Raw genomic sequence first — 108,082 nt, 5'->3', positions numbered from 1 at the left:
TTAAAACCAAGAATTTAGGGAGATCTATAAACAAGTTCTCTACTCAGGGGGCCAACAAGATGATATATCATCATATTTAAGATACTGCATGCAACAACACAGCAAGGATGGGAGAAAATTGAAGCTTAGAGTAAGAGTAGTTTTTGTTCCTCCACAAGGTGAAAGAATATTGATATTTAGATTTTTTTCCCTAAAATTTTCTTTGAATGAAAACTGTTTTACTGAAAAATGTTTCTCCACACATTCGTTCCTTTTTTTTTTAAATTAGATTTGGGAGTGTGAACAAAGTATCTAGTGGCTTGAATGGAGTTTTTTCTTTTGAAAAATAAAACTTGCCTGTACTGGATGCTACATTCAATTCAGATATTATTTCATTACATGTACCGTATATGTAATGTTATTTATAAAATGTATGTCAAATAAGTAAGAATTCACCATTACGAGAGCCTGAGGAGTATGTTTCTATATATGTGACGGCATGTTAATTGTTAAAGTCACTGAGGCTTTTGATTTGAAGGAAAGCATTCGTATGAGAGCATGATGCTCATTGAAGAGCACTCGATAAACAAAACGTGTCAAGCAAACAATATATCAATATTGTGTCGGATCATATCCTTCCGCTTCTGCTCTACGCAATGTTGATCAAATTAATTGCAACAAAACAAATACCAATACCAAACACCTCTGATTCAGATGCTGCCCAGATCCATGCAGCTTATGCTGAGATGACAGATTTTGGATCCAGTAACATTACTTTCTAATAACATTTTGTGGCCTTGTGTGTCCCAAAGGGAACCAAATTCACATTATATTGAGCATAATGATCGAAGTTTTCAGTGCACCAAGGCTTTCCAGCTTTGCTTTAATGTTTGTTAACTTGCACAGTTTCATGTCTGAGCTTCTCCAAAGGAAGCAGCAGCACAGTTAACCACTACAATGTGGAAACATGAAAGCGGTTAGCATATAAAAGAACTTAATCAGTTACTATGCACTTTGGTGCCTCATCAATAACGTGTGCACCCCAGTGTATCTCGTTGACACCCACACTTTGGTACATTTCTCTGTCTCTGTTGGGAAACAATAAACAGGAGATTTGTTCTGGGGCTGGAGCAGTTTGATGTGCCTCTGTGTTACAAAACTTAAACGTGAGGTTGTTTTTGACAGGCAGTGCTAAGTAAGTGTTTCATTATTATTCAATTAAATCTTCCTAAAATGGATTTCTGGAAATCAAACATTTCATTTGAACATTTTATTACAGATATAAGACACAGCCATGGCAATATGCTGTCCATAATTTCACCAACAATTTCCACCAACAAACAAGGCATAACTAGTCTCTGCAAGTGAGTGAATTTGGGTTACAAACAGATGTACAGAGTGGTTTAACAGAAAGGTACAGAAGAGAACATTATGGGGTGGGAAATTAAACAATTAATAAAGAGCAGAGTGATAATGAAACATTCAGGAAATAGTCCAAGGAAACAAGTTTACATCACTGAATTTTAGCATTTTAATTCTTGTTCTGGTCTCTGTTATGTATGTATGTATATGTGTTAACTACTTGGAGTATGCGTTAATGCAATTTAATTAAGCTCTGTTTCAAAGACTTCAGACTGCCCCATATGTGCAGGGAGAAAACATTATAATACACAAAATAGGTCCATTGATCGTCCTGCTTATCTTCAACCAAGTAATACTTTATATTAAACTGAGAAGTCGGGTTACTTAAACAAACAAGTGACAAACTACTTCGAAAGATGGCATCGATAAAAGGGGTCAAATAAGGGGCAAAAAGGTGGTAAGCCAGGTAAGCTTGTGTCAGTGTCTCTCTTTTGAAGTTAATCTTAAAAGGAAGTGCTACTTCTAATGCAAACAGAAGTGGTTGTGATTAACAAGAATAAAATGAAATAGAAATTTGAGCAAATATTTCCTCCTGTTTGCTCTACACAAAGTTCAAAGTGTTGGTCACCCTGGTAGATGTACGAGGCAGTTTTCTTTTATATAAATGATTAAAAATGATCTGAATAAAATGAAGTAACGGTACAGGAAAAAAGTACAGGTTTCAAAATGAGAAATAACAAGGTGCATGTTGGTTATGGCATTAACAGAAAATCAGACCCACCAACCAGATTACACGACAGATAACCAGCAATGACTGAGAAACCCTCTAGCATGCCAGTGTTACATAGCCACAACCCTTATCTCGCCAACATCCAGACTACTCCTCCCCATCCCCCACGTGATCCTTCTTCTCCATCACCAGTTCATCTGCTTCTCTCGCTCCGTCTTCACCCTGAGGAACCCTCACCTCCTCCTCTTCCTCCTCCTCCTCCTCCTCCTCTCCACGTTCCTTCTCTTCCTTCACTGCTGCCTCCTCCTGCTCCTCCTGATCCATGTCTAGCTCTTCAAAAGATGAGCCGCTGCCCATAGACTCATTTGAGCCTCTGTCGCCCTGGTCTCTGTGCTTAATGTCTTCGTTGGCATCCATTACGTCCCTTAGAGGCAGGGAAGAGGCAAGGGAGGCGGCCGTGGAAGCAGCCAAAGAAGTCTCCCTGCTGTCCCATGGCACGCCGCCGCTCACCGAGCTCACGTCGCTGTGGGAGTCGGCACCTGCAGCAACAAAGGCAAAGAGAAAAGGAAAAGATAGCTTCTGTGAGAACAAAACCAATCCATCAAACTGAACCAACACCTGAAAAGTGGCCAAGTAACAATCTTAATTATAGATAGATAAACATGTTTGTAGATATTGCCATATAAAAAACAAACAAACAGACATTGGTGTTAATATGAAATAGACAACAACCTTGCATGGAGCCATGAGGATCTCCTGGGTTATTAGAAATGATCTTCTGGGAAGATAAATGTCAATTCAGGATTTAATAAGAACCCAACTCTTCGAATTGATATTTTACTCAAAAAACCTGTGACAGAGAGTAAACGTCAAAGGATCACCACAGCCACAAGGAACATCCTCTGGAGACCAAACAAGTCTTTTGAAAGTTTTTAATTCATTTATAGGTGATAAGATGTGTCACAGGATAAGTGAAACGTTGACTTTACTGGAATGATAGAATCAGGTGATCCATACAGTCAGTGGCATGATCATGTAGGGCCAATAAATCTCAGTTAATCTCCAATTTACAATTTATCAAATACTATTTGAATATCTAACTGTACAAACATATGTCCTCCTTCTTTTTGAAATGTAGATAGAAGCTATCCTATGTGCCACATTTGTATTTAGAAAAACAAAGATACTGTAAATAAGCACAAGTATGATTAACATCGTATGAAGGTGATGCAAAGAAATCCACTTTTTTATGTTTGCATTTTTGTAATTTGCCATCCTTTGATTATAGCGCAGAAAAATGGTCTTTGTTACAAAATCCTCGGATTCACTACAATTCACCAGATCTGTGTCAGAAACATTTTATCAAATTCTACTTATTGAAATTTATTGAGATTCTTCGTATAATCTGACTTTTAGTACATTGCCTTCTTGGAGACGGCTACAGTACATATCACATTTCTGAAATCATTAAAACGAGTGTCCATTAGCTGAATAGATGAAGATTTTCTTACCCACATAATCAGCTTGCTAATGCTTTCAGACTTAAGTGGATTCTAATTGGCCGTTGATTCCCTGTGAACAAATGGCTATTCATTCACTTGTTTCTGTTTTTGTGTTAACCTACCGAGAGAGATAAGTTGTACTGTGCACAGCAGTGACCTGAAACATTCGGTCATATAATTTCATGAAAATATATATACGGTATATCTCAACTAAAGTTAAAGCTGTTTGCAAGAAAGCTGGATGACTCATCTTCTGCCTGAATTTGCCCAAGAAAAAGTGAAGTAAAATGTTTGAGACAAAGTTTCTTCAGTATGAAAGTATTTGAGAAGTGAATCTCTCTTTTTCTAAGAAGATCACCACCAGTACTGAATCTATTTTATGGACTGATTGTTTAAAATACTGTACGTAGCCTGAGTATAGAATTCAAGGAGTCAAATAAAATACCAACAGAGCATCAATGGAATCTGACTTAAATGACTTTTCCTACTCTAAATAAATCCACATATAAAAATGTGTTTGCACTAATTGTATCATTGGGGACCAAAATACAATAAAAACAAGGTCCCTGAGGTCCTTGCTGAGGTCACTCTTCCTGTTCTTCCATTGGAAACTCAACGCCACTCGTCAATGTAATTATCACATCCAGCACATCTCATCCCGTCTGCAGTGAAGAATGATATATAGGGAGTGTCAGTTTTAGGTTATTTATGAGAACTATAAATGGGTCTGTTGATTAGCTAGCACATCCAAACCAATCCGTTGGGAATGGTATTTGGTGGAACAGGTCCAGTGTGAGTGTGATGTGCCTCAGAGGTATTGTTTTAAGACGCTTAGTGACGGAGGGAACACACTGATTTATATTACAGTTGTCTGTTGCAATAAAAGGACTTTTTCCACAGAGACTGCTCTCACAATTAAAGGAATTTTACAGGAAATAATGGATGTCTTTTCGGGGTAATTGAGTGAACAGACCCCTGAGAAAGATTCTCATCACATTCGACAATGATCAACTCCTCCACGAGAGCAAGCCAAGGTTGGCAGTTGGTTGAAAGCTGCCGTATTGACTATCTGAGTACCTAAAAACTTGCATTTCTACAGTTATTACAATGAGGTTTATCAACATTATCCAATTGAAATTGTGTTCCATTCAACACTCGTCTAAAAACGTGTTTAATGGTGTACAAATGAAGCACATGCACTGGCCTGTTTGACACTGGGGCTGATTTGTGTCCTCATTGGATTAACAAGCTTCTCTCCGCACAAACACTGCTGTGATCATCAGATTATCATGAAAGTGTTTTCCCTTTGTTCGAGCGTTGTTACTGCTGCCAGAGTGCACTGAGTTAGTTAGTCAGTTAAAAATGGACAAATGTTTTTGGTCCAGTTAGAGTTTAAAGTCATGACGGTCAATAATGTTGACGGCTGAGTTGAGAGATGAAAAGTCAAAGTCACTCTCCTGGTGCCAGCATAGGATATCCACAGCTGGCTTGTCAGACAAAGCTTTGCTCCCCTGATTGATCCGGCTCTCATTAAGAGAGCTCAGCTGTGTCTGAGACAGAGAACATCCACATGCAAACACACTTTGTATTGCACAGACCCAATTCTGACAGTGGTTATTGAACCCTAAAACTCATGTAAAACACCAACACAAACAAATAAACACACAGATGCACCATACACCAGCCGTGACACACAAACTCTGCACACAGATTCATACGCGCTGACGAAGCAAATGCTTAAACTGTTTTAAAGGCAAAACTAAAGAAAACATCAACAAAGATTAGTAACTTTCCAATTCATTGATTATAAACTGTTGTACACTTAACTTACTGCAAATTGCGTTATAGCTCCTTCTAAGCTTTTTTTTTTTAAAGAGCATCAAAATTGCACATTATTTTTGTACAGTGCATAAAGCATTATGTGCAGTCTTCTTCTCTTGTTTTAGTAAATGTCTTTAGGTATATAAACCTAAGTGATTAGAGAATAAGGATTACTTTTTTCAATCAGTTAAACTTGTCTGAAGAAGTGAAATCAATCGTTTAAAGCACTCTTCTTCTTTTCTTCTTACTGACTTTGTCAAGTCTAGATCCTAATTAATGACCATTTTAATGAAAATGTGTGAAAAGCCTCAACTCTCAGTTCAACAAAGTGTATGCTGTGTCCCTGGAGTTGAATAGTAGACGCTTCCTTTTACTTGTCTTTAAAAGTGCAAGGCGAGCCAATCTAAACATGCCAGGCCCCGGTAAACTGTATATAATGATGTAAGACCTTCTTCCTGATTGATCCTCTACATTTACGTAAGTTATGTTGACAAAAGATGCAGCACAATCTAAGCTCAAGGCAGAGAGCACCTGATACATATCAGCCAACAACCATCCACTCTGTCCCATTAACCTGTCACCACTTTCTCTTTCTGCTGGTGTGTATAATGGCAAAGTCGATAGTGCCACAGGTCCAGCATGTTTGAAAGAATAATGGCAGCAGAGAAGACATTGGGTTTTAAGACACATACTTGTAGTGACAGAACAATGAGACATCTCATAGATCAGACGTCCTCAGTGATCAAGGACAAGCTGTGGATCAGTTCAGTGGGAGAATAAACAAAATATTTAGTTTGATCCTTACTAAACCAGGCGTCACTGTCTACATCCATCCATCCACCCACAATCTACAGCCTTTCCCATTCAGGGTCGTGTGGGGCTAGAGAGCCTGTTGTCACTGGGCGAGATGTGGGTTACAACCTGAGCTGTTGTCATTGTCGACAGAGCAAAACAAATACCTCATCTATTGTATATTGCAACAAATAAATTACATAAATGTGTGATGAAACTGTTTTTCAACTTTGTTTTGAAGTAAAACATCTATGAGTGTTTAAAAACAGGTCATGTGGGAGAGATGTATTTTTTTGGCTGATGCTTCAGTTTTTTTTTAATTTGCTCTAAAAGATGAGTCTAATGGGTTAAATGGACTTGACAGATGACAGATAGACAGACAGATACTAACTCGACATATGACTTGAACTTGAATAGCTCTTTTCTAGACTTCTGACTACTCGATTCTTTTTACACTGCATGTCAATTTCACCCATTCACACTGATGACCGAGAATGGAATGTGAAGTCTCCATCAGTGTTAACTCTGCCATTCACACACACTCACATGCTGCTGACACAGCAGAAGGAGCAATTTGGAGTTCAGCGTCTTGCCCAACATGTGTCTGCAGTTGCTGGGTATGGACTACTGACGCCCTTCCAGTTGTGAGCCACAGCTGCCTCGTCTACATCAGGGGATTCCAACCCTTTCGGAAAGCTAATACAATGAATCTCACCAAGAGCTACATTCAACACATTTGTTTACATGTATTGACATCATGTATTTAAACAAATTGTACTTGTCAAATTTCAATACCCAAAGCCATTATTTTGGATCATAAAATGATTAACAAGTCAGATGTTCAGTTGGACTAGCCATGATTTGGCCGATACCAAGCATTTACCTGTCATGTTGTAGATTTGAAAACCTTCTGTCAGGTATCTTAAGATATACTGCTGCCACAGCGGTGGAATATTCAATATTGCTGACCTGCGATTGTATCAGGATTTTTGTTCACACATCAACATTATTAGTTGAAAAATGAGTTTATTAGTTGTACCTGTAATATCAGTCCCCCTGTCCTCGTCTGAGTCCTCTTCTTTAACGTCTGTTTTAATGTCCTCCTTCATTTCTGGTACAAAGAAGTCTGTCTGGCGAGACAAAGGAACCATGTAGTTGATGACATCTGAACCACAGACCTCTATAGTGGGGAATGCACTCAGTTTCCTCTCCTGTGAAAACAAGAGAGACAAAGAAGACACTTAGTACTTTAGTTTTGAATAGAAATGGATGATTTGTTTCCTCAGTTATTCTGTATGTTCACTGTAGTGATGCACAAAAACCCCTTCAAGGAAAAAGCCAGAATAAAAGTTGGTGGACAACACGGCTTATCAGCCCAAACCTTCTGTGGGAGCAGCGATGTGTACCGACATCACCAAAAAGACCTCACAATGCCACTTAGAGATGTTTAAGTGTCAAGCTGTATAATACAGTCAGAGGGCAGGTCCCTGTGTTTTATAAGCAGTGTACACGTTATGTGAACCAAACAACGCAGGAGCATCCAACAATCTAAATTACGCAGTCAAAAAAAAGACAAAAATCACTGCACAGTACAGTAACAACAGTTGTCCTGCGCTGGACACCAGAGTAGAGGTGGAGCCTCGAGTGTTTCACCCTCACGCTCATACATGCCACAGAGCTTGTATCTTCACGCATACACATTTTTGCTGGAGTGAATGCTGGAATGTCTCAGGGAAATATGGCACGTGCAGAAAAACGTAAACGTAAAAGGTAAACAACAAAAAAAAAATCCACAAATTCCCTGTAAAAGCCGACTCTCTCTGACAACATGTCTCTGATTTTGTTGAAACATGAACTCAGTTCAGAGAGATGGGAATGAAAATATGGACGGCTCAGATAGCGGTGATGTTCTCAGACGGGCAGGAATACTTCACACAAGTAGAAAAATATTGTATATATATCTTTAAAAGGTTTCCACTTTGCTGACATAACACTATGTAGTTGACACATTAATGTAAATATGCCTTACCATGTGATGCCATTAAAATTGCATAGCCACATCTATGAGCCTACATTTGCACCCTCCAGTGGTGTGTGCAAAAAAATAAAGAGTTTATAAATATTAGACCACATTTTCTCCAAAGAGAACATTAACCTTGCATCATTTCCCCTCTATATGCTTTCATATACAGTATTTATCGTTGAAGAGCTGGTGGAGGCCTGGGTGAGCTTCACAGTAACACACATAGTTGATTGTAAAGTGACGGATGAATGTTGAAGTGTGAGACACTTCCCAGGAATACCTGAACATATATAAAGGATCTTTTTTAAATAGCAGATAGTCCTTTTTGATAAGTTCCTTACCAAAAAAATCAATACACACAGCTCCTATGCTCTCTACTGACATGTTGGGAAAGTGAATCTGAAGCCCCCTTCATTTCACAAAACAGAGATAGAAAAAAACTGTGGTCTTAGTTAGGGATGTTTTTACTGTTATTTATTTTTTGACATCTCGTTTCATCTTTTCTTGAATTGACAAATAAGACAAATAAAGTTTTTTGAATTAAATAAATAAAATAGAATAAATTTATTCTTTTTTTTTAATATAAAAACACCCTTCTTGACAATAACTACAGGTCTGTGTTTTAGTTGCATTTTTTGTATTTTCCAATCAGGGCTCTATGCTAATTATCTACCCTGTGACAATGCATTAATCTAAAAAGTGGACATTAGGTGGGAAGCATGGCATGAAGGACTGACTGCACTTGGCCGTTAAAAAACTGAACTGGGGAGATGAAGAAAATTCCCAATTTTCTTCGATCTTGTTAACATCATGGGGGAAAGTTTAAGAAGACTTTGGCACACAACTTTTTCAGTGGATATCACATAACATAAGCAAAAAATGTATACAATAAAATTGCCAAGCCAGCACAATGGCATGCGAAACATTGTGATTGAAAATACGGATCACAGACATTTTAAAGAATAAAGAAGCATGCAGATAGTAATATTCAGATACATAAATGCATGATTAGATATCTCCATGTGGCCTGGAAACGCCTTGGACTCCCCCAGGAGGAGCTGGATAACACTGCTGTAGAGGGGGAAGTCTGGGTTGATTTCCTTCGCCTGTTGCCACCTTGAGTCGACCTCAGATAAGCAGAAGAAGGTGAGTGGATGGAATCTCATGTGGAACTCTCTTCATATCCTTTCACCACATGCATGTGGGGAGGCGTGTTAACAGATGCATTGCATCCTTCACACCGAGCTGCGTAATGAATGCACCTTAGTTTGAATTTCTATGCTCCCAGTGGTTGGCCCCTCACCACATGCACATTCTCAGGGTAAAAGTCAGTTCTCTTTACTCAATATAACTGAACTTACAGACCTGCAATGTTGCCATGGTTGTGCGACAAATTGAGCTATTTTAGCTTTTTATGAGAGGATAAGAAACAAGTTACATGGTCTTACAGCATTCACCTGACTCAATTTACCTGAGGGTCTGGGAGATCGAGGCTGATTGATTAGTTAGTCTAATCCTGTGCAAAATAAGACCATAGTAGATGGCATGAATCACCTGGCTGTTGCACACAGGGGTTCCAGCCCCGGGCTGCCTATGCAAATGAGTACCCATCTCCTTGAACCTGCTACGATAATGAGCTGGAAAAAGAGACAGAGACAGTCGACTATACAGTAAGCACACACATCTCCAAGGGATACTGTCACAGATAAAGGGGAAAAGTAGCTTGGGAGAAAGATGCGTACCAATGTGTGCAATTCTGACGCTAACATTTACCTTGTTAAAATAGTCACAGGCTTTTTTTATTTTTTTATTTTAACCCCTTGTGTCTGGGAACTGCAGGTTTCCACTCCTATCAGAGACTACATCACAACATCAGCCAGAGAGGAGCTCACCATAAAATCCTCTCTTATTTTCTGTGGAAGAAAAGAAGAAATGAAGCCTGAATATATTCAGGACTACGTGACAGTATGATACCTTGCTCTGTTTAATCTAAGGATTGTTGCCTTCAGGTTAGGAAAGTGTATTTTCGAGGAACTTTAAACCAAAACTGAGCTTATGCTCACTATCCAGTTGACATCAACTAAACATTGACTTAAATGAGGGCACTGTAAATCGTATCCATTTCCTCCCAGACCAACGCCCCAGCTCAAGAACTACGATTAATTCTGACCAAATAATAAAATGGATGTTGAAATAAAAAAAATAAAAAAATCTGAAACAGGAATGAGTCCTAAAAACTATTTCCAAGTAATTCTCACATGGATGACTTTATTTCAGTTAAAATATTCACTATTTGTCAAGTGATACCTGATAGAGCTTTTATAAATAAATGTTAGTTAACTGAACATGTCCAATTAAGGAGTGCATTTAATGTGAATAATACATTCACAGCTGAGATTGTGAGCTTTCAAGTCTGAAAAACCAGATTTATGTGGACTCTTCTGTTGTGATAATAATAATCTGCTCAGTTTTCTATTTAGATCTGTAGTGCTGATCTTTGCATCTCTGTTAGAAGATAAAGTCTTAAATAACCTCAAAAGGAATTTTTGGTTCGTCCGTATCACCATCCAGGTTTTTAACCAAAAAAAAAAAAAAATCTTTGTTATGTCCAAATAGTTACTACTGCACAAAGAAAACAAACCAGAAAAGTCTGAACCCATTGCCTTCAAGCGTCTCCGAATATTGTTTCCACTTTACTGAAGAAACTTGCCTTTTTTTTCTCGATATGCGTCTACCCTTCGTAAAAACTACAGACAGTGACAAAAGCCCTGAAGATAATGATAAAGAGCATGTTAATTATGTCTTTCTTTAAAACAGAATTTATCTACAGCATTAATTATTCTCCAAAAGCTTTCTTTCAAACGACATGTCAACAAAGAAACACTTTAAAAGTGTTTTTCTTGTCCTCAGCCTCAGACCAAAGCCCTGACAAGCTTGACTTTTGAATTATCTTCATCGGGACGTATTTATTTCAGAAAAATCAATTCCCCACATTCAAACGCATCGACAGGGAAACTCATTTCAAACTCATACAGCTGAAGTGAGCCTGAGTGAAGCCGATGTATTTCTTACATGTTGTTAAATTGAGACTCAACAGATGAACAGGCGCTTATCCAGAATGTCATGGACAGAGAATTGACGGAAAAGGAAGTCTTGCCCTAAAGTCATCTCACACTAACCTTGTTGTCACCAGAACTACAAAGAAATTCACGTCAGTAGTGTTCTGTATATTGTTTATCAGAGGACCATCGTTGCAGAAGGATGCCGAAATTGAAACAAATGGGATTGTGAAGAATTCTATGACTTCTCACTTTTTAATACAGCAGGATGTTCATTTGTACATTATGTTCCTATTTTGAGTAAAACAAATCCTAGTAATCATAAATGTTTCAAGCTGGGTTTGTAATAGTTTAATGTGACATCGGTATCTTCTGCTTCCTCTATAGACTCTCTACCAATAAGTCGCCAGACGTACCCCAAGACAAAGACAGAGACAGAGAGACAGAGACAGAGACAGAGAGAGACAGAGAGAGACAGAGAGAGAGAGAGAGAGAGAGAGAGAGACAGACAGACAGACAGACAGACAGACAGACAGACAGACAGACAGACAGACAGACAGACAGACAGACAGACAGACAGACAGACAGACAGACAGACAGACAGACAGACAGACAGACAGACAGACAGACACCAGGTTGGTAACTGATGTCTTATCTGACACACCAACAAAAACAAACAATGCATTTATTATTAAGCAATGATAAGAGTACCATCAAGGTGTCTCCTTTTCAAAGTACATTTCACTGACCACTAATCCATACTTCCTCTCACCAGGGAAATGATGAAGACGATAGATTAGGTGTCCCATTATTATAGACACTCTCTGCTGGCTTGAATGTTTTAATTATATGGCGAGTGAGATGTTCCATTTCCTCTCTGTGCCCTTTTCTGCTCTTAGCCTGCCTGCCTGCTGTCTAATTGGATTTCAAATATTTCCCTAAAGTCTATCATGAAGTCAACATGCATCCACTTAACCTGTGTCCGTGTCGAGTAGCGGCTGGGATTGAAATGTGCTCTCCTGCAAGAAGTGCAGATACAGACGACCTCAGGGAAACAGGTCAGTCGTTCCGCCCGGCTGCCTCAGAGCACACTCAACACTGATGATCATCACAGACAGTCACACTTATTCTATCATAACTTGTTATCTGCCTCACTAAAGCGGTTTATTCCACGGACCACAACCTCTCTCTCCCACTCATAATGCTTGTATTAAATGGGTCACGGGCCGTGCTCTCTCAACTTCGCTCCTAAAAAACCCCCACTTTTAACATGTTATACTTAAACTGGCTGAAAACATGTGATAGAGAGAAAGTGATCCTTCTATTAAAATAAATGTAGCTTTACTCGGTCTGTTTGTGCATTCACTGATTTTTGACGGCAGAAAACCTATGATGAGACTGAAATTTCTAATCAGAAATTAATAAATTATCCATATACTAGATTTGGCTCTTGAGTAGCAACAGGAAACCAAAAGGCCAAACCAAAGCTTCCAATCAAGTTTTCACTGAGACCAAAACACTTCCACCCTCTGTATGAGGCCTCACAGGCCAAGAACAAATGCTGCATGCTCTCACTTGTGCACACCTGTGGTGAATGCAGCTATAATACTCTTTGTCTCAGTGTGTCACTGCACCCTGGAGACCTGACACGTATATTTATGTTTTACCCTAATGAATTAAAAGCCGGTTATATTTTTCAACAATCCTGAGTTACTTGACCTGGATTATTTATACCACTGTTTTTCGGTCTTAAGTTTTCCTCACCTTTTTTTATAATTACTTAGATGTCTATTTAAATGTCCAAAAGGGAAACATCAAATGCAAATAATTCAGCAAAAAAAGTTACATTTGTCCCTACTTGTACCTATTCATAAGAACGAGGATGGAACAACCTATACAAATATCTTTTTCCATATAGCTTCGTGATGAAAAAAAAAACAAAAAAAACTGTTTCCTGAACTTTTAAATGTTGTTGCCATCTTCACCTTCAGGCTCACAAAGCAACGTGTTCAAAGTGACATCTGGCCTTTATCCTTGGAGAGTTCAGTTTCATCTCAATGAATGGACAGAAACAGCTTAGTATGAACAGGATCTGAAAAGGAGTCTGAAAGAAAACGGTACGTAATAAAGTAGGTAAACGTGTAGTGTATTGACACAGCCAGCGGTGAAACAGTCTTTTCACAGATCAGAGGACACAGAGGTTCAAGAATGTATTATGCTGGTGTGCCCTTGACCAAGACACTCAAGCTTCTGCATCCCCAGGGTGCTACTCTGTAGTTAACCTTTTTTTCCATCATTGGAAAATATAAAGCGGTAATCTTCCAAAGAGAATCAATAAACAGTATCACAGTTTTATTAGGACTGCTCGCCGAGAAGCCTCTGAGGAAAGTGTAATCTTTAATCTCACAATCAAAATTAGCTCCATAGTTTCAGCAGTGACAGAATTCAAACAGCATTTTAACAGATTGAACACTCTTACAATATACAACTGTGATTAAGAGGGGGGAGAGATTGATCAAAACCACGAGGGTAAACCGTTATGTGTGGACTATGTTCAACTCTTAGAGGTCCGAATAGGATTTCTGCCCTCGAAAGCAAACAACTTAGGGAGCAAATTAGTGCTGCTAAAGGCACTTTTTTAAATTGGCTGGTTCATTACATGGTGATGCATCTAGTCACTGGGCTAAATCTTGAATAATTGCGATTGCTTTCTGGAAGAAGGCGTATTTAGTGTGTGTTTGTGGACGGTGGGTTGCAGACACAGACAGATAGGAGAGTGTCTCATGAGGGGTTGCAATGTCTGTGAACTCTATGGCAGCTGCTGTGTGAGGACGCTAAAAGCCAAGGAAGTGTGCCGTGCCTGAGCACAGTACAGAGCGATCAGGCTGGTCAAACGAACTGGACTTTAGGGTTAAAATGTGCTTGGACATGGTACGGATTACAAATGTGACAGCGCCCTCATATTCCTCTCCTATAGATACACTGATAAGAGGAGCAAACGTGATTACAACTGAAAAAACTTGCAATAATTTTTTTTTGGGGGGGGGGGGGGGGTTCAAGCAGAAATGTCAAGCTGTAAGATTTTTTTTGCAGTTTCACCGTCTTATATCTAAAAAAACCCCCTAATCAATCAAAGCTACTGTTAGAACTTTTGATTTGCAAAAATTGTTCCCTGTGGACAGGGCAGTACTTTACTTCTGGATTTTTTTTAGCACCAGTCTAATGTTTATGTAAACAGAGGCAATATCTGCAGCATGCAGTCCGACCCTGCGACAGAAGTAACAGACTTTTCAGAAAGTTAGTAGTTGAAAGACTAATGATCATTTGTTTCCATCAAAATTGCACCATCCTGATTTAATTTTCACTTTCCTTCCTTACTCTTTGTGCTAACATATAAAAGTCAGTTGGGCTCTGAATGTCCTGTGGTGTTCCCTTGGAGACATTTGAAGGTATTCTGGGATATTGAAAAAAAAAAATCTTAGCCTTTAATAGAAAGAGGTAAGGCAGGCAACACTTTATCACAACCCCTGGGATTCTTTTGGCCTCAACAATGGAAGATTTATAGGATAATAAGAAGAAATCTGAGCATGCATTGGATTTAAAAGACAAGGTGGAAAGGTTGGGTGTTGAGAAAACCTCAATTGGATCGTAACAACGCTGAATCACTACTGCCTCTTTAAATGTCCCATCAGCCAACATGAAAAAGGAGCAACAACTCGACAAATTATTTCCTTACTTTCCACTACTTTCCTTCCCGTCCATTTGTACGTTCTCTGCCAAAATCACAGTATTCATTCATTCTTCATCGACTGTATGTTGAGGTCAAAGGTCATAAAATGACGAGGATGTGTATTCACCACACCACAACAAAGGGGGTTTAAATCTGCTTGAGCCGCTTCACAGCAATAAAGTAACCGATGAGCCAGCATAGCAATAAAGAGGCATTCCCAAAACAATTTGCATCACAAAATAAGCCTCAGACAAGTTTAATTCATAGCTGCTATTGTTTTAAGTCAAGGTTTTGGCTTATGTACAGAAGCTCGTAAATCCTTCCTACTACAGGAAATCATCCCAGTAGAGAACGGGTCAATGTGAACATATGCATACTTGGAAGAAAAAAAAAGATGATATTTACAAGGGCATCTCCAGATGAAAGTGGACACTCACCATCCCTCAAAGAAACGGACTGATCCTGAGATGGAAAAATCTGTTGTCTTGCCAGTAGAGAGGTTCAGTGACAGAACACCTCCACCCTCGGGGGAGAGGCGTGAGATATGGCTGTGGGGATGTGTTGAATAATGAAAGGATGACAGAACGTTCATTCGGCCCTGTATCCAACAGTGAAACACTCCAACTGGCTTGTACCCTACAGCAACAAGGAGAAGGCTCTTGGCCCATAGATATGAGTGTTAGCCACTTCATCACAATGGGTTATGTATAGGACAGACACAAACGCATGGACACGCTCACACACTTACACTTCTATTTTAAGATGGATGATTTCTCACCTCGGACCCCAGGCACACCAAAATGAAAATTAATACAAAAGCTGGGCGACTCAAGGTGACAATTGGTGACAGTCTCTTGAGTTCACTCTCTCTCCCCTGGCCTTTTCTCTCCCGGTACACTATTACAGCCACCTAGTCCACCCTCCAAACCCCCTCCATAACCTCCTCATCCCCTTCTTCTCTGTGGGGAGAGACAAAAACTCTACTTAACACCTCTGTGGAGGTGTCCAATTCAGACTGTCTCTTAAGGCTGCACTTCCCTGGAAGAGTGTATTGTCATTGTGCCTGCAGTGGGTCTATTTTCTGCATCTGTCTCGGCAAGCCCAGACGACCTCTTCTTTCTCTCCTTCCTGCCCGTGATTGAAGAAGTGTGCAAAGATGGTTGAAGATCTGAGCACTGAAAGTGGCATTGCTCCGAGGACTATGAGGCTGGAAGAGTGGACGGCAGGGTGCTGGGTTTGTTGCAACCTCCACATGCACCCGTGCAATCAATAAGAAGAATCACTGGATGAGCTACAAGCATAGTGACTCTGTCAGCAGCTGATGTGGTCTCCAGAGCTCCTCCAGAATTGATCTCGTACACTAGAGAGGGGGGAGAGGCAGTAAGAGTGGCTACTCTCCTAGCTGTGGATTATAAAGCTTCCACCCCCACAACCACCACCCTTTCTTGAGTGTCTTTATCACCAGGGAGTTTTAAGAGGTGAAAGAGGAAATGGGAAGTGAAGGTCAATTAATGGTTAAACTATAGACTGTAGATACTGTGCTTTACTGCATCTTATGAGCATTAAAAATCACTTAAGGGAGTGTTTGACATCAGCTCGGACTGACAAAAGACACGAGAAACAAGATAAGAAACTTCCCTCATGACATATTTCAATCCAAGCTGGGTGGTTGGCTTGATGGATAGAAGTGCTGGACGTCATCGTGGTTTACTGTACCTGTTTAATAATGTTTGAAATGTCTCAAAAAAAGTTAAAGGGATGATTCCCATTGACTTTTTAAAAAATACCCTGTATTTTCATTTATCTGATTGTGGATGCATTTCCATAAAAGTTGTTACAAATAGGCATGATGCCAAAGTAATGGAGCCTGTTTAAATGTGCAACTTTTCACATGTAGCGCCTCCAGCAAGGTCCAACTTTTCACAAAACCTGTGAAATATATAAACATCAATGAAAAATAAAGGTTATTTCTTTTGCAGTCATGGCTCACAAAAGATGTATCCTAACTAACATTGGTATATTTTACTGAAAGCCCACACAGTGGGTCAATGTTAAGATTGGAGCAACATGTCTTATCAAGCTGCAGATGAACAGAAAAAGATTTTGTAATCTTGACCCTCAAAACAAACTGACATCTGTCAACTTCGGTTTATTTGGCACTCAATGTTAATACACTAATATTAGAAAGCTCACACTTAAATGAAGGTAATTAATACAAGCCTATCAGTTTGTTTACCCCCCGGGGACAAATAAAGTTTTTTTAATTGAATTGAGTTTAACATGGTAACATTAGCATTTTGCTAAAATAAACACCTTTCTGTTTAAGGCTTAAATACTGCCCGTGTGTTGAAACCAGACTTCATTATTAATACAAAGCTTTTATTTGATCATTTGATAAACCTGAACAGTTTATATATTTGAATCTTGAGATTCTTTTTAAGTTAATTTTTTAGTAATGAGTTTCCAGTTGTTTTTTCCCCCCACATTCGCATCACAGACTTTGTTCTATAAAGTACACTTAAAAAAAAAAAAAAAGACTGAATCCAGGTTATATGTAAATATAAAGCCAGGATAACCAGGTTTTCGTAAGCCTTTTCAAAGTATTTTGGGTTCTAATTTACATGATGTGACTGAAATGAGGTTACTACAAGAAAAGAATAATCACAGGATTACTTGAGTGCATCCAAACACAATGAGTGAGCTGCGCTGTTCCTTCAGAGCTTCGAATGCAGTCATGGAGGAGGAAACTTAATATGCCTTGAAGGCTTTAACTTCAGACTGAAAAAGAAAAGGAGTATACTTACAGTAGCTGTGAGATTTCACTCTGAAAACGAATTTCAACTGAAAGCACAAAGCCATTAAAGAAACCATTGGAGAGGCTTGTGGTCAATTATTCCAAGCCGTTAATGCTTCAGGATTCATTGAACCAGTGCACAGAAAGGAGGATATGGAAATACATGAATATGAATGTGATTAATTTTAAACTGGCAGACAGATTCCCTCCTCTAATTGAGATCTTAATCTAAGAGTCTAATGTTAAAGATATTCACATCTCCATTCTAATGAGATACAATTAGAGGGAGGGGATATGGACAGAGAGAAGGGACTATGTATTCTTTTCTCCGGCAGGCTCCCTCCTACAAAGATCACCTTAAATACAGGATATGCTGTATAATAATTAGAGTGGACACACCACGACAGTTTCATTGCACCAGCAAACCTGAAGGCATTTCGAAGGGCTGAGATTAGTGAAACATTTCTGACCTGTCAAACAAAGAGGGCTCAATTTGGTGGCATTTGGTTAAGAGCTCCAATGCAAATGAAGCTAACAAAAACCCAAGAGCAGATGAGTAGGAATGTGTCTATGCTGCTGTGGCATTATTTGAAAACACGCAAAGCCAATTATTTTTGGTATGTATATCTTTTCCTGACATAATTAAAAACTGAGAAAAGCAGCTAAAAAAAAACGTGGTACGCTGTCCAACAATGAAAAAAAAAAAAGTTTGATTAATGTAGCACTAATGAGTTTTGGCATGTCTTTCGCAAGGTTCAGCTGAATTATGAGAGGACAAGCAGGGCAACGAAAAAAAAGCTACTTTTATACAAAAGACCTACACTGAACCAAAAATAGGTAATTAGTGATTCAAATCTTTTTTCCCCACACATGGAAATTGATCATCAAGAAGTGAAACCGAATCTTGTTGACCAGTCTCTCTCTCTCTCTCTCTTCATCTATTGTCCTTCACAAAGTCCTCGCCTGCCTGGCCTTGTAGCCTTAGAAATGAGCCATCAGGCATTCTACCAACTCCCCATGAATAAACCATGGGTACCATCCTTGGCATTCACACAGCAAGAGGGCAAACACCAGCGAGGAGCACACATGTGCTCACAGAACACATGCAACTAACATGAATACAACTAAAAGGCTTCAATGCTTTTTTCTGTTACAAATCTTTTATTCATTTGCATTAAAGTGAAAGAGTAATCTAACTATTTGTATGATTTTTTTTCTTTCTTTATGTGATTCAGTGTTTCTTCTAGCAGCTTTATCACTTGAAATAAGAAATTCTAGATGTCTTCTGGAGAATTTCAAGCCCACACACATTTCTCGAAGATATATCCGACATACTTGGTATCTTTGGTAACCGTTGCTCCTTAGCAAAAATTCAAAATAATATCCTGTGGCTTTCAATGTGACAGCCTGCGTCTTTAAAAGCATTGCCACACAGAGGGGTAGCTACTAGAACTAATTGTGTCATGTATGAGCTCTTCTTCAGAGATGGAAAAGTCATGTCTTCCTCTCTTTTTTTTTTTTCTTTACAGTTCCTCCCTGTCCAATTCATTTACTGCTGGTTATGTGGAGGATTGAAAAACCCCAGAGCATACCACAAAGACCCCAAAACCCTCTCTATGTTGTACTGGACAGATCATCTCTTTAATTAGAAAGTGCATCCTCTCTGGTGCAGGACAAGGGAGATTTATTATTTATTTTGTTTAAGCCAAGTGTGTGAGTTTGAGGTTGCTTTACCAAGTCAAATCTGATGTAGTTACTTTTGAGTTATGTGACTGTTAGCAAAGTAAGGAACCACATAAAAAAATAAAAACGCCATTGGGTGGAAAATTAAGCAATTATTTACATTTTGTTCTGGAGATAACCAAAAAAGTTTTCAAGGCATCCATCCAAAGATTAAAAACTACGAAATGAGTCTGAAGTCTAACCAGAAGAAATATGGGGGCTAACCTAAGTCACATGGGTAATTTCTCATCCAGAATATTGAGTCAAACAACCAGAATTGCCAATGTGTTTTTTTTCTTTACAATATTCAGCGAAGACTTCCCTTACAGCAGAGGAGATATGAAGCTATTTAAAAGTATTGTAACATAATCAAGGTGAAATAGCATTTAACATCACAAAGTTTGGTATAACTCCTTTTTTAGAGGATCAATAAGACAGAAAAACTGTCTTCCATGGCCACAATCAGTGTGAGTTGAACAGAGAAAAGAGAACAGGATACTGGAGCGGATCCTCTGACTAATGGCATGTTTTTAAGAGGAACCAAAGATAACAATTTGATTCAGCTCCACGCCTACAACCTCCAATGGAACAGAAAAAAACACAGAGAGCGCTAATCCACTGTCAGCTACAAGACAAGAGCTGCTGTGAGGTCCGGGTTAAAATCGCTGAAGCCCTGCTGCTGTCCTCAGGGCAAGAGGCATTTTCAAACTAAAGGCCACCCTCTATTAGAGCTCTGTCAGCATGGCACTACGGCAGCCTAATGGTTACAATTAACAATCCCTTCTGCTGACAGAGCCCCTGTCTGGATGCCCCCTTCTGCGCCTGATCCTTTCCTAATGACTGTGTTTTATGGGTTCCTGGAATGAGTAACTTGCACGAAAGAATGGAGCAGGAATGTAAAGAAAACAGAATTCACTGATTTATAGAGAAAACACAAGACAGAAGCTGATATAAATCTTTAACAGATTTGAGAAACTGGAAGAAAGTGATTCTTGGGTTTAGAAAAGTGACAGTACATGTTGATATGAGATGCTGTAGACATTGCACCAATCAAAAGAAGAAGCCTTGTTGGACCTATTACACTTTTTAAACGTGTTGTGTTGAAAAACAAGTGTGTAGCAGAGTTAGAAAATGACAGATATTTACAAGAACTTGTAAATGTATGTCCGCTGCTGTTTTCTGAAGTAAACCCCTGAGAGCAGGGACTCCCACGGAGAGCTGGGAGGAAGACTATGTTGTTGTTTTTTTGTCTCGTTTGCCGCATAACCTCTTATTCAAAACACCATCTGTTGAAGAGGCGAAGTTAGTAAACCCGCTCTTTAAAATAACTAGTTATTTGTCATTGAAGGTAGGTAGATACTTTTTAGTTATCTAATGTTCTTGATGACTTCATTTTGAGGCAACTGCTTCAGTTATTTCAGTATTCAGAAAAATGCCCGCACAGATATTGGCAATCAGAGGCAGACAGGCCATCTGGAGGAGTGGGAGTTCTGGGTGGGCTGTTCGACCAGTGGGCTGGTGATGAGTCTAGAAACACCAGTACAAAATCAGGGAAGAAAATCATTCTCTGATGTTGTTTGATCATTCATTAGGACTGACCGGCTGGCTACATACACATGTGAACCTGGCAGCGATTAGATTTACATCTCCTGAGTCCATTCCTCTTCTCCTGCCAACTTCACTTTGGTGCATTCTGCCTCGAAACACATTCAGGAATGGCAAACTTCACTCTGACTTCAACTGCATGGGATGAATATAACTGCTTACGCTTCATGATACTTTAAAGTTTGTGTGCTGTATGTACTATGCAAGCCAAATATTCATGCCAAATTTTAAATGCAAATTACAGAGGAAGTTAGTTTAAAAATATTTATAGTCTAACAACACTTTTTTTTTTTGGGTTCTGAACTTAAACGCTCCACATTGGCACTGGTTTGTATGGTGCAATTTTAATTAGTCTTGAAGCTTTGCATGAGTTGTTCTTAATTTAGCTGTCTCACAATATGGTCTATCGCGCCTCCAGGACTTGCATGTTCAGAACTGCTTTTTCACCTCATTGTGGAAATAGACGATTTAATTAATCATCTGAAATTAAACAATTCAAAATGCTGAACTCAATTATTACAGTAAGTTGGGGCCTACGCACATGCCTTGACATTGGGCCAGTTCTTCAGGCATTGCTATAACGCCCAGTTTCCTTTGATTGTTTTCGGTGACAAGTTTGAAACGAAAAAAGCAAGCAGTAGCTGACAAACACTTCCTTTAGGACTGCAACTAATTACTATGATTGTTGTTGTCAGTTCATTTGTTTCTAACTTTGTCCGGCTGTCACTTAATATCAGTTGTTTTTCATGTTGTTTTTGTTTTTCATAAAATACCAGAGAATGGTCAAAACAAATGTTGAGCGATTCATAAACTTTTAAATTACTGTAATAGAGGAGTAATGTCACACCCAAAAAAGGCCATTCAAAATGTTTAAAACAGAACCTTTTGCCATTTCCTTAAAAAAAGTAAAGTAGTTAATTGATCATATAAAGGCATGAATAGAATTTCAGTCAACAACTAATGCACTGAATTGTTGAAGGGAGATTATATCAGGGTCTATTTCAAAGCTGAGTACAGCTTTCAATCATATCAAACAATCTTCATCATCAGATGCTGCTTGTATTGTATTCTATATATTTTCACTCCATCATTTTAGAGGTTAAATGGAGTTCAAAGTTTAAGTTTGAATGTGGAAAATTCTGAGCATTAACTATGCTGATAAATATTGTGAACACGTTATATTTATAATGATTGTAATCTATGTTTAGCCTGGAACATGACATAAAATTAATACAGTGAGCAACATTTAAACATCTACTTTACAAAGAACCTCAATGTTTGTCATTATTGCTGTTTATTCCTGCTGTACTTCTTAAACTCCAGCTCACTCTTAAAGATAAGTCTGACCCATTTGCCTTCCTAAAGCCTATTTACTCTGCCACACCCCACTGAGTCGAAATTACTATTTAGAAAGGTAAGAATATCCTCATCAGAAAAGTCTTGTCTGACTCAAAGCCTTCCATTAGTCCATTTCACTGCTTTCTATCACTGTCTGTTAGACTACAGTGTGTCTCCAACTGTCAATCTGCCCCTGATAGCTTCTCTTTAGGAGATGTCCTAGAAGGCACAACTTCAGCCTCAAAAACCATTGAACTGTGTGTCTTAAGACTCACAAAGCTTTTTACATTTGTGTGTTTAGTTTTTTATTCACATCACCCTGTATTCGTTAATGCTGCACCACTTCCACATTTTCTGAAGCAGAGTGAGTCTACTAACACAAGCATCCAGCAGAACTGCCACAATTCTCTATAAGTGCTGTGCTGCATCTGATATGGCATTTCCATTTTGAACTTGTACTTTCAGGTGTTTCCATGCTCACCTTCCCAAACTGTCAACAGAAAACTAATTTGATCGCAAGTTCCCCTCAGGAGAGGAAAGACAGGTCTATGTCAGCATCATAGTTGCCATCAGTCAAGAGCGAGCATTACGATATGTGGTATGGTCCTGCTCTACTCAACTCTTGACAAACTGTCAGACCACATGAGTTACACATGCATAATTCAGTCTCCGAAAGAATTTGGATGCGGTTCCATACTGTGAATCATATGAATTTGAATCATATGAACGATGAATTGTCTGAAGCTGATGGACTGAGTTGAAAGTGTGTCAAGACTTTGGCACAAGCAGACATGGCCCTTTCCAGTAAAACATCCTGATATGGTCTACTCAGTAAGACACAGAAACAGTGATACAGATAAAACTGTGGTCGCAGGAATAACTTACAGCTTGTCGGGTACAGTTTTCATACATTTTGTTCCGACAGGAGCACAGCCGATGGAAATGTCTTCACTGGAACCCACACGTCACTAACCTGACAGTCTTCCTTAAAGAGAGGAAGGTGAAGGAAACCGAAGAGCTCAGCACCTTTCCACTAACAACCCATGATACAATATTGTGTGGATGAGAGTAGTTTAGAATGCTCAAGTGTACAGTATATGTGTTGGCCTACAGACAAAGAAGTTTTGATAATGTTAGTTTTCTCCCTGTGATAACTAAATTGACTATTGGCTAATAACTAACAGTTTGCTTGCTTTGATATATAGCACACTGTTGCTGCTGTTTGTCATGTGATACTGCACCTTAAACCAGCTGATGTTTTTTTTTGGGGGGGGGAGAGGATATGATATACTGAATTATAGAAAGAATCAGAGGCAGATTATGTATAGCATGATTATAGATGGATATGCTACAATATATAGGGAAGAAGTCTCACTGCTTCGTAGGAGAAGATGTCAATAAAGAGCTTGTGATCTGGTTGGGCAGCTGCGGTTCAGTCATGAAAGAGGGAGTCAACTTTCAATTGAAAGGTTGTTCTGTTCAGTCCCAGCTCCTGGTGTCTACAGGTTGAAGTGTCCTTGGGCAAGACACTGCTCATAAAGGCAAATCTATCAGTTGGAAATGTCTGTTGATGTGATTAGTGTTTGATGGACAATTGGAAACTTTATGCAGCAGCCTCTGCCACCAGTGTGTAAATGTGAGTGTAACAGTGAGTGGTTATGCAAGGTTCAGTGGCTTGAGTGTTGAGTGTTGTCCTTCTGCTGTTCTCCTCCATTATGTTAATCTGGTGCCCACAGCCCCAACCCAACAAACCACCTCAACAGAGCAGTCAGTCATAGCTGATGGAGCCAAAATTAGTGCTTTATTTGTTCAGTATTGTATTTCTGCCTGAGACCTCAGGTAAAACTGTTTGATGATTTACATGCATGTAATACCGACATCAAGTGGAGCCTTGGCTTGGTGTGCATAGAGCCAAGGCTCCGGGTTATTGCACACAAGTGTGTGCATGAATGCAAACTGTCACTAATCCTGGTTTTATGTTCTATCATTGTATTGGATCTACGGTACATGTGGGTTATTGGATTCCTCATGAACTGAGAATAAATAGATCATCACATACAAAGTCATTTGTGAAACAAATTGGACATTGGCTGATTCCTGCGTACGGAACAAACATACAGAACTCACTCCTATTCACCCCTCAGTGGCTAATTACGAATTAACGAATATTAGGTTTGTAAAAATATCTACAATGGCATCACATGCCCTTTTTATAGCATCAAATAACTAATAAATAAATAGCTGGAAAAGTGAACACAAGAGTGAACACACTAACCATAATGATAAAAGCCATGTTTAAAAAAGACTTACTTGAGGTGTGGAAACAGGCTTTATGACCAATACTGCAGCCAGTTAGTAGTGGGAGTTACTTGTTTCATAAAATTCAATTTAATTTGAACAGCTTCTGGTATGCGGAATCAGTACTTTTTCTTTCTTTCGATGTTTTTTCGTCTCGCACCGAGGACGTTGACATTTTTGTAGCTTTCATTGTTTGGCAATATACATTTGGACATCTGTCAAAATATCCAGAACTAGACTCTGTATAATGAGAATAAAGCAGAGGTAAATAGGATAGACTTTAAGATAGGAAACCATAATAGGTGGGAGGGTGCAGTACTATAGGAAGTTACAGTGTTAAGATTGAGCAGAACACAAATGTATCAGTGCTGGTCTTTCAATTAAAACAGATCTTATTCTGGAGGATTCTACCCATTTATTTTCTCTGGTCATCTTGCTGGTCTGAGACAGGTAGGCACTCTATCCTTTTAACTGTCTGCCAGCTTCCAGTGATGTGGTTTTAGTCGGTTGTGTTTTACCTCCACTCTGGGCAGCTGACTTAACTGAGCATGTTGCCGGGGCAACCGCCTCTGCCAAAGATCCCCCCTGTGTTTTCCATGGAGAGCGGATACTTTGATAATCTGAGGGATTGCAGAAGACGTGGGGGGAGTGTGGAGTGGCTGCAGACTGTCTTTTGAAGCACACGAGTTTTCTCAAAAGAGCAAAAAGAGAAGAAGTAAAGAAGAAGAAAAAAGGCCGCTAGGGATACTAGGGTGTGTTATCGAGATGTTTACGCTTCACAGTGTTTGGTTTATAGGTCTTTCATATGTTAGACTGATGATCATTTTATGAATAGTTGAGAAATTTCTAGGGCTACGCCCTTATGCAGATCCCAATAAACTATTCATTGTTTTGAAATAGACTATAGAGGGCTATGATGGGTCCACATTTAGTTCAAGAGATAAACCCCCCCCCCCCAAAAAAAAACCTTGGAAGCATCTGACTTTTTAGGCTAATGGTTTTTCATCCTCCATGTCTCTAAAAAAGGGTTACCCCAAAGTCAGCTTCATCATTTTAATGGGACTTGTGAGAGACGAATATCCCGCCAGATGATGACATTTCAGAGATGATTCACAAAAAAAGACTGTCGGCTTTTAAAAATAAAATAAAGGATCACATTTGCAAAATAATCTGTGTAGAATTGAAATTGCAGTAAATGCTCATGTGTGCCACACAAAATAGGTTTATGAAATGAAATGTAACTCTTCTAGCTAAATAACTGCTGCTGCATGCATTTTTAGGTTTAAATTTGTAGGTCAATCTGATGACGCACTTGTTATAAAAGAGATGTTTTGAATCGCATCAAATTGCATGTTTAAAGCAAATGACCAAGCACTATGCTTTAAACATGTGAAAATTCAATATAAGCCACAAGGAAAATTGCTCATTTAGATCTCGACATCATTACACTACATCTAGTAAAGTAAACAGAAAACAAAGTGTCCAGTTATCCAAAGGCAGGAAAACACGGAAAATGAGCACATATGCAAATGAAACATGGAAAGAAGGAAATGCAAATTTGTTTCTCATCCTCCCCATAAAACCAAGAAACAATTTATCTTCATTTTCAGCTGAATATGAAAAACTTCCCCAGACAAGAAAATATGGAGAACAATAAGCTGCCAACGAGTCTCGGGGGACTGAGGATCTATATGAAAGTATTGCTCATATGGCTGCGGCTGTGCTGGTGACAGAAGGGAGATGTATGAAAGCACCGAGGATGGTTCTGTTCTCTTCAGTGGCAGAGCGACGCCGTTGTGTCACCATATTAATGTACAGCAAACAGCGAGGATGCTGGATTGCAGATCATTGCATGATTAAAACTGTCAGATAAAGTGACGAAGGATATAACACACACACACACACACACACACACACACACACACACACACACACACACACACACACACACACACACACACACACACACACACACACACACACACACACACACACACACACACACACACACACACACACACACACACACACACACACACACACACACACACACACACACACACACACACACACACACACACACACACACACACACACACACACACACACACACACACACACACACACACACACACACACACACACACACACACACACACAAAGTGAGAAACATATCTGAAACAAATTTGACTTCCCACTCAATGTGCAAAGGTTCCAAGAAAATCCTATTTATAGCACACAGCCTCTCCAATTAGCAGGCATGTTCAAAAGCAAAGCACCACACGTACACAGTCTGAGTTCTATCACTTCTGTGTCTGATATTATCACATCAATGGTTTCATCCCCATAAAGCACAATGCTGTGTGGAAAACAAACAGTGAATCATAAAAAAAATCCTGTTAATTGAATATACGTCTGTGGTGAATGAAAACAAGTTTTTTAAAAGGCTACTCCGCAATTCAGCCGCTTCATTTGATGTCTGAGAAAAATGTATCCTTCTTTTTTTTTTTTGTTTTTTTTTTTAAAAGTATATGCATATAATCTTGGGCTCATTTTATCCATCTACGTTGTCAAAATCCAGTAGGTAACTCAGGATGTTGTCTCTCAATGCACGGTAATACAAGATTCAGAACACAAAATTGTCATAGAGCCAGTATCAGATATCAGCCAGGGTTGAATGCAGTCCACAGAGCCTGACCACATTCTGCCCAGAAGGTTCAGAAAACCCAGCATCTTCCTGCTAGTCTAACCTCGGCTAGCCCCTCCAAACCTTAGCAGATATTTGCATTTGTTGCAGACTTGCTTTCTTTCTTTTACATGGAGAATGATCTATTCAGGGCTATTATCAACAGGATGACACATTACAACAGCAAATGACACTTACAAAATACATGTAGAGACTTGAAACATGTAAAACTATTATAAGTCCAAGCTTTTTTTTTAATTTATTTATTTTACAAAGTTTACCTATGTCTCATGTTCTCATTCTGTCTTCATTGAGTGAAGCACAGCTCACTGGTGTCATGCTGTGAAGTGTGCTTGTTTCTTCCGGCCTGAGCTCAGTATGTGAGTTACATACCAGAGGTCACACATATAGGAAGCTATAAATAAATACACACATTATAACAGAGAGGAAGAGGCTGATGTCTAACCGTCTAGAAGTCTACATTGCCAAACACAGCCTTCACTCCTCTGCTCATGTGGTATTCTTCATTGCACTCGGATGCATCCCATCAGCTCCTGCCACGCTGCTCAGTAAACCGTTCAGTGCCATGAAGACTGCTGTGTTATTTCACACTCGGCCCAGCTCGGCCTCATTCCTCTGAGCGACAGCTTCATGAATGGCATTAATAAATTGAATCACCCTGTTAGCTGTCTTCACCCGAGTACACAGAGCAACAAGCACTCAGTCCCCATTTGTGAGAGACCTCTGGTCAGAGGTGTGGGTTTGTCTTCAACATTTTATCAACAGTAAAATGCCCACACCACATTCACTTCTCATTACACTGCTGCAGTTAACGCTCACAGAATCATCTCATAAGACACTAGCTTCAGTTAGAGATGTCTCAATAATATTGTTTCACATATCTTTATACAAAGTACCTCTATAGGAACCAGTGTCATATATAACAGGATACAAAATTGACAATATTGATGAAAAAGAAAAAAACCTATCTAATTGCTGTTGTGGAATGAAAATCATGTTACACTGCTAACACCCAACTATTTTGTTTAGGACTGTTTTAGTTTGCCAAGGACAAGTGGATTGATGAGGAAATAATAAATGATGAGATCAGAAGAAGTCATATAGAGGCAGTATCAGAGGCTGACACTACCGCTCGTAAAAGTATCAGACCAAAAGACAGGTGGATAAAACATGTGCTCTCGAGTTTGACTTTAAGAGTGTGACTGCATTTGGATCGTCTGTGATTTAACTGTGTCATAAACCCTGTAGCCAGCCGTCCTCATGCACATGAAGCCGAGGGCTCCGTTGATCAAGTTCACTCTCTTTCTTCCTTTCACAGCAGGTTTCTGATAATCCATATTCCTTGTTCAATATTTCTTGATTGCGATCAGACATCTTCAAACTCCTGCCATTTGTAGTTATCATCACAGTCCTACAGGAGATATTGAACACGCAGTCTGTAGGTTTCTGGGATGCTTTTTTTTTTTTAGTATAATAGGTGGTGGACCGGATGTAATAATAACTTCAATCACTGCGCTCCGTGCACGCTTACTGGGCTGTTAAGATCAGCATCACACTTTACTTTGTCCCACAGTAACATTAATCTGTCCTCCTGAATGCTAGTATTTTCAACCCCTGCGGACAAACAAGCAAACTAAGAGTGGACATGGGAGGAGGAATCAGGCCAATAACAGCACATTCAGTGGTTGAAATCGTAAGAGGAGATCCAAGAGCGGAGTGAAGGGCAGAGGGTGTGGGGAGGTGTATGACTTAGACTGCTGATCCATAACCTGTGGCATGTTGAATGCTAAATACCACACATACCCCTCAGATAGAAAGCTCTCCCCTCTCTCGCACTATTTCCCACAGCTGGATGATTTAATGTCAGTGTCACACAATTGATCTGAAAGGAGAATACAAGTGATTATATATTTGTTTGGCACTCTTCTTTACATATTAACTGGATGTGATCCCTTGGCTAATTTTTGTTGAATGCCTTTCTTGCTGTATTTTAAGATTCAAATTCATTCTGTCAAACATAGATTTAAGCTATGAGAGCAACATGCAATGAATGAATGAGTTAATTAAACAAACAACTCATATTGGATTTATTCAACAGAACTGACAATAAGTGATACCTTATCAAATGTCTGTGTTAAAATATGAGAACAAAAATGTTTTGTAGCCCTGAAAAACATCCCAGTATTGACCATTCAGTCATTATTAAGGTCATTATGGTGTTAGAAAGAAAAGTGCAACATCTATTTCAGTGTTTAATAATGACTACTGCTCTTTTCACTTTAGTACTAGTATAGTTACTGAGTTCTGAAGTCATGTTAAATTAATTACCAGCTTAAGCATGTTCCAACTTAAACAGAGGCCTAAGATCAAACATCTCTTCAGGGCAGGGAAAGACAGTTTACAGATGTGCTATGAGACCAGTCTCTGCCTGAGTTGCTGTCTTACAGCCAAATAATGTAACAACCGACATTGATCAGATATCAGTCAGATATCATATCTGTCCACTTTTAGTCTGATATTGCTCTGATGCAAACTGATTGGGTATAAGTACAGTAGGACTAAGTCCGGGCTGAAGTGGTGAAGTCCTTTTAGGAGCCTTTAAGATTAAAGAAAGAATGACGGAACTCTGTCTGAGTGAAGGCCGTGAAAGTTTCTGCTGTTTGAAAGTGTTTCATGCTTACTTGGACAACAAGTTTCACAGCTAGTAAGGAATGATACATTTAAGTCAAGCCTGGCATTCCTGTTGAGCAGATGTAGTGTCAGCCTTGCTTTTGTTAGACACGCCAAGCACCTCCATGTTACCTGTCCAACAAACCTAACCAGCCAACCTTTCATGTGCTCTATTGGCCAATTTACACACACGGAGGTCGGAGGCATTTCATTGGTCTTCCATTTAGACTTTTTTTAACCTTTCTTTCAAATTTGTACCTAGCCTATTCAAATAACGTTTGTAAATCTGTTTCGTGATGACCCTGATGAAGGCCGCGAGCCGAAACACGTCGGTCTAAATCGTTATTAAAGTTGATCTTCTTTCTACTAAGTGTTGCTGGAGCTTTTTGACCTCTTCTAAGCCTGGCGTTCCTTCAACACAGTGAGGCATACAACTTGATGTGATAAAACATTGGCATCAGTCTGCCAGTTAATACTTATCTTTATTTTGACTAACAGTGAGCGAATTAAAAAACAAAACAAAAAACACTCTCCTTGAACCTGTGACGAGTTGAGAAACTTGAGTGCATTGACGTCATATAGAAAAATGACACTGCTTGTATTGCTTTGAAGTGCTAAGCATGAGAATGCTGCTCCTTGAAAACATGTATAGGAAGTTTTCAAACTCATACCCCAAAAAAATCATTCTGTTTGAAAGAGATTCTGATAGAGAAACTGCTGATGGCTAAAGCTCATTCTCATGCTTGGTGATACTTTAAGACTGATTAGTTCAAAGTACATGGTATCTCATTGTACCGTGTGTGTGTATATATATATATATATATATATATATATATATATTTTTTTTTTTTATTGTGTTGTTTTGTATTTCGTTATATCGCTTCACATTTTATTGTATCAAATTGTATTGCATCATATTCTATCATTTTGAATCTGATCAAACTGCATCATATCACATCATATCTCATGGTATCATATTGTTTTCAATATGCCTGGGGATTGACAGTTGGATAAACTACAGCTGCCATTGTCTAAACAGGAACAATGTCACTAATGGAACCAAATGAGAGACTTTGAGTTAGATTGCTTTAGATGGCATCAATATCTCTCAATGATGTCATAAAAAACACACTCTCAAGCATACATGAACTCTCTATCATCTATTTACACGTTCCATAGTATTTGCCAAAAGTTGGCACCAATAAACAGACCCAGGGTTTTCTCTTTATACACATCATTTTTACTTTGCACATATTTTCCACTTCATGTCATCTGAAGTCTGTCTGAATACTGTTAAAGATCAATGAAGAGTGAAGAAATGCATAAACCATGATCGAAGGTGCTGCTGTCTGAATAAGCGATCTATAGGCGGCTGCACAGGTATGAGAGCTGTCAGTGTGATGCCACCGTGAGACCGGGTCTCCGGCATGCTAATGTGGCATTTGGGTTCAGAAGTGAATGTGACAGGAAATAATGGGAGTAGACAGGAAACAGACAGGACCCTTATTATCACTGTGATAACCAGCAAGTCCTTCCTCTCACCCATTTCATATGAGGTCAATCAGAATTCCAACACAGTTTAATCAATACACACATGCCTGACTTGTTTTGTGGTAATGACTCTCTGAATTAAAATGTGATGAACAGGAAGAATGGAAGGATTGCATCAGACTTAAAAAGAAATATATGTATTTTTTAAAACCTACTTCTGTTATTACTTATTACAAATGTTTTATTACAATGTTGGAAAAGCATTAAAACAAATGTAAAAGTGGTTGATGATTAACAGGGAATTGATGATTTACTTTAGTAACCTATATAAAGCTTTGTACCATATACATGGTTGCAAAACATTTACAGACAACACAGGAGGTTGGGACATCGATTTACTTGCTTTACACTTGTCCCTATAAATATCCATTAAATGAATAAATAAATAAATAAATAAATAAAAGGCCCAAAGTACATTTAAAGTATGACCAAAAGTTACCAAATCAAGTCACAGTTTATGCATAACCATCAAGCATGATGGTTATGCATAATCTGTGGGAAACTGTGGCTAGCCTGTGATCAGTGTGTGGCTAATCTTTGTGTGTATGTGTGGGACCGTCAATCAGTGCAGCAGTCATGCTGATAGGAGGACTTAGACAGTTAATGCTTTACACACATTTTGCATGTTGTCACAAATACACAAACTTTCAAGTAACACAGATGGGAATGTGGTCGACTGCTTCATACATCACCATAGGTGCATTTGAAAGACCCAAACTATAGATTGTAAATGTTTTCAGTGCACTATGTTAACTTTATTTGAAATGTAAGTTTCTATTCAAACAAACCAACATTGCACATTGTTTATTAAGTGTATAGCAGCATTTTCTTAGTGTGGATTATTATTTTTTCAGTTGACCAAACAGTCAAAACAAGGTTTTCTAAAAGTTAGGAATATTTATTTTCACTCAGATTTTTATAGATGCTTAATGATGCATTCATTTATTACATCATATAGAGATTTTTATTACATTTCCAGTCAGGTTTCCAGGGGTTTCAAAACTTTAAACCTGTTGTTTAAAGTTTGTTTTCTAACCATCTCAGTTAGAAAACATGTTGTAATCACTACAGAGGAACGTGTTAATGATGCATTTGTAAAGAACGCTTTGACTCGGGTCAAGCTATCTTCTTATTCTTCCCATTTTTTTGAATACATACAGACTTGCTTCCATCTGGGGAAGGGGATAATGTTTGTTTATAAGTCACTCTGCTACTAATATTGATCACTGGGCTGTGGGCGATCTCCAGCCCTCTAAGTTTGCTCCACCTCCTCATTCCTGCTCAGCCTGTTGGCACATTAATCCCAATCTGCAATTGCTGCCGTAACACAGATTCTATTAGCTGCTGAGTGATCAAATTAGGCGCAGCACGCTTTCCCGCCTCCGCAATCAGTGCCACTTTCCGATAGAGAAAACTACACGCTTACAATCAATTTGCTCCCCTAATCTAATCAAGCGGCTCACACGCAGCTCTTTGCCCTGTTTTATTTCTTGCACATGGAAAACATGAGCTCCACGGTTAAACAGTGACACACACACACACACATACACCCCCATGCATACCGTCACAAATTGCGAGCGTGCACAAGCTTAAACCCTATTTCCTCGTCATTCATATACACATACTGTATGTCCTCATGGACATGCTTCACTTCATCCACAAATAAACAGATTTGCCTCCACCCTCTCCCAGGAGCTAGCCGCCTGCTTCTAAGGAAATCGGTTAAGGTGTAAGGAAGCGAGCAAAGAGCAGGCAGATGATGATGTGTCTTAATCAACACGTTTCATCTCCAAAGCATGCCTTTAGCAGCTCCACAAACAGGTCAGAGAGGAAAAGAGCTTTACAGCGGAGCAGGCTGTAAACAAATCATTACTGTGCTCATCGTCAAAGGATGTTCACTGTTTGACACAGACTAGTGAAACGAGCTACGCGATTGCATTTTTCAACCCAGCCACTTTCTACATAAAACCCTGAAACAACAATCACACAATCAGATTTGGTGAAGAGTGTCTTGAGATATAATAAATCAGATCTATAAATCGGAAATGTTTACCTATTTTGCAAATGAAGAGATCAGATAAAGCAGGTCTTTGTGTACATATATACGTCTCCTACTTATTCTAGCTTTAGTTCACTCACATGAGCAACATATCACTTACAGCAGCACAGCTCAGTAAAAGGGGGAAAATATTTTTCTTATTCATCAGACAATCACTTAAAGCTTTTAGTTGCAGAAAATAAAATGTTTTATTTCTCTCTTGGTTTTGGTGTAAATACTTGTAAACCATTAGTGTTAGTTATGATAGTTAACAAAGTCATGAAATTATTTTTTTTTTTCTTTTTTTTTTAATTTAAGAGAAAGAGACCCATGATCATCATTGACAATGACTTCAGTCTTTGATCTTTAATCAGAGCAAATACTCCACCACATGGATCTACGACATTCATCCCAAGGGGAGAGAATAAACAGAATCAATATTTGCACCCATGAAGCATTTCTCCAGGCTCCGCAGTACAAACCACTGATGTCTCATCTCTTTTAATTAGGGATGGCTCACCAGAACTCTTGAACACATAGATGGTTCCCTCTGCAGCTGCAGGCTGATGCTTAGAGTGGGACATAAACAGTGCAGTGCACAGGGAGGTGAAGAAAAAGGGTCTAAATCATATGCTGAGTTTAAGCTGAAGGACGAATGGTGTTTAAGTGATATCAAGCATATAAAATACACAATATATTAAGTTATTTTGCTGCAAGTTTAGCCACCATTTGGTTTTCAATGTAGCTGACATGGACATGAGAAACACACATGGACAGTAGTGCTAAAGAAAACGTTTCTGATCTTGTTGAGTCATAACCTGAAGGTTAAGTGAACTACACCTTTATGTGAAGGTGTGAGTGTGAATGTGCTTTTCTATGTGTTAGAACTGGGACAATTAGAAGTGACCTGGATGGTATGCTATACACCTTTCAGCGCGGTCAGGTGTTTCAGCCGTTCTCCTTTCAGCCAACCACACCTTTGTTTTTTTTCTTTTCATTTGATTGTCTCAATTATCAGCAGCTGTCAGCAGTCACACCATCAGTCAAAGAGTTTTGACAACTTCCTTCTGGTGCTTGTCAGTGTATTCATGTCAGTAGACAGCACAGTAAGAGAAATATAACATTTTATTGTTCACCTTTTTTTCTTTAGCTAATAAGAGAGCCAGATAAACATGGATAAAGAGACATAGAATACATTGATACAAGTAAAAAGGAGACAAGTAGACCACAGCTTCATTTCAGAACATGTTGCATTTGAACATCACATTATTACCACTCTACTAACACAAACATCACATGGCCTGTCTCCTCCCACATTATTACTCCTTTCTTATGCTGCAAGGATGAAAGTTCCCAAAGGCCATCGTGTCCGTTTGGCTACCTTACATAAGCCAGCTACAAAATGTGCATTAACTGGGAGAATAAAAAAAAACATTCATACACCCAGAGAAGAGAGAGAAAGGCCTGCAGCACAGCAACATCAATAAAATGTGGAGACAGAAAAAAAAAGAAAAAAAAATTGAAGGAAATGTCAACAGCTGATCTCGTTTGACACCTCTGCTCCTACTCTTCTTGTGAATCTAAAGCAGGAGAGGTTTGGATTAGCTTCTGTATGTTCCACCCAGAGGGGTCTCTCTCAGTAATCTGGCATCTATTTAATATTTGCTCACCAACAGAAGCGAGAGAGTGTGGCCTTTTCACTGCGGGACAGCCAGATAGAGTAACAGAGAAACTGTGGTCTATAGTGCAATCTGCCTCTGAAGGACAGGGCTTTGTGTGAGATATAAGGTATAACTATCAATAATGCCAAATAGAAGACCTTTGAGTTTCAGAGTTCGGTTGAGGTTCTTGATAATTATTGAAAGCTTGACAGATACGTTTGTCAAGGTCCAGCTGAGACATGAGTTGAATGTATCCTTTAATCCTACAGATATTCTGGCTAACTTTATCTTCTTTGTGTGGCTTTTTAAAAACCCGGTCTGAGTCCATATACACACCCAGATTTCTCACCCTCTTATTTTCTTGATATCCTCATCGATCCTCCTTTGTCTCCTAAAACAACTAACTCAGTTTTTTTCCCATTCGTTTCACCGAAGAAAATGATGGCACATCCACTCATCGATTTGTTCACTGCATATATAGGACCACGGTCCCCTGCTGACAGTGTGTATGACACAGTCATAATCCCCAACCAACAAGGCAACATTGGTAGCCTCCCAGAAATCAAAAAGAAAGAAGAATAGAAATTCAAGCTATACTTAATTTAATATAACATATAATTTAAGGAAGGTTTGAGCTATGATGCACATAAAAACCAAAGCATTCAGGTGAGCCTACCAGGTAATGACAGAGATTATTTCACTGGCTAAAAAAAAATGTCTTTAAGGTGACAAATCTCTTTTATTATGAAACCAGCTTCTAGTACATGTGCTTTTTTTCAAAGTTATGTATCCCATTAAAGAAACCTGTGCACATGGTAGAAGTGGTCTTAAACCTTTGTCTGCTCAAATAAACTTCTGATAGCTGCAGTGCAGGGATACATCGAATGTTGTGCATATAGTGGCATACAAGGAAACATTCACATTCAAAAAGAAACACAGGACGATTCCTGCACATTTTAAATGAAAGAAAATTACTTTAGAAATAAACATTTGTTATTTGGAGCCAGCTGGGGTCAGTCATGAGGACATTGCTGTTCTCCTAGTTTTCTCCATCTCCTGCATGCTCTCAGAGCAGCTCTCCCAGGTTAAAGCCGACTTTACCGCCTCTTTAAACTCCTCTCAAGATGATGATGCAAAGATAGGCCTAATCTTCGCAGACTCCTTTCTCCAAAGTCTGCAACTTTCAAAAGACAGATCGAGTCTGAGCTTGAGCGTTCTAAGGCGAATTACTTATTAAAGGCCACAAACTTCTTTAAAGGCCAACATGTCTTTGCCGATTTAGCTGGATGACACAAGCTGAAATCAAGTGAATAAACCTGACAAGTGACTTGAAACCCAAATAAGACGTTGTGAGAGCGTGTGTGAGCTGAGAGGGTAATAGTGCCTCCAAAGTCTTCTGGACTATTCCATCCAGAAGGGCGCTGACCTGATACCCTGGATGCACAACTTCCTTCCTTATTTCTCAACACTCTCCCACTGCCTCAGTCTCACATTCAAAAGGAGTGCAGGCCCACACATTCAAATAGAAAATGAAAAAAACTGCCTGAATCTCACATATAAAAGACACTGCTGATTAAAAGAGGGGGGGGAAGTAGTGCTGTGATGAAAAGCACATTTAAAACAGGTGAAAGAATTTTCAAGGGCATGTAAAGACCCTGGCATGCACTTAGAAATTCAGTTAATATCTTTAAAGCATGAACATTACATGTCTCAGTTAGGGTGTTGCCATAGCAGCCATGCTTCATTGTGAGGCGAGGTGAATAATAAAAATAGTGCAAGGGAAATGTAACCCTAAAAAGGAGGTGCGCACAGTCAAAAATACAGATAAAAATACCCACAGGTCAGAAACACGAGAGCGAAACACTGTCAGATTGTGCTCACAAGAAAGCGTCTAATTGGCAGCGTGGTGTGCGACGTCCATTTGGAGTTTGAGGGGGATGAATATCCCCGGGCCAGATGGAAGCAGGAATCAATAAGAACAACACAAATGCGTCTGACTGCTATCAACCTCACTTACTGCATCACAAGATTGTCACTTAGGATAAAAGCCTCAGAGCAACCTTACTAGACCAGCACAATGATTAAAGCCGCAGACTGCTTAAATGTTTACAACAAAGGCTTGAAAGGTGTTAGAGCTTAAAGGAACAATCTGTCATTTCGATAAAAAAAAAAAAAAGAACACATTTAATTTGAGGTAACAACCGATACAATCGGCGATAACCTAAACATGAAGACGTGAGGAAACGGCTCTCCTGGCCCTGCCAAGTGTTACAATATCTGCCTCGAAGCACACACGCACATTTAAATAGTTATCTGAAAATCTTCAATGAAATGTTACTGTAAACAAATGGTATCGTCTGTTTTTAAATTAAAAGCTCTGCAATTGAAATTTGCCGGACAAAAGTTGGAAATTAACTGCACTAAGTTATATGCAGCATGTCACTTTCATGTTCTGTATTGAAACTATGTTAAACTGCATCACCCCTTTAAAATGAAATAAAGTCTACATGCCTCCAAAATGTGCTTTAAGTATTGTAGATTAAAATAGTACACATAAGGATTTCCTGACAGCTTTTACATATGACTTAATATAAAGGTACTCTGGATGATGACAGTTTGACTGATGATGCTTGACTTATACACTGTCTTAATATATACAGTTGCTTTAAATAATATTTGTTGTTTATTTGAGTACGTCAAATTAAAATCTCCAAAGAAAATAAGCAGTAGATAAAGTAATCAAATAAACTGAGTGGTGTGACTGTTCTTTAAACCTACGAAGAGATGATTATGTTAAACAACGTGTCTACTGTTCTCAAATTAGCAAGTGACATTTACAAGGGCATGTTAACTTCCTTTAGGAACGCAGCGATGGCGTTCACCTTAATAAGGTTGAACAGTTGGGGAGTTTTAAATGTAACCGAGAACCAGGCTCTGGAAGAGAGAAAGACAAAGACCTTATTATTGAATTTGGAGCAATTCTCTGAAAGCCTGAGACAGCAAACAGAAAAAGGAGGCATTATATGAAATAAAATTTGGGAAGATCCCAGAGTGGGAACAAAGGGCTTAAGCACATCATATCCCACCCTTGGAGGGGAAAAGTGATGAAACTGACATCAGCGTCACTAGGGTCTAAATATAGAATCAACAGCCAAGTGTTTCCTCTAAAGAGTCGCAAACAGCAGAATGAAGGAATAACAATGAGTATTAAAAGTCAACACAGGATATGAAAAATTCCTGGTATGACGATCTCCTCGGGATTTCGCTTATTTTAGGTTTATCATTATTGTTGAGTGCCCTCAAGAAACAAGAAGTGTAAGAGCTAATAAGAATGTAATGGAGGAAGCAATGCAAAGACAACATTAATAATAAAGAAGACATGCTGCCCTCTCTCTACCGCTGCCTGTTTTTTTTAGAGCAGGCAGACACAAACACACAAGACAGCAGACATGCATCTCATCGAAATCTTCATTTTCAGCCGCTGCCGTCAGAGACACAAGCTCACTCACAAACACACACATCACTTTTGACTCCCGCTCTGCTTTCTGCGCTTTGATGCCATCCCAGCCACAACCCCTGACATCCTGCGCCAACCCACACAGAAACAGCTGAACAGTGAGCAGTCTGCGCCCTGAGCCGAGGAGGCATTAAAGATGCACAATCCTGCCACGCCTCCCACACCAATTTACATTTTTTTTCTGTACAGGCAGCGAAGACCACAATGCCAGAAAAAAAAAAAACAAGCTTGTAGGGACAGTGTAGTACAGTGTTAAACCTGGGTAATGCTGATTTTATGGAAGAAAAGACTATGTGAACACCAGTAATGCCTTCAAGGCAGGAGGGAACTGGAGAAAATGGAGTATGAAGGTTTACATGATGTCACTGCATGGACAGCAAAGCAATGACAATGAAAACAGTTGGTGTTAAAAAAGGCTTTCAGTATTGATCAATTATCAGGTGAGGTGAGAAAAACTCACAGATCCTTTTTTTATTTCCCCCATGGCCGTTTAAAGGTGCCATATGCAGAGATCTCACAGATCTTAAAGTGAGCTGAAGTAAGCTTCCAACTGTGTGCAGATATGCAGTCACTCATCTACAGGCTTTCCTCGCTCTGACTGAGTCCAGGAAAAGTTGAATTTCTCAAACTAACTACTCTTCTCCTAAGGCCTGTTAAACACCTTTTATGTCTATTGAAAAACAACCAGTTTCCATTCGAAATAATAAGGAGAATAAATTCTATGAGTGTATTGCGTTAAGTTCAGTGGCACAGGTGGGAAAAGAAAAGAAAAAAAAAAGCAATATAAAACGGAATCTCTGAACAGTGTCTAAAACGATAGTGGATTGATGATCAGATATCCTTGTACCCAGAGAGAGGCTTTAAGAAACGACACTAGTTATGAGCCCAGAGCGTTCCCCGTGTGTGGTGTCAATATGCCACAGAACAAAGCCACACAAAAAAATACGAGTTGTTACCTGCATAACAAATTATTCACTCAAGCTGGGGCATGAACCCCGCTCTGTCGGCGAGATTACACAAAAGAAGCTGTAGTAGAAGGGAATGAGATTCAGTGAAGCAGGAAACTGAGGGAGGAGGTGGGAGGATTTTTTTTTTTTTAAACCTTATTTTAGGAGGAAAATTACTTTATACAGCTGTAACAATGGGTGGTGGAGGCACAGTTGTTTTACATGAGTTTCCTAATTCCCCCATCACGATGCTGCAGGTTGACTGACAGGCAGCATATATGTAGGTTGTTAGGAGACACAAAGACTGAGTGATGAAGCAGAGAAGATGTAATAGAGTTCTCTAGAAAGGAGACGTGTCTGAGAGGAGACCTCAATGACTGTAAAGAGGAACATAAACAATTCAACATCATAATTGTGAATCTGCAGTTTCTATCAGAGCAGAAACAATAACCGAAGAGACTTATTCATATTCACTCACAAATACTTAACCACACTGAATTGCATCATGCTTGTTGTTTACACAGTGGATACACCTGAAATCAGCTCCGTTCCACCGGCAATCAGGCCATTGTATGAAATATTGATGCTCTGGACAAAGCAACACGCATTTTTTTTTATATTTAATTTAACAAATAATAACATCAAAGAAGACTGAGAAGAGAGGCTGTTAAATATAGCATGGGCGAAATGGAGGCGAGGACTGAACAGTCTGCAGTGGTACAACATCAAGGTGCCACTTAGGATAACAAAAAAAAAAGAAGAAGGTGAAATCAGACAGTCGTGACATCCATTTCTCCAACAAATGACATAAACTCACCCTCAACACAGTGGAAGACGCACGCAAAAAAAAGGCGACGAACTTTGTCATGTTTATTCTGATTATTAACTACACTGCACACGCTTGGCGTACACTGTATGATAGTTCAGGAAGATCGCCCTCACCACCCGTCAGCAGTGCCGGAAATCCCTCTGATGATCGGCTCACAGCTTAAAGAAAGAAGTTCACCTTTGTGCATGGTTAGTCCTACTCTGTCCAAGTCGCTGCTTTACATGATCGTACTCTGGACGATGAGCGCACTTAACTGTCTGTTTATTCGATAACTGCACCTCTTCCAGGTTTCTATGTGTTACCAATGTCAACGCATGAAAGACTAACAAGTCCAACTACAAAGCCTCAACATGGCCCTCTAACTAGAAACCCATCATTTTCAGCTGCTGCACTGACAACACAACCTTCACATTGAAGTGTAAAATAATACATTTTTAAACTGCAAGTAAATTGTACAAAAGGTCTTAAACGTATAATAAAAGAAGAAAGGTCAGATTAGAATACTTCCATGTGTTGTAGTGTAGTGTAAAAACTGAGATGAGAAAGACAAAGATGTTGCAGGGGGCATTACAAAACTACATTTTCATTTTTTTGAGATCTGTGAGGCAGTCAAAACAGTAGAACATTCAGAGTACAACATATTAGTGCTATCATGATGCTTTGATGACTGGATTACCAAATGTTCTGACGCTATCGGTTTCTCATCTCTGCTGTGCCCAGAGAGATTATCTGGAGTTTTGTTTGACGTGCCACCAAAATAAACCCCTCCAAGTCATTGATGCTTTCAGTCTGCAGATCCTGAAAAGACGCTTTCACAAACATCAAAGAGACTGGAGAAAATCCTTGAATATTTTGTGACAACTACATCTTTATCCATTCATTTATCCCTCTTTCACCACAGGCCTTCAGAACCACAACATGATGTAATCTCAGGTACTCTGTGCACATACCTTCTCCTTCACTGCTGGCATTTAGAATATACAGCTGCTGAGCACAAATTAACTAAATGTCAAACATTCAACTAGTGAAACATGTTAACTGATAACCTCTGCTTATTAAGGGCGCTGAAAAAATACATCGGGATTAAACTAAATTAACACCTATCACCTACTTCAGATTTTTTTAAACTCCAACTTTACCTCCGCGCGCGCGTGTGTGCGTGCGTGTGTGTGTGTATTAGCTTACGTGTCGTGCATGGACAAGATAAGGGAAAGTAAGCTGGTGTGGAAAAGCAGCTATTGGACCGGAGAGAAAGTGTTGGAGTGAAAAAGGGCAGTTCTCCACTTAACCTGCTCTCTGATATCTCAAGCTCTGTAGGAGTCCAGGTGGTGTACCAGAGTCTGTGAGAGAACACTTTCACACTGAAGTCCAGGCATGCGGCCAGATAGTAAGCCCACTTCACCAGCCAGACCTCCCCAGTCGTGCTGGCAGCACTGTATAGCTTTGCATGACTGAGAATTTAAAAAAGGCTTAAAACTGTAAGCAGCATTTTTATATAAACTATAATCAACTTACTGGAACCCAACTGTGTAAGCTAGTGATACAGATGTTGGTAATATTCCCAGTTTATATCATTTATTTTCATGTTGTTTAGCAAAGACCTTTAGTCTACTCACAATCTAAACGTCTTGGTACACAGTTCTCTGGTCTTTACCTGCAGCATATAAAAGAACAATGACATAAAATTAGCAACCGGTTGCTGGACATGAAGGAGGAGGGAGCAGTCAGACAGACGGTAAAATGAAACAAACATTAAAATGCAATTAACTGCAATTCAGTTATTTGGCTGGCTACAAAAGTGAATCAATTCTTTGCAACCACATGTTATAACATCCAATTTTTCATCATTAATGAACATGGTGACTGACGGGTACAGAAACACATTTTGACTCCCATTCATGACGATTCCATGGAAGGCTAATTTGATTTCTGCAGATGCGTAATCCACAGGATCCATGTGCCCAGAGTTCTTTCTCCAAAACTCTTTTTCCATCAACAACACAAGCTTGTGATACGCCGCAAGCACAGGAGCAAAGACGTTCTACAAATGGGTGAGCACTGCTATTTTTAACACTGTGGCAACAATGACGGCCATTTGCAAGTTTTTTCCCCCTTTTTAAATCAATAATTTGTTTCATTGTTAATAGAACTGATCTGCGGTGCGTGCAGTGAAAACACAAGCAATGACGGGGAAAATGGATCCTGTGGAAACCACCAAATCAATAAAATAAAGACAATAAACTTTACTGTCAATGACATTTTAGTAAGCAAAACATTAATGAGGTACATTTACTTCCCTTTAAACACTAAAACAGTTATTTCCTCTGATTTTGAGAGGTAGGGCTAGCAGAAACATTAGTGAGCTTGCTCCATTTGTTCTGTGATCTAAAGCTTATTTTCTGAATCTTACATTTTCTGTTGGTTAGGACAACAAAGTCAAACGATGGGCATGAGATCCATGTGTGTGTTTACCAAAGATTAGCAGAAGCTTTCCAGTTAAACACTGGAAATCTCCCAGATCTCCAGTCAATATTGAGTACAAAGCTACGTCACACCAGTGTCATACTCTTTCAAAGCCCCTGATTCTACAACCAACTCAATTAATCATACATACAGTACATAGGCACACATTTCTAACATATTCACATACCATCCTCTAACCAAGCCTCTCTAAACCGTGTTCCATTATTCAGTGACCTCGCTGTAGCTGGTATGCATAGTGCACTTGCCACTCCGCAACTCAAACTGTTATTAGCCCATCGAGTGTACAAGAGCAGCTTCTTAACGTGCTGTCACAGGACTTAGGTCAACTGATAGACTGTGACGTGCCCTTCTTCCTATTGCCCGACAATTATGAGGTATAGTAAACACTGGGGCTTTATCTCCAGTGATATGGGCGTTCTTGATAGACAGAAGCTACACACTTCAGAAAACACTGACCGTCATTATGTAACTGCGAGATCCTGAAAGGAAATACCGCAAAGATGTCCACAGAGAGATGTGTATTCCTTCTCCTTTGGTCCATATAATCTGTGACATGTTAACAGTCTGTCCTGCACTCTGATGTGAGGTGTTAGAGGACGCATAGTGTAGTGAGACCACAATGCAAAAAAAGATGCCAATCTGGTAAATGGTGATGAGCTAGGCTAGCCAGACTTGATTTTTTGTTTGATGATATGCATTTGTAGATCAGGACTGATATTGCTACTATTATATTGCTGAGTGTGTTTTTAAAAATCCCAGGCCTTCCCACCAGATCAGCTCCATTTGTTCACTGGTAACACTGTGGCAACGTGTGTTGGTGACTTTAACTTACTGTTCTGGTGCAACTAAAGTTAAATTGCAGGTTGCAGCAAAAAACAAACAAACAAAAAAAAAAAAACACTTGTGTTTTCTGAATGGGAAGCCAGTGAAGGGTCATTTTCTTGTTGCACTAGCAACGCCTACTGGTTGGTGAAGCTGCGTGGGTGCACAAGATTGATATCAGGGTGGAAGGCAAGACAGGTAAAACATCTATCTTGACAATGAAAGCTGTAAGAAAAGACTGATGGTAGTATAGAAACATGAATTTAAGTGTATTGAATATCAGACAATCCAAAAGAAAGCACGGAGGATCATTTTTTAACTCTTTCCTCTTTATATCACACTGGGCAACTGTACCAGAATAAAAAGTCTCTGTTGCCTTGACCGCTCAGGTCAGTTAAAATAGACTTCTGCCTTGAAAATAAAAACTAGTAACAAATAATTCACAAATGTCTTCTCTTCCTTCTGCTTCATCTCATTTTCCTGTGACACTGGTGTGTTGTCAGTCAATGTGAGATCATCTTGTCAGCATCAACGTTTGAATAAGCACCTGTGCACGCCTGGATCTTAGCTGAAAGGCAGCTACTGCTAACAACTGAAGTTGTAGAATTTTAAGAAACTACTACGGTGAAAGTGTTTTAAAACCAAAGAGTCTCTGGTCAAAAGCTGGGTCTAAGTCTACATTTAAAGAAAAGGAAATCTTCAGGGGAAAACAAAAAAAAAAGGCAACGAGAGAGTTTGAAAACAGAAAGGAGAGAAAGTCCTAAGACAAAAGTTTGCACCACCCACAACAGGTGAAGGTGCACGGTGCATATTTGGAGACATAATGGTACATTTCCAACGAGAAGGTGGGTCCTTTTTACCTCCTGTGAGGAGACATACGTGCGAGCCGGAGTGCGCACACACTCAGGAACACATTTGGAGGAGCATTATTCATGCGGTGCATTGCCTCTAAATGAATGTGTGTGTGTAAATGTCATCAGTAAATGTCAATAGCTTTTTGAGGCGTGTCCTGAGGACATGAAGCCAAGCATATGGGCCGCGGGACCAAAAACTACCTTCATTTCCGACCACTTCATCTATTCTTAATCGGCTCATGAGACGAATAAAACACCACATGAGCGAGGGTCTCTTTTAGAAGCGGGGGAGACAGAAGAGGACCGATATGATAAAAAGATCATTACCTCCCACTGAACAAAGGGGTGTGAGGAGAGCAAAATCGTGTCTTACTTTCATGTATGACGACGAACACTTCTCCATGTTGATAAAGGAGCGTGAAACAAGTGATTACGACAGAAAGGGAAAAAAAGACGTGCACCCTTCGCAAATCCTTACCTCAGGTATTACAGGGATCCTTTTCTGATAAGAACATTCTGAAATTGCAGCTTTCACAGAATCAATGTTACAGAAACAGCTTTAGGCCGTGTTCACACCTGGTATTAACGCGTGTCCTGAGGGATCAGATCACAAGCACACAAAGATGGCATTCTACATGGACATAGTGGCTCCTGGAAACCATGCGTTTATGGAAAGCATCGCTGCTGTATAATGGTTATTCACACATCACATTGAATGCTCTGTTTAAACTGTTTCTATGTAATTCATTAAAGCGTTCTCTTAGTTAGTGCCGTTGCTATTCGGTTATATTGGTTTCTTCCACATCAGAAATAATGACATTAAAGCTTCGTAACCTTAACCCGGCCACATTTAAAAGGTTATCTCTGACACATGTCGTTTGGCAGTGTGTTCACACATGTACCAGGATACATTCATGCGACGCCAAGTCCAAGCATTCATAGCAACAATCTTCTTACATTCATGTTTTGTTTAATAACTCCACTATACTTAATGAATATATTTTTTTATTCTGACCTCACCAAATGTGTAAACCTGGTTCGTGCATTTTAGAGGACTGCGTACAAAGATGGAGGACAAATCACATCCCTGTAATTATTCAGTACGGGAGAATGCTTTTCATTTTTAAATATGGTATGATCCCATACAGATTCGGAAAGCAGGTAACAGGTGTGACCCCCACCAAGCGCTCAGAATAGTTGATAATAATAGAGTGCAGTAAAGAGACGAGCCTGTATAACCCTGATCTATTTGTTTGTTTTTTATTTGAATGTAAACAGCAGCTCCAGCCTGTTGTGTTCACACACTCACTGATAAACAATGGAATTTCCTCTCTCTCTCTCTCTCTCTCTTGCTCGCCCACAAGAGCTCTCTCTCTCTCTCTGTCCATCTGCTGCAACTTCACAAAAACAGTATTTCTATGAGTTAATGTCTTGAAAGGCTAATGAAGAATAATAAGGCTATATGTTTATCTGATATAAAGCTGTGGACGAAAGTCAGGTCTCATCACAAATCACAAAAAGATGTAAATGTCAAGTGTGTGAGCAACAGTAATTAGGGCTGTCCATATTTGATCAGATCACCTATGACACACTTTAATACCAGGTGTAAATAGACTCTCATGGTGCACCAACGTTAACATGCATCTCGACACAGTGAAAACATATTTGGAAGCTGTCCTAACCTCGATGTAGGAAGAAAGTCTCGGGTAGACTCTGTAAGGTCCCAGCAAGTTGGACAAAGATGTGGTGCAGGGGAAGCTGGTGGTCACAGCGTGGCTCACTTCAGGCAGAGAAAAAAATTTAAAGCCAAACTTCTGATACAGCTCCTGCAGCTCTTTATCTGGCTGCTCTTCACCCTCGCACAGGACGCTGCCCACCACGTAGCGGCATTTCTCTGCTGGCCTCTGAGGGGACAGAAAGATGGAAGAGAGGATATATGTTAAACACCCACAGATTCAATGACCTTTACTGAGGCTTACCAGTGGAAACCCATGCGTATCTATATGACTATCAAACACACAACAATACAGCACCATCTGTTGGTAGAGCAATGAGATTCATCATATAGTTCTATATTACTTATGACAATTGGACATATCCTTATTAATAAAATACACAGGGAAAAAAAGAGTTCTCTAAAGCAAACAGGAAGGCCAAGAGGAAGGGATGACTAAAGAGGATGTAACTGGTGTGTCATTGGTATGGCAAGTGCTGCAGCAGCATAAAAGGCACATGTGAGAAATAAAAATAGAGTTGGTTTGATTTAAACTGGAGGAGACGTTGCATCCTCACATAGTCTTTAGTGTCACTGCACGGAGGGTTGCCCGCTGTGGTGCACGTCCAACAGCCAGGTTACATATGTGGCAGCTCCAATTGTATCTGTGCTGAAAATAGTCACTTCTGTTTTACAACATGCTCTTTGTACAAAATAATAAAAAAAAAAACATGAAGTACTGTATACCTTACACTGAGAGGATTATGTGGACTCAATTAGTAGTTATTTGTATAACTCTACCTTAAAATATGTTTCTAATCATTAACAAATCTTTGTAATTTTAAGTTAAATGTATCAGAAAAAAAAACATGTTTACAATTGTGTCTTCAGAACAGAGCAGAGGAATTTGTAGAGACGATCTGTCTTGTCTGCTGACACATGAGAAAAGAAGGATCAGGCTCCTTTACTACAAAGCCTCTCTGCCACCATAATGTCTATTAAAGAGCCCTCATGTCTGCATGTAAATGACACAGACAGAGAGTCGTAATCAACTCGCGAATTGTCGGTCAGGAACATCTGACAGAGATTCTCCCACTCACATCTGTCTGCAGACAGTTGGCTGCCTGCCTGTAGAGCTTCAGATGGAGAGTGGGAGCTGTTGAAGCATGTTGACCTTTTTTTTAGGTCATTTTTTTTAATGCCAGTTTTTTTCCGATATCACATACTGCCAACTTGTTACTTGATCTTGTATTTTGGATGTTCAGGTAGATTTTACAAAGGGATGTTACGATACCAGTGATGATACAGAGACTTGACTTCTGGTTGATACTGAGTGTCATCATGTTGTGTTATCAAAAAAAACTCCACTTTTTATTTTTCAGTGTTATTTTCAAAACGTTTTGATTTATAATATCAAATGATGGTATCAGATGGTGCATTCAGCTGTGTACTTGCTGATCGAGGCTGTAGTGTATTTAGTCATAGTTCTATAGTCTGTGATTTATACTAAAGAGATAAAAGACAAAAAAACCCTGCTGCGGTCTTTTAAGACTTGCTGCTGATTTGTGCTCTGTGACAGTGGCGGTCTGTGGAGGGCTGGCACTGAGGGGGCACAGATGGAAGCCAGCAACACTCATCCTCATGTCCCTGGCATCTTTGCATAATTATCACATCTAAACGCCACAATCTTCTCTTCTCCTCCGTTGCATTTCTCACTTTCGGGGATATTTTTGACAGTATTTTGCTGCTACTACGCCGCACTTCCCTCCGTTGTCCCACTTTGTTCACGCTGCAGCTTTTGTGCAGTAACTCAGTGTTTGTTGGCTGCCTCGACACTCCCCGGCTACGCTAAATCTATTTGATAACCCCACTCCTAACCCTCAGTGCCTCTCACTGTCTGCATCATGTAGGTATAATAATGACTGACAGTTCCTGTTAGACATGAGCAGATAATCTTTCCTGTCACCTGACAGAGGCCCTTGTCCTCATGTTTAACAGTGAGTCAGAGAACGCAGATCACCTGCTTTTGACAGTGAATTATTCATCCTCAGCAGCACGAGATATACAAGATCTATTTGCAATGTTGCAATGACTCAATGCAAACTAGGCAGTCGCAATGGCTGTGTAAGGACCTTTGCATTAAATCACTACAGCAATAATGAACTCATATCACTTTAAAAAAAAAAATCTAAAACATATTGAGGAAATGGCATTAACAAAAATATGAAAGAGGAGTTTAGGATGAGGTGACATTTAATAAAAAAAACTTTTATTTGCATGAAGTCAAATAAATCCTCTGTTATGGCAGGATGCCAGTGTGGCTGAAAGAAATGAGAAAGAATATAACAAACTGATCGCCTGTTGTCACAAGGGTCGGCTATCAGCTATTTAGCATATGGTCTGTAAAGACAATCTTCACATTACTTCTATTTATTAAATTATTATAGTTGTGTCATATCCAAGGACACTGTCTGTATCAACTTGGTAACAAAAATTGAAGTTTTCTCCCCTGCTGTGAGTTACTTTTTTTTACCATACCGTAAAATATCCTGATTTAAACATTCTATTTACATGACAACTTTAACAGGAACTAATTGGATCAACGAACAGGATCGGTTGTCGCGTGCGTTCAAAAGTCTGTTACTGTAGACTTCAGAAGCAATGGCAGTCACCGTGCTGGTTATACCAAGATACTGTACCAACATAATATGTCAAGATCTCCAGAAATCAAACAAATGAGTCATTGTTATGGCAGAAAAGAGAGATGTCCTCTATGGGCTTCCGTTGTTGAGGACTACAGCAATAATGCTCATGTGCTAATCTAAGATTGTGAACATGGTCAACATAACCCCTGCTTAACATGATGACTTTGGTTTCTATGGAAACGTTTACATGCTGACTGTTATCACGTGTCGGCTGTATGCTGTTCCTCGACTGGTTTGTCCCTTCTCCTCTTCGTTTCTCTCCAAACCTGTTACTTCTGTTTTGTTATGGGAATTTAGTTGATATTTATTTTATGATTTAGCTCTTAGTTTGCCTATTAACAATCAATGCCTTCATTCTGACTTTTATAAAAAAGGGAGTTATAGGAATATCCTGGGTCATGTTGTTGGTTGGTACTCGTCACATAGGGGCACTTCAGAGTGGGGCGTGATAATCGTTCAGCACCACGTGCCACTGTGCCTAAGTGCAGCCTCAGAAAGCTGCTAGAATGGATGTGAAGATCTATACATTTATCACAGCATGCCAATTGTATACAGTATTACTTGCAAAATAATCTAATTGCAATAAAGTTTGTCCTCATGTAAAGGATTACACTGGACTAATGTTTTCTACTGGTGAAACCTTATCAAAATACTTACCACTAAATACAATGGGACAACTCAATTATCACAACAACAGCTTAAGAAATATTTTTCATACATGCTGAGTTATCAAGCCGCCAAACAGGCCGTACTGGTTGAATTGTTTCAGACCACTATGTCTAGCTCTTGGGCAAATAAAATGTATTCTCCACGTTCTCCTCTGATTTAATTTATTTGCTGGACTTTGTCTGAATCGCCCAATAAAGCGTCAAACGTTTGGAGAAGTCCACAAGCTCTCTGCTCAGTGCTGCTCCTCGTCAACATTGGTGGTCTATTATAAGACAAAACAATAACCATTCAAACACAGAAGGGATAACAACTGTCCTCCCACGGTCTCGCTTCAGTATCTTACCATCTCCCTATCTCTCAGCCTCTCCGCACTGATTGACTGGAGTGTGTTCGCCTAGCCAGTAGTTTACTAATGATATCATTCAGGGCTCCAGCTATCACTCACATCCCACATAGGGGCTAAAAAGCAAACAGCCGTCATGACTGCATCTCATCTCTGCATCCCTTCCAGATAACAAACCCCAGAGACTGCAGCCAATTAGGATCGAAAGGAGCAGCACTCCTTGTGCTTGACTTGTCTCTTTCTCTCCACCAAAGTTGTTTTGTGTGCGTCTAACAACTTACACCACAGAAGGTAAAAGATTCTCAGAGGCTGTCCTCACTGGGTAGAAACCCTTTAAAAGTCTGCAGCTGCCAAAGCTGTGTTTGTTTTTGTTTTTTTCAAACACAGCGTGTGATTCCATTTACTCCAGATAGTTGAGAAAAACCCACTGTGGCTTCTGATTGGTCAAGGTGAGAAGCAGAGAGTTGGTAAATGGGAGAAAAAAACCCCCCAAACCTTTTACCTTTGTAAGTGAACACCAACATGTTTGGTCCAAACCAAGATACAGAAAAAAGAAAAAAAACAGTCAGTCAGCCGCGACTTGTAAAGATTTACATTTTTTGATTTCAGAATGAATAAGCCTTCGCTGATTTCATGTGCAGCCAGCACACATTTTTCACATTACAATATTTTCAGAAAGCTCATTTAAATACATAAAAAAAAATACATATATATAGCCAAGTTTGGTGGCGCTCATTGCACAGGGGACTCTTAGATGGCTTCCTCTCACAAATGGTGCCATTCCCATCTCTACCTGATTCCCCGTCTCCAAGTCTCCGAGGACCTGTTGGGGGGGGGTTGGGGAAGTAATTTCAAAAGCAATTCTTTGCTTGAGGCTACAAGGATCTTTTTTTTTTTTTGATGGATGAGGTCTCCCTAACAATAAAACGGTACAGCTGACAGAGGTAATTCTTTATTAGCAGACACATAATGAGGATTTACTCTTTTCATCTGTCCTCCTCTTTGCTCTCTCCCCTCCTGACTGTCACCACTGGGGATGCATCACTCTGAGCAGCTGGCCCAATTTATAACTGGTCATCTTGAAAGTGTTAGCAGGTAAGGGAGGACAGGGACCAACAAGGCCAGTGTATTACTCCAGTATTACTCTGACTTAAAGACAGGATCATAATGGGTGTAGCTTGATCTGACTGACTGCGCCGCATCAGCTCATTAAAACACAGCAGAGTGACCGATGGACAAAAGAACTGAGCTTAATTAGCAGAGTGGGAGAGAGCAACACCAACTAACACTGAAAGATGATATCAGCGCTTTCTGGAAAAGACCTATAGAAAACATGAAACAGCAACATGGCAGCACTGCTGCGAAGCAAAAAATAGAGATGGCATCACCCGAGCCAAATACCTAGACTCGACTAACAATGACACCAAGTACTGCTCCAATGAAAGAAGTATCCATGTATAGGTGGAAAAGCTCTCCTTAAGACATTTTGCTAACTTTGTTTGACTGAGTACAACATGACAAATTGTGGTTTGCTTTTACTTGGCAAATAAAAAACGAAGATGTTTCATTTAAAATTAAATTAAATAAAAAAAAAAAAAAAAAAGACATTCAAAGCCTGAGAGAAGAACATCTCATGTGTCCTTCATGCTCCCGTTGGCACACTTGATTGACCAATATGCCAAAATGTAGAAAGAGGCTGTGGTTGTACAAGAGTCCTTCACTGCAAAGTCAATAAATCTGAAAGTTTGAAGCCTCTCCTCTCCACTGTCAAATCAACGTCTGCAGTGAAGCATGACAAGCAGCAAATGTAGCATAGAACTCACCACGTTTGTGACGTGCATGTAACCCCCCCCCCCCCCCCCTCCCTCCCTCCCTCCCTCCAGAAAAAAACACACATATACACAACTCATACACTGTCAAGTTGTGCTGGATCAATCGAACTCAACACACTTCTGTTGGAGAGCTCTCTTTTTCTGTTCAGTTGTCCGTACAAAATCATTTTCTTTTTAAATCAGGAAACACAGAGACTATGGTGTTAAAGGCACTTCCATGAACAAGCAAAGACCCTGACACACCGAGAGCAAGCTGGACAGAAGGCTATATGATAAGCTACCTCTCAACAAGAGCTGTCTTTTGCCTCAGTGTGTCAGAGAGATAACCTGTCTCAGCTGATTGGAAGTCATTCAGCCCCCCCCTGAAGGCAGACGAGGCAGCAGAGACAAGTCACCAGGAGGGAAATCGAAAGTAATATGGCTGCACAGCACTGAGGCTACAGGTGGGCTGTGATGGGTTGGTTGCAGCTAAATTAATGGAATATTCAAAGAGGGTAGACTTACCCAGATACAGTTAAAGCAAAATGATCGAAAAAGGAAAAGAAAATGTAAGACATTTGCAAAGAGCAGCCTCCAGAGCTGAGAAATGAAGCCAACAAAGAAGTGCCAGAAACTGCAGTTCCTGGACTGGCCACTTGAGGCTGGTTCCAACTGTGAGTTGTTTCCTAATAGGGGCGCACGCACATGAGCAAAGTTGTCCTGTACTGTTCTTAAGATCAATTGCCCCCCTCCTCCTTTGCTCCGCTGGCCTGCACTCACACTGCTTCACGACTAATTCATTGGGCTTGAGCGCATTTACCTCTTGTACAGAACGTCGTGATACAACACACGCACACAGCTTTATGTTATTATGAAGCGCGCTCACTTTACAAGAGAGGCAGACTTGAGAGAAAAATGAAAAAGGGACGGGCGGTCGAGTCTGCATCTGCACATCGGAAAACACAAAGAATGTGACCGCTGCATTACTTTGTGGATTATTTTGAGTCAACACTGCGAGAATACTCCTCAGAATCAGAATTGTTTTTTATTGCCAAGTACATTTACATATACAAGGTCAGGAATTTGTCTTGGGTGTATTGGTGCAAAAACAGTCAACAACTTAAAGGGATACTTCACCCATTTACATGAAGCTGTGTATCATTAGAAACATGGTAGCAGTGTTGAATTTCTCGTCTCAGGGCAAAATGAGGGCTGGATTCATGACCATTCAACACTACTACCATGTTTCTAATGATACACAGCTTCATGGAAATGGGTGAAGTATCACTTTAAATAGAATAAAATAGAATATAAGATGCGATTACCGATACATAAAATAGATTTTTAAAAATGTCCAATATAAAGAATAATATAAAACACAAAATGTACAAAGGGTGCATCCTGAATGAATCTTTTGGTGTCTCACGATTCGATTCAATTTCAATTCTTGGGGTCAATATTAGATTCAGAATTTATTACAGATTCAAAACCATTCTGGATTCATGGATCAACATTCTTTTATTGAATCAGTGCAGACTTCAGGATCTACTCCAGTCCTCTGTGAGACTGGCTGAATTTTATTGCTGCTCTATTTGGAATTCCACTGACTTACAGAGCTAGCATTAGCACTTAGCAGGGAGGGATTAGCTGAAAATAATACATTTTTGGAAGTTATGAATGTATTTCTAATCTCAGAAGATAAAAATCTTAATTCTTACACAAATCAAATATGTCTTTGTTCTTCTCTTGAGGAATGACCTGGTATTTAATATAATCAATATTACTGCGTTTCGACTTTACAGCAGCCATGCTGTGCTCGTCATACCCGGCTTGTTAGCTTGTGCAGAGTTTCTAAAACAGTTATTCAACACAAGCTCTTTTTGCTTTCCTGAAGTCTAAATATGGTGAAATCCAACTAGGCAGCAGCCAATGAGCCAATCCTGAGGCTTCAAATAAACATGAATATGTCCTTTCTCCTCAGGCACCCAGATGAGATTATGCATACACTGCAGTGATGAGGCATGGGCCCTATTGGCTCCTTGAGTCAGGAGCCAGTGGACATCCTTTCTGTAACTCACTCTTTCACCAAATGGATCGCTGTGCCTTGAGGCAACTCTCAGACATTGCTGGTAATTACACATGGCATCCTGGGAGTTCTGGCATGTATAATTACTGGCGAGGATAAGCAGCCTGCTGGAGGCAGGGCACAAGTTTTCCTTCGCCACAGTCCTTTGGCTGGATCACCACTCCTTGGCCAGCTGGACACAGTGTGGCACTCATCCAGCCAGATGTCAAGAAGCAAAGAGATAATCATCTCTATTAGGAGAAATGAATGCATTCCTCCCTCTTTTGCATGGGCTTGCCTTCATAGACTTAGACTCTCCTTCTGCTTCTCCCGACTCTGTGCAAGCTGTTCTGATAAATATTCAGCTGTGTAATCCAATATCCTGCGCATCATAACACAGGCTGAACAGCCAATGTATGTCACAGGATTGATGGCGCGGAAGATTTAAAGGCATTTTTCACCATCTTGTTTCACTGACTAATGGTAGCATGTCAACTTTAATGTTTTCCTTCAACACCGTTTTTTTTTTTTTTTTTCCAAGATTGCATTCTAAAAATACTCTCACACTACTGAAGTGTTTCAGGGTGAAAAAGCAGATCCCTGTTTAATAGATTCTGCCTGGATTACTGCCTTCTCGTTTTTACCCTCACTGAAGGGATGTCCATAAAAACATTCTTGGGGGGGAGGGGGGCTGTACATCTGGGAGAGCTGGCATGTCCACAATTTTGAATATTATTGACTTAAAGACATGTGGGACCAGACTTTAGAGTATTAGCGTATTTATTTTCATTTTATATCCACCCTTAAACGCAGCGACTCCTCGCCAGGAGCCCCCTTTCATGTTGTTGCCATCGTCAGACAGACAAGCGGCAGTAAAATGCTAATAAATTTGACTGGGAGTGCAATGATGCTCGCTGCTCTGATCTGAAATTCTGATTGATGAATTGGAGCACTGTGAGGCTCTCAAGGTGAGTCAGACTCCTACCAATTTAGAGACCCTTTTTCCAAGGCAGTAACACACCTCTGCTCATCTCTCACTGCCACTCCCCTACGAGTCTACACATGACATTTCATTTTCTCCTACTTGTTATGGGGAGCCACGAGTGGGTTTTTGCTTCAAGAGCCAAAACAAAGTGGGGAATTCAGCAGATCAGAGGACGAACCGAACAGCCGCTCTGGTTTATCCTGGATACAAACACATCATTTTATCAGCGACAGAGGCAGCTGTGTTTGTTGTGAACTTCTACAAAGTCTGGACAGGCTTTTGCAGTAGCATTATGCTTAAATATATTTACACACCTTTTACACAAACGTTCAACTACAGACTTGGAAATTAGCTAAACATACAAACTCTCTGTGCGGCACAGCAGGTTCATGTTTTATATTGCATTGTCCCTCCTGAATAGGAATAATTAAATATAGCTTCATCCATCCATTCTATATAGGCAATGTGATGGCATTTATAGCTTGAGTTCCTAACTCTCTGGTACTTTTTTTCCCCCTTTCAAAACACCCACTCCTTCCCAACTCACACACACACGCAGGCTTCTGAGCATCCACTGCTGCCCACTCTTATTAATGGATTTGTCTCCGGAGATACCGCGCAGACAGGGAGCCTGCCGGTAGATTTTTTTCCTCAGCAACACAACCAAAGGCTGCAAACCAATTCAATGATTACATATGTAGTTTATCTATATAGTCTTGGATTTGCTCAATGCTTGTGTCGGAGCTACATTTAAAGCACAGCCTTGATTTGTTTGCTTAGTTTTAAGAGTGACCTCCGTTGCTGCGGTCCACTCTCCAGTCGACTGACCTGTGTGTGTCAGACAGCTGAACTCTTAGATCCCTCAGGCGTTTGTGTTGATAAGTGAGTGCAATAACAAGCATCCATGAAAACTCAGACTGCTGGAATGGATACAAGACATAGGCATCAAGGAAAGCAACTTGCTTTAGTGCTAATTGCTGTTGCCTCTATTGACTTAAGGTGAGGATGTCAGCCAACGCCTTAATAGATGCAGACCAGTGAAATCTTGCAGTGTAAAATTGAGCAAACATACAGCAGGTGTTTGGACTTTAACAGAGGCTGCATTAAAAGGGAAATGCAGGTGTATGCAAATGGGAAAAATGTGGTTCTTTAAAAAAAATTATCTGTACTCTGGATCCTGAACCAGGAGTGAAATCACTCAGTCATAATGAATGGAATGTGGGCAAGACTGAATAAGATTGTATCTTAAAAGTCACTTTAAAAAACTGTGTGCTAAGAGGATGATTCACTCTGCACTGTGAAATAATAAATTGAGTATAAGGAGGAGTGTGGTTCGAGGATGCGCCGCCTGCAACCCAATTTCAATGATAACACTGCCATCTAGTGGCCACGAGACAAAATACAGTGGGCACAAGGGCAGGCCTTTTATATTCACTATTGGGTGGATAGTAAAGAGAAACAGATGATATTATTAGAAATGAATGCTAAATCAACTAGCATGAAACTCAAAAGCTATTCTCACTGACTTCATGGAGAAATGTCAAAAGATTAATAGGCTTTGTTAATCTAGCCCTGCACCCTCCCAATATATTTGATAGGATGTGATTCTGGGTTTGACTGCATCAGTGTGCCATTCAATACAGAGACATTATTTCATTGTAAAGTGTAGATGTTAAAACAAGAATCACTGTTGATATACACAAAAACAAATAGATCCAATAATACGATCTTTTTTTGTCTGAGTAAAGAATTCCTGACAAGAACAGTCCAACGCTTTTTTTCTATTCAAATGCTTTAGAACCGGGTTTGTAAGATTAAAGCATGAATGGCACAGTGAGAAGATTTATAAGCTGTTTACAGAGGCCACTGGAAGTATTGAGGTCAACTCCAAACACAGCAGGTTACAAAGTCCACTGTAAGTTTGGAAAAGCAAAAAGGAGAGCAGCCCTCCTTACTTCTTCAAACATTGCAGGGGAACAGTGTGCCACATTCACACTTTAACTACAGCACAGGTTAAGTCACATGAAAAACATGCCTTATTTTCAATCAGAAATGATATCTCAGAGGAGATGTTAGCCGAGTGGTGAGAGCTCACGATCCACGTATAGAGGCTGTATTAGAGGGCGGCCCGGGTTCAAATCTGACCCGCATGTCATTTCCCACTCTGTCTGTCCCTTTCCATCACCATCCAGTGTGCTGTCGATACAATAAAAGGGACAAAAGTCCCAAAAACAAATCTTACAAAAATTACATTTAAAAAAGCAGAAGAAGTTACACACAAGAAAAAACATCGGCTTCATGACACCTGTCACATGTTAGATGATCATCTGAGAGGAGAGTTGAGCAAATGAACCACCTGTACTTTTCTTGAGAATAAGCAATCATTGTTAGAAATGATTAAAAGAAGGGGTTCACAGCAGATTGTTAACGGTTAATGTAGGCTTTGTGGGCTGTCTGGTAAAGTTAAGCCGTTTTTTTTCTCTACACTAATAATTCTTGCTCCCAAGACACTCAGTGTTCATAGCGCCACACAGAAGTCTCTTCTGTACATCCAACTGCTCCCTATGATCCAGGCTCTCCACAAATTCAGACACCAGCAGAAAAAAAGACTTAAAACCTCCTCCATGAGCCTCTTTCCAAAAACTTTCCGCTGGCTCACACTTTCCATTAAAAGCAGTTATAAGAAGACAGTGTGCCACAGAGAAACTGGCAGGGGTAAGCAGAAAGACAAACACTCAGGAGTGCCAGTGTGCCATATTCTTTATTCCATAGAGGATAACTTATTGTGATTTAGCTCAGCAGCTGGGAAACTTGGAAAACTGAGCTCATCTTATGTGTCAGAGACAAGAAAACGTAACGCTTACCTATAGTAGTCCTACACCAGAGACACTCTGCCCTTGATCAACTTTTCTGACCGGGGTTACTGTGATCTTTGGCTGGTGTGCCAAATACCTCTATTTTGCCAAATGTTTGTTGAATGGTTCAAATCAAATGTTTATAGAAACATATAGACCCTTGTTGTTTACAGTGCTGATGCAATTAAAAGGTAAACAAACAAAAACATAAACTACTTTGTTGTTAGGTCTTGGAAAAAGCAATAAATGGCTGTTTAGCATGTGGGAAATTGTATCAAACTTCACCCCGTGTATGTGTGTGTGTACGCTCCTCCCCTATCAGCTGGATACACAGTAAACATTACCGTCTAACAAGCAGCTGTTGTGCAGACATTTCTTGTTGACTGGAAACAAAACTCGTGATGAACCGCGGGATGAGATGACATAAAAGAGTGGGACAACCACAGATCCCAGCTGAGGAACAAGCTATTTAAATAAAGTTCAGGATCCAAATGGCAAGTGGAGGTTTACTTCCTGTCTGCATCGGGATTGTGACTGTTATTTCATAAATATTCAGACTAGACAAAGGAGGGGTCAATTACACATGTCCATCAGCTCTCTGCACAGACATGTGAAGTTTGCCCTCTTAGGCCACCGTCTTCGAGTCAGTAGCAGACATTGCACAAGCACCCTGGAACAGCACATGAGAGGGGAAAAAAATATCAACAGTGCAACGTGGCATTGAACAGCTCAATGGTTTCATCATTCAGCCTCAGTTCCTACAAAAGGACACTTGTACACCAACCCCTTGAGTCTTACACACCAAATTTGGTTCAATTATTTCTCCTCATTTTGTACACAATCCATTCATTTGATGTACCCATGCCCTTTCAAAATGACATTTAAGTAGACTGAACAATCACATTAAAACTCTTTTTTTTTAAAGAGCTGCATGAAAATCAACAAGCAACAACTCTGATTTTTGTCCAGCTTTATGTAAAGCTGCAAACATACACTTTTTTTCAGCCTCTACAATGTAATGGTTTGATTTATCCCACCATTAGACACTATATGATATATTTTGATAACAGATGTTAAGCTTGTCAAACTAAGAAACTTTCAGATATCTCACAGGATTGGGAGATTTTGTGATGGGGTGACAATTTGATGGCATTTTTAGCCCCGTTAATAGAAATCCCAAAGATAAGACCAGAGTTCAGTGCATCACAGAAACAATCTTCATTACACTCTGAAATGGGGCCACTTTAAGGTTAATGTATAACTCTTTAACCCTGGATGTGAGTCCTTTCAGATGGACTGTAACATCTTATCGGAAAGTAACGCACTGTGGGTGCTGTGATTATGTCATAAAGTCAGAGTATTATAGTTAAGGGTCCTAGATTCTCACCTGCTTGGGGTCATCGTAGAAGACACTGATGGTGCTCAGCTTTGGCCCGATGCTGCAGGTCTCTGTGTAGGCTGCACCGCAGTCCTTGTATGATCCCTCTTTGAATTTGTAAGCGAAGGTAACATTTTTGATAGGAGGTGGCCCAGTCTTTATGATCACGTCGGACAGGAGTCCCGAATACACCAGGAAACCCACCAATGTCACAACCAAACACACGAGTAGCACGATTAAAAGCAGTACCAGAATTAAGTCGGACATGGTTTCTCAAAGCGGTAACGTTACAGCTGAAGACAATGTGAAGCCTAACCCGTCCTCCTCCAGGTCACATAGACCGACACTGTGCTCCAACAGATTCAAAGAAGAACAATGGCTTTGCCAAGAACGGACTAAATTTAATTTTCACGACAGAAAACCCGGACACAAAAGAAGAAACACTGGCTCAAGCTGTAAGTTAAAAACTGTTTGTTTGTGGTAATTCCCAAACAGAAGAACATACTTCCTGGTTAGACCATTGTCGAACAGAGGGGAGGGTGACCTATATATATATTTAAACCACGTTGCATATATTTCCCACAACGTCAAAAATTAAATATATTTATGATCCATATATTATATGGATATTTTTATCTTCAAAAAAAGTTCAAACCTAACCCTAATGTAGTGACTGTAACATGCGCATGTATGGCAAAGAAACCTTCTGTTCTCATTATAGTGGTTTAAGCCGGAGAGGTGCGATTTAAGGCTGCGGTCAAGCCAGCCTCGCGCTGTTTTTAAGGTGCGTGTGTAGTTGAAGCATTACAAGAAGGGCATCTGAGATTATTAAAAATAAATGACCTGTTTCCTTAGACTTATCTCTGTAAAGACTGGTAGTTCAGAACCTCATACTGTTGTTTACCAAATATCAAGAAAATCTCATGTACAACCTTTTTTTTTTTTTTTAAGCTATCTGAAAAATGAAAAAAAGAGCTATACTCTTTGACACGCTCAGAAAAATGATTAATAAATAATCCACAATAAACATGTATTGTGAGTAACCATACATTGATCACAAATAAAAGATGGGGTTTGATATTGTTTATTAGAAAGTCAAGTATTATATTTATTTTTTCAGTATAATATATATATATATATATATTTATATTTTTGCTCTTATCCCTCACAGTAAGATTCAAAGAATAATAATTCACAATAATTCATTAGAAAAACTGAATAATAAAAAAACAGACAAAACCATCTCCAAACATATTTTTATTTTGTTGCAAACAACTAGAACAAACGGAAAAAAAAAACTTTTTTATATAGAACCCCGCCTGCTGTGAAGCGATATAAGATCATTTTAAGAATTGTTTCATCTTAAACAGAAATTCAAACCGCTAGAGATACAAACATCCACAACCATTTCTGCTGTGCCTTTAGGGTCATTGCCACAAACAAGATCAGAAAAATTAGGATAATTTAATAGTACTTGTGATCGAATAGTGCACACTGAGTAGCAGTAATTTATACTGTTAAAAAGGAAACTTGTGAAAAAAACAAACATTCATCTCTTTTAGAAGTCAAAAGGTGATCCACAAACAGGGATTTGACAGAGAGAAGTTTAAAAACCTAAGGAGTTCATGTTTCTTTAGTCAGAGTCGTCTGTAAGATCATCTTGATCCACATCTTCTTTTCTGTTGACCGTCCGACTTTCTTCTGAGTCTGTCTCCTGGGCCTGATAGAAATAGCAGAAAAAAAACGTTTTGGAAACTGGCAAAACAGAAACTATGAACTTTTTTGCATAAAGCAGCAAAACTTGACAATGTAGCGTCTTGGAAATATCATGAAACAAACAGATTTCTTAGCAACTGCTTCAGCCACTTATCGTTTGCGTATTGGAGAGCTCCAGTTATCTTATCAGCCCACTGCCTTGCACAATGTCAACTGCCTATTTACTGAACTGTGTGCTTTAAACTTACTGGTCCACTAAACACTCATGACAAGTGTTTGGCTTGATTATATAACTGTCTGTGTCACCACCTTGTGCTGTTTATCCTTCAAGAAAGAAACTGACTACTGACTACACTGAGCGCTTTCACACTTAACTCATTCACATTCATAAATAACTGCCATTCATGCACAGTGTGCGAGGCAGCGGGAGCAACTTGAGGTTAAATGTCTTTCCCAACGACACATCGGACATGTGACTGCATGAGCTGGGGATCGAACACCCAACCTTAAGGTCACAGCCGCCCCGTACACTTTCTGATGTTGTTGATGCCACCAATTGTTTAAAACTAAAGACACCAGATATCACAATAACTACAGTTGTGTTTCGTATCATAAACATTAAACCTGAACCTTTTGAGCTCTTAGTTTATTATAAATAATTTCTGTCAGTTTTATCCTCTATTTCTTGTTCATGTCACTATTGGTATTGCTAACTCTTGATTATATTGTCCAGATAACTTTGTTTAAAACCATTTAATTCTTCTTGGTAACACTTTTTTTTTTTAAAGAACCCTTGTCATACAGCATTAAATACATAAAATGTGTCTACATCAGTTGCCAATCCTGTATCTGTAGCAGATGGGGATGTAAAATGGCAGGTACCTCGTCCTCGGACTGTTCCTGTGGCAGCGGTGAACGTTGCTCCTCGTCATCCTCTTCATCACTCCCCTGTGACATCTGAGAAAGAATCTCTTCACCCTGCAGTGCACAACATGGTTTTTTCTAAGTTAAACGGCACAAATATGAATAAAGACGTATTCTATGTGTACTTTTATGTCTCACCTTCAGGTTTCGATTCTTCAGGTTGCCGATCCAAAAAGCCTCCTGACAGTTGTTAAGCGTCAGCATGGCCTTTACCCTGAAAAGAAACAGCTCCAGGCTCTTCTTTAAGGCTGGAACGTGGTTGGTCAGGCTTGTGTCCTGGAGAATCTGAGAGCCCACACACAATGACAATATTACTAACAGGTCTAATGAGAGGTAAAAGAGTCATGTTCCACTCTAATTTGTCTCTTTTTTATGACGATGGCTATATATATATATATATATATATATATATATATATATATATATATATATATATACCCATTTATTTTATATATATAAATAAAAGTATAAATCAAAAGTATAAATTAAAAGTTTGACCCCTAGTTACCTTTGAATGTCCACACATGTGATGGAGCTGTCGGGTGCTGAGCTGGAAGGTCTTCAGCAGGCTCTGAACATCCTCCTTAAAACGACCATACATCACAACACAGTGTCACAACACTGGCAGCACAGCTTTTTACATGTCCATACATATACATAAAGGAATCTTGTTGTTCCTGTTACTGTTGGTGTACCATTGTTTAAAATATGAAGCACTGTTTTTATTCTGTCGATGAAAGGTGCTTCACAAACTAAAGCTCTTTTTCAGATTGCTTTGTTTCCCAAAACCTTGTCGCGTCTTTGCACATTCATATTGAGTCTGTGACTGCGTAGCTCCACGCAGACGCACAGTTGGCTCAGCTGAAACTGTCTCGTCCCTGTCACGCCTGTTACTACCTCTGAGGAAGGGATAGATTTAGGGATCACTTGCCCCCCCCCCCATTAAATATGTGACTCTCAGATTGAAGGCGATACCTCACAGGGATGTATTTATCACAGCTTAAAAAGGCAGAGTGAATAAGACTCAAGTTCTTATTTCACTTGTTGAAGGAGGAGCTACGAGTTTTCAGAAGGCTTCCCCTGCCTTCATATTTTTTGCGTGCCTTTTTTTGTCTGATGACATATTCCTGCGTATTTACATCTTTATGTCTGAATGACAACAATACAGCACACAGAACTGTATAGTCAAACAACAGAATGTAAAATGTTTACTAAAGTTAGAAACATCAACAATGTCATTTACTCGTGCCATTGTCTCGATTCAATGTCAGTGTTTCATTTGTACCTTGTGCTTTTTGAAACTGTTGTCCAGAAGTGGCATCCCCAACTTTAGGAAAGAGTCCAGGAAGAGACGACCATACTAAAGATAAGAATATAGTAATCAGTTAATGACACCAGAAGCAGCTTCATCTGAATGTTGAGTCTTTTTCAGGGTGAACAGACATCTCACCTTTAGGCACACGATGAGCACCGGCCGAGAATCAAACACCTGTAAGACAAGATCAAAGGACAAATAACTTAAATGATGATCTTTTTAAAGCCGCAAAAATCCAAAACAAATGAAAATCTATCGTGATTAATAAGTACTAAATAAATTCAGAGACCTTAACGAGGTTGACCAGACTTTGGAAATCTCGGACAGCCAGGCTCCATGTCAGCAGCTTCTCACTCAGAGCCTGGACAGAGGAAATGAATTACATGTATAAAAGTGAACACACAAACATGAGGAGAATTGTCTCATGTATTACTTTTATTATTTACTAATTATTTGTTGTACATCATATAGTTTAAAAATGGAGATGATAAAGATGTATTTATTAATAGTTATTTTGTATATTTTAGGGAGCTGAGTAGTGCTGTGTATAAGGTTTAGTGCTTAAACAGAGAATTGCACAGTGCGACACCTGGTGGCTGACCTCAGTATTGTCACTGATTTTGCACGGAGGAATCTTCCTCGCAGCTTTTTCTAGTTCTGCCATCAACACTTTATAGAAGACCAGGAATGTCTGCCTGAAAATAAGAGAGAGAAAGACAAACTCATTAAATAACTGGATTTAGTCACCCTGCACCGTCACACTGCTTGATGCGCTAACCAAGGCTGGATTTACAACATTGGACATGAACTCATCTAACAGCAATTTAAGCTACTCCTGTGAACTTGCTAACTCACAAGCACCCTTTTATTGTCTGCTCATGTAAGCACAAGAGGATCGAGGGTGCTGAGGATCTACCTGCTGAGAGTGGGCCAAGTTGCAGAGCTCTCATCTTTTGCTGCGTTTACGAGTTCAGTTACTCCTTTTCCAGCGATCTCCTCCACTGCTTTCAGAACATCATCCACATGCTCCAAGTACATTCTGCAGAGAGAGAGAGAGAGAGAGAGAGAGAGAGAGAGAGAGAGAGAGAGAGAGAGAGAGAGAGAGAGAGAGAGAGAGAGAGAGAGAGAGAGAGAGAGAGAAGAGAGAGAGAGAGAGCGAGCGAGAGAGAGAGAGAGAGAAAGAGAGAGAGAGAGGAGTCAAGAAGGGATCAAACATATTTTATAGTTATCAAGAATGCACTCATATAAGAGGTAAAAATGCACAAACATCTTGTTTGCAGTGAAGATGGAGAAAACAGCAAATGTGATGAATGACTGAAAGTGGTGTTTTTATGTTCAGTCATCGTGAAGGTTCTTACAGATAAAATACAGATACAGTCAGAAAAAAAAGCTAGATGTTAATGCCGATAAAGAGAAAGATGTGTTTCTGATATTGAGCAGTTTAAATGATTTCTAAATGGCCACAGAAACCATCTGTACACAACTTCCTGTCATGTATGAGTCATTGAATAAACCCTATTCATAAATATGTGTAACATTTATTGTTAACACATTCTAATACAAACATGCTGTTTTGCTTTCCTTCACTTCAGGGTGCAACTTGTTTTTGTTTCGTGTCATGACGGTCTTTAATGACTTGCAGACGAACCTCAGGAGAGTGTAGAGTGCATCATTAAACTTGCTCCCTCGCTCCCTCTCTCCGCTGGCTGTCACCCACTCCTGGCTGAGGAAACGTTTAGCTAGGGAAGCTAAGAACAAAACACAGAATGTATTATTATCACAGCTGGATTAGGGAGATCTCTTTAGAGAGAAGGGGTTACAAAAAGCTTTTTTTTAGCAGGGATTATGTTGAACCAAGAAACTTTTTCATTACAGAATCTGATACAAGAATGGTTGAAGGAAAAGGTGTGAAAACGTTCTCAACCTCGTTCACTCCAAAGCTTACTAAGCACCTTTATTTCCAAAAAATGTCGCTAAGTTGATTGAAATGAAATATGATGTCAGACTGACCGGTCTGCTCTCTGTTGGCAGCAGGGTTTCCTCCTTTCTCCGACACAGTGGACAGAAGCTGGGAGAGACACAGAGCGGTGGTGAGACTCGGCATCGTGCTTCTGAAGTTCACCAGGTACTCAAAGCTGTGTCTACAGGGAAAAGACAACACGGAGAAAGACACATTTAAATCTTTCAACACAATGAAAACCCTGTTATGAGCATGATTAGATAGTTCTGGTATCAAGTTTTTGGTGGATTTCATAATTATTTAGCACACTTTGTTATTCTCAGTTTTATCAACTATTATATATTATCAACTCCTCATTTGCCTTCAGCTTGTCCTATTTGATTAAAGAATGACACATGATCTTTAACAACCCAGAAATCCTACATCAGAGTGTCTACTTTGGCTCTTTATTTTCACCACTCACTTTATAAGCTGCTCCATGGTCAGCTCAGCACCTCCCTCTTTAATTCTTCCAGCCAAAACTCCAAGCGCCTTCTTTAGTAAGCTCAGCTGTCCTGGCTGGCTGAATCCAGACCTGACGCACAGAAACATTTACAGCAAACAGGAACAAATGACATGCTGATGTATTCAATGTAATACTGCTCCAATGTTTTATAGATTGCAACCCTACGTCAGATATATATTCTTTTCAAAGGGGTGGAAAGTTTACAGTAAATTTCCATGGGAAGTTCCAAGGGAATTATGGGAATTTATGAGGATTAAGTGGGAATTTAGGGTAATTTAATTGAACTGTATCATTTCCAAGTATAAATATCATGTATCTTGTCTTAAGCAGATATTCATGCAAAATAATAACTAAATTAAAAAATAAAAAAATTCAACAGATTTACATCACATTTAAAATATATATTACCCCATAATATCCTCAAAACTTCCATTTATGTAGTCCACGGGTTGAAACGTGTGGCTTCAATAATCTTGTGCTCTGGGCTCAAAGTGAGGTCCAGGGTTCTAGAAATCATCTGTGCATGAGATGGAGGAGTGCACAGTGCATGTAGGGGGCGTGGCCTCAGTAGTCCTGCAGTAAGCAGTGTGCTATGTGCATGTGATTGAGGAATAGCATATTCTAGCGTACTTGCATGAAATGGGGTTGTTTAAGTCAAAATGATGCTAAAATACATTTTATTCCACCCTGTTAAAAACCAACCTTCAATTTTGTAAATTCCCATAAATTCACGTTAATTCCAATGAAAAGTTTCCAACTTTTAAAATTCCCAGAAATGTGCAACCCTAATCCAACATGACAGTCAGCAGTTTTTATCCTCCTCACCAGCTGAAGGTGGAATTTAAGATTTGCAGAAGCAGCTGGTAGGCTGAGGACATCAAACGGTGCTCCTGAACATCTGTGGCCGGCCCGTCCACCACGCCATTGTTCTCAGTCAGAACAGTCTGTGGAGGCGGGAAAAACATGCATAAATGTTTGCAAACTCACTGCAAACACATTTTATAGACACCTTGAAGAAAGAGATGAAGACCGTTCTTGTGATCTGAATCTTCTGTTGTACCTGGAAGTGATTGTGACAGTTCTCCAGATGTGAGCAGAGAGTGGGCAGCAGCTGGATGCAGCAGGAGGCGATATCCTTGGAGCTCTGCTGTTGTAGATGGGAGAAGCCCAAACTCTTATCCGTCCTCGTCTTCAGTGAAGAAAGAACAAAAAGTAATGACATTTTATCCTTACGACTGTTCCTTCGATGAATGTCGGCAGGTGCTGTGCTCATGGTGGATTTATGTCAGGGCTTTGTAAATGATATAACAAATATATATATCATCTGTACCTGCTCTTTTTTTTTTTTTTAAGAGTGTTGCAATAACATTTCGGACCCGTGCTGTATCACTGTATGCATTCAGTTATTTTCCGTACCTTAAAAAAAGGTGTTCTCTTGGCAGGAGCAGCTGTAAGACTGAACTCCACTTTTCGTAGCATATCATCTAGCAGGAAAACCAGCTCAGCAGGACCCAGCAGAATCTCCTCTCGCACCTGAATGGTGGGAGAAGTTTAGATGTAGAATAAACACTTAACGACACACAAACGACACAATCCAAAAAAGTCCCCATGCTTCTTTCCAGGTTTGGATATTTAGATATCCCCACTGCATGAAAGGCCATGACGTTTGAAGGAAGACAAAACAGTATTATTCCATGTTTTACCTTTGAGTGGAGCTCAGAGTCTAGTAGTGAGCGTGAGAGCAAGCCACACTGCAGCACACTCAGCACCTCCATGTCCAGCTCCCTGAAGAACTGTCTGTAGGACACCAGGCTGACTCCTGGCCGGATCTCCTTTTCTTTCTCCTTCTCTGGTTGCTCCTTTTAGGAGGAGTGTGAACCGCAAGTTTGAACACAAAATACAATGTTCTATCGATTCTTTGAGCGCTGATACAGATTTTTCTGATGTCCCAAAGTCAGACACATTTAAAGACAGGTGATTCAATTACTGAACTCTTCCGGACATGTAAATGAAAAACTGATTTTTTTTTTTTTTACATCTAAGTTTCTTCTGTGTAAAAGAGATGACTAGGAAAGGTCTACCTGCAGAGTTTTATCTGTGTCCGTCGTCTCGTCCAGCTGAGAGCTGCTCCCTGAGGAGTTCCTACCGGAGGCCTTCCTCTTCTTCCCTGAGCCCTCTGAATAAAATCATGCCATTCATTTATAATCATGATGGATTTGATTTCGAACAGAGTCACTGATTAAATCAATGTGGGGAAAAATATCTGCTGTGCTGAATGGTTACCTTTCTTTGTCTTGGTTGCAGGAGCAGCAGAAACTGGAATAATCCCATCAGTGCTTTCTCCATCAAAGTTAGCAACAGGTGGAACGAAGCCCGGTGTCCCTGAGATACGTCAACGGAAAAAAATAATAATGTTGTTTTGTTGTTGGAAAGTTGAGTAGGCCTGACACCATGTTGTGTTAATACTGAAGGGATCACCTGACAGCGCTCTCTCCAACAGTGTCTGAAGGTAGGTGATGTTCTGAAGACGAGTCATCACTTTCATCTTCATCTCAATTTCCTTGAGTCTGCAGAACCCATTGACGACCTATCACCAGACAGGGGTAGGAAACAACTTTGCTCACACGTCTTCTACCTTCGAAGGAAAGTTGGGACAGATCACTCAAACCAATGGGACATGCAGTTACCTCTCTGAACCAGTTGATGGCGTGAAAGAGCAGAGTACAGAGAAACTCCCTCTCTGGCTTCGACAGGGTGTCGATTTTCTCCGCGACGTCCATGTCTGTCAGGAGCAGAGGGCAGCCTGTGTCCCAGGACGTTCAAAACAAAGAGGCAAATTCATTTACGGGCATGGAAATGAGAACAGCATGGTTTGTTGAATGTGTGGCTTCCACTCCCTCACCCAGCAGGGCGTCGATCTCCTCCAGGTTCCCCTGGTGCTGTTTCTCTTCACAGAGTCTCAGGAGGCGGAAAAAAGGAGAGAGACACAGTGGAGACACTCGCCTGACACCACAAAAACACGGAGAAAAACAAGCATCATCATTAATCACGTGCAGCTACTATTAGCAGTGTTTTCCACAGAGTGACCAGAAAGACACCTGGGCGGTGAAAATTCATCTGCTCAAATTATCCACGCACCCGCAAAGACACAAACAGCAGGAGTACGCATCATGTATCAAAAAGGTCAACTTCAAACTGTGCTAGTTCAGCACAGAATCTGAAGCAAGCAGCTGTACATCAACATTATTCAAAGAAAAGCCAGGAGAGGTTTTAGTTTTAATATGAGAAAGGCACCTTAACCAGTACGAATAGAAAAGAGCTACACAGACAGTGGAACTTGTCTTTCCCTCTTTCTCTGAAGCTGATGTGATTCTGCTCGCTTGCTTTTGCAGGGAGGAGCAGTGAGGACTTCCTCTGGTTCCTGACAGCTGGCGACGACCTGCACAGGCACCGCCTCAGCCAATCAGCCGCGAGGTCCTCGCGAGTCTGCACTCTCTCGATCTCTCTCTCTCTCTCCCTACCGTTCTCTCATTCTCGCTCCTGCATGCTAGTGATGTCTGAAAATGTCTTTTTGGAGTGGCTGACCTGTGAGTCTTCTTGGTTTGACTCTGCTGTTCTCCTTTGTTCTGGAGGTCTTTGGCCAGGAGAGGCAGCAGGTTGACAATGATGCCTCCCTGACTCTCATCTTCCTCCAGGTTGTACATCACACGGGCCGGGAAGGGATAGGACCTGAGAAACAAGGGTAGGAGGTTTAGGAAAAAAAAAAAAGAAAAAAAAACTAGCTACAGAAATAAATGTTTCATGACATCTTGAAAGCTAACTTTCCATCACTAACCCGGGAAAATCTGTGCAAAGATCCACCACAAAGTCATTCTGAAAGTCATCCAGGACACTCTTTGCGATAGTTTTCTGTTGGAAGGTGACAAAAACAGGACCAGATTGCTGAATCATTCGTCATTCTACAAAGCTGTATGCATGGAAAATAAAACAACAACAACTCTTTATTTAATTTATCTATTGAGACGAGGTAAATATTTGTTCAACACTCACCTGCACCTGTGGGTCCAGAGTGGAGCTCAGGATCAGGTTAGCCAGTTCATCATAGTACAGCGCTGCAGATTCAGCTGTGCTCTCACTGCTCGACTTCACCAGCTCCAACAGGGCCGTCACCTGCGACCACAGACTCGACGTTAAGACTGACAGAGCAACAGCTTCCTGGGAGTGAAGACAACATGTCTGGAGCTCCCCCTGCTGACTTGCCGCCGTGTAGGTCATAAACTCCACCTCTTCCGTGTTAACAGAAGGGACGTGGATCAAACTCTAAATGTCAGATATGTCATATCATTTAGGTTTGTTTGTGTGAGTCGCGCAGCGAGTGAATGCGTAACTAACACCAACACAAAAGTCACTGAACTTTCTTCTTCAGTCAGACACCAGAACCTGGTAAGTTGTGGACTGGACCCATATGAGAGACTTCTGATAAGCTCAATGTGTGTTTCCGTTTGTTTTGTTTTTTTCAGCCAATTCTTACTTGCAGACTCTAGTCGCAGGGATATTCTGGCTTCATCCTGTTAAAAAACAAGGGGGCTAAGGCATGACGTCCATTTGTATATTCAGCCAATGACTGCAACAAGTAATTATGAAGACATACAGGAAAATATCTCCCGACCACAAACCTGCTGTCACAGGCACTGTGTTCAGTTAGCAAAGCAAAACCTAAGCACCAAAGCAATAATGTGGACATGTAGTTGCTGTTGTAGTTTTTTGCAGTAGAAGCCATTACCATGATGAGCTGTTTTTGTTGTGTGATTTATTTCAAAGATAGGCCACATTGCAGGTTTAGTTATTAGGACAACCACTCACAGGGCACCCGAAGGCCTCGTGATAAGGTCCCCCCCCCCCAATGAGAGAAGAAAGTGCATCGTAACAGACACATTGATCATAAACAAAGGAAACATGTACCTGTCTGAAAGTCTCTTGGGTTATGGAGGCATTCTGGGACTCCTTCCCTTTAAGCCTAGATTATTAAACAGAGATTATGAGGCCGATATAGAGAGAGACGTAAACTTAAGAAATGTCTAATAAAGCTGCTGGCTTTGAGTGACAGCTCCTACCTGCCGGCCCCCATGCTGCCCACAACCATAACAGCACCAATGATGCCGATACGTTTATACTTTGGCACAGTGCTGGAGAGCTGTTTGCGGATCACTATGTGCATGTCGTCCTGAGGGTGGGAACAAAAAGAAGGAAAAAAAAGAGTTGGGGTCAGTTGATGTGAGGACGACAAGAAGAAGGCAGAACGATGAGGTGAAATGATCCAAGTCGACCTGGATGTGAGATCCCTGCTGCTGTTGCCCAAACGCCAGTCTGCTCAGAAGGTGGAAGAGTCTGCGGATTTGCTGGGGCGTGAAGTTGTCCATGTAGTCCAAGATTCCCTGTGTCGGATTATTTGGAGAGTTCAAAATAAAAGTGATTCAATAGTAAGAGAACTAAATCTTCTGCTAGCTTCAAGCTGTTGGCGCATGAATCCAGCGTGTGTGACCGTCTCCTTACCTTGACAAAAACAGCATACAGGGCCATTTCGGAGGGCTTCTCTGTTACCAGGATAGAGAGCAGCTCCAGAGCCATGTCCACCTCCCCACCTACACCACTGCACACATGAGTCACTAAAGAGCCCACCACCTCCTAAAAAAACACAGCATAGGGGTGAATGGATGTCATTTAGGTCCATTTATAGTTTAAAGAAAATCACTTTAAAGCATTTCAACAAACCCACCTGCTGGCTGTAAGAATCAAACGCAGTGAATGAGTGTCTGTACATGTGTCCTCCAAAAGGCCCCACGCAGGGGTCAGGGGAGCGCAACAGACCCTGAGCCAGAGCCAAGATTGAGGGGAAATACCCTCGCATGACCTAAAGTAACAGAAAACAAAACAAAAGTTTATCATCACACGTTATCAAAACAAAGGGCACTGTGCTGCTGTCTTTTTAAAATCAGCGTGTTTTTCTGATCACAGTCTGAACCACCTGAGCGTAGTCCCTGAAGGTCTTTTGGAACAGAGCCTCCGAGATCAATCCGGTCCTCACTTTCACCTTCAGCAACCTCTCCGCCCCCCGCCGGCTCTGGTTGGCGTTGGTTGAGTGCAGGATGAAGAGCACCAGAAGATCAATGACCTGTCAGAGCAGAGCACATATGAAGGAGACACAGATGGATTCACATCCTCACACAGACAAAAAAAAAAAAAAAGAAGTCCTTCATTTTGTTTATTTTTCACATGCTTTGCCACCAGTTCGAAACATTAGAGTGTACGAATGGTCTGTATGACAATATGAAGTAATGATGGCTGAGTGTTTCTTCAAACATGGAATGATGATAAAATAATTATTGGTGTGCATCAGGAGAGAATGTTTTAATTTTTTTTTTACTTTTTACAGCTGGAAAACGGTTGTCTTTTCTTGTGCTGTAACATACTGCATGTGCAAACAGGGATCCACCCCTTCACTGACGCTTACCACTCACTTACCTTATGATCGTACACGCTGTCAACGGATTCAATCGCCTAACCAAGAAATTCAGAGGAAAATCAGTGAGCAGCTTTGAAAGTCAGAAGAATGAGTGCCATAACAAAAGGGAAACAATTCAAGAGCATGAACAAGTATTCACGAGTTCAATCAGTCTCACCTTGAGCCAAGCCTCCGATATTGACTTCTGGAATCGAACAGCTGACTTGATCCCGTCTAGAATCAGCGCGACACTGTCCTGACTGCTGCCTGTTGCCGGTGTGGAGGCAGACCTGCTCCGACATATCAGAAGAAATCTTGAGCATACTGTACTACTTCAAAGAGCTTCCTGACTAAAGCATGAATAGTTCAGTCTATTTACAAATGGTGTTGGCTTACGCTCTTGATCCTTTGTCTTTCATGCGGCTCTGGGAGGTCTGCAGCACAGGAGGGAGAATACACTGCTCCAACTCCAGCTTTTTACGAAGATTACACACCACCTACACGTCACAGAAGACGGCCAACACTTTTAAAAAAAAATACAAGTACTCGAACAACCAGGACGTAACTAATGCTTTGTATTTAAAATACACAGCACTTTGGGTGCGACTCTGACCTCACATGCATCAGAGTCTGAGACAGAGTGGAGGACGAACTTGACCACCACAGGGAGGTCATCGAGCTGCACTGCAGCCAAAGTGGCCATCACAGCTGCACGGACCTGAGACAGAAGACAGTAACAGGAGCGGAACTAAGCCTTTACAAAAAGTAGGAATAAATGAAATGGTCTGAAAGAGTGTGTTGTCTACCTCAGCCAGTAATGAGGAGCTGAGGTTCAGACTTGATAGGGCATCCAGGATGGGGACTGTTAACAGAGTGTTCTCCTGGAGTAACGCGCTGCAGAAAACAAAACCTCTCAGTTATAAACATTCAGTGCAAGTACTACAGATCTGATGCAGACGTGTACTGTACACACTTGAGCTCTCTGGCTGTATCATTGTGCTGGGAGTCCTCTAGGATTTCTGGCAGGCTGGTGATGATGTCACGCTGAACGTCCAAAGGTGCCACTGAGACCAGCTCCAGGAGCTTCACAGCCAACTCCTGCAATCAGATGAGACAGAAAAATGGGCAACGTTAAAGACTGTAATCGCCATCTAGAACTACACAATGGTTAAACTGAAATAATTATAGGTCTCATGGAGGAAATCAGCAAAAATGACTACTCCACGAGCAACAACACCTATCATTTAAGGAATGACTACCTTGCTGTCCACGACTCTGTCCAACCATTTAAGCTGGTTTATGATAATGCGAGGAACACTGAGCCCCCCGTCTCCAGTGCTGTGAAGAGAACAAGACGGCACTTAAAATTAATCAATGGGGATAAAAATGGTACGAGTTATTTAAAGTAATGTATATGATCTACTGACCCATCAAGCATAAACTCGGGAAGTTTCTCAAGCAAAATGTTAATGATGAACGTCTGTATGAAAGAGAAAAGTAAATAAAGTGTGTGTGTAGGCAGAACACCCAGCAGCACATGACGGTCATGTCTCAAAAAATGTCTTTTTTTTTTTTTTAAATTGTGTGACATCCAGCAATCTTTTGAGGAGCAGAAAAACGTACCTGCAGCATCTCAATCCCCAACAGCATGCGCAGAAGACTTTCTTGGAATGAGGTGACACCACTTCAACACAGGGAGAAAAACACATCACGTCACATAGACCCGAACATACAGCTGTCTAAGTCGTAGCTGTGAGCGGCCTGAATCGGGCCTCTGATGTTTATTTACTGGCTACCTTGTATCTCCATCTTGCAATTTTGGAACACACGGAAGGAGGCAGTTCCTGAAGCGCTCAGGATCCTCGATATGAGACTCCAATCCAGTGGTGAACTCCTGCACAATCTGACGTCGAAATTGATGATTAAAAATAAATCTCCCAATGTTTGCTGATGCCGTTGTCAATCTCAGACGGCAGAGAGTCACTGACAAGTTGACCTCTACCACAAACATCCTGATGTCAATGCGTCACTCTGGACATCTTCGTACATCAGTTTGAGATAAATCACCCAGATCGATGTTGATTTGTAAAGGGAGGGGCGTGCACTACTTACCCCGGGGTAACGTGGACTCTTCTGTAACTTTTGTTCTATCTTTTTTTGAAAGACCACTTGGTCCACATCTAGAGAGAGAAAAAAGGTTAAGAAAGGAAAGAAAACAGAAGTGGGAGAATTGATTCAATTTACAGGCCAGATGGGTTTTTTTTTTTTATCTTGGACTGAGTGTGTTTACCGATGTCATTGGATGTGCCACCTTGTTTTAGGGTGACACCTGCCTCTCGTAGAAAGGTGCAAAAAACACTTTGATTTGTGACCTCTGAAGTGGATTCCCTTCGTTGGCGACCAGTGCTGCGACTCTTCTTTGCTTCTATGAAGAGAAGAGAAGAGATTAAATCTTGAATGTAAAAGAAAAAAAAAGGCTGGGGTGAAATGACAAAGGCTTGCGGTGTAGGGACATGATGGATATAGATGTTTTTACTCCTGTCAGTTTTAGTTATAAGCCTGTAACATTGTTTTCTAAGTGTGCAGTCAGTGTACAGGGGGATTTCAGTGATGACATTAGGACACCATGGTTGGTAGACGTCAGGACATCACTGTAAAAACCTGCACTAGCAGTTTAAACGAAACTTACTAGTTGATGTAGTAGTCACATCTTCTTTATCCACAGAGGGGCGTCGCTTTTTACGCATCATCTAATGAAATCAAAAAGGAAAGATTTAAGAGAGCTGGACAAGGTTGGAACAACAGAGATAAAACCTTTCCTTTCCAAGAAACACAGAGAAATACAATAAAAAGATAGCAAAAATACAATAACTACAGCTAACGACAACGTGTACAGACATTCACTGACTGCCGAGTCATCTTGTAAATGTATAAAGTCGTATCAAGGTGATGTTATTGTCAGAATGAGAAAAGTGAGACATACTTCAGTTAACAGAAAAGCCCTCAGAAAACGATATTACGAGCTCAGACAGAGGTTACAAAACAAATCTTCCGCGCCAATGTAGTACAAACGTCATCGACCCCAGCTAGGGATCATCTGCTTTGACTTTCTCTAAGAAACAACGAAAAATACCAAAGACGTATCAGAAAACTCGAATAAAGCAACTATTCCATTTCAAAATAGTTCCATTAAAACTTATTTTTATCTAAGCTAAACTGAAATTTCTATTGTGTTATTTAAAAAGTGGTCTGACGTTTAACGTTATACAGAAAGCCACATTTTTACGACTGTCTCTAATTTTGTAGCATTGGGCTGCTCGTTTTTAGAAACCATTTCGGCGTTGTTGGGCGGGGATTAGAACTCTGTAGATTAGAAGTCTCTCCGTTATACGCCGATACAGAAATCGTGCAAATGCCAATAACAACGTACCTGCGCTATACTATCAAATAATGTAGTTGTTTTTTTTTTTTACATTTAACTTTGCCTCGCTCAGTTTACTCATAAGGCTCTGCGTATGGCATTAGTTTTCTAACTTCTTGTTCTACAAACCCAAGGCCCTTTTTTGACAGACAGACAGACAGACAGACAGACAGACAGACAGACAGACAGACAGACAGATAGATAGATAGACAGATAGATAGATAGATAGATAGATAGATAGATAGATAGATAAATAGATAGATAGATAGATAGATAGATAGATAGATAGATAGATAGATACCCATGCTGGGAAATTGTTTTATTTTATTCATTTATTTATTTATTTTTGTTTAGTAATAAATTCCTACATTTTAACATCAAAGTGTTGTTGATACAAGAATGAGTTTCACTTAATAGTGGGAGGGCTCAAAGAGGCTGTACTGTCCCACACAGGAGCCCACGAGGCGGGATTTGTCATGAAGCCAAGATAAGAAGCTCTTTGACGTAAATTGAAGAAACTGCAGAAGGTGAAGCGTCTGACAGAGTTAGGAAGGAAGCAAAGAATTTGACTCTTTAAGAAAGGAGAAGGCGGAATAAATATGGCAGCGACATTTTACGACCTCACAGCCAAACTGTTAACGGGAGAAACATTTAATTTTTCTTCTCTGAAGGGCAAAGTTGTCCTCATTGAGAATGTCGCGTCTCTCTGAGGTACAACCACCAGGGATTACACCCAGATGAACGAGCTCCACGAGCGCTACGGCAGTAAGGGGCTCGTGGTCCTGGGAGTGCCCTGCAACCAGTTCGGCCACCAGGTAAGAAAACTGACTATAAAACGATTATTATCTCCCAGAACTCCTCTGTGTTTCTCTTTTCATTAGAGTTTTAGGCAAACTTTGGGATTTGGATTATTTTAATAATGTTTATTTATTCGGCAAATGAACAACTCTGCGGAAATAATCCAGAATTGATTTTAATGTAACATTATCACGTGTTTATTTATTTTAAAAAGAGCTTAACTAACCGGTAAAGTTCATTTGCAAGTATTGAAATGAAGTGAAACGGTTCCTCTTTTTGGCGTGATATACACACCTCACTTGTTACTGTCCTTTTTTAGGTTGAGCTTTAATCTTGTTTCAACCTAAAAACAGCAAAGAGAACAAGACTTGCAATTCGAAGAAGCATGTTTCTGTTTTTGAAACTTTTTAGCAGTTTCCTTGAGTAATATCATGTCAGAGGAAACTAGTCTGGGTTAATGCCAGACACCTTAAGCATATCTGTGTCATGGCAGGGCATCAATGTGTTATTGCTAAACCCAAGCTTTCCACAAAGGAAATATTCATAGACAAATCCTACAAAGTAATCCATATATAGTACTTCTTTTGTCTCTTCAATAACATCCATTTCCTTCTCTTACTTCCTTAAATGAAAAATAGGAGACATGAGAAGCATCCTTGAGATACAAACGCTGTCAAGATGACCCTAACATTCTTCCCGTTCATGTTTTATGTTATACATGTTAGAATATTACTTTGAAATTTCCCCATGTAAAATAACCCAAACCAGATAATGCATCACGTTTCTGAAGCACAGTGGAGGCTGTGTCTTCCAGTCTTTCAGAATCATTTCGCTTACACCGTGACCATCAGTGTTGCTGTTAGAACATGTGATGGGAGCACTGAAGAGTGAGTCCTCAAAAAAAGAGTGAAGTCTCTGTAAGGAAAGAGTCCTCTGACAGACCCCTGAGAGGAAGTAAACATTAAACTTCATTAGAATAATGAAGACAGGGAAAGGCTTTAAACCATATCTGCTATCTACTCACCCCTTCCTCCACACGTTTCTAGTAATCAAATAACCTTTGATTTAATTTCAATGTAGTGTTCTTATTTCAACAAGGTATCAAACCTTCTGTGTGGCCAGAGTCTAATCTCATGTTTAACCCATGCAGGAGAACTGCAAGAATGAAGAAATCCTGCTGTCTCTCAAGTATGTCCGCCCTGGAAATGGCTTTGAGCCAAAGTTTCAGCTTCTGGAAAAATTGGATGTGAATGGAAAGGAAGCCCATCCTCTGTTTGTTTTCCTGAGAGAATCACTGCCATTCCCCAGCGACGATCCGTCCTCACTGATCAGTGATCCCAAGTTAATCATCTGGAGCCCCGTGTGCAGGAACGACGTGGCGTGGAACTTTGAGAAGTTCCTCATCGGGCCTGACGGCACGCCATTCAAGCGCTACAGCAGGAGGTACCTCACCAGCAGCATCGAGGGAGACATCAAGAAGCTCCTCAACCAGGCTAACTAGTTCATCGTCCACTAAAATATCCTATCCTGCAGCTCCCATCTGTTTAATCTGATCCTCTTTTTAACATTTTATTGAGCTGTGTAACTTCTGAAAATGTTCTGTTTAGACCACCTGTGCTCAACTGTACCTGATTGGCTGTCTTCTGTTCTTTTACTCTGTGAAGTCGTCCTCTGAAACCAAGCTCATTGTGAGGGGGAAGTCTGATGAAATGTAAAAGGCTGAACATGTTTAGCTGCATTTGGTGCATGTAAAGCACAGCTGTGGTTCAATGTAAGAAGAGGAGCAATAAACAGATTTTTGACATTGTTTTCCTGACTGAAACCCTGTTTGTGATTTTGAATCTTAAGTTGCACTGACCCGTTAACACTGTAAATACATTTTCACTGTTGAGACCACGAGAAGTCATACAGTACTGGGATCAGTAACTGAGCAGTTCAGATCGTACGCCTCCTTAACTACACACCACGTTATGTTTTGCACCTGGTCATTGTCAACGTGTGTAGGTGAGGTTGCATAATCTACAAATAAACATGGACTGCAGTTCTTCCTAAACCCCTGACGTGAAGGCCAGCCTGGGTCCAATATACAACTTGTGCATGCAGTTACTCCAAACAACACCACCCTGTTGAGGCTTCCAGTCTTTATTGTACTTTGAATTCAAATAGTTCTCATTTAAAAACAAATATTGAAGATATCGGCAATCAGATAAATATGAGGACAAGAATTTATACACCTATTTTCAATAGTATGATTATTTACATATCTTGTGTTATATTTTTCAATTTGAATTGCTGCCATGATTTAAAGGAAGAAAAACCAGATTGGCTGCATTTGGTCTTTAAGTATCTAGGATTACAGATATGATGTAAAGCTTTTCTAGTCATAGGCATAAATGATTATATTTAGGAAGTTATCTCTCAATAACAAAACGACTGCAGAACCAACCAGCAAAGAGGGAAACTGGAGGCCCTGCAATTCAACATGCTGTTATGCAATCAAGTGTAATATTGATGCCACAGAACTAGATCTATGGTTGTAGTTCTATGTTGTACTGACCGCCATCTGGTTTAACTGCAAGACCCCGAGGACTGAGTATAAATACTGCGGTTTACACTCAGTCAATCTCAAACAAATTACCTGGTATAGCTGCGCTTCCTGGGATTATTTTATGACTCCATCAAGATCAAACGAATACATTAATTTCTTATGCTTCCAACTTCTTTAAATGTGTCACATTTTACTATGCAGTTCAGTCTATGATCACTGGAAGAACAGTTGGCTCATAATGCCTGAATTCAGCGAGAGCTGATAAGGTGCAGCTCATGTCCTGATCCATTCCAATGATGACACACAGATTGTTCCTCAAGACAAGGAGCAAGTTTCAAGTTTCATGAAGAAAGCACCACTTTTATACTAGTTTATTTTGCTTCACTCAGTGTGCTTTAAAGATATCAAATAACAGAGCCATTTCAATACAGAGCTGCATTTAAAGTACAAGACTAATAAGGAGAAGCCATTGCAGGTGAGCTTGGGGTCCAATCAGGCAGCAATCAAAATCTTCTTATAAGACACATTAAAAATGATCTGGAAGTGTACGACAGACCACAACCCTTAATGCTAAGGCCAAACCATACATACCCAAGAAGCAGGTAGATAATGTACTTATGGAGAATTCAAAGTGCCTCCTTTTTGTCAGGTTGCAGGAATCAAAAGGCCGCTTTTGCATTGTGATGAAAAAAAGAAAAGAAAAGTAAAATGTGTTCGTGGATTGGGATCTGTCACGTAAATTTACACCAAACGGTGTGCCATGGGAGGGAGGGAGGGAGGCTTAACAAGAGTAAGGTAACACAGCTTCTGCCAAAAGTCGTGTCAAGTTGTCGATCTTAAAAGGGAAACAAACACAAGAAAACCCCCTCTGCGGTTTTAGATTGCACCACAGACCTTAGCAGGCAGGTAGCACAGCTGCCCACAGCTACTCTGCAGCACCTAGAGCCGCATCAGTGTGTCGCTCTGGACAGGTGGAAGAAGGTAGCAGGATTCTTTCAACAAGCATGGCATGTATTGTTCTGTGTGGACATCACACTAAAATTTGCATTCGCTGCAGCGCAGCAAGATTTTCAAGAGATTAATCTAGGCACAATGCCAAAATACAGCAAAAAAAAAAAAGTTGGTTCGTTGTGTCATAAATACCTTGGTACAACTTTGGTTGAAACATTTGCATTTGGCTTCTTTTTTTTCCTTCTTTTTCTATATTTCTGACTGTTGTTAGGGGCAACAGCAACATTTGTTTAGCTATGCATTTGAGGGCACTTCTAACATTCGGTTCATCCAGTGAAAGGATCTAAATTCATTGACTCCTTTGAGTTCCACACTAGTTAACTATGTTCATGAATCAATAGAGCACCTGCTGCAGAGAGGGAGGGCCACAGGTCACTCTCCTGACAAGGCTGTTGGTTCTATTTGACAACATATGAGACAAAAATCAAAGAAAAAATGGGGAAGGTCGGGTTAATAATGATGAGTCTGTGAGTAGTCCTCTGTGTCTAAAGTAGCTTTGTGTGTGCGTCAGAGTGTCTCTATTTGCCGTGTGTGTTTCAGTGCGTGTCCCGTCATATTTGGCGGCTCCTCAGTTTGTGTCCATGTGGTCTTCGGCTGTTTCCGGGGCTCCTCCAAGGGAGGCCGAAGGCTGAGGTTTGGACGGGGCTTCCTCGTCTCTGCGCTGATAGAATAGCACGTAGGCTGCTTTAGTCTGCGAGGGAGGACAAGGATCGGGTTACGCAAGAAAAACACTTGACACCAAGGACAGAGAGCGACAAAAGGCCAGGACTCAAACATCAGCCGTTTGGAAACAAAGATCAACAAATCCTTCATCTCTGAATGTGTTTAACTACACCACATAGTCCTCGTAAGAACTAAAGGTCGGAACTCACCACAATTTGGTCCTCTGTGGCAGAGGAGACGCTGCTGTCATCAAAGTAATACCACTTTCCATCCACTTTGTTCTTGCCGTAAGCCGTGTCTGTTAAATAGAGAAGAGTCACTCAGGTGATTTGTTTATCCAGGAGGAGACACACTTCTTATCTGATGAGCTCTCCGTGTACAAACAGAGCAAAGACTAAATAAAGAGAGAACTAATGCAACAGATTACCGTAACCATGACAACAACTTTTGATGTTTGAAGACTAAACTTTGAAACACAAGTTGTTCTTTAGAGCCATCATACTACCAACTGATGATGACACAACTATGAATCGTTTCATATTCAAAATGAGTGACTAAGCGCTCTTTCATGTACGTTGATGTCAACAGCGCGTTTTGCCATAAAAACATACAGAAAAAGTCAACAGGGACTTACAGTGACCGCCTCCCATTCCTCCATAGTGGTTTGACACGGCAATAAGGTCATACGTGTAGGGGATGGCCTTTGGGTCAGACACAAACTCGGACATGTTCAGATCCCTGACAAAGAAAATATCATCAGATAAATGAGGCAGATAATCATCTCACAACAGGCAGGAAACAGACACTGTAAAAAGCAGGATTGTGCATGTTCACAAACCCTGAGTGAGAATGAGTCATAGTGGTTTTGTAAACAAAGTCAGTTACATTTGCAACGCTTCCTGGTTTCTATTGGTTCAGGTTTCTCAACAGAGTGAGTCAGGTAGTTGTCAGGCCAGAAAATCCAAACTTCCTTATTTGAAAACACAAAGGAAATGTTGTCCTCTGCAACCTGACAAGAGGTGAGTGACTCAATGACGGTTTAAAGGCTGCGTCTTCTGTTTTTTTTTTTTTTACACTGTAAAAGTTACCTAACGAGAAGTGATAAAGACGTTAGAGGACAAGGTTTAATTGTTCTTTGGAGTGTGGTGTCAGTTCTCAAAGACTGGAGTTCATTTTTTTTTTTATATCCTCATTCCCGCGGTCACTTTCTTATCTTATTTATCAGCACACAGCGCACTGATGTGACGCTGCACCCGAATCTAACAAACACCATTCAACCCAGTGAAGGAACGTGGGTCCATGATCTATGGGTTATTTGTGTAACATTTGGTCACTAAAACTTTTTACAAACTTCTACAATTGGACATACTGAAAATGTTGCATTAATTTCAAGTCAATTATTCAAGACAGACATTTCACGAACATGTTGGAGACATCTTAGGGTACTTTTAATTTTCAAGATACTAATAACTGTTAAGATGTGAAGCCTAAGTGTTCTTAAATTTAAACTACAATGTAAAGAACCAACAATTCAATCTTCCACCTACACGGCTGATTTTTGCTTGTTTGACCTCTTCCCAGGAGGCTGTGAGCGTGCACAGACTGACGCTTTTGAACATCAAGAACGAGTACGCAAACACAGACGGGTCATTTCTCTGGAAAAACGCAGAATCTTTGGTATGTCATTAAATATGGACGCTTTCAAACCTGATGGGGAAGTCCACGATCGTGTCCAGCTTGTCCCTCCAACAGCGGTTGTAGGAGAAACGCTTTAGGTGAACTACGAGAATGCGAGGCAGTGACCACAAGTCAAACTTTTTTGTAGCCTGTTGGTGTTTCTTGCATGTTGGACAATACCTGCGAAAAGGATCAGAATTCATTCAAAAGGGTAGCGACAACAGCACAGGTGAATCAGTGACTTAGGCTGTAGTTGAAACTCTTACCATGGATCGTGTTCTCCAAGAGTCTCCATGGTTGTGAAGAGCTCGATGCATTCCCTCAGAGCCACCGTGGCCTTTTTCTTCTGGGGCTGCATCATGCTGGCGTCCTTCTCGTAGGCCTGCACAACACATTACACTGTGTATCACAGTACACTAAATAAACAGCTGCCTCGCTATCGTGCGATGAATTTGAACCCACTAACCTCAGCTTCCTGCTCGTCATAACACTGTTTTTTGGACTCCGTGTCCCAGTCGATCGCCACAGTGGAATGTGCTGCAGAGACAAGAGGTGGGAGTGAGGCTGTGTCAACATCAAGAGGCCTTTAAGGAAGAAAAAAAAAAAACAGAGGTATTTCTTCATCATAAGATCAACACTGACGATTGAGTTTGAGGACATTCCCATCACAAGGCAGCGGGCTGATGTTGGCTGTTCCGTATGAGTTCACGATGCTGAAGGTGAAGAGCTTGGCTGGTGAGGAGCACTGCTTGGATGAGTCTCCTTTCGGCCCATTTTCCAAGTCAGGTGTCGTCGTCGTCGTCGTCTCCTCCTCCTCCTCCTCCTCCTCTTCCGACTGGCCGTTCTCTGGCTCTGGACTCACTTGGTGGTCCATGGCCTCCTCCTCGCCTGAACACATCACTTCATTAATGTTCTGCTTTCTTTCAGCAGTGCTGCATTTTAAAAGCTCACCCTGATTAACAGCGCTCTGATCACCGCTTTCCTTTTCGTTTTGTTCAAATCAGGTTACAGATCTCGTTAGCGGCTCACCATCACAAAGCCCGTTGGTTTCATTGCAGGTCCCTGAGTGGTTGCTGCCGTTGCTGGAGCTGGCACTGCAAGACGCCCCGTCCGACGATGAACATTCAGGAGCCCGGTTGCAGCTTGTGAAGGTGGCCGAGGCGGAGGCCCTGCTTTCACTGTTATGGCTCTGGGATTGCTTCACATAGCGTCTGCACAACAGGGAACAGAGGGGATTAGACTGCAAACACACTCCCGCTTCTACAGCGCTCTCAACCTCAGTCTGGATTTGTTTTCCGTTGCCATGCCATTTCCTTTCTTATCTTCTAAACGGTGGGTTCTTACCCGATCCTCTCAAGGATCTTGTCGTAAAGAACATCTGCTACGAGGTTCTGTCGGGGCACAGTGATGAGTAAAGGCTGGCCAAACAACATGGTGCTTGCAGAGCTTCCTGCATGCTTGGAGTGGCGCTCCCTGAAATATACAGGCAGGTTCATCCTCTCACTGTCCTCTTCCTGTACCTCATACCTGGAAAGAGCAACAACAACAACAACACAATGCTTTAACACAACTGTTACGGAAAAGACCGGAAAATGTCATGCCGTCAACCGCACTTACACAAAAATGTCATCTTTCTCCATGATTTGATTGAGTCCATCATCTCGTCTGTAAATCTTGTGGAACCTGTGATTGTAAACGTCCGCCACCACCATCTAGAGAGTCGAGTGTAAAGTTAGCTTAAATGGTTGTAGCGGTAGTAGAACAGAAAAAGTATGTAAAAGTAAAAAAAGTAAGTACAAAAAGTTACAAAAAAATAACTAAAGTATGATTGGCGTGTAGGTCTCACGTTTTCTGGAGGGAAACCACAGAGTTTGGACAAGGCGCTGGTCAGATCTGACACTGTACCGAGTTTAGGGACCACCACTCGATACTGGAAGGCAAAGCAGTAAGACATGATCCAAATCAGTTCAAGATATGTTGATGCCTTTTCAAACTCAATAGCTCAATACAGGGCCAGCTGTTTGTATGAACTGGAACACAAGTTTGTTAGCATGAAACTGCAAGTGTGGTGATAGTCAGAAGGGAACCCCTCCTCCCGAGCGTGTTTCCAGCTCACCAGTGTGGGTCGAGACTGAGGGTCTGACCGCACCAGAAAAACCTCCATGGTGCGGTCCTTCTTCATGGGGAGAGGCAGTGTGAGGTAGCAGAATGGGTCAAAGGTTACAGACACCTTGGAGCACTCTGGGCACACCAAAGTGGATTTGAAGAGGCCGTGGAAAATATCAACGATGATAGAGTCATTGCGCAAGCGGTGGTTTGTCCAGGCTTCCTTTGCAACAATCTGAAATGACAAATTAACTTTTATTAGACGACATTTCAAATAAAAATAAAAAATAAACAGGAAATATAAAAGCTTGACAATCCAAGCTGACAAAGAATGTCAGTGCATGTATCCCCAGTCAGTATTTCTCTGAATATTAATCAAATTGAAAATTAAGCAGCAGAGTTTTTTCCCCCCCATCACAGAGATTTCTAAGTCTGCCAAACACCTCATCCGGGCGTCCTTCCGCATCCCTCAGGGCCAGGTAAGGCTTTTTCTTGACGCGGTTCAGATCTTCATGGAGTCCGTCCAGCAGAAAGGCCAACAGCTCCTGTGAGTCCTGCTGCTGGTAGCCTGAAAACTGGGGGGCAAAGCGTCCGACCTGGGTCTGGAGACAACAACAACATCCTCTGGATTAGCTTTGTCTGTTGCTTTAAGATTGAGAAGAGATGCCTTCTGCGTCTGATCCGAGTACAAAGTCGCTGGACATGACTCACTTTGAAGGTGCGAGGGGCAACATAGCTGCTGCGGCTCAGCCACATCTGTTTGACTAGATCAGCATAAGCCTCCGCGATCTCGCCCCTCATTCCCAGAGGATTCTCCCGGTTAATCTCTGCCTCGTACTGATCTTCCAGGAAGTACTCCGTCAGTGGAGATGCATTGCTCAGGCACTGGAAGAAGACAAATAAAAAGTGGATTGAGTAAGAATGACACCTGAAGGAAAAATACTTTCTTTGAGAGGAAATTGTGACCGTTATCTTTTTTTTTTTCTTACCTGGAGGGCAGAGTTCATAAAGCATGTGTTTCCCAAATTACTGAGACCACACAGGCCAGGCTGTGACTGGGACTCTCTGTAGTTGTAGGAGGAGCTGTATGAATTGTAGCCTCCCAATCTGCAGAAGAAGCAAACTTGTTACTGTTGGTGTCCAAAAGACAATATGCTGGGAGGAATTCAGTTCTTTGAAAATATATTCAAGCATGCCATTCAAGGTATCTGGATACATATCAGACCATTTCATTCTTCATTATTTCATTTGACTTATTTTCATCAAGTAAGACTGCCTCGGCTCCCTTCGTCACATCGCTCTCATAAATTATAGCGTCTCACTGGAGGAGAGCTCAGCGACACATGGATGAAAGTTAGATTGTTTTTACATGTTAAATATAATGTCGAATTCCATCACGCGTAGTTTATGATTCAGCAATGCAACTGCTAAAAGCAGGACACCCCGAGCACGCACGCACCACCTAAAAGTAGAAAGACTGGTACTTCTCAAATGTTTCAATTCCCCAAATCTGTGCCTGCAAGTTCATATTACTAATATTTCTTCGATTCTGGCAAAAAAAAAAAAAAAGACATGGGTGTAAGTGGACTTGTGGTTAAGTTTGCGTCCCAAATGTACAGATGCTGTGTTCCCTGTAGCTCTTTTCCTGCATGTCGTGCTCTGCACAAGAGCCCTGCTGATTCTCTAAAGCTGGAGCTTTTTAAGATTAGTTTATATATGTAGTTTTGTATTACATTACAGATTTACTTTATTTCTGTTCATACACTTGTAATCATGGAAAACGACTAAACAACTGTTTTAACATTGGATTCATTTCTGTTACACGGTGTCCTTACAAAGAGCTCGGGGGAAAAAAAAGTCTGTCGAACAACCTACAGGACTCCCATTTGAACAAGCTTCAGTATTGATTCCAAATTGTGATCCGTCATGATACGCTCCTCATCATACAATATCTTTCAAGCAAAGCTGATGCAGCACGAACGTATTTGAAAAATGCCCCATGGCTTCTAAAAGCAGCATGCACACACGTCTAATTGAGAGAGGTTAAACAAACAGAAACGCAGAAGTGGGAAAAAAAAGAGAAGTACATACTATCGGTTTTGCAATGTTTAACAGAAAGGGTATTTTTTTTGTTCTCTTTTGAGTTTGAACAAAGACCTCCTGTTTCAAGAAGATCTGAAGGGATTTAACGTTAGACTGATGGAATGATTCAATGAGTTCATTTTAAAGAACAGCTCTGCAAACGTTGGATTCTGTTGCTGCGTGGTGTCAAAACGAAAAGGTACAAACAAAGAAACTGGTAGAGAAATGGATTGAGCGGGCTTAATGGCTGCATTTCAAACAGACATGAGAGAAAAAAAGGCGAGCAGACCTGTGGATTAGGAATAAGGCTCAGGTAAAGTACAGTTAGGCCGGTGATGTACAGCAGTTATGTACTTGACTATAAGTGAGTAAGTAAGTTACAAGAGAATACCTCTAGAGGGCACAGCAGAGGGCTCAGGTTGCATACAGGATGTACCAACAGACATGGTAACACTGGAGCATGTAACTACAAGTGTTAATTACAAATCCACAACCAATATCATTAGAAAATACACAAATAAACAGGAACATTGAGGGGCCAGTGACCTCATGCTTAATTCATCCACTCCATGTACAGAGAGTGTAGTCCTCAAGCTGGAGTTGGTTCAAGTCTGAGCTTACATCAGATCCGACCACACACAGACGCAGAGGACACGAGGCATGCCATCATGCGTACACATATTCGTTACGCACAGTTATAAAGCAAACGTATCTCCACTGTAAAAGGGTGTTTGAATCAGAGGAGAACTCTTGCCTGTTGCCAGAGGTGGTGCTGTTGTTAAGAGTGTAGCCAGGGCTGCTGTCTCCGTTAGTTACTGTTGAGGAGATGCTGGCTGTTGAGTTGGAGGAGAGTTTCGGGGAGGTAGTGAAGTTCCTTGATGGTGTTGCACTGGATCTGTTGAGCAAGAGCAAAGGTCATGTTTTAGAGGACAGTTTTGGAAACACAAATGACCTACGACTTTGAGACAAGGATACAAATGACAGGTGAGGAGGGTGTGTGTGAAATAGAAAGGTATTTGCTTACTTAGGATGAGAGGCTTGTCTGGGCCACGTGCCATCCTCATTCTTCCGCTCGATCACAAGTACCTGCATGACAACAAACTGTTGTGAGAGAGCTGCACGGCACACCTTCATGTCCGAGCTGAATCCAACACCTTCATGTAGGTACAGCTATGACTATCAACTGCAGTCCTTTGATGTGTTCCTATTCTGCTTGTGATCTACAGTTTACTGTTTAAAAACAATGGCTACTGTGACAAGTTGCATGGAGTATAACAACAGCATAGACAGAACAGAGCTGACATAGAATATAAACTTTGCAATCTTATTTGACCTGATAGTTTGTATGTTCTGGTAAGACGTAATTCCTTAGCCTACACTCAGCCCGACCCGTTTATGTAAGGTGGACACAAACATTAGTAGAGCCTTACATTACCCTTCAAGTATAAACCATCACACACTCAGCATAAAGTTCAAAGAAGCTGAGGCGTAATCTAACTTCTTGGAGAGTTGCAATAAGAATAACACAATATAACCTTAAAAATTCACAGTCCATGCTAATGCACGGCTCATGTATCACATTGCATTAGACTCTTCTTTTTTTTTAACGTCTCCTGTGAATGAATTATGTATGCAGAGCGAGAGTACCCTTTGTTATTGCATTGTGATGTTCATCAAAGGAAGGGGAACCGAGTGTCTATACGGGATCTCAAGGTTATTTGAATAACGCAGCTCTACACTACCTGGCCCTGGAAGAGGCCGGCATCCTGCACAGTGCTGTCTGGCTTGTTCAGCTGCTCGTAGGTGTTGCTCATGTATTTATTCCAGAGCCGCGTCTCCTTCTCTGACGGGATATTGAACAGTGTCCTCATCTCCTTCTCTATGGTGTCTGGAAAGAGGGGATTTTTTTTAATACACATTCAGTTACTGACAACACATTAGTATTCTGGTGTCCGCAGTTGAATCAACTCAACGCTTACCTATAGTGTCAGCTTTACTGAAATGACGTGTGACCACATTGTCCATGTTGTCATTCTCACACAAGTTCAGCTCCAGCAAATAGACCTCCACCTTGCAATGCTTGACAAACATGCCATGTTCAACAACCTGGAAAAGGAAGAGGAGAATCAACGGCCAAACCCAGCGTCATAGTAAAACAACCAGTGAAGTGTCCCAGTAAAAGAATAATAATAATTTAAGAAAGCAGCTTTACCTTCCGAACAATGGGTCTCTGGCAATCAAGGCAGCCATACCAGCTGACAAGCTTATTCCATGCCTCAGTGGGTACAAGGACATAATCAAGCTCATCTATGAGGTGCTCTTTCAGGGCCTGAGTCTCCTGGTCTTTAGAGAGAAAAAATATGTAGCTACAGGTTGAAATAAAATAGAACTTTTGCATTGTGAAGAGCAACCAAAATGAAATCCCAATCAATATTTCTCTTAAAATGACAATTATACCTGAGAACAGTCCAGAGTTATCTATGGGTCCTGGATAGAGGCTACTTTCTCCAACATTGTACATATCCCAGCTGTCGAATCCAACATACTTCTTCCATTGTTTGAACCATCGGCTGTCTATTAGATACCTAAAAAGAAAGGGTTGACAACAGTTGATGGAAACTTAAACTTAATTTATTGCCTTGAGCCATCCGTGACTTCAAATTACTGCAAAAAAAGTTATTTGGTTTCCTGACATGTTAAGGATAAAGAGAGACGCGTCAGGCTTGGTGAGATAGGAGGCTTTACTCTCGATCTTATTCAAACCGGAAGATTATGCAACACCAAACTGCTTTGGCATTTGCACATATAGCAACAGCAAGCTAGTTTGACTTAATCTCGTCCCGAGCAAGAAATCTTCTTTACTTAATAAGCTTGTTAGCAAGTGTTAACATGGTAAGATGTTTAGTCGTGGAACCTGTTTTGCGCAACTACAGTCAACATAAATACAGGATATCTCTAGTCATCAACCTGAAGTTTAAATCCCCAAAACCATGAAACAGTACTTTCGATTCCAACTGAAAACTAGCAAAACATAGCCGGTAATTTAAACCACAGTATCATGAGATCCTAAAGGCAGCCCCCTTTTAAATCACAACTACATCGACAGTTCCCCTGGTTCCCATTTACATGAGCAAATCCCTGCCTGTAAAAAACTAATTAACTGATGTAAAGCCTCTTTAAAACATCTGAATGTATTCGACCAGGCCTGCCTCTTCAGTTTGATGGGAAGCTGTTAGCTTACAGGGTGGGTGGAGGGTTAAGAAACTTGTCAGGCAACTTTAACTGCTTTGTCAGGTCACGTTAGAGCAGGTAACGACATTGCATAATGTACCTGTCAACTGATCAATGTTTAAATGAATCCCTTTTTAACCAGCACCGAGCCGGTTTGACCGGCAGGAGACCCACCATCTGAACACAGGGCCTGTTCTATCGGGATACAAGCCAGCGTATCAGCCAACGTCTCTTAACTTATCACACAACAGGCATTAACGTCAAAGTACGAGCGAGCTATATGAGCCCTGTTAGCTTTCCAGTGTAGTGCGGTTAATTATGGCGAACAATAACAACTGTTTCACTGAGCAACACTAATGCTGTGTCGAGCTGACTAGCCGCTAACTTGTTTGATATTAGCTTGCCAAAATATCGGTAGCACACTAGCTTTCGATTTCCATACTAACAACCATGGGTGTCGTTAGCCCTGGTAGCTTTAGCATGTTAGCATCCACTGTATCTCACTAGCTAGCTCATGCTAACCGAGTCGCCAAGGTATCGTTAGCCGTTGCCGAGTCTTACCATTCGTCACCCTTTCTCAGAGTTGTTTTCAAAAGTGACCCTATAGTCTGTTTTTGGCTTTCTGTTGTAGGTTTTGGCATTTGAGCGGCTACCGGCTCCGAGTCGGAGTCCGCCGCGCCGCCCGACTCGGGTCCGCCTCCCTCGGCCATCATGCAGCGAGTGTACCGGTGTCGTGAACGCGCAGATTGAAGAGCCGCGCTTGCACGAGCATCTGAGAGACTAGAGAGCAGTTTGTACGGATGTTCTTCCTCTATGATGTGGTCATGTTTACTGTATCACCCCGGCTTCACTGACCAATATATCGGGGACAGACAAGCATTGCTGGTCACCAAAAGAGCCAGCGTTACTCAAAAAAACATCCGACCAGTTTTATGACACACATAAAACCTCATTATCATTGCGAAATATGTCACCTGCCTGGAATTGGAATAATTAAATCATATAAATAACAGTTCATTCATAAAATGTTTTGACTGCATAACTGTACACGGAAACACAACACCAGGTTTTTTTTTCTCTCAAAACAGGCTTTATGTAGTACAAAACACAGGAGTTACATTACAAAATAAACCGCCTAAAAACTTCAAAACCAAAATCAGTTCTGGCTTTGCTTCCAACAGACTGTAGCTGGCACAGAACACTTCATCAACCTAATATGATCTAACCATGTAGTCAGTAAATACTGTCAAAGTAAAATGTCACTACTGTAAGTCAGACCTGTAGGATTACATTACTTCCTTGTTTCTAAACATGATGACACATGAAAATCAGGGCAGATATTCTAGCTGTGCATGACATGATAAAAGAAGAACTAGCTGGTTAACATTTTATTACCTAATGGCAAGCTGATGGCAACAGTTGCAAGCTTCTAATGCATTTGAATAACGAAAAAGCCATCTTATTTCTCCCAAACATTTCACTATTCTTGAAGTTAAATAACAAACATGTTTATATGCATTTGTCGGCACATAACCAGCGTACTTTAAATCATTTAAAAAATATTTCATGGATAGGAATGGGAGGAATTATGTGTGAAAGAAGAGGGACCACATATAAGGGAATGTAAACTTTGCATAACATAAAGGGATTTGTCTTATCTCTGTTGCTTAGATCTAATCAAATCCCTGCCATGAAAAGAATTCAAACTGAAGGCTCCAGGTAAAAGTAACCAGGCCATCAGAAGATACCGCTTGGCAATTCCTTGCTAAACATGCCATCAAAGTCCAGCTCTCTGCTCATTAGATCCTCCTCTACACTCTCCAGTGCCCACTGATGGTCAGTCAGCTCCAGTGCCTCCCACTCAGCCTGAAAACAAGGACAGACGTCACATGAACATCCAAGCAAAGTCCAACAACAGTAATACATTGTGCTACAGAATGTTTACAGCATATACCTTAAAGGCTTTGTTTGTGTCAGCAGGCATGGCCATGGCAGCACCACTCATCTGTTCTTGCATAATCCTGGACTGATCTGCACCTGTAGAGGATTGCCAAATGATCACCTGAATGCAGCGCTGTCACAAGAGATGGGGCATCCCGAATGTACCACAGTCAGTGTTAACTCAGAGCGTAAGGCCAACACAGGCAACAATTCATGTACACCTAAATCTTATCATTATGATATAACCTCTGTCTAATTGTGTGCAGTAGAAATGTGTTGTTTATGTTTAAATTCCTGTTCATAGAATGACGTTGATCATAAAATAACTTTGTTAATCTGGCTAATACAATAACACTATCAGAGGGTTAGCTTAAATATGTGATATATTACACAGTTGCACCCTTTATGACTGCTTGTTTCAGAGGAAAGTGAGCTCTGTGTTTATACAAGTGATGTAAACTTCGCTCCCCCTGCGTCAGTTTATGTTGTAATGTTCAAGTGGAGGAATCTAATAGCTCAGGAGAGTTACAGCACTGCCACAGTTAGGAGTTTAAACACAAAACGAACCACAGCCAAAAACAAAACATCTAATGAATAAATGCAGAGTTCTGAGGACCTAACCAGTATCCCCAAACATAGTATTATAAACTCATTTTAATAGTTCCATCATACCCACCTGTTACCTTTAGAGCTCAATGTAATTATTTCTCACTAATGAGAACCAACAAGTACATGACATGTTTTAAGTTTTAAACAAAAGTTACAATTTAGAAAAATCCTCATCGACAAAATGAGCTCATTACCATTGTCTTGTCCTAGAATTAGTGAGTACATGCTCCGTAGTCCGAACACGTTTAGGAAATACCACGATGCTGAGCTGACCCTGAAAGACGACAAACACAAAGAAGAAATTAGAAGAAGCGAACACAGTAGCTTAAACTTTCTTGTTAAAAAAATTAAATGATTTATGCATTCTCTCTCTTCATGTGTGGACTTTGTTTCATTTACCAGGAGGCATCAAGCGAGAGCAGCTCTATTCCTTGCTGCAGCATGGGCTTGAAGCGCAGAGTGAGGGGGAAAGGGACCTTAGCTGAGTGAAACAAAACAGAAAAACTCAATAAGAACTCCTGTGCAAATCGGTTAGTAAGTAATAGTCTTTTTGTGTATGCCACATTCTGCCCCATAACAAGCAACCTCTGCAGGGATAGAATAGAATAAATCTTTGTGCCCAAAGGCTCCATATGAACACAGTAAACTAAAAACATTCAGACAGTCAAACAGAGCAGCGAAACGCACACAATAAAACAGTCAGGTTTAGAATGTTTAATTCGCTTGAGATAAAATACTTCTCAACTACACATTTAATTGTTAAAAGGGACTCTATAGTGCCTCCCTGAGCTCAGAGGCTTGAACCGACAGAAGAGAGGATGAGATTATCTGCAAGGCTTTCTTCCTTGTCCTCTCAGTAAATTGTTCAGACAGTGGTTTTTGGGCTTTGCCCACTATTATGCCCATAGTTGACACAATGGTTAGTGAGGTGAGAGTTCATTCTTAAATCTACATGGGTCATTATATCTGTTATTACTTGTTACGAATCCTGAAAAGGTCCAGTTGATCCAGCCACCGATGAGGATCATGGGAAGCACGTTGGTGACGTTTCCTTTCATCATGTCTGTCAGCATGCTGGGATCTGGGGAACGATACAGCGTGCAAGAAGATACACTCAGTGAAAGAAACTCCTTTGTTAACATTTCATGACGTTTCTAAAGTCAGTTTGCCCCTCTATATAAATATTAAAAAAATATTTAAATAATTCCTGCCATTGTGTCTGACTTGTACAATTGTAGTTTCCACTCAATGCCACTGAAAATAAAGAAGGAAAAGACTTGAAAGGCCTTGAATTTCTGTTACTCTCGCATTTGAGTTGGCTTAACGAATGTAAACATTTTAATTCTGATATTACTTCCATGGCACACTGCTTTGAATTTAATTGGGCTTCATTATAAGGACCCACACTGGATTAAAACACTGAAGATTGCATCAGCATGTCCTGGACACTGGTAAATAAGTCAAATATGTACCTGTCATTGGGGAGGGTGGAACAACCTTTCTTTTGGTTTTCTTGAAAAATCCATCTTCTTGGTTATTGAAGTAAAACTTCCTCATCAAAAATGACTGAAACAGGAATTAAAAGTCCATCAAACTGAAGTCCTTTCAAATCATGTGGACTCCTGTTGAGTCTGGGTGCCATGTACTTTACAAGACTTGTCAAAAAAGAACAAAAAAACCTACCTGTTTAGGGATATATTTTCCATTCTCTCTGAGAATTCTGCTCCGAATAAGAACCTGACTGGAATTAAAGCAACACATCAATGCAACTTCATTTTTAGGGGCTTTTTATTGAAACATGATTCAAGTCGTAACTGAGGATTACATGACATACCTGTCAGAAACCTGTTCCAACGTCAACTTCTTGTCACTTTGAAGAAGAATGGAGACATAATGCCGAATCACCCCAACAAGAAAAGTGATGAAGACGATGGGCAACACAACCCAAAGTCGAATATTTGAGTCCAGCAGGAGCTCCGGCTCGGCCATTGAGCTGCTAGCTAAACAAAAGAGACCAGAAAGAGCATGAAGAACAATACAGCGGGTAATTCTGATCATCTTTGGTTAATCTAGACTTATGCGCCATCTAATATGAGGCCTGTTTATGCTAGAAGTTGGCACATTTCCATGAAAATGTACGTGAAGCAACGAATGACCTGGACTACACAGCAGGATGTGATATCAATACGAGCTAGCTCACCAGCGTATTTACGTCAAGATATGGTAACCTTACAAGCTAATGAACACACTTTAAATATCCCAATATATCCGTCACTATACATGCTGCTTGAAATAATATTTATCATATAAACAAGTAGCGAAGGTGTATGAAACCACACATGACGCTAATCTTTGGCTAACGTTAGCCAGCAGGCTACCTTCTTTCTGATGATGCTAGCAGAGTCACAGTAGGAGCAGGTGAGTCGTCTCAGCACAGCGACCTCCACGTGCGTTGTTTCCTAGCAACAAACACTTTAATCATACAATAAGTGATGAAATCCGGTTGAATTAATCAAACTGTATTTAACAGCTCGCATCTACATTCGCCATCGCTCCGTTGTTAGCTCCTGCTTCTGCAGCTGTCATCTCATGATCTCTTCGGGACTATAGCGGCACCTCGCGGTGATGGACCGAACTGCATGTTACAAAACAAGCAGTAAGATCAGTGAAACGCCCCATTTACTTGATAAATAAGATGGTGCTTGAGAAGATCAGAGGAAATGTTTTGGACATCAGTAAAGATAAGGATAAACATTATTGATCATCCAATGGGGGAAATTTGGGTGTTACAGCAGCTCCAAAATACAGGAAAACAGGACATATAAACAGCATCAATAGCAAAAAAGTTTAAAACAAAAAACAAAAAAAACAACAACAAAAACAGCTATTAGCATGGATTAGTATGGATTTAAATGTCTCCTATTATAACAATATATGTCGTCTGAAAACACGCTTTTCAGACGACACTGTGTATCTTTCCGCTCCAACGTTCGCCTGTAGACGGCGCTAAAGTGTAATTAAAGTCTTTCCTAACAGTCCTTTAAAAGAGAAGAAGACTGCCCGACCGGAATAAGTGCTTTACAAACCCTGTTTTGTCTGCTATGAACTGAGCTTAGAAACTGGAATTTTACGGTATGTAATATTAAAAAAAAATAAAACGTGAACTTAATATTCGGGGTTACGATACTTGACCCGGAAGAGTTACATTAAAGGTGAACGTTAAGTGAAGTCGCGCGAGGAGCTTTCGTGGCAATTCCAAAATGCTAAATATCGTCACTTTGCAAATGTGTATTGGTAAAAAAAAAAAAAAAACAGCGTTAAAGGCGGATTTCAAGCGTTCAGGACGCCACTTTTAACGCCGGCATTGTTTTCGTAAAGAGTCCTGTAGCGTATGCCGACTTTATTGACCCAGGGTGGCTGAAGCGGCTCACCAGGACTTCTGCTGTGTGACAGGAAGTGTTAGTAATGCACACATTCACAAGAATGAAAAGCATGTGTTTACCCTTTCTGTCGCCTTTGGATTAGTGATTCTTGCCTGGTCTACTGGAGCATCAGCAGAATCTCTTGAAAATTTAGGCCCAAATATCTTAAATGTTTCATCCAATCAATTGTCAAAATGACCTCACTAGTACAAAACGTGACTTGCGATTTGGTGTCCAAGTATCAAGGATGTCTCTTTATACTCCATTGGACTATCAAATACTGTTTTAAAGTTTATGTTTGAAGCCCTTTCTCCTGTTGTGCATAGCCTGTTAAGTCAAAGTATCTGTAGCCAGTCACTTAAAAGAAAGTTAATTAACCTTAACCCAAATTCAGTAAAAAGCCAATTTTTCATGCATTTTCATGGTGTATAAAGAAGCATTTACTATCCAACGATGTAAAACGCTGCATCCAGGGGTCAGGACACCACTCTTGTGTTATTTGGAAAACCATGTTTGCAAGTGGATGATATTTTATTTTTTTGCCTGGCAGTAGTGTGCTTCCATGTATACGTTTGCTTGTTAACATGTCAGTCAGATGTAAAACTAAAGAACTATCAGACTGTTCATCTTTTTAGTTTTGTTCTTCAATCAGTCGTCCTGATTGTGTGGCTTTACTTTGTAAAGAAGCTGCAGCTTGCTTAAAAAAAACCCAAAAAACAGATTTATTTATTTGATAATAATGTGCATTAATATATATGAGAGAATTTCTGATAAGGCTGCTTTGTATTAAGCTGCATTAAGAAGAAACAAACCCAGCACACTCAAGTCTTGTGTTTGATATTGTGATGTTTTTACTGGCAGACATTAAAGAAACTAAAAATGTTTTTGATTTTTCTAGACTTTTCTCATCAGTCTCTTGTCCTCTGCACAAACCATGGAAGCCGATAAAAGGTAAGACTGACGTAACATACAGTAGATGTGGTACATATTCTGTGCAATAGTATCTCACTTTGGTACTCGTTTTATTTCCAGATCGAGTCGGGGTGAACGTAGTGGAAGATTTGTTTCGGATAGGAGGAGAGATGATGCAGAATCTCACGAGAGACGAGGCAGAGATACGGAGAGAAATGACCGACGTTGGAGTGATGAGCAGGAAAGAGAGCACTGGGATAGCCCAGAGGTGAGAAAATAGGAGGAGCGCTGAATGCCTGTGTTACTGCCAAACCAACAAAGGAAAGAGCAGAACACGCGTGTGTGCACATCAACAGCATTACAATTCTGTTTTTCTGGAGCAGAGGGGCAGAAAACGGCGAAATAGTGACCGCTCTGATGATGAATATGACGGGGATTATCCAGATCAGGACAACAACATGGAGCAGGAGGAGGAGGAGAGCAAGACCATCATGCTGAGGGGACTCTCTCTTCATGTCACAGAGGAAGATGTAAGCTGGCAACTTTCACTTTTGTTCCGTTTTCCAAAGCACAGCCTCACCTAGTATAGGGATAGTTTCCATGCTGTTGAAGGCGAGATTTCATCACAGGAGGAGAGGGTCAAACTGACCTGTAATGGGTGCAAATCACACAAGGCATCCTTTGTGAATGGAAAGTAAAAATGGTACACATCAGACTCAACGACGGCAATGCACTGGGTTCATGTGTTAATGACTCTGTTTGGGTAATGGGTAGCATTAGATGGATAAATATAGCAACTTCTTTCATGTTTTTCTATTTAGCCTGACTAACAGAAAGAAGCAGCTGAAAGGTGGATCCTCATGTTGGCTTTATGATTTTATAGTATAATCAGAAAAACAAAAAAAGGTTTTATGAAGTCTTATTCGATTGTCCTGCCTCCACTGTTCCAGATCCACTCGGCCCTCGAGCAGCTGCAGGGGCCCCAGCCTGTGGACATTCGCTTGATGAAGAAAAGGACAGGTAAATGTTACTGATTGGAGGTGTTTCTCACATTCACAATCCCCCCCCCCCCCCAACACACACACACTCTGTCGTATATAACACACTTTACCTGCCCTAATGCCATCGCTGAGTAAGTAAAGCCTCATATTGCAATAGTCAGTGGATCATCGCAGAGATTGATGGAGCCCATTGTGAGTCTGAATGTTGCACCAAAGCGTTCTAACTAACACGCCTCCCGTCTATATTTGAATGCTGTCTCTAGGTATAAGCCGTGGTTTCGCCTTCGTGGAGTTTTATCACTTGCAAGATTCTACCCGATGGATGGAGACCAATCAGGTTGCCTCAACAATCACCAAGTTTAGCTTTATTTTAGGAGATAAGAGCCCCACTGAAGCGATAGATGAGTGTGATTAATAAGAGTTGGGCGGTATATTCATTTGTTTATTTATCATGGCTGTACAGTATCATTGGTGCTATGACTTTTATCCATGACCTGATGCACTGCTCTTAGTTTTTATAGCAAACTGGGAGGGAGGCTTTGAGAAGTTACAGAAAGAAATAAGGAAACAAAAAGAAAATACACTGAGAATACAGTACAGTTAAACATACTGTTGCTACCTTAGTTATATAAAACTGATATCAGAGGTAAATATATTTGACGTCACATACTTGATAGTTTACAGGCTCGTCTGTCCGAGTGAACTGTTGTGTATTCAGATAAAATAACTATTTAAAAGGGGGGGATGCATTAAAATATATTTTTTTCTATTATTATGTTGATAATATGAACCAAGATACTTTGCAGCAGACACATAGTCTTAAACCTGATTTTTCCTTTGCGTCATGGAGAGTTTTGGTTCCCTGTTCACAGCACATTCTGCTCCAGCTCAGTCACTTGGTTATTTCTCATCTGTTTTAAAATCCGAAGACTGGAGTGAGAGAAGTGGATGAGCTGGAAGCACTCCGATCCCAAACACTTAGACGTATTGTTTTTAAAACTCATTCACTCAAACAATTATCTCTCTCTCTCTCCCTCTCTCGCTCACTCTCTCTCCCCCCCCCACTCTCTCTCCCCCCCCCCACTCTCTCTCTCCCCCCTCTCTCTCTCTCTCACTCACTCTATCTCTCTATCTCGCTCACTCTCTCTCTCTCTCTCTCCCCCCACTCTCTATCTCTCTCTCTCTCTCTCTCTCTAAGCAGCGAGTTTAAAGGCCTAGCCACTCTTTCCTGTTTCAGCTCATGGGGTGGGGTAGCAGCAGGACCTCACCTGCATCTTTGGCTTTAATGTCTCAGGATTTGGAATAATTGGTGTCTTTTTGATTTCACAGAATAAGTTGGTGATCCAAGGGAAAAGCATCGCGTTGCACTACAGCAACAGGAGACAGAAGTTTGAAAACTGGCTTTGCAATGCAGTGAGTAAAAATTCGAACTAAGATCAGCAACTCGCCATTTGCAGATGTACAGACCCGAAGCACTTTGAAATTCTTTGGATAGTGTAAAGTGTTCTTCTTGTTGTCTCAGTGTGGCCTCTACAATTTCCGGAGAAGACTGAAGTGTTTCAGGTGTGGAGGAGTTAAAGTTGGTAAGTTGTAAATGCATGATCAACATTTTTAAAATGCTCTTTTCATCTTCTTGGGACATCGTCTGAGTGGCGTGCATCTTCTCATTGTCTTTATGTCAACATGGCTGCGTAAAGATGGGGAGTCCCTGGGACAGAGTGGTTTTAACACCGACGCTCAACAGCCGGGAGATTACGGCGGCGACAGTGAGCGTTTTTCTCTACATATTTATTATTTATTCCTGAAGTAGATTTATGAAACATGAAATCGTTCTATCTTTGTTTACAGCCATCATTTTGAGGAACATTGCCCCTCTTTCTACTGTTGATGGAATTTTGAGCACACTGGCCCCCTACGCCAACCTGTCAGGGGGAAACATCCGCCTCATCAAAGACAAGCAAACGGGACAGAATAGAGGCTTTGCCTTTGTTCAGCTCTCATCCCCCTTGGTACGTATTTTCTGTAGACAATATGTCGCCGTTATTGTAGTTAGTGTTTATTTTTGGGCGGGATCTGTATAAACGTGTGACAATCTTGTATCTTTTCTTTCTCGTGAAGGAGGCTTCTCAGCTGCTCAGAATTCTCCAGAGCCTGCAGCCACCTCTAAAACTGGATGGGAAAACAATTGGTGTGGATTATGCCAAGAGCGCTAGGAAGTGAGTCATCACAAGCCATACTGTTAGATTCAGCTCTCTATGAATAGCTCATATCAACGCTTTTGTATCTGTGATGTGTGAACAACACCATGTGGGGAAGTTTCATCTCACTAAACACTCTGTTGATATTTGTGTTCTATTTTTATTTTATTTTTGTAACACGCCAGAATGTATTTAAACGCAAACACAGTTGAAGTAAATCAAGGAATCATTTTCATCCTGCTTGAGCTGCAAAATGAAGGTGAAACCAAACCTTCTTTTTTTTTTCGTCCTCTTCAGAGACTCCGCCCAGCCTGATGGGATCAGAGCGAACGCACTGTCTGTGGCCAGGTCCGCCATTGCTGCTGCTCAGTGGTCATGCAGTCAGGTACCCAGGATTTTTTTTTTTTTTTTTACATGTGTAGATACTTCTGTATGCACTTTCAGCCCCACTGTTTCTTCAGTGGTTCTTGCTGTATTTGGCTGTCCTCCATATCTAGCTTGAGAGCAGAATTGACTTGTTGTCATTGGAGGTTGTCTGGTCTGTCAGCTGTTTTATGTTGGAGCCAGTGGAAGTGGGCTAATGATTCTCTGTGGGATTGTCTGTATCAAATTAGTTTCCTTCATTTTAAAAGTTATGCATGCTGAGTTTTTCTGGATTGACGCAGTTATTTATAAGATGTTGCAGATATATGATGCAGTTACAACTTTGGACGTCATTCGGGTTTTCGTTAACAACGTTTTTCATACCTTTGTGTTCTTGTGCTCACAGAAAGGATCAGGATCCATGTCTGGCTATGTTCCCCTCCCAGACGGCTACACGCAGCAAACACAGGTCAGTTCACACAAAGTCGACTTCAACTTTATCAAGAAAGACTTGATCGATAGCTGACTTGAGCGCTTCTTGATGCATGTGGACAGAGTCATCAAGTGTGGCAGCAGCAGCCTGAAGGATTGGCTGGCGTCATTGGAGATGGATTACTTGGAGGTAATAAAAGCGAGGTGTCAGACACTCTTTCTATATGGTGTTGTTTCTATTACCGAGGCTAAGATGAATTATTTTCTCATTCCCACATGTCTTCAGCTGCTCCAGGGATAAAGACACTGATCCCTGTGGGGACAGGCATGGTCATCTCCCAGACAGCACAACCCTATCAACCTGTCTTTCTCAGCCAGCCTCCTGTACAGGTACACAGTGTGAGAGAAAACTACTAAGTTAGATTTACATCTGTGGTGTTGTGTGGTGGATGCAAAAGCTAATAATGACCCCCCCCCCCCCCCCGTACTATCAGTGTCATCCAGCAGTGACGCCTGTTGATGCAGCACAGCAGGCTGCCAGTGTTTTCACTTCATCACTGGTGACATCAGCAGGGTTCAGTTCTGCAGCCACAATCAGTGCTGTCCCGACTGCTAACACAGCAGGTGAGATTAGTGAGCTATAGAAATTCCTCTCTGCAATAAAGGATGATATAAGTCCCGTTTAATCTCATATGTGCCCCTTCATGTATCTGCAGCGGCCCCCGACACTTCCACATACCAGTACGATGAGTCTTCAGGTTACTATTACGATGCACAGACCGGCCTGTACTATGATCCTAATAGTCAAGTATGTACCCCGTGGTCATTATTTACCCTCAGAGTTTGTGCGTTGTTGTTTGAGTCATTTGATCCTCTCTACACATTTTGTCATTTCCTTATTTAAACAGTACTACTACAACTCCGAGACCCAGCAGTACCTCTACTGGGACAGTGAGAAGCAGACGTACATCCCCGCAGCTCAATCGGACTCGAAGGCAGAACAAGCTAACGTAGCAGCTAATTCTTCGACAACAGCCACTGCAAGCAGTAAGGAATCCAAAGAGAAAAAAGACAAGCCCAAAAGCAAGTCTGCACAGCAGGTAATGGCTTATGTCTTTTTTTTTTTGTGATATTTAGGTGTTTTTTTTAAAGATAATCATACAAACAGCTAATATCTTTCCAGATTGCAAAGGACATGGAGCGCTGGGCGAAAAGCTTTAATAAGCAAAAAGAGAGTTACAAAGGCGGTGTCCAAGGGTTCGGAGCATCCAGAGAGGAGGAGAGGAAAGAGTCTGCAGCTGCTGATGCAGGTTTCCTTGTGTTTGAGAAGAAGGTACTGAGTAGTCCCTTCTACTTGATGTATTATGAGACTGTACGGGTTGAGAAGAGGCTAACTGTTCTCATAATAATGTTCATGTGTTGATTAGATATATTGTTTCCTTTTTAGCAGATGGGAGGCTTTGAGATGCCATCCCTCATGACTGAACAGTTCAAGGTGGTGGAGCAGGAGAGTTCCGCTAAGGTTTGTTTTTGCTTGTCATATTTCTCACTACGACATCACCAACAAAGACGTACACTCAAACCTGACAGCAATCTGTTGTTTTGGCTTTACAGAGTGGTGTGGTTGCTGCTCACAACGGAGACAGCGTCACAGAGGAGGGCAGCTCAGACAGAGCCGAGGATGAGGATGGAAAAATAACAGACTGGAAGAAGATGGTTTGTCTGCTGTGTCGTCGGCAGTTCCCCACCAAAGACACTCTGCTGCGTCACCAGCAGCTCTCTGACCTCCACAAGGTGAGGACGGTGAAACAGCAGGAGTTTAATCTGCAAGTAGCCATGGATATGCCCGGTGTGGCCATCTGTTCAATAATACAAAATGGAAAGGGCACAATGGGTCTTATGCAGCCTTGCATCCACACGTAAATATATTTATTTGGTCAGCACAAGATTTTTTTATTTTATTTAAAGTTTTTATTTACATTTAGCAAAACTTGGAGATCCAGAGAAGATCGAAACTCACAGAAGCTGAGCTCGAGGAGTTGGAGAGGACAGAAACTGAGGTATTTGCATGTTTTGTTTTGGGGTTTTTTGCAGTGATTTATGCAATTAGGCCACATAAAAAAATAATAATTTCATGGTTATTTAAACAGCTAAAATACAGAGACAGAGCTGCTGAAAGAAGGGAAAAGTACGGTATTCCTGAACCTTCCGCACCTAAGAAGAAATGTTACAAACCTCAGGCCTCAACAGTGTAAGTGTCATTGCTTAAGATTTTTTTATTTAAAAAAAAAATAATAATAATCTTAAGTCTGTTTGAGTCTTTATCTCCTAACGTCTCCTGTCATTCAACAGAAACTACGAGCAGCCCACCAAAGACGGCCTTACAAGTGATAATATTGGCAACAAAATGTTGCAAGCGATGGGCTGGCAGGAGGGCAAAGGTCTAGGGCGCCACCAGCAGGGCATCACTACTCCCATCGCGGTGAGGAGGAAAACATCAATTCTTATTACATGAACTCAAATACCTGCTAACTCCAAACAGATGGGCTATGCATGTCACTGTGTGCCTCTGCACTAACAAAGCAATTAACACTTATACTGGAGGGCTAGCTGCCTGCAATCTGTCTCCTCTGATAAGTGTCTTCTGCTCCCAACAGGCTTCATTAAGGACCAAGGGCACCGGCCTGGGTATTAAAGTAAGTAAGTAAGTAAGTAAGTAAGTAAGTAAGTAAGTAAGTAAGTAAAATTTATTTATATAGCACTTTTCACAGGCAGGGGCCACAAAGTGCTTCACAAACAGGGTTTAAATCATCACAAGCAACAAACAGACAGTACAGAGACCATAGCAGCCCTAAAAGAGACCAACCAAAAGCCTGGACAAATAAAAACGTCCCCAGTTGACTCTTGAAAGTGTCGGAGTCACATTGAACGAGTATCCAATAGGCCAACGTGGATTGACGTCTCGGAGGTAGTGTCCGTGTTGCGGAGCGGGACTGGACGAAGGCACATCCAGCGGTCACGTGAGCTCCAGCTGGTCCACGCTGGAAAAGCCGGCATAAACACGGAAGTAGGCGATGGCGATGAAAACCCCTGACCATGGCTCCAGCACTGTGAAGGGTCCAGGACAGTTGTTGAAGCGCGGGCAGGCGGCAGCGAGGACACGCTGGCGCACATATCGAGGAGAGGAATCCGGCGCAGGAACCGAGCGTGGTCCCGGCAGCCAAAGACGACGGAGCCCCCGGCAGCCGCAGCACACCCTCGCCTCACTTGGATACCGGACCGAGAGCCTCTTCTTCTGGATCTCCTGGATCTCCTGCGGGTCCTTCCCGGCACCCGATACAGCATCAAGCAGTCCTGTGAGTCGGGATCGACCCCAAACGGAGGCAGAAATGCCCGTTTGTAACGGTCACCAGGCATGAAACATGTCCTCCAATGACTCTTTGATACGAAATAAAGAGTCCCGATCATAGGTTAGTAAAGCCAGGACACTTCCATTTGTCATCTGGGCTGCTAAGATCACATATAGTGAAACAATAATCATCAATAATCTACAAAACAGAGAGCGAACCGTGGCAATGCCAGTCACAGGCGCCAGTACGGTTTGGTCTAAAGGGAGCTCATATGAATTGTCGGCGTCCGACACCTACAAGGATGCTGTTCGTAAGGCGATGTTTTCACGCTTCACTGAGATAGAGTGAACGCAAGAGAGAATATGTTAATATGATCAATGCAAAGAAAAAAATGATTTGTTCCAGTACAGCCTTAAAAAAACGGAAATGTCAATCTTTCAAAGTTTTGATTTGGTTTTGTTGTTATTGCTGAACATTTTATCATCTCTTTTTCGTTTGGACGAACATGTATATCTTGTACAGCTTTTGTATGTAAATAATGTGGACCAGCTGAGGTTTTGTTTCTGTAAAAACAAAAGAATCAAAGTGAAAATGAAATTGTGTGAAAAAATACACTGGCCTACCTTTTTTTTTGGGGGGGGGGGGGGATAAGATAACATCTTTATTTTGCATTAATCAGATACTAGTAAAAAAGTTGCATACTCCATAGAGGTGATTGAATGGTGCAGTGGCATAAAGCTTTTCACAAGTCCAGCTGAAGTCATAAAGTAGGACTTCATGCTGTTAACATACCATGCTATATCTACATGGACAGTACACCAAGGCTCTATCAGCATTATAACAATGTGTGATTGGCTTAAAGAAAGTCTTGGATCAGTGATTTCTCATTCTTCTATGCTTCCTAACAATGGGTGGCTGATATTTTAAAAAGGTCACTGACAATTTAATTTTAGGACTTGATCTTTCTTTGGAAGCATGGACTCAATTGAAATGGTCACGTTCTAGAGTAATGTTTCATTACACCTTGGTCTTAACACTGATGTTGTGCTCTATATTTAAACTCCTGCACCTTTCCCCCTGGTCTACTGCCAGTCCTTTTTTGCAAGAGCCCAATCAATCAGTCCCCATGTAAGATACACTTGGTCTGAAGCATCAACCTTCATAGAGAAAAATCTCCCAGAGTTATGCTGAATCCTCGCCTCTCATCTCTCATCCACCATCAGACATGTTCATTATTTCTGTCAGAGCCTCTTTGGCTGCCTTCACGTTCCTGTCCCCAAGGCATCATGGCTGGAACATTTCACAAGCTGTTATTACGCCAGTGTTTTTGAAGATGTCCTTCAAAAACAAGAGTCTTTGCTGTGTTTGTGAGTAATTGCATCTTTTTTTCCTGGAAGTACTGTAAAAAAATTTTTTTTAAAAAGCTATAGCTTATGGAGTGCTGTGTAAAGCCACAGTACAACATATATCTTACTACCTTACTGGCTGATTCTCCTTATTCTGCAGCTTTGTAGTGACAGTGTCCAGAATTGAGTATTTAGTCCTAGATGTATGTGTTTCTTGTTGTAGGGTAGGTGACATCAAGATATGTGTGATGTCTACCTACTGTATGTACTGTCACTTTGAATCTACATTCAAAAGTGAGAATACAAAATATAATGTCATTTAGGGGATTAACAAAAAATCAAATATGATCACTATTGCATGTTTTGTTTTTTTTAGCCAAAATGTCTCTCTGGTTTCCATCACTAGAGGGCAGTGTCACTTTCAGAAGTGATTTCTTCCCATAGTCATAATGAAACGTGATCAAATAATGAAAACTTAAAACAACCAAACATGACGGTGATTCCCCAGCATTTAAGAAATGAGTTAAACGGTAAATGTAAATTTAGTCGAATGTGTTTTTTTATCATGATTTGAAAGTCTTGTGTAATTGGTAAAATATAGGTCTACACAGGTTATTGAGAGAAATGCTGCTCACACACAGGCCTGGATACACAGATGCACAAGAAGGAACCTGACGTCTTTTGGAACGAGGGGAGAGCTTTCCAGCAACCACACCAGTTCCAGTACTTTGGTCTGTGTCTGCACTTGAATATGCAATCCTCATGTTCCTAACCCAAGTCCCAAGGGACTGAGCTGCTGTCCCTTATTTCTCAACCGTTTTCATTATCTTGATGAAGAAAGCTGTGTTGCTCACATCAGCACCAGCTGTCTCCCGTTGACATGAAAGTGTCCTAACTGATGCTTGGCTTGAGAAGTGGAGGGAGGAGAGTACTGGATTAACAACATCTGCTGTTGGTAGCAATTGTCCCAACATTAAAGCTAGATGTTAATTTAAATCGTTTTAATTTGTTTTTAATGAAGATTAAAAAAGAAGAAGAAGAATCCGCCATATATATATGTTTGTACTCAGGGATTTGTGTATCTACCAGGTGTCATGGATAGGAAGCTGGCCAGTTCTCCGCCTGAGTGACAACCTAACCGTGCTTGTTAAGTAACCGTGTAGTAGCAGAACGACAGCTTTGATCTGCCCGTTGATTAATATGGCAGCACGAAATGAACTGTGCTCACTGTCTCACAGGGACACTTGTGAATGCCTACTCAGTGTTCACATGGCACCAGCTCAGCTCCCCAGAATCTGTGTCAGTTGACTAAGCCGTTTTGCATAACACAGTCAGTGGCCACATATTGCTCTCACTAAATAAAACAGTGAGAGTATGAGATTGGTATATGTACACTATGTCTCAAAAGTTTAGGGGAAATGCACTCTCATGTCCTAGAAACAGTCAGGGCTCTTGCAGTTCATTTTGTCATTTTGCTAGATTGTGTACTTGAAACTTACACTTTGCATTCAACATATTACGTTGCTTTTTTAGACTGGGGGGCTCAAGCAAAATGACTTTTGCCTCAACAAGTAAAACTGAGTATCAGTCATTTTCTCACAATAACAGACAGCAGTATAGCTAAACCAATTTCCTTCAGGGCCTGATTCACAAAAGGATTGCATCTGCTGGCAAATCCTGTGCAAACGAGTCAAAAACACACGCAGGGGTTAAATTATTATTTATTTATTTATTTATTTCACAAGGAGAAAGCTCATTGAGATTAACAATCTCATTTACGAGAGTGTCCTGGCCAAGACGGTCAGCAGCGGGACAGAAAGTTACAGACATAAAACACAGTATTTACAGAGAACAAGATGTCCTCAGTCACAGAGCACAAAGTCATCAGTCAAAGCTTCTACAACCTGAAGCATTTTCATCCAACGCCTTCAATCTACTTTTAAAAAGATTTAAAGAAACCTGCTTCCTTAGACACAGATCATCCTGACAGGGATTTGTACCCCTGTTGTGCTGCAAAGCAAACAGCATTAATGTGCACAGGCGTTGTTTGCGTGTCATTTCATTAGTCTTTTTACAGTCATTTGGGACTCTTCCTGTGCAATTTGGTCACATAGCAAAATGCACCAAATTCAGAAACACTGGCGTTAATAGTAACGCACAGGGTGGTTCTGAACTAAAAGCACTGTATGTTGGTACTTGCTGATACTTACCTGCCACACTTCGCCGTTACACACAAAGATGGAGTGTTGTCTGGCCTAACAATTAAATTGAAAACTTTATTTGACAAAATAGTGCTCCATCAGCATGAGAGCACAGCTCCATACAGAGCAGAGTCGCAGAACGTTGTAAGCACTATATGCTTTGTGAATTATTGGAGCTAGAACATTTCAAACAAGTGTCACACAAAGTTTTCAGAAGTTTCTGTGCTGCAGGGAAACAAGTATGGGAATATGAATGACAAATATACTATCAGTATAAACTTCAGAAACACAAGTGTAGTGTAGTGAATGTTCTGTTGAAATAAAGTTTCAAGCAGCTACCTTAATGATATTATAGGTGAAGGCAAAGCAAACAAGTAAATAAGTTAATTAAAAATTCATAAGAAGGGCACTGATAGCCTGGTGGCTATGGTGTGCACCCCATGTATGAGAACAATAGTCTAAGTGGCTGTGGGTTCAAGTCCGGCTTG

General features: G+C 40.6%; 6 protein-coding genes across 10 annotated transcripts; 2 read left to right on the top strand and 4 right to left on the bottom strand.

Moving 5' to 3' along the window:
• Positions 1 to 1,234: 1,234 nt before the first annotated feature.
• Positions 1,235 to 59,877, bottom strand: tex264a (testis expressed 264, ER-phagy receptor a). Its single transcript, XM_079340774.1, has 4 exons — positions 59,370 to 59,877; positions 46,518 to 46,739; positions 7,226 to 7,397; positions 1,235 to 2,610 (listed from the first exon to the last, which is right to left on the bottom strand). Exons 1-4 carry the CDS (start codon positions 59,625 to 59,627, stop codon positions 2,219 to 2,221), a joined length of 1,044 nt encoding a protein of 347 aa, XP_079196900.1. The 5' UTR covers positions 59,628 to 59,877; the 3' UTR covers positions 1,235 to 2,218.
• A 727-nt stretch (positions 59,878 to 60,604) lies between these two features.
• On the bottom strand, positions 60,605 to 75,592 carry fancd2 (FA complementation group D2). The gene is made up of 44 exons (XM_079340733.1): positions 75,266 to 75,592; positions 74,972 to 75,032; positions 74,573 to 74,707; positions 74,395 to 74,462; positions 74,079 to 74,185; positions 73,906 to 73,966; positions 73,710 to 73,762; positions 73,542 to 73,620; positions 73,256 to 73,380; positions 73,089 to 73,176; positions 72,896 to 73,000; positions 72,679 to 72,779; positions 72,461 to 72,572; positions 72,303 to 72,338; positions 71,806 to 71,952; positions 71,557 to 71,691; positions 71,334 to 71,465; positions 71,108 to 71,215; positions 70,895 to 71,004; positions 70,743 to 70,797; positions 69,831 to 69,950; positions 69,616 to 69,689; positions 69,366 to 69,509; positions 68,683 to 68,783; positions 68,468 to 68,583; positions 68,259 to 68,367; positions 68,064 to 68,162; positions 67,862 to 67,956; positions 67,484 to 67,639; positions 67,197 to 67,313; positions 66,841 to 66,969; positions 66,606 to 66,724; positions 65,739 to 65,849; positions 65,326 to 65,456; positions 64,964 to 65,063; positions 64,232 to 64,354; positions 63,917 to 64,010; positions 63,605 to 63,676; positions 63,451 to 63,489; positions 63,286 to 63,360; positions 62,509 to 62,583; positions 62,139 to 62,285; positions 61,959 to 62,054; positions 60,605 to 61,080 (listed from the first exon to the last, which is right to left on the bottom strand). The coding sequence occupies exons 2-44, from the start codon at positions 75,030 to 75,032 to the stop codon at positions 60,994 to 60,996; spliced, it is 4,347 nt and encodes a 1,448-aa protein (XP_079196859.1). The 5' UTR covers positions 75,266 to 75,592; the 3' UTR covers positions 60,605 to 60,993.
• Positions 75,593 to 76,210: 618 nt separating this feature from the next.
• On the top strand, positions 76,211 to 78,301 carry gpx1b (glutathione peroxidase 1b). Its single transcript, XM_079340781.1, has 2 exons — positions 76,211 to 76,518; positions 77,652 to 78,301. Exons 1-2 carry the CDS (start codon positions 76,303 to 76,305, stop codon positions 78,000 to 78,002), a joined length of 567 nt encoding a protein of 188 aa, XP_079196907.1. The 5' UTR covers positions 76,211 to 76,302; the 3' UTR covers positions 78,003 to 78,301.
• Positions 78,302 to 79,405: 1,104 nt separating this feature from the next.
• usp4 (ubiquitin specific peptidase 4 (proto-oncogene)) lies at positions 79,406 to 90,605 on the bottom strand. 2 transcript variants are annotated; one of them, XM_079340739.1, is made up of 22 exons: positions 90,381 to 90,605; positions 89,046 to 89,173; positions 88,801 to 88,931; positions 88,568 to 88,694; positions 88,331 to 88,476; positions 87,613 to 87,674; positions 87,343 to 87,483; positions 85,496 to 85,613; positions 85,218 to 85,391; positions 84,950 to 85,108; positions 84,517 to 84,741; positions 84,247 to 84,330; positions 84,018 to 84,112; positions 83,745 to 83,927; positions 83,430 to 83,611; positions 83,043 to 83,288; positions 82,867 to 82,937; positions 82,667 to 82,782; positions 82,431 to 82,580; positions 81,358 to 81,461; positions 80,933 to 81,021; positions 79,406 to 80,751 (listed from the first exon to the last, which is right to left on the bottom strand). In XM_079340739.1, exons 1-22 carry the CDS (start codon positions 90,530 to 90,532, stop codon positions 80,629 to 80,631), a joined length of 3,006 nt encoding a protein of 1,001 aa, XP_079196865.1. In that variant the 5' UTR covers positions 90,533 to 90,605; the 3' UTR covers positions 79,406 to 80,628. The 2 variants fall into 2 exon arrangements, with proteins under 2 accessions (XP_079196865.1, XP_079196866.1); XM_079340740.1 differs by lacking the exon at positions 90,381 to 90,605 and adding an exon at positions 89,920 to 90,023.
• Positions 90,606 to 90,729: 124 nt separating this feature from the next.
• Positions 90,730 to 95,003, bottom strand: emc3 (ER membrane protein complex subunit 3). Its single transcript, XM_079340777.1, has 9 exons — positions 94,748 to 95,003; positions 94,204 to 94,369; positions 94,053 to 94,110; positions 93,842 to 93,935; positions 93,346 to 93,450; positions 92,769 to 92,850; positions 92,564 to 92,643; positions 91,774 to 91,856; positions 90,730 to 91,685 (listed from the first exon to the last, which is right to left on the bottom strand). Exons 2-9 carry the CDS (start codon positions 94,356 to 94,358, stop codon positions 91,557 to 91,559), a joined length of 786 nt encoding a protein of 261 aa, XP_079196903.1. The 5' UTR covers positions 94,359 to 94,369; positions 94,748 to 95,003; the 3' UTR covers positions 90,730 to 91,556.
• Positions 94,326 to 104,659, top strand: LOC306822034 (RNA-binding protein 5-like). 4 transcript variants are annotated; one of them, XM_079340746.1, is made up of 26 exons: positions 94,326 to 94,413; positions 96,704 to 96,742; positions 96,824 to 96,971; positions 97,087 to 97,233; positions 97,654 to 97,723; positions 97,968 to 98,041; positions 99,034 to 99,117; positions 99,227 to 99,287; positions 99,402 to 99,470; positions 99,553 to 99,713; positions 99,823 to 99,920; positions 100,200 to 100,287; positions 100,672 to 100,734; positions 100,821 to 100,887; positions 100,984 to 101,096; positions 101,192 to 101,321; positions 101,414 to 101,505; positions 101,606 to 101,797; positions 101,881 to 102,030; positions 102,145 to 102,219; positions 102,312 to 102,491; positions 102,683 to 102,757; positions 102,848 to 102,948; positions 103,050 to 103,179; positions 103,355 to 103,394; positions 104,310 to 104,659. In XM_079340746.1, the coding sequence occupies exons 2-26, from the start codon at positions 96,726 to 96,728 to the stop codon at positions 104,393 to 104,395; spliced, it is 2,511 nt and encodes an 836-aa protein (XP_079196872.1). In that variant the 5' UTR covers positions 94,326 to 94,413; positions 96,704 to 96,725; the 3' UTR covers positions 104,396 to 104,659. The 4 variants fall into 4 exon arrangements, with proteins under 4 accessions (XP_079196872.1, XP_079196874.1, XP_079196873.1 ...); XM_079340748.1 differs by lacking the exon at positions 94,326 to 94,413 and adding an exon at positions 95,397 to 95,501 and having other exon boundaries at positions 100,984 to 101,087; XM_079340747.1 differs by lacking the exon at positions 94,326 to 94,413 and adding an exon at positions 95,397 to 95,501 and having other exon boundaries at positions 102,148 to 102,219.
• Positions 104,660 to 108,082: the final 3,423 nt, after the last annotated feature.

The sequence above is a fragment of the Symphodus melops genome (genome assembly GCF_947650265.1).
Source record: "Symphodus melops genome assembly, chromosome: 4".
Lineage (NCBI taxonomy): Eukaryota > Metazoa > Chordata > Actinopteri > Labriformes > Labridae > Symphodus > Symphodus melops.
This window is presented reverse-complemented; position numbering and strand designations above follow the sequence as displayed.

What these genes read in the sequence shown, in the direction of transcription:
- tex264a (XM_079340774.1), bottom strand. Translation starts at nt 59,627, where the DNA reads ATGTCCGACTTAATTCTGGTACTGCTTTTAATCGTGCTACTCGTGTGT. An exon ending in TCTACGATGACCCCAAGCAG is followed by an intron (nt 46,740 to 59,369) that starts GTGAGAATCTAG and finishes CTGTCCCCTCAG; the next exon opens with AGGCCAGCAGAGAAATGCCG. An exon ending in GACTTTCTTCCTACATCGAG is followed by an intron (nt 7,398 to 46,517) that starts GTTAGGACAGCT and finishes TTGTTTTCACAG; the next exon opens with GAGAGGAAACTGAGTGCATT.
- fancd2 (XM_079340733.1), bottom strand. Translation starts at nt 75,032, where the DNA reads ATGATGCGTAAAAAGCGACGCCCCTCTGTGGATAAAGAAGATGTGACT. An exon ending in CTCTGGACCCACAGGTGCAG is followed by an intron (nt 69,690 to 69,830) that starts GTGAGTGTTGAA and finishes ACCTTCCAACAG; the next exon opens with AAAACTATCGCAAAGAGTGT. An exon ending in GTTGGAGAGAGCGCTGTCAG is followed by an intron (nt 68,163 to 68,258) that starts GTGATCCCTTCA and finishes GACGTATCTCAG; the next exon opens with GGACACCGGGCTTCGTTCCA.
- usp4 (XM_079340739.1), bottom strand. Translation starts at nt 90,532, where the DNA reads ATGATGGCCGAGGGAGGCGGACCCGAGTCGGGCGGCGCGGCGGACTCC. An exon ending in AGAGACCCATTGTTCGGAAG is followed by an intron (nt 88,695 to 88,800) that starts GTAAAGCTGCTT and finishes TTCCTTTTCCAG; the next exon opens with GTTGTTGAACATGGCATGTT. An exon ending in AGCACCACCTCTGGCAACAG is followed by an intron (nt 85,614 to 87,342) that starts GCAAGAGTTCTC and finishes CTTCTTCTGCAG; the next exon opens with ATTGGGAGGCTACAATTCAT.
- emc3 (XM_079340777.1), bottom strand. Translation starts at nt 94,358, where the DNA reads ATGGCCGAGCCGGAGCTCCTGCTGGACTCAAATATTCGACTTTGGGTT. An exon ending in CTCTCGCTTGATGCCTCCTG is followed by an intron (nt 92,644 to 92,768) that starts GTAAATGAAACA and finishes GTCGTCTTTCAG; the next exon opens with GGTCAGCTCAGCATCGTGGT. An exon ending in AATTCTAGGACAAGACAATG is followed by an intron (nt 91,857 to 92,563) that starts GTAATGAGCTCA and finishes AATCCTCTACAG; the next exon opens with GTGCAGATCAGTCCAGGATT.
- LOC306822034 (XM_079340746.1), top strand. An exon ending in TTCATGTCACAGAGGAAGAT is followed by an intron (nt 97,234 to 97,653) that starts GTAAGCTGGCAA and finishes CCACTGTTCCAG; the next exon opens with ATCCACTCGGCCCTCGAGCA. An exon ending in TTCAGCTCTCATCCCCCTTG is followed by an intron (nt 99,714 to 99,822) that starts GTACGTATTTTC and finishes TTTCTCGTGAAG; the next exon opens with GAGGCTTCTCAGCTGCTCAG.